Source organism: Heteronotia binoei, chromosome 1 (assembly GCF_032191835.1).
Source record: "Heteronotia binoei isolate CCM8104 ecotype False Entrance Well chromosome 1, APGP_CSIRO_Hbin_v1, whole genome shotgun sequence".
In the NCBI taxonomy this organism is placed as follows: domain Eukaryota; kingdom Metazoa; phylum Chordata; class Lepidosauria; order Squamata; family Gekkonidae; genus Heteronotia; species Heteronotia binoei.
Window position 1 is genome coordinate 264,041,871 of NC_083223.1, and position 142,119 is coordinate 264,183,989.

The following is a 142,119-nucleotide window of genomic DNA, read 5'->3' on the forward strand; positions in this document are numbered from 1 at the left end:
TTCCCATAGGAAATAATGGAGAATTGATTTGTGTGTATCTGGGGCCCTGTGGGGGCTGTTTTTTGAGGTAGAGGCACCAGATTTTCAGTATAGCATTCAGTGCCTCTCCCCCAAATATCCCCCAAGTTTCAAAAAGTTTGGAACAGGGGGTCCAATTCTATGAGCCCCAAAAGAAGGTGCCCCTATCTTTCATTATTTCCTATAGAAGGCATTTAAAAGGTGTGCAGTCCCTTTAATATGTGATGGCCAGAATTCCCTTTGGAGTTCAGTTATGCTTGTCACAACCTTGCTCCTGGCTCCACCCCCAAAGTCCCCAGATATTTATTGAATTTGACTTGGCAACCCAGGGGAGAGGCCCATCTCTGGCCCACATAGCATCATTCTCATCCTGACCAATGTTCCCTCTAAGCTGAAGAGTCTTGTGAGCAAAAATTCTACTTTGTGAGCCACAGGTATTAAAGTTGTGAGCTACTGGCATTCAAGTTGTGAGCTACTGCATACATTATTGTGCTCTGGGGTCAATTTTCCTGAGTTAAGACAAAAATGTGTGAGCCGGGAGTTAAAAATCTGTGAGCTAGCTCACACTAATTCAGCTTAGAGGGAACACTGATCCTGACCCATAGAACAATTAAAAAAAAAAGTTATCCTTATGTGGTTTTGCACTCTTAAGCTACCCACGTAAAACATAAAGAAACTTGCTTCCTATAGAGCTTGCGAGATCCTAGACAGGCCGCCATCCACAACTTCCGGAGCTTAGTGGAAGTACAACCGGGATGTGTTTCCCTACCCCACCCTCAACTTTGAGCTTTGGCTATCATTTCCCCCTCAGCCGTCGGGAAACGGAAAAAGGCGTCCTCAGGCCGGAAGTTACGACACTGCCTCCCGACCGACACCGGAAGTCTCCGAACTCGCTTCCGCTTCTTGCCTGTGGACGGGTCGCTTCCCCTCCCCCAACCCCGCTCTGTTACTGTCGCTACGGCAACGAGCGGAAGTGGCGTCGCCTGTAGTCCGGAAGTGACGAGGCGGGCAGGAAAGGGGGGGAGAGTAGGTGCTTCTCCAGCGGAGCGGAGGTGGCCTGAGCGGAGTCGTCCGAGCCATGTCAGCGGGGAGCGCGGGGCAGCGCGAGACGGGGGCTTCGGGAGGGTGAGGAGGCCGGGCTGGGAACTTGGGGGGCGGGGGAGGCCGCTGGGCAGGCCCGGGGTGGCGGGTGGGACGCTGGGAAGGGCGCGCCGTGAGGGGGCCTATTGGGAAGCGAGGGAGCGGGCGGTGCTCAGGAGACAAAAACGGTCGGGGTCTCAATAGGGTTGCCAAGTCCAATTCAAGAAATAGCTGGGGATTTGGGGGGTGGAGCCGGGAGACTTTGGGGGTGGAGCCAGGAGATATTAGGGGTGGAGCCAAGATCAAGGCTGTGACAAGCATAATTGAACTCCAAAGGGAGTTCTAGCCATCACATTGAAAGGGATCGGAAACCTTTCGAATGCCTTCCCTCCATTGTAAATAATGGAGCATTGGGGCACTTTCTTTGGGGGCTCATAGAATTGGACCCGCTGGCCCAATCCTTTTGAAACTTGGAGGGTGTTTTGAGGAGGGGCATTGGATGCTATGCTGCACATCTGGTGCCTCTACCTCAAAAAACAGCCCTCCAAAGCCCCAGATACCTGGGGATCAATTCTCCATTATTCCCTATGGGAATCGATCGCCATAGGGAACAATGGAGTGCCCAGTGGACATCCCCCCCCCCCCCCCCAGCTTTCTGATTACCCTGAAGCGATGGGAGGGCCTCCAAACCAGGAGATACCCTGCAATGTTCCCTCTAAGCTGCAGAGATGTGAGCAAAAATTCTACTTTGTGAGCTACTGGTGTTAAAGTTGTGAGCTACTGACATTAAAGTGGTGAGCTACTGCAAAAACTACTGTGCCCCGGGGCCATTTTTCCTGAGCTAAGACAAAAATGTGTGAGTTGGAGTCTAAAAAACTGTGAGCTAGCTCATGCTAACTCAGCTTAGAGGGAACACTGATCCCCTGCCCCCACCCTGGGATTGGCAGCCCTAGGTCTCAAAGACTTACGGGCCTGGTCCTTTTAGTTTCCCAGAAGCTGCTGGGAAGGCACTGCACTTGCTCAGAGGGCGCTCTCCCATCCCATCTCCTACTTTGAAAGCGTAGAGGCCAAGACTGCTGCAGTCCTCATGGTCAGGACCTTGGCGTAGGGAAGGTCCCAGGTTTAAAAGCCAACATCTCATCTGGCAGGAGGGGGTATGGAAGAGAGCCACTGCCGGTAGAGTAGACAATACAGCCGTTGATAGGGTGCTGGTCTGACTCCATTGAAAGGATCGTCATATGTATTTTGTTTAAAAAAAAATCCTGCCTTTTCTCAAACATTATGTGATATTTTAATAGTCCCCCCCCCCCTCCGTTTCTGTTCTTAGTTGGTCGAGGGCATTTCTTTTTGTTTGCTTTGTACATGGCTGTTCTGTTCTGTGTGGAAAGAGGATGCCTCTCTGCTCACACATTTGGATGTCTTTGTGGATTACCATTATTATTATTATTATTATTATTGTTAAAAATTTAAGCTTGGGATGATACTTCTTTCCATTTGTTTTCACTCTCACATAAGCTTGGCATGATGTCTTCTTTCCATATGTTTTGACTCTCACATCAGGCCTGTGAGGAAGGTTAGGCTTCGAGGGAGTGACTGTTCCTCTCAGAAAAGGAACACGGCCCTGTAGAGATGTAAAGCTGTTCTTGGTTGAGATACTGCGCTATACCTGTGATATTACACTGACTCCAGTCCTGTGTGTGTGTGTTTTGCCTGGAAATGAGCACTGCTGAATTGGAAAAAAATTTGCAGTCTTCTTCAACAAAAGTTGCAGCGTATATGTGTTCCAAGAGTCGAAGCTCTCTACTTTGATGAAGAGAGTGTTGACTCTCAAAAGCTTATACCCTGAAACTATTATGGAGCCTAATGGACTGACGGGTTTGTTGTGGCAGAAACTGTCATTGAATAGAGGCCAGATTAAAAAAAATGCACATATGGACATTAGGTGAGTCAGGAAACACCTGCTTTGGATATTGCGTTACAATTTAAAAAAGGATTTAAAAAATATAACAACCGGCAGTAACTCCTGAGTCTTTTGAAAATGTGTAAATGTTTGCAGGACCAGAAATCCATGAGAATATTAAAGGCATTGATTTTGCCTAAACATTAGGAAGAACTTCCTGACAGAGCGGTTCCTCAGTGGAACTGGCTTCTTTAGGAGGTGGTGGTATTTCCTTTGCAGGTTTTTAAGCAGAGGCTAGAGGGCTGTCTGACAGCAATGTTGATTCTGTGAATTTAGGTAGATAATGAGAAGGAGGGCAGGAAGGGTTGCATCAGTTCTTAGTTCTCATGGCCCGTTCTTACATGTCCAGGATAACCCTGTTTGCCACTTTGGGTTAAGGCAGCAATTTTTTCTTCAGGCCAGTTTGACCAGGGGTCTTGGAGGTTTTCTGCCATCTTTTAATGTCTAACCAAAGGCATTTTTACATCTGACAGCGGCGCTTAGTACCCATCATCCCACAGCAAAAACTTTTCTTTCGAATCAGACAGAAAAATAAAGCGCTTAAAACATCAAAGCATTTTAACGACTAGCGCTATTAACACCATCTTGGAACCACAAATCATATTTTAATTTATTTTGTCATATTTTAATAATGCCTTACCGTAATAATTTTATTGTAATAATTTAACATTGTTGTTTTACTGTTTTACTTGTTGTTAGCCACCCTGAGTTCAACTGGAGAGGGTGGGGTATAAATGCAAAAGATTAATTAATGATAATAATAAACAACTACTGGGCATGGAGCGGGGGTCACTGTGTGTGTGTGTGGGGGGGGTAGGTATTTGTGAATTTCCTGCATTATGCAGGGGGTTGGGCTTGATGACCCTGGAGGTCCATTCCAGCTCTATGATTCTATGATGCAGGTGCAATGAGTACTTGAAGTCTGGTAGTTTTGGAGTGTTGTATATACACTTTCATTGTAAAACCTATATTTCCAGCTATGCATGGCATCTGTATGACATCTGTAACATTCTTGTAGATTTGTGGTTCTTAATGCATAATAATAATAATAATAATACTTTTTATTTATATCCCGCCCTCCCCACCGAAGCAGGCTCAGGGCGGCTCACAACATATTAGTTCAATACAATACAATAAAATCACATAATTCAATAAATACTACATAATAAAACCATCGTTTAAATCAACATTCCAATTAAAACTAGCATTTATGGTGCTAAATTTCAGGTTTTTAATAAATTGATGGCGGAATACAACAGCAACGAGTCTATCATTAACTCAGCATTCCGCGAAGGCCATCTTAAAAAGAGTACTCTTGCGCTTTTCACATGCTCAAAATTTACTTTCTTTTATTATTATTTTTAAATTCATATTTCATACTCTTTTAGATCCCCCTGAACAAATGTAGGCAAAACATGTAGGGGGGCAATATATCTGAACAGAACAACCCTTTTCTTCTCACTTAACTATTTTTGTTGTTCACTTACTCCCTTTTTGATGCTGCCCTGTTCTCCTGTATGTTGAATCTTGCCTTGGCCATGAGCTCAGCCATTTTTAGGCAAGCCAGTCTCTCATCCTCACCTTTCTGTAAGCATTATGCAGATAATCTACAGGATGTTTGTGAGCACTGCTGCAGGAAAATGCAAATGAATCTCTTGTCACACCATAAAGTTCCATAATAATGCCTAACAAGAAGAAGAGGTGGTTTATATACCCCACTTTCCTCTAATTTAAGGAGTCTCAAAACAATTTACAATCACATTCCCTTCCCCTCCCCATAACAGGCACCTGGTAAGGTAGGTGGGGCTGAGAGAATTCTGAGAGAACTGAGACTGGTCAGCAGACTTTTTGTGGAGGAGGAGTGGGAAAACTAACCTGTTTCTCCAGATTAGAATCTGTAGCTCTTAACCACTATCCTATGCTGGCTCCCAAGAAGGCTTGTTGAAGTTCCTACCATGTTGCCTCAGAGAGGCAGGCCAGTGTTACCTTAGGCCCCACCTTCAGCATGTCAGTGGCAATTACTCAGTGGGTACCTGCCTCCTACTGTAGCTTCCTTGAATGCCAAGCCTGAGTGTCTTGGAACAATTATAAGACCTGGTCAGTTTAGACTACCTTTTGCGGTTCCAGGTTAAGCTAGGAAAGGGGTGGAGAAACATAACTGAATTAGGTGGAACTTTGTGGTCTGTTGGTAAATTAGATGCCAACGGATGTTGGCCTCAGCTCTGGCTGATTATGGACATACAAAGCTGCTTTATTCACAGCCTGAGCCATTTGTCCATCTAGCTCAGTATAGTCTACAGTGATTGGTAGCTTCAGGCAAAACCAGAATTCTTCCTGTTACCTAAGGTCCCTAAGTTGAAGACGGCAGAGATTGAACCTGACATGTTTTGCACACAAAGCAAGGGCTTGGCCACTGAATCACAGCTGAAGTGTGCTGTATGCATGTTGTGTATTGGGATTGCTGGACGAGAAGAAACAAGGAAGGGTTGCAGAGAGAATCTGAATATTTCTGGGGTTTTTTTCCCCCAGGCGTCGCAGCAAATGGGATCAACCTGGGCCATCTCCGGCACTCTTCCTTCTTCCTGCTACGACCCCGGTGGCCAGCCGCCCCATCCAAGGCAGCGGAGATGGAGTGTCTGGGATGTCGGGGTCTGAGGGCTCTGCAGCCCCCTTGGGAGCCCTGGATGCAGCCGCCGCGGTGGCAGCGAAGATCAATGCCATGTTAATGGCCAAAGGGAAGCTGAAACCGTCAACCAATTCGACGGACAAGGTCAGTGATGAATGGGATGGAGGTGCGGGCTAGAAATAAGTCATTGAATAACAGGAAAGAAAGGGATCTTCCTAATCTGTGCAAAGTGTGGGACTGAGGATTTAGATTCATCCACACAAAACTTATTGGGTGATGACTCTCATCTGGATGCCCTATATGCCCTTTATACCCCTATATGGCCGAGGACCTGCCTACCTTAGGGACTGTCTCTCCCCACATGTTCCCCAAAGGGTACTTAGATTTGGAATGCAAAACCTATTGATCCCCAGGCTGAGGGAGGCAAGATTGAAGACAACTAGGGAAAGAGCCTTCTCAGTTGCTGCCCCCCCATTGGTGGAACCAACTGCTGGAGGAGGTCAGAGCCTTGCGGGACCTTGCCCAGTTCTGCAAGGCCTGCAAGACAACATTATTTCAGTTAGCCTTTAACTGAAACTGCCGACATATTAGCTTTATAGGATGCCTAAGAATACTGGCCGCCATCTGTAAGAAAGTGATGATTAGCACCGAATTGTTTTTAAATGGTTTCATTGTTTTAACTGTTTAACTGATGTTCAATTTAATTGCTTGTTGTGATTTTATTGCATATCATAAGAACATAAGAGAAGCCATGTTGGATCAGGCCAACGGCCCATCAAGCCCAAACCTCTGTGTCACACAGTGGCAAAAAATGTTATATACACACATACACTGTGGCTAATAGCCACTGATGGACCTGTGCTCCATATTTTTATCTAAACCCCTCTTGAAGGTGGCTATACTTGTGGCCGCCACCACCTCCTGTGGCAGTGAATTCCACATGTTAATCACCCTTTGGGTGAAGAAGTACTTCCTTTTATCCGTTTTAACCTGGCTGCTCAGCAATTTCATCGAATGCCCACGAGTTCTTGTATTGTGAGAAAGGGAGAAAAGTACTTCTTTCTCTACTTTCTCCATCCCATGCATTATCTTGTAAACCTCTATCATGTCACCCATATCGTGAGCCGTCCTGAGCCTGCTTCTGCGGGGAGGGCGGGATACAAATAGAAATAGATACATAAATAAATAAACGTCTTAATTGAAAAGTTAATACATCTGAGCTGTCTCTGGATGGGGATAAAAGTAAATCCCTCATATGCAGAGCAGTGAGGGTGACTCCAAAGCCTCATTCTCCTTGTGTGCTATTTTTGTTGATTCCCCCCCCCCCAGTGCAGACTAACACGTGTCTTATATTGAAGTTGTGTCTTATATTGAAGTTGAATCCAGCGAAGACAGAGGTCTTTTGCCTGAGTCGTGGCCGTCTGGGTAGGGAAATCCACCTACCAGCCTTTGACGGTGCGCCACTGACAATGGTGCACGAGGTCAAGAGCTTGGGGGTGCTGCTGGAGCCTGCCCTGACAATGGAGGCCCAGATAGCAGCCACTGCCAAATCCGCTTTTTTCCATCTTAGGCGGGTGAGGCAGTTCAGTTGGTCCCCTTCCTGGAGTGTGATGACCTGACAAAAGTGATCCATTTAACAGTCACCTCGAGGTTGGACTACTGTAATGCCCTCTACTTGGGGCTGCCCCTGTTCTGAACCCGGAAACTACAGCTAGTGCAGAATGCGCCGGCCAAGCTGCTATTGGGGCTTCCCAGGTGGGAGCGCATGCAGCTGGGGCTACGGGAACTTCACTGGCTGCCAATAATATACCAGATTTGTTACAAGGTGCTGGTTATTACCTTTAAAGCCCTATATGGCCTAGGACCTGCCTACCTTAGGGACCATCTCTCCCCACACGTTCCCCAGAGGGTACTTCGATTGGGATCTCGACATTTATTGGTAATCCTCGGGCCGAAGGAGGCCAAACTAAAGACCACCAGAGAGAGGGCCTTTTCGATAGCAGCCCCCTACTGGTGGAACCAACTGCCAGAGGAAGTGAAGACCTTGCGGAACCTTGTTCAGTTCTGCAAGGCCTGCAAGACCGCTCTCTTCCAATTGACTTTTAATTGACGCGGAGCCTACATCGTAGGAAACTGGAGAAATGCCGTTGCCACTGAAAATATACAACATCTAATGAGATTAGTACCAAACAATTTTTTTGATTGTTTAAATTGTAGAGTCTGTAATTTTATAATATGTATTGTTTTTATTGTTGCTGTGATTTTATTCTGTGAGCCGCCCTGAGTTTGCTTCGGCGGGGAGGGTGGGATATAAATCAAATAGATAAATAGATATATTTCCTAGAAATAATGGCCCACTCCCCCTCTCAGGACTGCATTTGAGCAGTGTTCAGCTCATGATATAGAGTAGGGGTCCTGTTAGGGAATTTTAGGAGTCCAGGACCCTTTACTTATGACTCCCATTCCCCCCAGGTTCAGAAAAGGGAGGGGGATGTCTGGCAAGGACCCCGGGGTTTCAGAAAGAGAGAGAGAAAGCTGTTTCAAAGTTAAAAACCACTTATAAAAATGAAAACCATAGTGCAGAAACGTTCAATCATATAACATTCTGGTATGCAGTGTACAGGATTAATAACATTAATGAAATATTCAATTAAAGTATACTGTAACTCTGTAGAGGATGCCTCCTGGTCGCTCTGTCAAGGCCCAAAAGGTTATTCGACCAGAACAACAAGGAACAAGAATAAACCCAGGCATTAAATACCTTTCCCCCCATCCATAGGAGCTAATGTAGCTGTCAGTCAGGTCTGTGATGAAAAACTCAATACCTTTCATGCAGTAAGTCATGAACCGTGCCTGTAGTTCAAACAGTTTCTGTGAGGGCAAAAAGCCCTGACTATCCTAGCGCCTCTTCAAATAACAGTCCGGAATATTATCATTGGTACTCTGGGTAACCTCTCAGTGTCAAGGGGGAATCATGGAGATGCAGAGATATTATGACTTCAAGGCTGAAACTAAAAAATGTAAACAACCCCACTAGAGCAGAGTGTACTGACAGACCAGGCTTGAGAGAGGCGTGCAAAGCCTTATGGGGAAAAGAAGCAAACAGAAATGGCTACCAGGCAGGAAGTGCCTCAGTCTCACTTGGAATTCTGCCACAGGTTCCCAGCATGGTGCTTTTGTTTTTAAAATGTGGGTGGAACCAGGTGGTCTTTTGCCCAGTAAGGCTTCTGATTGGAGATTTGATTGTCTGTGCAATTTTCTTTCCTTCCTTTGAAAAAAAAAATGCTTTGGCAGCCACTCCCACCGCAACACAAGGATCTTCACTGTGTGACTGAAAGTAAGCTGCAACGGCCATTTTGTGCCTGGCTCCACCTCCTCTGGCAGTCATTTTGTGGCAGCCGTTTTTTGCTGGGCCCACCGCATTGTCTCAGAATTCCAGCTGTGTCCGCAGGCTCAAAAAGGCTGGGGACCCGATTTAGAGCTTTGACCCCATTACTGCTAGTTGGTAGACGCTGAACCTGCATGCTCAGAACAGCACAGACTTAGAAAGCCACTCTACTTTCCAGTCCCCAAAGCAGGCTCATCTTCCCTGCATCCCAAAACAAACAAACAAACAAAATCCACTTTTTTCTTGTTAGCAGTGATCCTTTGAAGTTTGGATTGGTAGCCAAAACTCTATATTGTCCGACTATGTCACCAAGGAGACAGAACCACATTCCTCTTCTTCTCTTTGGACGCTGGAGAGTCTGAATGTAGGTTATCTGAAGATGTGAGCAGTGACTCACAAAAGCCCCTCCCCTACCACCAGTTTTCTTAGTCATTAAGGGGCTCTTACTATTTTCTATTGCTAAAGAGATAAAGGTAGTTCCCTGTGCAAGCACCAGTCGTTTCCAACTCTGGGGTGATGTTACTTTCACAACATTTTCACGACAGACCTTTTTAACAGGGTGGTTTGCCGTTGCCTTCCCCAGTCAGCTACACTTTCCCCCCAGCAAGCTGGGTTCTCATTTGACTGCCCTCGGAAGGATGGAAGGCTGAGTCAACCTCGAGCCAGCTACCTGAACTCAGGTAGATCAGACTCAGGTTGTGAGCAGAGCTTAGGACTGCAGTACTGCAGCTTTACCACTCTGCGCCACGGGGCTCTTTATTTCTGCTGCTACAGACAGACTAACATGGCCACTAATCTTGAGGTTACATCAGTTAGCCCATGTTTGAGAGCATAATTGTATCTCTAGTTCCACCCACATTTTAAAAAGAGTAAGGGGGTTGAAGCGGATGGTGAGGCAGGAACTCAAGCTGCAGACTGAGAATCTTGATGGGAGGGGGGAGACTGTCCGGGATTAGTAAAACCATACCAGGCATAGGTGTGGATGCTTGGTCAGGGGATTCCAGTGCTCCTGGGGAGGAGAAGGTATGACGGTGGGAATAGCCAGAGGTGTAATGGAAGGAGGCGGAGACAAAACAGTGCTCGGCCCCCTTCCAGTCTACTTCCCGTCCCAATGGTGACAGGTAGTGGGGCCAAGAGGAAGTGCCCGTCTCCGTCATTGGTGTTATGCAACGCCAGGTCCGTGAATAATAAGACCTCAACCCTTAGGGAGTTCCTGCTTCGGCAGGACGAGGACCTGGCTTGCGTGACTGAGACCTGGGTGCGAGATGGGGAGACGGTGGCTCTTTCCCAGATGACCCCCCCGGGCTACTCGGTCTTTCATCAATCACGGACGAGCGGGCGGGAAGGAGGGGTGGCGTTATTCATACGGGAGGGTTACTCTTTCTGGGCTCTCCCGGCCCCAACGATCGAGGGTATTGAATGTGCTGGTCTAGCGTGGGATGTCGGAGAGGGGTTGGCGATCTGGCTGGTGTACCGTCCGCCTAACGCACCAGCCAGCGCCTTACCATCCCTGATGGAGGCGGTGGCAGGCTGGGCGTTGGAGTACCCAGGGCTTATGGTCCTGGGTGATTTCAACGTCTACGCTGATGACACGGCCTCCAATCAGGCGATGGATCTGGTGTCGTCCATGGTGACTCTGGGACTCTCTCAATTTGTCATGACACCCACGCATCAGGCTGGACACACGTTAGACATGATCTTTGCATCTGGGATTTTGGTGAACGATATCGCGGTAGAAGCGGTACCATGGTCAGATCACCTAGCCCTCAAGGCCCGTATGGAGACGCCGCCTCAACCCTGTATGGGCGTAGAGCCTATTCTGGCTCGATCCCGCGGAACCTAATGGACCCGGAACGGTTCCAAATGGCCCTGCAGGACCCCTGGCCCCCTGGCGATTCCCTAGATGACCTGGTGGAGGCCTGGCAAAACCGGCTATCCAGGGCAATCAACGAGATCGCACCTCGACGCCCTCTGCACCCTCGTGTGAGGCTGGCTCCATGGTACACCTTGGAGTTACGTCAGCTGAAACAAGGGCTCAGACGACTAGAGAGGCAGTGGCGGCATACTCGTGACGAAGCGACGAGAACATCCTACAGAACGTTTATGAGGTCTTATGAGATGGCAGTCAAGGCCGCAAAGAAAGCTTACTTTGCGGCCAGGATTGCGTCTGCAAATTCGCGCCCAGCACAATTGTTTAGAATAATTGCAAGTCTTACTACACTGCCTCAAGGCAGACCAAATGTGAGAGAATTAGAGATAGGCTGTGAAGCTTTTGCAAAATATTTTGCAGATAAAATCACGTCGCTCCACCAAGACCTGCCTATCACATTGGATACAGTACAGGAACTTGAGGCTCCGTGCCTGTCTTCCGATTTCGTTCTGGATTGCTTCGACCCACTCAGCCTGGAGGAAGTTGACGGAATTCTCTCTTCCGCACACCCAACAACATGTGATTTGGACCCTTGCCCCTCCTGGCTGATTAAATCTTGCCAAAGGGAGCTTAGATGTCCTTTACGGGACATCATAAATAGATCCCTCTCTGAGGGGCGATTTCCAACACCCTTGAAAGAGGCTTTGGTCTGTCCTCTCCTGAAAAAAAGTACAGCAGACCTGGCTGAATTGGCAAATTACCGACCGGTGTCTAATTTACCGTTCCTTGGTAAAATTATTGAGAGGGCAGTTGCAGTTGCAGGGTTTTCTGGATGACGCGTTGCAGTTGCAGGGTTTTCTGGATGACGCTTCCATCCTAGGGACCTAGCAACAGTGATCCATGCAACGGTCACCTCAAGATTGGATTACTGTAATGCCCTCTACATGGGGCTGCCTCTGTGCCGAACCCGGAGGTTGCAGCTTGTGCAGAACGTGGCAGCTAGGCTGCTATTGGGGCTCCCGAAATGGGAGCACATACAGTCGGGGCTACGCAGACTGCACTGGTTGCCAGTTACTTACCGGGTTCGTTACAAAGTGCTGGTTATTACCTTTAAAGCCCTATATGGCCGAGGACCTGCCTACCTGAGGGACCGTCTTTCCTCATATGAACCCCAGAGAGCACTGAGGTCAGCAGGGAAGAACCAGCTGACTATCCCCGGACCAAAGGAGGCAAAACTACAAAATACTCACACACGGGCCTTCTCTATCGCAGCTGCACACCTATGGAACCAGCTCCCGAAAGAAGTGTGAGCCCTGCGGAACCATGACCAGTTCTGCAGGGCCTGCAAGACCACCCTTTTCAGGATGGCCTTTGCCAGCTGAGCGACTGATGTTGGGTGACTTCTGTCACCATTATCTTATGAACAGCACCTGGAATTTATTTGTATTTGTATTCGCTTTAAATTGGAATGTTTTAAAACTAATGTGGTTTTAAACCTTTGTATGATTATATGAATATGCTGTTAGCCGCCCTGAGCCCGCTTCGGCGGGGAGGGCGGGATATAAATAAAATTTTATTATTATTATATTATTATCCCAGTATCTCCAGGAGCAGTTTCTCCTGAAGGTGTTGCATACTCTGTTGCTTCCCTCACTGAGTTTCTTGCTCATTTACCTTTAGGAAGGTGAGACTTGTCATCTATCAGAAAAGGGGGCTATTCTGGAGTTATGGAATATATTCCCCTAGAAAGCATAAATGGTCCTGGTTTTCTTTTGTGGGAAGGTAAAGATGCTTTATATCAGGGCTGGGTGAAGTTGCCTAACATAAGAACCACACAGAATAAATGTTTGACGTTTGAGAGCTGCAAGACATGAACGTCAGATGCTTTAGAGCCACAAGACAGGAAAGAAGGAAAAGGGAGAGGTGGAAAGAAAGCAACTTTAACTTTAGATGCATTATCCAAGCCACTGGCTGACTTAGAGAAGTGGCTTGAAAGAGAGAAATGCCTTCTCCAAGCTGGCCAATGGGGTGGGGGCAGAAGCTTTGAGAGCCACCCATGTTTTATATCGATAGATGTTTGGGCATCGTTGGAGACTTCTTTTTTTGTATAGCTGTTGGGGTTCTCTGATTGGTTTTATTATTTAATTGATTGTTTCTGTAATAGTTATGGAGCACCTGGTGAACAGCCAGTGGTCTGTAAACAATTCCAGCTGTGTGTCGGGTGTTCAGTTTACCTGTGATTGTAAAGATCCATCTGCGCTTCTTGCCTTTCACAGCTCCACGCTCCAGGGAAAGGCCCAGCCGCAAACAAAAGCAAAGATGACCTCGTTGTAGCAGAAGTGGAAATCAATGATGTGCCTCTGACGTGCAGAAACCTCTTGACCAGAGGACAAACTCAGGATGAGGTCAGTTGAGCTGGTGGTTCTAGTCTTTTGGGTCTCGTGATTAACTTTCCTTGAGCCCTTTCTGCAGGATTTCTCATTGAATCCATAACAGCAGAAAGTCTGCGTCTAGTGGCACCTTTAAAACCAACCAAGTTATATTCTGGGCGCTTTAGAGTTACACATTAGAAACACTCGGCCGTCTGCTTTTATTCTGTCATCAGCGGTTGATTCCTAGATCAATTTGGATAACTCCAGTTCTTACCAAACATCAATTACAAACTGAATTTTGGGTGGTCCCCTATTTGCTGGCAGATATTAATCCTAAAACCACTTATTTTGTTGCAGAATTTTTGATAATTTTATCTGTAAAATGACAAAAATCTGGGTTGATCCGATTGTAACTGAATTTGGTATGTTTGGCTAACAGCATGATTTTAGATTTACTTAACTGAACCACAGGTTTTATTAGAAACTTTTGTTTTAATATTTTGTTTACCTATTGGATTTGAATATTTTTACTGTAAATTTTGAATTTTGTGATTTTATGCTGTTCATCTATATATGTTTGATAATTGATTCATTCTGGTTGAGCTTAAGACCTTTGGTCATAGAAGTTAATAAAGGAAATGGAAAATGGTTATCCATTAGTATTATAGCTATAGGAGTATTAGTGTTATACAAGCCTCACTCCCTGATGTGTCATAGTTGGCTCCGCCTCTTATGGCAGCCATTTTGTGGTTGTGCCCACCACCCTGTGTTAGAATTCCAAGGTGCCCAGAGGCTCAAAAAGGTTGGAGATGACTGAGGGACCTGCCCTGGAGATCACCACGATCCAGCAAACAACATCTGCTGACCATCACTGGCCTGAAAGATGTCCGTCTTGCCTCAAACAGGGCCAGGGCCTTTTTAGCCTTGGTCCCAGCCTGGTGAAATCAGCTCCCTCTAGAGATTCGGCCCCTCACCAAATTGTTATTTTCCGTAGGGCCTGTAAAACTGAGCTATTCCGCCAGGCCTTTGGTTGAAGAAGAAGAAGAATTGCAGATTTATACCCCGTCCTTCTCTCTGAATCAAAGACTCAGAACGGCTTACAATCTCCTTTATCCTCTTCCCCCACAGCAGACACCCTGTGAGGTGGGTGGGGCTGGAGAGGGCTCTCACAGCAGCTGCCCTTTCAAGGACAACTCCTACGAGAGCTACGGCTTACCCAAGGCCATCCCAGCAGGTGCAAGTGGAGGAGTGGGGGATCAAACCCGGTTCTCCCAGATAAGAGTCCGCACACTTAACCACTACACCAAACTGGTGGAATGGTTTGCCAAGGGTAGCCTGTCTGGCTCTTTTTTTAAGGAGTTTCACTTTTTTCCAATGTTGTTGTAATGTCTTGCTGCAAGTCACCTTGCAGAAAATAGAAAGGCAGTATGGAATAGCTATCAGTGGTTTTAAAATAAGATAGTAAAGCGGAACATGCATGGTCAGGGACCTCTGAATACCACTTGCAAACTGTGGAGGAAGCCTGTGGCAGAGTGACTGCAAAGGGGTAGTGACATTATTCTATTGTAGCAAAATAAAAGTCCAGTGGCACCTCAAAGACCCAACAACATTTATTTTCGTATCAGCTTTTGTGAGTCACAGTTTGCTTCTTCAGGTATATGAAGGGAGGATCACACTGGGAATTCTTACCAGGAAGATTAGAAGGAAAGAAGGAGATGAAGCAGAGGGGCTTGGTGTGAATTCCGGCACGAATCTTTTAGAGTGTAAGGGTGAGGGGAAAGGATATAGGTGAATCCCATCACAAATGAACAGAATTAGCAATTGGCCTGCTATTGCCTTCAATCCCAGGAGGCAGAATGCTGCAATAGAAAGGCTTTGAGTCCAGGAGGGCTGTTTGCATGAATGTAATCGGAACTGGGTTTTTTTTTTTCTCTGTCTGCAGATCAGCAGGTTGAGCGGTGCAGCAGTCTCTACTCGTGGCAGATACATGACTACAGAAGAAAAAGCAAAAATTGGACCTGGGTATGTGCCTCAGTCACTTTAAATTCCTCTGCTCAGCTGCTCTTAGGCAGTTGCCAAAACCCATCCATTTCTTACATGGTTTTTTAAAATGTGGGGTGTACCAGTTCCTGTCCAATGTAAACAGCTGCCTTTTATTTAATCATAGAGTCATAGAGCTAGAAGGGATCCCCAGGGTCGTCTAGTCCAATCCCCTGCACAGTGCAGGAAATTCACAAATCCCTCCCCCTAAATTCATAGGATCTGCATTGCTGTCAGATAGTCACATATCCCTAACTCTGTTCTGGCAGCAGACCCTTCAGGATCCTGGGCAGAATTTGGCCGTAGCTGATCTCGATGGGCAGATAATGATGAGGCTTACTCTTTCTAGTACCCCCACATGCAGCCCTATTCAAATGAGGCAGGGTCTCTGTCTGTTTTGATAGGCAGAAGCCCTCCTGATTTGGTTTTGTGCGCATGCTTGGAAATCATGCTTAACCTCTGGTGACCTCTACTGGGGTTTGGACGTTCAGAGACGTGGCTTGCTGTTACCTGCCCCTGAGTCCCAGCCCTCCAAGGTCTCCCATCCAAGGACTTGCCAGGGTTGGCCCTGCTTAGCTTCTGAAATCTGACAAGATCGGGCTTGCCTGGGCTGTCCAGGTCAGAGCGCCCTCGTGTTTTTCTTCCCGCAAGTTCCTCGACGGTGATCTCGGAACTCCTGTTCAGCTCACAGTAAACACTGAAAGCTTGCTCTCTTTCTGTTAATGTTGCCCTGATTCACACATGCAGGAGAATGGGACTAAAAATGTTGAGGTGGTTCAGCTAGGTTAAAAACTCCCCACAAATGTAAATGTAGCACAGCAAGCTCTGTTTGCATGGGCTTTGCATATCAGATTGAACTTAACACTCGATTTCAGATCAAACTGGGTAGTCATGTTAGTCTGTCTGTAGCAGTAGAAAATAAAGAGTCCAGTAGCACCTTAAAGACTAACAAAATCTGTGACAGGGTTATGTGCTTTCATGAGCCGCTGATCGCTTCTTCAAATACACAGTTTCAGGTTTCTCTATAATTTCAGATTCCTCCTGACTCTTAGCCCTGTTACCTTTCTTATTAGATGTCTCCCCCTGTTGACTGCATTGAGGAATGCAGTATAATCCTCCTGGAGCTTCAGTAAATAAAGGAACTGTAGATAGATCCAGGTGGGAAGCAGTAGAACAAAGCAAGAGTCAAGTGGCACCTCTCACAAAGTTTTATTCGGAATGGAAGCTTTCGTGTGCTCTAAGCACACTTCATCGGACAACAGTATGGAATGGCAAGCGGTCCTAAATATAGAGAAAGTGGGCAGTGAGTTAGTATGCAGAGTTTTTTTAGCAGATTAAAAGAATCACGAGTTGGGATCTGGTGTTTGTTAGTGTTAACGGGGCTGAAGCAACAATGAAAGGTAATATAAAGCAGATTGATGTCCATGTACTTAAACCCGTTAGTTATCCTGGGTGTGAAGTGCAATAAATGAGAGGCTGTTGTAATGTTTTTGTTGTTCCGTCTCTGGGATATGAACATATGAAGCTGCCTTATACTGAATCAGACCCTGGGTCCATCAAAGTCAGTACTGTCTTCTCAGACTGGCAGCGGCTCTCCAGGGTCTCAAGCTGAGGAATTTCACACCTATTTGCCTGGACCCTTTTTTTGGAGATGCCAAGGATTGAACCTGGGAGCTTCTGCTTACCAAGCAGATGCTCTACCACTGAGCCACTGTCCCTCCCCAATGATAAAATGAGAGACATAAAATAACATGTCATAATAAATACGCACAGGAGCTTTCAGAATGGAAATCCTGTCCCTGCAGTCTGCACTGGAGATCTACTTTTCTCCCTTTCTCACAATACAAGAACTCGTGGGCGTTCAATGAAATCGCTGAGCAATCAAGTTAGAACGGATAAAAAGGAAGTCCTTCTTCACCCAAAGGGTGATTAACATGTGGAATTCACTGCCACAGGAGGTGGTGGTGGCTACAAGCATAGCCAGCTTCAAGAGGGGATTGGATAAACAAATGGAGCAGAGGTCCATCAGTGGCTATTAGTCACAGTGTATTGTTGGAACTCTCCATCTGGGGCAGGAATACTCTGTATTCTTGGTGCTTGGGGTGGGGGGGCAAAGTGGAAGGGCTTCTAGCCCCACTGGTGGACCTCCTGATGGCACTTGGAGGTTTTTTTTGGCCACTGTGTGACACAGAGTGTTGGACTGGATGGGCCATTGACCTGATCCAACATGGCTTCTCTTATGTTCTTACATATGTCCTTTCATCGGAGCTTCAGTGCCTTAGCAGGTAGTGTTTATGGTCTGAGAAGAAATCCCAGCTGCTGAAAATCAATACAATGCTGTGCTTCAATCTTTTCTAAATTGATATGATGCAACACTAGGAGATTGTACAAGTTTAGGGTGCAGGCAGAGAGAGGGATCACCCTCAGTCAGAGAGCCTGGGTCTCAGGGGAGGTGTTATGTGTCTTACAGAGACCGTCCGCTGTACTTGCACGTCCAGGGTCAGACGCGAGAGCTGGTGGACAGTAAGTAAAATTGCCTCTTTCAACACCTCTAACAGGAAACGTCGGTACAAATATTGTGAATGGCTTTCATAAGTCAAGAGGGGATAAACATTTGGAGCAGAGGTCTACTAGTAGTTATTAGCTACAAGGTACAGATGGAACACTCTGTAGTGATACTTGGGGGGGCCACGGTGGGAGGGCTTCTGGAATTCTGGCCCTGCTGATGGACCTCCTGATGGCCCCTGGGTTTTGGCCACTGTGTGACACAGAGTGCTGGACTGGAAAGGCCATTGGCCTGATCCAACATGGCTTCTCTTACGTTCTTAAGTCAAGGGCCCAACCACTGAAACCACAGCAGTGGCAACATGGGTGCCAATGTTCCCTCTAAGCTGCAGAGTCTTGTGAGCAAAAACTCTACTTTGTGAGCTACTGGCATTAAAGTTGTGAGCTACTGCATAACTTAGTGTGCTCTGGGGTCATCCTTCCTGAGCTAAGACAAAAATGTGTGAGCTGGAAGCTAAAAATCTGTGAGCTAGCTCACACTAACTCAGCTTAGAGGGAACACTGATGGGTGCATGTGTGGAGAACTAAATTTCTCCTTCTGTCAGCCTAGAATCTATCAGGTGACAGTCACAGCTTCTCAGTGTTCCAACAGATGCTGCAGGACATGCAGCTTTGAGCTGTGCAAAGCGACAAAAATAGAACCATGCGTCTCAATAGTCTGGTGGAAAAAAAACAGTAAACTTAATTTGTGAGCTGCTTGGGTGAGTCACCAAGGCCCACTATGAGATTATTCAAGCTTTATGTAATGACAGATTTATATACTGACCTAGCTGGCTTTTCAGTGGGTGTCATGATTATGTTCACCTGTTTAAACTTTTCTAAAAATGGTACGCATCCCTGACATTCAGTCATCTGCATGTTTTATTGGCTTTTACATGGCACTTGTAACTCCAGGTGGTCTCAAATCCCTTCCTTCCTTCCTTCCTTCCTTCCTTCCTTCCTTCCTTCCTTCCTTCCTTCCTTCCTTCCTTCCTTCCTTCCTTCCTTCCTTCCTTCCTTCCTTCCTTCCTTCCTTCCTTCCTTCCTTCCTTCCTCCCTCCCTCCCTCCCTCCCTCCCTCCCTCCCTCCCTTCCTTCCCTCTCTCCCTCTCTCCCTCCCTCCCTCCCTCCCTCCCTTCCCTCCCTCCCTCCCTCCCTCCCTCCCTCCCTCCCTCCCTTCCTTCCTTCCTTCCTTCCTTCCTTCCTTCCTTCCTTCCTTCCTTCCTTCCTTCCTTCCTTCCTTCCTTCCTTCCTTCCTTCCTTCCTTCCTTCCTTCCTTCCTTCCCTCTCTCCCTCTCTCCCTCCCTGTTGAGATGCACCTACTTACTGAATTCAGTCCAGGTGTGACGGAAGGGGGGGCCCGGCTGCTGCTTGCGTTCCCTCCAGCGGCTCTGTCAATAGTAGAAAATTCAATTCCTGGTTGACCAGGGGGATTTAAATGTTCGAAAGGAGTGAAGTGGCTGGGGAGGGGGGAGGGAGCATCTCAGTTGGAGCAGAACCCAGGTTTGACCGGGGAAGATGCTGCCTCCCCTTCCTCCTTCCCAGTTTTCTACCCTATCCTTATTGGATCAGGCTGGTGTGAAATTCGCAGCATCATTTTTTGTGCCTTCTAACGTTTCTTACATCCGAACCTGAAAACTAAGCCTTTGCCTTCAGGAGCCGTCAATCGAATTAAAGAGATCATCACGAACGGTGTGGTAAAAGCTGCCACCGGATCCAGCCCCACTTTCAACGGTGCCACCGTTACCGTCTACCACCAGCCTGCCCCCATCGCTCAGCTGCCCCCAAACGTGGGACAGAAGCCTCCGTTCCAGTCCGGAGGGGTACGTATTGCAGAATGAGTGCTGGATTTTCTTAGGGTGGTTAGAAATGAACAGTCCAGGCCAGGAGTCCCCCGACATGACATCTATGAGTGCCTTGGCACCTACCAAAACCTTTTTCTGGTATCTGCCAAGAGCGATGATAACAGTGGTTGGGCTTTTGCCCAGCAAGGCTTCTGATTGGCTATTGGAGATCTGATCGGCTGTGCAGGTCTTTTGAAGCATTGCTTTGGCAACAGCTGTCACCACAGCAGGAGGATTTTCACTGAACACCCGAAGGGAAGCTGTGTGTATGCAAGGAAGTATTTTTAAACAGTATCCTTATTTTGAACGGCATCTTCTTAAACAGACCTTCTGCTTGAAGCATTTTATTACATTCAATTTATTACATTCAATTTATATCCCGCCCTCTCCGCAAGCGGACTCAGGGCGGCTCACAACATTATACAATACAATCAGTCCATTCCAGCATTGAAGAGTTACCGTTATTTATGTAAAACCCCGTTTCTTGACCTTTTGTGCCTGGTTCCACATTTAAAGGTAGATGCATTTAAAATTAAAGTTGCTTTCTTTCCACATCTCCCTCCTCTCTCCCCATTTTCTTTCCTTCCTTCCTCCCTTTAGCCCTCTCTCCCGTCCTCCCTTCCGTCCTCCTTCCCTCCCTCCATTTGCAGTGGTCATTTTGTATTCGAGTCCACCATCCCTGTATCAGATTTCTAAAGGATCCTGCAGGCTCAAAAACCATACGGACCCCTCATCTTGGTTTTCTGAGATGTGCTTTAGAGCCTTCATCCAGTCTTGATGCCTGCATTTCAGTGTGTGTCTTAAGCGCCATCAGGTCACTTCTGACTTTTGATGACCCTGTGAATTAACGTTCTCCGAAACATCCTGTCGTTAACAGCCTCGCTGAGGTCTTGCAAACAGAGGGCCGAGGCTTCCTCAATTGAGTCTGACCATCTCCTGTTGAGTCTTCTCTTTCCTGCTGCCTTCCGCTTTTTCTAGTGTTATTGTCTTTCCCAGTAGCTCTCGTCTTCTCCCATTTCTATAGTGCTTTCCAATTATTGTACCCTCCCTCAAGCTTTTGTTCATGTGGTTATGCCTGTAATGATTTCTGCACCTAGAGGACTAAGAAGGCAGAACCTGTTGAGCCAAGGCTCTGCCGATACTATCCTCTAAGAGTAACGGGATGGAGAGAGGAGCTCAGCTTACAGGAGAGCCGGGGCCTCACTGTACCATCCGACAACCAATCATGTCTTCTCTCTGGGCGAATCTGAGCGCTGGCAGCTGGAGCGAAGGAAGAGCCTTGACTTCTGATCTCATGAAACTCTGTTTCTTCACCCATCTTAATGCATAAGCCTCCCCCACAGTTCTAGCACATTGGTCCCCCTTGTTTTGGCCTTCACCTTTAAGCTGTAGATTAACAACCCCATTCTTTTGTGTGTGTACGTAAATAAATCCAAAATCATACCAAAGATGTTGGGAACGGGTGGAATTCTAGCAAGAGCTCCTTTGCATGTTAGGCCACACAGCCCTGATGTAGCCAATCCTCCAAGAGTTTACAAAAAGAGCCTTGAAAGCTCTTGGAGGATTGGCTACATCAGGGGTGTGTGGCCTAATATGCAAAGGAGCTCCTGCTAGAATTCCACCCCTGCCTGGGAATACTATTCATAGAATCATAGAGTTGGAAAGGATCTCCAGGGTCATCTGGTCCAACCCCCCACACAATGCAGGAAACCCACAAATACCTCCCCCTAAATTCACAGGATCTTCATTGCTGTCAGATGGCCATCTATAGAATCATAGAAATTGTATTGAGAGTACCATGATCAGCATCTTGCTAGGACTTTGTGTTTGGGGCAAGAATGTTCTTCCCGTTGCTGGGGGTGGCAGGGAGGGGCTGTGGCTCAGTGGTGGAGCCTCTGCTTGGCTCTCAGAAACATAGAAAAATAGAGCTGGAAGGGATTCCAAGGGTCATCCAGTCCAACTCCTGGATGTGCAGGAAATTCACAGTCCCCTCCCCCTCTCTCATTGACCCCTGCTCTAAGCTCAGAGGGAGGCGGAAAACCTCCAGGATCCCTGGGCCAATCTGGTCTGGAGGGAAATTCCTTCCTGACTTCAGAGTGACAATCTGCATTGCCCTGGGAATATAAGAAAGAGCCACAAGAACCGAGCAGTGGCTCATCCATTCCTGCTGTCCCTCTCACAATCTACCCAAAGGTCCCAGGTGCAATCCCTGGGGTCTACAGCTGAAAGGATCAGGTCATAGGTGATGCGAAGGACCCCCACCTGAGACCCTGGAGAGCTGCTGCCAGTCAGAGTAGATGATACTGATCTTGATAGACCGATGGTCTGGCACAGCAAAAGGCAGCTTTGTGTCTGCTGAATTGTGTGTTTTATCTCGTCCTCACCTAAAAAGAATTATGTGATGTCTGTTTCTGTGGATTTTTTTTTCTTTTGAATTGTGGCAGTTAAAACAGACAGATCTTGGAGAGTACGATGTTCTACCCCTGCCGCATGGGAGACATAGAATCATAGAGTTGGGAGACATAGTGAGAGACAGAATCATATTGTTGGGAGACATAGTGAGAGACGTAGACCCATAGAGTTGAGAGACATAGAATCATAGAGTTGGGAGACATAGTGAGAGACATAGAATCATAACGTTGGGAGACATAGTGAGACACAGAATCATAGCGTTGGGAGACAGTGAGAGACAGAATCATAGAGTTGGGAGACACAGAATCATAGAGTTGGGAGACATAGAATCATAGAGTTGGGAGACATAGTGAGAGACAGAATCATAGCGTTGGGAGACACAGAATCATAGAGTTGGGAGACATAGTGAGAGACATAGAATCATAGCGTTGGGAGACATAGTGAGACATAGAATCATAGCGTTGAGAGACAGAATCATAGAGTTGGGAGACACAGAATCATAGAGTTGGGAGACATAGAATCATAGAGTTGGGAGACATAGTGAGAGACAGAGAATCATAGCGTTAGGAGACAGTGAGAGACAGAATCATAGAGTTGGGAGACATAGTGAGAGACAGGATCATAGCATTGGGAGACATAGAATCATAGCGTTGGGAGACATAGTGAGAGACATAGAATCAGCGTTGGGAGACAGTGAGAGACAGAATCATAGAGTTGGGAGACATAGAATCATAGAGTTGGGAGACATAGTGAGAGACAGAGAATCATAGCGTTGGGAGACAGTGAGAGACAGAATCATAGAGTTGGGAGACACAGAATCATAGAGTTGGGAGACATAGAATCATAGAGTTGGAAGGGACCTCTGGGGTCATCTGGTCCCTGTGAATCCTAACATGAAGCCTAACAGTCCTCTTCTGTGCTCGCAGATGCATTATGTCCAGGACAAATTATTTGTGGGCCTGGAACACGCTGTGCCCACCTTCAACGTCAAGGAGAAGGTCGAAGGCCCCGGCTGCTCTTACTTGCAGCACATCCAGATTGAGACTGGTGCCAAGGTTTTCCTGCGTGGGAAAGGATCTGGGTGCATTGAGCCTGCCTCAGGCCGGGAAGCCTTCGAACCAATGTACATTTACATCAGGTAAGAGGGGAGAGGTGGGTCAGGAATCACCGCTTTCCTTTCACCTCGGTCACATTTTTATCCTGCTCTTCCTCCAAGATCAATTGATAGATTAAAGCCCTAGGCTGCTGCAAACACAAATCACTAATGGCTTTACCAGCAGTAGCATATACCAAAATCTGCTTTTATCATAGATTTCAAATTCATGAGTCTGTAAACAGTCATAAGACCACAAAGTCCTTTTGGGGAGGGACGGTGGCTCAGTGGTAGAGCATCTGCTTGGGAAGCAGAAGGTCCCAGGTTCAATCCCTGGCATCTCCAAAAAAGGGTCCAGGCAAATAGGTGTGAAAAACCTCAGCTTGAGACCCTGGAGAGCCACTGCCAGTCTGAGAAGACAATCCTGACTTTGATGGACCAAGGGTCTGATTCAGTATAAGGCAGCTTCATATGTTCATATATGTTCAAATAAGTCCTTAAAATCCATACATTCCTTTCCACTTGTACAACCGATGAATAATCCACATGTGACGATCCCTTTAGGGATGTATAGTTTGAGTGCTAGTTGTTACACGGAAAGCATTCTGAAGACTGGGCAACCAAGTTTCCGAGGAGCAGAACTCCTGATTTGGATGTGGAAGATCTTACATTCAGTTCCTGGCATCTCAAACTAGTTGGCATGGAGAAAGACTTCTCTGCTTGACATCCTGGAGAACCTTTGCTAGTCAGAGTATGATGCTCTGTGTTCTTGGTGCTTGGGAGGGGCAACAGTGGGAGGGCTTCTAGTGTTCTAGTGTCCAGTTTTTCTGAATCAAAAACTGGCTGAGTAATAGGAAGCAGAGAGTGAGTATAAATGGGCAGTCTTCGCAATGGAGGACGGTAAGCAGTGGGGTGCCTCAGGGCTCGGTACTGGGTCCCATGCTCTTTAACTTGTTCATAAATGACTTAGATTTAGATTGGGAGTGAGCAGTGAAGTGGCCAAGTTTGCGGATGACACTAAATTGTTCAGGGTGGTGAGAACCAGAGAGGATTGTGAGGAACTCCAAAGGGACCTGTTGAGGCTGGGTGAGTGGGTGTCAACGTGGCAGATGCAGTTCAGTGTGGCCAAGTGCAAAGTAATGCACATTGGGGCCAAGAATCCCAGCTACAAATACAAGTTGATGGGTTGTGAACTGGCAGAGACTGACCAAGAGAGAGATCTTGGGGTCGTGGTAGATAACTCACTGAAAATGTCAAGACAGTGTGCATTTGCAATAAAAAAGGCCAATGCCATGCTGGGAATTATTAGGAAGGGAATTGAAAACAAATCAGCCAGTATCATAATGCCACTGTATAAATCGATGGTGCGGTCTCATTTGGAGTACTGTGTGCAGTTCTGGTCGCCGCACCTCAAAAAGGATATTATAGCATTGGAGAAAGTGCAGAAAAGGGCAACTAGAATGATTAAAGGGCTGGAACACTTTCCCTATGAAGAAAGGTTGAAACGCTTGGGACTCTTTAGCTTGGAGAAACGTCGACTGCGGGGTGACATGATAGAGGTTTATAAGATAATGCATGGGATGGAGAAAGTAGAGAAAGAGGTACTTTTCCCCCTTTCTCACAATACAAGAACTCGTGGGCATTTGATGAAATTGCTGAGCAGACAGGTTAAAACGGATAAAAGGAAGTCCTTCTTCACCCAAAGGGTGATTAACATGTGGAATTCACTGCCACAGGAGGTGGTGGCGGCCACAAGTGGGGTTTAGATAAAAATATGGAGCAGAGGTCCATCAGTGGCTATTAGCCACAGTGAGTGTGTGTGTGTATATATATATATATATAAATTTTGGCCACTGTGTGACACAGATTATTGGACTGGATGGGCCATTGGCCTGATCCAACATGGCTTCTCTTATGTTCTTATGGCCACTGTGTGACACAGGGTGTTGGACTGGATGGGCCATTGGCCTGATCCAACAGGGCTTCGCTTATGTTCTTATGGCCACTGTGTGACACAGGGTGTTGGACTGGATGGGCCTTCAAGAGGGGTTTAGATAAAAATATGGAGCAGAGGTCCATCAGTGGCTATTAGCCACAGTGTGTGTGTGTGTGTGTGTGTGTATATAAATTTTGGCCACTGTGTGACACAGATTATTGGACTGGATGGGCCATTGGCCTGATCCAACATGGCTTCTCTTATGTTCTTATGGCCACTGTGTGACACAGGGTGTTGGACTGGATGGGCCATTGGCCTGATCCAACAGGGCTTCTCTTATGTTCTTATGGCCACTGTGTGACACAGGGTGTTGGACTGGATGGGCCATTGGCCTGATCCAACAGGGCTTCACTTATGTTCTTATGGCCACTGTGTGACACAGGGTGTTGGACTGGATGGGCCATTGGCCTGATCCAACAGGGCTTCTCTTATGTTCTTATCAAATTGCAGCCGACTTACAGCAACCCTAGCAAAGGGCATTCAAGACAAGTGAGAGGTGGTTGGCTTTGGCCTTCTTCTGCAAAGCCTTCCTTGGTGGTCTCCCTCCCAAGCACCAACCCTGCCTAGCTTCTGAGTTCTGACAAGGTCAGGCCAGATCATGCCATCTTCTCTCCCATCCGAGTAGAGTCCCCAAAGCCAGATATGTCAGTGACCCAGATTTTCTGCAAAATTTTCACACAGGCACCTACTCATTTTATCTTTTCTTTTCCTCCAGCCACCCAAAACCAGAAGGCCTCGCAGCTGCAAAAAAGCTATGTGAAAACCTACTGCAAACCGTAAGTGGCCCTTCTGTTTTGGTTTCTGCACTGTCTCGCTCAAATGGGAAGCCTTCAATCCCTCCTTCTGTCTAAACTTGCCCACGTGAAGCTTTGACTCTTCTGATAAAGTGATATACTGTGCTGGTCCCGTATGCATCTTATTTTTTGTGACAAGGAAATAAATTACTTTGAAGACTAGATGTGGTGGGTTGGGCTTATGCCTCTATTGCCAGTAACAATTAGGCCAAGTAGGCATTGGCCTATGGGCCCCCATGCCTTTAGGGGTCCTGGGCCAGTTCCCCCCCCCCCCCCCCATTTTTCCCTCCCAAGCCTGCACGCGCAGCCAGCAACTGAGCTGCTCTCCTCCTGACTTGTTTGGTGCAGCTGCTGCTGGCGGCGTCCCCCACAGCTTAGTAAAAGGGGCTTTTAAGAAGGTGCCTGCAGGCTGCTGCAGGGCATGTGCTCCGACTCTGAGATGATTTGTAAGGCCCCCCCCCCCCCAAGATTTTGACCGTTTCAGGCCTCCACAGGGTTTAATCCAGCACTGCCTCCAGGCCCCCAATAGGGGTCAGTCACCAGAGGTTGTCATGACTTCCAGGTGCGTGCGCGCACACACACACACACACATTTAACAAGTTTTATTCACGGTATAAACTTTTGTGTGCAAACGTATACCGTGAATATAACTTTGTCGGTCTTAAAGGTGCCTCTGGACTCTGGCGTTGTTCTGCTGCTCCAGACCAACACAACTGCCCCACCTCAATCTGTTCTTTGAACAGAGCTTCTGCCTGAAATGTTGAAGACTTGCTATGAGCGCTATGCAAAGTTTCACCCCCTGACATTTTGTGGTTGGCTCCGCCTCCTGCAACAGCCATTTTGTCCCCGGTGCTCACTGCCCTGTGTCAGAATTGCAAAGCTGTTCACAGGCTCCAAAAAGTTGGGGTCTCTGCTCTATGGAGTCCCTGTACTCCGGTTTTGTTTTGCTTAGATGTAATTCAAGTCCCCCCCCCTAAACCCCCCCCCCCCAAAACCTTGTAGGATTCATGACAAAGTCGTCATTCACAAACATGCAACTGGTGCATGTGCCTTTCAACATATGAACATATGAAGCTGCCTTCTACTGAATCAGACCCTCGGTCCATCAAAGTCAGTATTGTCTACTCAGACTGGCAGCGGCTCTCCAGGGTCTCAAGCTGAGGTTTTTCATACCTATTTGCCTGGGCCCTTTTTTTGGAGATGCCAGGGATTGAACCTGGGACCTTCTGCTTACCAAGCAGATGCTCTACCACTGAGCCACTGTCCCTTTCCACAGACTGTGCACCTGTCAAACAACTTCATTAAGCTGTATGCTAATTTGCTACTCATTCTTTACCTATACGCAGGGGTGGAATTCTAGCAGGAGCTCCTTTGCATATTAGGCCACACAAGCCTGATGTAGCCAATCCTCCAAGAGCTTACGAGGCTCTTTTTTGTAAGCTTTTGAAGGACTGTCTGCATGAGGGGTGCGTGGCCTAATATGCAAAGGAGCTCCTGCTAGAATTCCACCCCTGCATATGTATGGGCTGGCAGCTTCCATATCTGAAGAAGTGTGCATGCACGTGAAAGCTTATAGCCAGAATTAAGGACTCAAACTTTGTTCTGCTGTTTCACACCAACACAGTTACCCATCCGAATCTATATGCAAAACTAATTTTTTTCAAGAGTTCTTTTCTGCACTATGCTAAATGATTCACAAAGTTACTTGGGAAAATTATTAGGGAATATGGGCTCTTCTATTGTACTTAGCTTGGTGCAACTAGGATCCTGCTGTGGAATTTTGCATCATTTACAGTGCAATCCTAAGGAGAGTGACTCCAGTCTAAGCCCATTCATTTCAATTGGCTTAGACTGGAGTAACTCTCCTTAGGATTGCACTGTTAATGTGTCATTTTACTAGCTGTGTTTTCAGACTTCTGGTTGAGAGCCAGTTTGGTGGTGGTTAAGGGTGCGGACTCTTATCTGGGAGAACTGGATTTGATTCCCCACTCCTCTACCTGCAGCTGCTGGAATAGCCTTGGGTCAGCCATAGCTCTTGCAGGAGTTGTCCTTGAAAGGGGAGCTTCTGTGAGATCTCTCTCAGCCCCAGCTACCTCACAGGGTGTTTGTTGTGGGGGAGGAAGATAAAAGAGATTGTGAGCTGCTGTACAACTCTAAGATTCAGAGTGGCGGGTGGGATATGAGTCCAATTTCTTCTTCTTCCCAAATCCTATTGCATTGTTTACAGAATGTCCCCTTCTGTCAGTGGTATTGACTCTGTGTAATTGGCCTTGAGTCCAGGTTAGAAAGTCGGACTATAAATTACATAGAAAAACAAAGGGCCTCACAATCTCACCTTTAGAACAGGCAGGCTGTTGAATCAGGCCTATCAACCCTTACATATCTTATCTGCTTGGTCTTCCCCAAGGTTCATGCCGAATACTCACGATTCGTGAACCAAATAACCACGGCAGTGCCCTTAACAGGTTTGTATCTGCAGTATGTCACACTTGCTTATTGTTCCATCCGGTGGGAGAGCGTCGAGAAGCAGAGGCCAGAATGGAGTAGTGGTTAATTGTCAGACTGAGACCTGGGACATCCGGGCATATGTCTCTGTTCCGCTGGGAAAGCTCACCAGGTAACCTTGAGCCTCTCACGGCCTCTCAGCCTCACTTTAATCTTGCACGGTAATTATTATAAATGTCACGCAGAGGAAAGAGACACAACGTTGACTCAGAAGTGTGACTGCAGTTTAAAAAGGCCAACGGTGTGCAGGGGATTATTAGGAAGGGGATTGAAAACAAATCAGCCAGTATCATAATGCCTCTGTATAAGTCTATATCAAGGATGGCCAAACTTGCTTAATATAAGAGCCACTTACGATAAATGTCATATGTTTGAAAGCCGCAATACATGAACATCAGACAACAATTTGAGGGAGTGAGGGAAATAGATGGGAGAGGTGGAGAGAAAGCAACTTCAAGTGCATTCCCCAAGCCACTAGCTGATCTGGCTTGGCTTGAAGAAGTGGTTTAGAGACAAATGCCTTCTCCAAGTTGACCAATGGGGGCTTCAAGAGCCACACAATATGTGTGAAAGAGCCACGTGTGGCTCCTGAGCCGCAATTTGGCTACCTCTGGTCTATATTACGGTTTCATTGGGATTACTGTGTTCCATTCTGGTCAATGCACCTCACAAAAGATACCATGGCATTAGAAAAGGTGCAGAAAAGGGCAACTAAAATGAAGAAGGGGATGGAACACTGTCCTTGTGGAGAAGAGTTAAAGAGGTTAGGGCTGAAAGCTTGGAGAAATGCTGATTGAGAGGTGACAGAATAGAGATTTACCAGATTATGCCCGAGATAGAGAAGGTAGAGGAAGAAGCGCTTTTCTCCCTTTCTCCGAGTACATTAACTCACGGGCGCTGCATGAAATTAAGGAGCAGCAGGCTTAAAACAGATGAAGGGCTTTTTCACCCAAAGAGTAAAGAATGCATGGAATTCAGTGCCACAGGAAGTGGTTGCGGCTACAAATATAGACAGCTTCAATGGAGCAGAGGTCCGTGAGTGGCTATTAGCCACAAGGTATTGATGGAATACTCTGAGGCAGTGACGCTCTGTATTCTTAGTTCTTGAAGGGCAGGGAGCAACACCGGAAGGGCTTCTGAAGTTCTGGCCCTGGTGGTGGACCTCCTGATGGCACTTGGGTTTTGGCCATTATGTGATGCAGAACATTGGCCTGATCCAACATGCCTTCTCTTAGGTTCTTTTATCTAATGTGATTGGGTCCCCATCGGAAAGAAAAGTTAGATAAAAATACAAAATAACACAAGGGGTATGTGAAGTGCCATCAAGTTGCGGCTGACTTAAGGCAGCCCTGTAGAGTCTTCAAGGCAAGAGACCGACAGAGGTAGTTTGTCATTGTCTTCATCTGCATAGCGACCTTAGAACATAAGAGAAGCCATGTTGGGTCAGGCCAATGGCCCATCCAGTCCAACGCTCTGTGTCACAAAGTGGCCATAAGAACATAAGAGAAGCCGTGTTGGATCAGGCCAGTGGCCCATCCAGAACAACACTCTGTGTCACACAGTGGCCAAAAGAACATAAGAGAAGCCATGTTGGATCAGGCCAATGGCCCATCCAGTCCAACACTCCGTGTCACACAGTGGCCAAAACCCAGGTGCCATCAGGAGGTCCACCAGTGGGGCCAAGACATTAGAAGCCCTCCCTCTGTTGCCCCCCCCAGCACCAAGAATTAGAGCGTCACTGCCCCAGACAGAGAGTTCCAACAATATGCTGTGGCTAATAGCCACTTCTGGACCTCTGCTCCATATGTTTTTCCAAATCGCACAGGGGTTAAAACGAGACCATAATGGAAAAGGTGGTTTTGGAGGAGCAATTTGAGATCTGAGCCAGCAAGTCGTAGTGGTTAAAGTGCGAAGCTAGGAGCTGTAAAACAAGGTTCAAATCTCCAATGCCACAGCAGCTCTCTGGGTGACCTTGGGCCAGCCACACACTCTTGGCCTGACCTACCTCGCAGGGTTGGTTGTGAGGAGAAAATGGAGGGGAGGAGAATGATGTAAGCCACTTTGGGTCCCAGTTGGGCAGAAGGGTGGGATATAAGTAAATACATAATAAGTAAATGTGTGGGGGGCAGGGGAGGAGATGGCATTCTGTAAATACCTTGGGGAGAGGAAAAGACACTGCTTTTATGGGTGCCTTTTATTTTAGAGAAAGAAGAGTAAAAACCTATGTATCTGTTCATTACACCTGGGTGATGTTCAGAGAGCCAGTTTGGTGTAGTGGTTAAGTGTGTGGACTCTTACCTGGGAGAACCAGGTTTGATTCCCCACTCCTCCACTTGCACCTTCTGGAATGGCCTTGGGTCAGCCATAGCTTTTGTAGGAGTTGTCCTTGAAAGGGCAGCTTCTGTAAGAGCTCTCTTAGCCCCACCTACCTCACAGGTTATCTGTTGTGGGCGGAGGGTGGGGGGAAGGTATAGGAGTTTGTGACTGCTCTGAGATTCAGAGTATAGGGCGGGATATAAATCCAATATCATCTTCTTCTTCCCTCTAAGCTGAGTCAGTGTAAACTAGCCCACAGTTTTTTAGCCTCCGGCTCACACAATTTTGTCTTGGCTCAGGAAAAAAGGCCTCAGAGCAAACTGATTTACGCAGCAGCTCACAACTTTCATGCCAGTCGCTCGCAAAGTAGAATGTTTGCTCACAAGACTCCGCAGCTTGGAAGGGAGTATTGTTGGTGTTGACCGTGCGGCTAATCTGTTCCATGTTGACTCCCCCTCCAGGATTTGCACAGCCCGCAGCTATCACCACCGTCCCCCCTCAGCCACCGTATTACCCACCAAACGGCTTCCAGGCAGGCTACCCCGTGGTTCCACCGCCTCAGCAGCCCGTTCAGCCCCCCTACGGCGTGCCGGGCATCGTGCCTCCCGCCGTTCCCTTGGCGCCGGGTGTGCTGGCGCTGCCCACTGGAGTTCCACCCGTGCCCACCCAGTACCCGATCACACAGGTGCAGCCTCCGGCAAGCACTGGCCAGGTAAGGCAGAGAGGTGGCCTTTGGAGGGGCAGGAGAGGGGCAAGGGCAGAAGATGACTCGTTCTGCAGCTTCTGAATGTCCTAACCCAGGGGTGGCCAAACTTCCTTAACGTAAGAGCCACATAGAATAAATATCAAATGTTTGAGAGCCGCAAGACATGAATGTCAGATGTCCAGGAGTCACAAGACATGACATGAACTTCAGATGTCTGAGAGCTGGAAGGGAGGGATGGAATTGGAAATAAAGCAACTTTAACTTTAAATGCATTCACCAAGCTGCCAGCTGGCTTGGCTTGGAGAAGTGATTTAAAGAGACAAACGCCTTCTCCCTGCCAGCCGACAGGGCAGTGGTGGCTTCAAGAGCCGCACAATGGGTGTGAAAGAGCTACATGTGGCTCATGAGCTGCAGTTTGGCCACTCCTGTCCTAATCCAGTGGAGGTTTTTCTTTGGGGTAAGATCAAGGGTCAGAATACCACTTTGTGCATGCCTGTGTGAGTTGTATTGCTAGTATATTACGTCTGGGTTTTGGAAGGTCCGCTGAATGCTGTATAAAATTGCAAGAGACAGGGGTGGGATTCTAGCAGGAGCTCCTTTGCATATCAGGCCACGCACCCCTGATGCAGCCAATCCTCCAAGAGCTTACGAGGCTCTTTTTTGTAAGCTCTTGGAGGATTGGCTACATCAGGGGTGCGTGGCCTAATATACAAAGGAGCTCCAGCTAGAATCCCACCCCTGGCAAGAGATGCTAAACTCCTGTTGCAGGAATGGAGGAAACCGGGACTGAGGGGGTGGGCTTCAGTGTCCCTTGTACATATTTGGGGATCTGGATGAGAGTCAGGAGCCATTCTCATTTTTTGGCGAGACGTGACGCCTTTTTAAAACGAAAAGTTTAGTTAATAAAATAACAGTTCCAGAAAAAAATGAAATAAAATGGGGGATTTAACGGAAGTCAGAAGAGCACTGTTCTGCCTTTTCGGGTCGCGGGGTACAGGAGGGGGTTAAGGGTTGAGGGGGTTACGGGTTGAGAAGCCGCACCTCAGACAAGTCCAGCAGGGAGGTTACAGGCACCCTCGTCCCCTCTGGCCCTCGTTCTTGCCTCCTTCTCTCTGGGTATCTCGCTCTCCTGTGGCACCGAGCTCTTACTCCCCGGTGCGGCCAAAACTCACCCCGTCCATCAAGTCCCCACCCCCTCCCATCAGCCACCCCAGAACTTTGTTAGGTTTCTGGCTCTTGCTCCTGAGTAACAGGGCGGGTCCCAGGACTTCTTGTGTAGAGGGCATTTCTCTTACAGCGGGCCGCCTTGTCACCACGCGGGCTTCCCCAATGTGACAGGAAGTCATTGGCTGGCTCACTATGGTCGGGGTCCATGCTCCCAGGCAGTAGGCAGATGCTCAAGTCCGGGAGATGGCCCAAAGACCCAACTTCCTGACACAGCCTCATGAATCGGTGTGTGTCGTGCAAAGGGAGTTTGCCTTGTCAAACTTTGGACACCCCTGGTTGAGGCAGGGGTCCCCTGCTGCCAGTCCCAATAGTTGATAAGCTGACTGGTGGGAAAAAACTTACCTGAAAAAGAGGGAAACCCTGCCAATGTGCTACCCATGTGACCAGGAAGTGGCATCATTATGTTAGGGCAACGCTCTGGTATTTGATCAAAAACTCCATGGCAGAAGCCAAATTTACCATAGAGTTTTTGCCCGATACCGGAGCTTCGCTCCCAACGTCCCCAGCATGATATCACTTCCATGCTATGTGGGCAGTGCCCTAGGCACATCGCTGTAATGTCGGCCAGGCCTCCCTCCTGTTCCTGGTACGCCCCTCCCCCATCCTCCATCAATTTCCAGGAGGGAACCGGCAACCCTCGGCGAACAAGACATTTGAAATAAGGAGCGTGCAGCTGGCAAACGTACAGCGTCGCCCTTTTAGAAAAAGAAGCAGCATTGCAAATTTAACGAGCATTGTCTTCATCCAGGCCTACATGACCTGCTACACCAAATCTGTCTCCTCAGACGCCAGAGAGGGGTCTCCCCAGTGTTGTGTCAATCAGGCAATTAAAGCAAGAGGGGGCTTGCTTGTCCCCGGCAGGCCCCTGCCTGCATCCAGTGGGCTGTGTTTGCCTCGACGGGCCACAGCTTGCGCAAGCCACTTAACACAAGCCGTTCAAGGGAGGGTATTCGAAAGAACACAGCTGCCTTACGCCGACTCAGACGTTTAGTCCACCGCACTCGCCTAGAGCCTGTGCGGTGGATTGCACAGAGTGGCAGACTAAGATGCTGGGTGATCTGAGTTCGAATTCCCAATTCCGCCGTGGAAGATCGCTGAGCGACCTTGGATCCATCACACACTCACCTTGGCCTACCTCCTCGGCTGGTCATTGCGAGAGAGTGGAGGCAGCAAGGATGATGTTCTAAGCCTCTTTGAGACCCAGTTATGGGGGGAGAAGTCTCATATGGACACATAAACTGCCTCGTACTGAATCCGACCCTCAGTCTGACGAGGTCCATCTTGTCTACTCAGACTAGCAGTGGCTCTTCCAGGGTCTCAGGCAGAAGCCGTTTACATCACTTCCTGCCTGGCCGTTTTAACGGGAGATGCCTGGAATCGAACCTGGGACCTTCTATGTGCCAAGCAGAGGCTCTGCCATTAGTCTGTGGCCCTGGCGTCGTAAATATATTGTTGACTGGTTATTGAGGAACTGGAAAAAGCAAGTGGCAACACAGTGAAAAACAGCAAGAAAAAAAACTGCGTACAAGAAATAAATATATTCCAAAAATCTATAGACTCAGTCAATTCCTTAAACACACAGAGATACCAAGTAACACAGTAAAAACAATTTATTTCACGAGGGAAGATTTCACTGCAGAGAAAGGACAGTCCTTTTGCACATAAAGTCCACATGCACAACAAGTCTTTGCACATTTCCAAAGACACTGTGGAATCCAACACTCCTCTTAGATGATGTGACTCCAGAGGAAAAAAACTTCTGGAGTAGAAGTATTCCTTACGTGTCAGTCGACTTCGGACTGCGTTTTGACTGTCTTACTTGATATCTCTGAGTGTTTAAGAAATTGACACAGAGTCTATAAATTTTTGGAATATATTTATTTCTTGTACACAATTTTTTTGTTTTTCCTGCTCTTCAGGAACTGGGGCAGAAAAAAGGCAAAACGGACTTGGACAAGGGGCTAGCACGTGTATCGCAGGCAAAATTTCCAGTTCAGTCCCTGGCACCTCCAATGTAAAGGATCTTGTTGATAGTCAGGATGGGGAGAGGCCTTTTTCTATATCCCAGTCACACCCCCAGTTCTGTTCTGCTGCAGAACTTCCCTCGGGTCCGGAGTCCGCTCTGCAGGTCCGCATACTCGCTCTTGAATCTGTTTCCAGATCTCCCCGAATAACTCTTGCTTTTTGCACGCCGTGCTTTCCAGACTCCTCTGAGCACCCCCTTCCTTCCGGCTGCCCCCGTGAAAACAACCTTGCCAGCCGGCGCGCAGCCTCAAGTTCAGCCGCAGCCCCAGCCCCAGCCAGGCCAAAAGAGGCGTTTCACCGAAGAGCTGCCTGACGAGCGGGAATCCGGACTGCTGGGATACCAGGTGCAGTGGCCTCAGCACTTTCTCTACCCTCTCTGCTGCTGTTCCCTTTTTCCTGTGGGGAGGGAAGAATTTAATTCCATGCCCACTTTTGGGATGTTACAAACCACGGCGGTTCGGAGGCTGTAGAAGTAGCTTTTCCTGGTTTCAGAGGCGCTTGGAGTTTGCTTTCCTCTTGTGGGTCTGGAATAAGTTGCACCTCCCACCTTCTGGCAAAGATGCTGGCTGGATGATTAGTACTGGGCACCGATAGGATAATCTCTGGAAGTTCATTTGTCTTCTTCAGAAGCCTGGCTTCTCAGTGAGAGATTGGCTTCCTTGTTGGGTTCTGAGCAGTTGCTCAGGAAGACGCTTTCCTTATTTATTTTCATTTGCCCCAAACAACACACGGTGCTGTATTGTACTGAATGAGACCAACGACCGATCAAAGCCAGTATTGTCCACTGGCAGCTGCTCTCCATGGTTTCAGATTTCAACTAAATAGCTTTAGGCAGAACCAAATGGTGTAGCATTCCGCCCCGCCCCCCTCGCCAGGTTCTCTTTTCTTTTTCTTTTTCTTTTTGCAATATAGATTTATACGCAATGAGAAAAACCTGATAGCCCTTGTAAGGTCTCAGCGGAAATTGGTTTAAGATGGAAAAAAAGCAATAGGCTCACAGCGATGCACTCAAAAACGCTGATATGGACTAGAAGAAGAAGATGATATTGGATTTATATCCCGCCCTCCACTCTGAAGAGTCTCAGAGCGGCTCACACTCTCCTTTACCTTCCTTTCCCACAACAGACACCCTGTGAGGTGGGTGGGGCTGGAGAGGGCTCTCACAGCAGCTGCCATTTCAAGGACAACCTCTGCCAGGGCTATGGCTGACCCAAGGCCATGCTAGCAGGTGCAAGTGGAGGAGTGGAGAATCAAACCTGGTTCTCCCAGATAAGAGTCCGCACACTTAACCACTACACCAAACTGGCTCTCCATGCAATCGTTCTCCATGCAAATATATCCTGGAGGCTTCAACACTCCCGTGTAGAAATAGGGCTGTGTTTAAAGCATGTGCAACTGGTTCTGATTTTAAACGATCCTTACTGTCACGTCCAGTGGCCATGAGCTGCCCCCCTCCCCCCAGCCAGTGTGGTGCAGTAGTTAGGAGCAGCAGACTCTTAATAGGGAGAACCGGATTTGATTCCCCCCTCTTCCTTCGCATGAAGATTGCAGGGGGGCCTTGGGCCAGTCCCAGTTTCTCTCAAGACTCTCTCAGCCCCACCTGCCTCACAAGCAGGGCCTTTTTTGTAGCAGGAACTCCTTTGCATATTGGGCCACCCACCCCTGATGTAGCCAATCCTCCAAGAGCTTACAGGATTCTTATTGTATGGCCTACTGTAAGCTCTTGGAGGATTGGCTACATCGGGAGGTGGGGGGGGGGTGGCCCAATATGTAAAGGAGTTCCTGCTACAAAAAAAGCCCTGCTCACAAGGAGCCTGTTGCGGGGAGAGGAGGAGTAGAGAGCCAGTGTGGCGTAGAGGTTAGGAGCAGCAGTCTCTAACCCGGAGAACCAGGTTTGATTCCCCGTTCCTCCTCTACCTGAGGCCTGCTGGGTGACCTTGGACCAGTCACGGTTATCTTAGAACTCTCTCAGCCCCACCTGCCTCACAGGATGCCTGTTGGGAGAGAAAGGGTAGGTGATTGTCAGCCTCTTCAAAACTCCCTAAGGTAGAGAAAATGGAGTAGAAAAACCTGCTGTTCTCTTCTTCCCCTGTGCAGACTAGCAAATCTGTACAACAGTTTACTTTCTGAGGTGACTGTAAGGCTATGAAGGGAATTAGCGGAGGTAGAGGGTGTTGAATTTCTTTGGAGGAAGGGCAGAATAAAAGCAGGTTAAAAACCCTAAAGCAGGGGTGTCAAACATGCAGCTTGGGGGCCGAATCAGGCCCCCGGAGGGCTCCTATCAGGCCCCCGAGCAACTGGCTGTCACCTGCTTCCCTCTCTCTTCCTTCCTTCCTTCCGTGTAACAGCTTGCTTTGCAAGGCTTGCTCAGTTGCACAGCAAAACCTCTGTTTTCTCCATAGGCTGAGACTCCTCCCTTGGGGAGGAAGGGTGGGGGGAGGCAGAGCTTGCTTTGCCAGGCTCTCTCAATCCCACAACGGAGCTACTGAGCCAAGCCTCTCTTCCTTCTCTTGGCTGAGGCTCTTCCTCCTCTTGGTCCCGTGAGGAAGGAAGAAAAGAGCCAGAGCTTCCTTTGCCCAGCTCCCATGGAATACAAGGAAAGCACTTTTAAGACCAATAAGTGCTAATGTTTTGAGCAGGTTTTATTTTATTTTATTTTTTTTAAAAAAAATCTTCAATTGTGTTTGTCTGTGTCCTTTATAAAGTTTATATCTCTGCTACCTGATCTTAAATAGGTACACTTATGGCCCAACACAACGAAGTCTCATTTATGTCAGATCTGGCCCTCTTAACACATGAGTTTGACACCTCTGCCCTAAAGGGCTTTGAAAAATAAAACCAACAAGTGCCTCTTTGTCAGTTGCGAAGAAGGACGAAAAGAACGTTTTTGGTAGCTTTTACCATCCCTTCCTTCACATCTCTTCCTTCCTGATCGGTCTTCTGTGGGTCGGTCAGGACTCGCAGTACGGTTTTGCCCCAACCTGCAGTGGGCTGCAGCTGTTTCCTTGTCACTGTCGCTCTTGTTGATCTAAGTTTGTGTGATAAATGGAAGGGGAAGATGGAGTTTGGGGTGGGGGGAGGCTAAGAAGCACGCCTGGGGGGAGGACCCCAGTGAGAGGGCACGTGCCTTACAGCTTGGTGTTAAAGGTGAGTCCATGGGCCCCAAGGTGTGGGACTGCTGCTCTGTCCTTTGAGGCCTTCCCCCTTGCCGTCCTGGTCTCTCTCTTTATGGACACAAGTGCTCTCTTCATTTGGATCATTGTTCCTGTTGGCACATTCCATTTTGAGGGTTGTCATGGTGCCAGAAACCCTGGGAGGGCAGGGTGGTGGGGGGCACTTCTATGCTTTTGTTTGAAATTTACTATTTTGTTCCCTCTCAAGGGGCTAAATTTGTTTATTAAATCAGACTTTAGCAAAAAAATGGACCCGAGTTAAGTAGTCCGGTGTTCGTGAGAGTGCAGTGTAGTGGCTAAAGCTTTGGACCAGGATGAGGGGGACCTGGGTTCAGATCTTCACTCATTTTCACTTATTTATTTACTTTAGATTTATACACCGCCCACTCCGCAAGCGGACGCTGCATGGCTTAACCGTCATGATAAAACACTTTAAATTACAATTTTAAAAGGACAAGAAACACATATAAACAATTTAAAAACCTAAACATTTGGTGCTATAAGAGAGATTTCGTAAGACAGGCAGTTTACGTCAATATCTCTGTTCTCAGTTCCTTTGTTGATCTATTAGCGGTCTTACAGATAGTATTGCTCATAGCGACATAGCAGCGGCAGCCTCTTCCCACATTAGTTGTTATAGGCCTGTCGAAAGAGTTCGGTTTTACAGGCCCTGCGGAATTGGGAGAGGTCCCGCAGGGCTCTTGTGGCCTCTGGGAGAGCATTCCATAACATAACTCAGGTGTGGAGCTCATTGCACCTCAAAAAGGATATTATAGCATTGGAGAAAGTCCAGAGAAGGGCAACTAGAATGATTAAAGGGCTGGAGCACTTTCCCTATGAAGAAAGGTTGAAACGCTTGGGACTCTTTAGCTTGGAGAAACGTCGACTGCGGGGTGACATGATAGAGGTTTACAAGATAATGCATGGGATGGAGAAAGTAGAGAAAGAGGTACTTTTCTCCCTTTCTCACAATACAAGAACTCATGGGCATTCGATGAAATTGCTGAGCAGACAGGTTAAAATGGATAAAAGGAAGTATGGTACTTCTTCACCCAAAGAGTGATTAGCATGTGGAATTCACTGCCACAGGAGGTGGTGGCGGCCACAAGCATAGCCACCTTCAAGAGGGGTTTAGACAAAAATATGGAGCACAGGTCCATCAGTGGCTATTAGCCACAGTGTGTGTGTATATATAAATTTTTTTGCCACTGTGTGACACAGAGTGTTGTCTGGATGGGCCATTGGCCTGATCCAACATGGCTTCTCTTATGTTCTTATTCGCTGACTCTGCGGCAAGCAGCCGTTCCCTCTTTCTCTCTCTCTCAGCCTAAACTACCTCACAAGGTTGCTGTGAGGGTACCATGAAGAGGGATAAAATAAACAGATTTCCCTGCGCTTCACGGGCTCAACATCGAGCGTCAAATAATACATCTCACTTAACATGGTGGCGCGAAAGGGAAAAAAGAAGTGACGCTAATATTTCAAACATGCCTGGTTGCCTGAGGGCTCATTTTGGTCACCGTAGGAGCCCAGGCAGCTATTTACAAGTCTGAGTTCAAAAGTTATTGTTTGGATCCTTCAAGAACTTCATGAAACACTGTATTTTTTTTTTATTAATTTAGAAAGCATTCAAAGTCTAGCACCCATTTTGAAACTTGGTGTAAAGGAATGGTTCAGAGCAGTGTGGTAGGATCTTAGATCACGGTGGATAGCCGTGTTAGTTTGTCTGTAGCAGCCGAAAAGAAGAGTCGAGGAGCACCTTTAAGACCAACAAAAATTTTGGCAGGGTAGGGGTGACTCGCTGCTCCCTTCAAAAATCATTGGGGGAACATTTTAAACCTCCCAGTACATTCAGTTGCTGACCTAAAAGTAGCACTTCTCTTGCCAAGTCATTTCAGAGTGGGATTAGAAGAGAGACTGCTGAATTGCGACTGATAATGAAATGCAAGGCAACGCATCCTCCTGGACTGAATTGAGACCTTGGTTTCTTATCTCGTTCCCTCTCTGTGTATCACACCTAATCCAATTACACTCACTGTTGTCATTCAGCATTTGAAATCACTCCAACTCTCCAAGATACAAGGGCAAAATGGACTCACATTCTAATTGTAACTAAAGAAGTGAGCAGTGACTCACAGGCTCATGCCCTGTCATAGATGTTATAAGTTCCAGGTGCTACTGGACTCTTGCTTTTTTCTACTAAAAAGATCTTTGTTTTGAACTCATAAATTTGGCTTGCAGCCTTTCTGAGCTGCTGTAGGTTCAGACTCCCCCCCATTCTTCAGTAGGGAGATAATAGACCTCCCTGCCAGAACAGTTTGGTGTAGCGGTTAAGTGTGCGGACTCTTATCTGGGAGAACCGGGTTTGATTCCCCACTCCTGCACTTGCAGCTGCTGGAATGGCCTTGGGTCAGCCGTAGCTCTCGCAGAGCCGTTCTTGAAAGGGCAGCTTCTGTGAAAACGCTCAGCCCCACCCACCTCACAGAGTGTCTGTTGTGAGGGGAGAAGATAAAGGAGATTGTAAGCTGCTCTAAGACTCTGATTCAGAGAGAAGGGCGGGGTGTAAATCTGCAATTCTTCTTATAAGGGCTGCTGAAAGAAAAAGCTTACAATAAGATACCAACTTCAGGGGACTTCTAGCTGTTGCATGCTACGGGTTCTTTTTCTTTTCCACGCAAACACAGTGCTTTTTTTTTTCTTTTAGATCTGGCAACTGGAGCTGAGGGTTGGGTCTTGCAGCTGTGTTCCACTCACTGTGGTGATTTCCCCTGCAGTGCAAGAGTGCTCAAGCCTCTTGTGCCAGGGGAAACGGCATCGCAGGTTGAACATACCTGTGGACTCCAAACCGCACCGTGCAGCACACAGTATAGGCTTTTGCGGGGAGGGGAAAAGACAGAGAGAGGAGAGAGGCTGGGCCTCCTGAGAAATTTTCAATAAGGAGCTAATAGCTTGTGTCACAGTTTTAGATTTCCTAATGCTGCTGTGTTTTTCTGCTCATAGCATGGACCCATTCATATGACTAATTTAGGTACAGGCTTCTCCGGTCAGACCGAGATGGACGGGGGAGGATCGAAGCCAGCGGGTTCCTCAGGAAAGGAGAGAGAGAGGGACAGGTAGGTTGTGGCAGTCACCTCAAAGGGTGTGTGTGTGTGTGTGTGTGTGGTTTAATTTTGACATTCACTTTATAAGCCAGATTCTCTTTCCCTCTCTGATGCTTCTGTGTTGTCCCCCTCTCCTCCAAATCCCATTGAGAAGTTACATTTTATGGGTAGCCCAATCCCATCAGATCTCAGAAGCTAAGCAGGGTCAACTCTGGCAAGTACTTGGATGGGAGACCCCCCCCCCCTTGGAATATCAGAGCTGGGAGGCAGGGGCAGGCTTTATTCAGCCACCTCCCTGAATATCCTCCAGACCCCTAGTAGAGGTCAGTCACCAGAGGTCACAATGATTTCCAGGTGCACACATACACATAACATAGAAGGAGGAGTTACGTTTTGTTAGCTGTGAGCAGGTTGCCTGTTCTCCATCTGTGTTATGAAAGACTTTCATCCAGAATAAACAGAAGTTAATGATGATAATGATGATAGCACTGATGGTTTCTGGCAAACCCCATCTTAGAAAATGGATATTTGACTCTGATGCTCAGCTAGATCGTACCTTAATGCTAAAATCGAAAGCAGCACCATGGTACGGATTAATTAAACTGGAACCCTCAAGATCTCCATACTTATTTAACATTTCTAATCATGTTCTTAGAGCGAACTTTACCTCCTTACCATTCCAGTCAGTGCTGACAGCAGTCATGGAAGGCCATTTTAACCAAATTCCAGTGGCCCAGCGTTTATGCATTTGCAGTTCTCGTGTAATTGAGGGCTTACTTCACTCTTTGCTTTTCTGTCCACTTTATGCTAGTCCAAGGGGCCAAATTTTTAGATGGAATTCTGTCAGGCCTCAGTACTTATTCAGATAAGGGAAAAAAATAGGATTTATTTTATCTGACATTGATGCTTACATCACCCAGAAAGTTTAAGTGTTTGCCCTCGAGGCAAAGAAAATATGTGCCAGGGTGGCAATTCAAAGGGATGAACATATGAAGCTGCCTTATACTGAATCAGACCCTCGGTCCATCAAAGTCAGTATTGTCTTCTCAGACTGGCAGCGGCTCTCCAGGGTCTCAAGCTGAGGTTTTTCACACCTATTTGCCTGGACCCTTTTTTTGGAGATGGCAGGGATTGAACCTGGGACCTTCTGCTTACCAAGCAGATGCTCTACCACTGAGCCACCATCCCTCCCCTAAAACATATATGAGCATACGAAGCTGCCTTCTACTGAATCAGGGTGCATCAAAGTCAGGATTGTCTTCTCAGACTGGCAGCGGCTCTCCAGGGTCTCAAGCTGAGGTTTTTGCACACCTATTTGCCTGGACCCTTTTTTGGAGATCCCAGGGATTGAACCTGGGACCTTCTGCTTCCCAAGCAGATGCTCTACCACTGAGCCACCATTCCTCCCCCAGATTTGCAGATTTATGTGTATATTTATGTGTGATTTGCAGATTTATGTGTATATCTCTGTTGTCATTGCTATTGTATTGCATTGGCTGTTATACCTTTTTGTTTTACAGGATGCTTTGTATGTTCATTAACTTCTAGTTTACTTCCCTTTTCCTTGAGATTCTTGCAGACCTGTAACAGCCAGTGGCTAATTACAATAAACAAACTGTTCTCCATAAGGCAGAAGTTTTTGGCATGCCTTACAGGGCTGTTGGAAATACGCTTGTAAATGTCTGCAGTGCTCGTTGAATGTCTGAAGTGCCTCTCTATTATACAGCTGCGTACCTTGTCTCCCAACAGGCAGCTGATGCCTCCACCAGCTTTGCCAGTGTCGGGGATGAAGGCGGATCCCGAAGACAGAAACGGTTCCTTAGTGGGCGGCAATGGTGAGCGTGTGCAGTGGGGAGGAGGTGTGGCTTCCACTCACATTCCAGCGCGCTCTGCTGATCACAACTGGACTCCCCCCTCCCCTTCCAGGGCACTTCCTTGTCCGAAGCCAAAAGGAGCGTTCCAGCTCCCGTCCTCTGTCCTTTGCGCATTTCAGTTCAGTTGCCCCTCCTCTGGGAGCCCTGATTTCCACCCAGAAAAGTACAACAAAGGCTGCAGTTTTGTCTTCCAGTTTTCTCCCCCCCCCCTCCTCCTTTACCTTTTGGTGACTGTATTTTTCAGGCCTATTTTAAATAACCAGTTCAGAGCAAGAGTTCCAAGGAGCTGTGTGTGAGTCTTTCTCTCCTTTCCATAATGCATAGCTTGCCGACAGTTCTACTAGGAGATGAAGCACCGCCTTCTAACCTGCCTCCCAACACAGTCTCTTGCTCTCTTCCCTCCCAGCCGCCAGTCCTTTTACTACTCAGGTGTCACACCATTTGCCACTTTCATTGGGGGCAGGCAGGGCTTTTTTTTTTGTAGAAAAAGCCCAGCAGGAACTCATTTGTATGTCAGGCCACGCCCCCTGCTGCCAAACCAGCCAGAACTGCATTCCTTTGCGTTCCTGCTCAAAAAAAGCCCCTGGGAACAGGCCAGCTATCTACACTCACCTGTGGAAGTCATAAAAGCCAAGCACACGAAGAGTTAACACTTTAAAATATGTCATCTGGTCTTATCAGATACGTCTTTTGTTCTCTCACCCTTCTCCCAGTGAGCTCAGGGTGGCTTTCAAGGTCCTTCCCTCACCTGTTTTATTCTCAGAACGGCCCTGGGAAATAGATCAGGCTGAGTGTGGGATGGATCAGAAGTTGCTCAGCAAATTTTGTGACAGAGGATTTGGAGCCACGGGTTCCCTGTATCCTCTAACCACAACACAACACCACCTTTTCCAGAAGGGAGCTAACAACTGTGGTATTGCACAGACAGGATTAAAATTTGAAAGGGTGAAGGGATCACCATAAAGCAGCTATCTTCCCCTCCGTTCGGCAGAGTCTGTAGGTTAACAAAGGACTGTGGCACACCGGCAGAACATATACTTTGTATGTGGTAGGGCCGAGTCTCAATCCCGAGCATTTCCAGTTAAAAGGATGAGGTAGGATGTGAAAGATCTCTTCCTGGAGAGCTGCTGCCAGTCAGAGTAAACAAGACTGACCTTGATGGACCAAGGGTTAGATTCAGCAGAAGGCAGCTCCAGGTGTTTAAAAGCTGCGCCCAGCTTATCTGCATTTCCAAATATTGCAGTTCTTCCATGAAGCTCAGACACTAGAAATAGCTGGCCCTGCGTTTGGAGATTGGAGAGGGGCATCCGTGTCAGTCTGTCATAACGAAATTAAACAAGTTAAGGGTCACCTTCAGGACAGCAAGCTTTTGGGCTTTCATGAGTCATATCACAGCTTACTTCATCAGACAGGTATGCAGAAGAAAACCGTACTGGGAGATGTACATTGCACTGTGGAGTCTTTTGAGTGCAAATCTCAACATGAGGGGAAAAGGGAGGAGCTGCTGCAGAAAGGCTAGATAAATGAAAGTTAACGGGAAGTTCCTGTAGCCAGGAACTGTAGCCAGGAAGTTCTTTGTAGCCAGGCTAGTTTTCTGCCTGATCTGTGCATACGGCCTTCGAGGCCTCCCCTTCCTCTTTGACCACTTACCCAGCAGTTCCCATTTTGTTTGCTCTTCCCTCTCCCGACCGACACCACTTCCCTCCTTTGCATCAAACAAGCATTCCAGAGAAGTCCAGTTTTGCAATTAGAGCAGGACGCTTTTATGATGCAAACAGAAACTCCGTAGGGTTAGTTGACCACGCTTGGCACTTCTCAGACGTACGGAGACAGAATGTGCCTTTTATTAAACCTCTCTTTAAAAACAAAAAAACCTGTGGGTTGGGTCCTGCAGCTGTGCTCTCCTAACGGTGGCCACCTTCCCCAGGGGAACAGGGAAAAGCTGCAGCATCCAGCTGTAATTGGGACTCTTCCTTTGACGCGGGTTCTTTAGGAGTGAAATAGCAAGCCTTTTGCCCGGTTTGTGCTAACTTGACCTTTTCTTTTCTTTTTTCTTTTTTGTGTCTTTTTTTTCTTTTTTTTTTTCTCTCTTCTCTGTTCTCTTACATGGTTCTGATGGATCACAAATGCCGTTGCTGACGCTGTTATCGTGCGAACTCCTACCCGGGGTGACCGCTGGCCCTGTGACCTCAAAATGGTGTCTGACTAACAATTTTTTAAAACGTTTCTTATTTTGATGCACATATTTGGGGGAATGTTTGTTGTCTTCATTTTAAAAAAAAACAAAAAACCTTTCTCTTTTTTTTTTTATTTTCCTCACCTGGGGTGGGTTGTCCTTTTTTTTGTGTGCGCTCTTTCCTTCTTCCCGCTTTAGATCACACAGCAAAGAAGCTGAAAACCGGCGAGAAAGGGTTCGGCCTGGTGGCTTATGCCGGCGACTCCTCGGACGAAGAGGAGGACCACGGTGGCCACAAAAATGCAAGTAGTTTTTCACAGACATGGAACTTGGGGTACCAGTATCCGTCGTCGCAGCAACGCGCCAAGCAACAGATGCCCTTTTGGATGGCGCCGTAGCAGCCCCTCGGCAACGCCCGCTCCCCCGTCGTTTCCCTCAAGCAATAACGCATGTATACGATGGAAAGCAAAAGACACTCTCTCTGCAAAAACGTACATCTGCCCCACCGACACTATTGCACAAGCTTTTCCAGAGACGCAGTATTCCCTTCGCGCCCCTCCCCACCAGGTTGGGTGGCTCCGTTTTATTTTTTTTATTTGGTATTTCTGCGGTGGACTCATCTGTCAAGCAACGTTAAATCACAGGCTTCTCGGAACACAGTCGCTAACACCGGCGGTAGCATTTACGCCGTCGGAGAGCATCCGTGGATTCCTCATCCCTCCACCACCACTGAACACATACCGCCGTTCTTGGTTTTTGGAAGCGGGGGCAGCTGAGCCGGACCGATTGTATCATACTTGTTCCTCACCCAACATGACCCCTCTTCCGTTCTGCTTGTTTGTTTATTTCCCCATTTTTATAATTGGATTTTCCCTGCGACGCTTGGACTTCAGGCGAGAGCGGGAATTGCCCGGCTGAAGATCCACTCCCCTTGCTATTTTTAAAACGGAAATGTTAGTGCAGTCTCGCTTACTGTAACTAGCTCCACACGGAATTTTGTGGGCAAACTTTTGTTGTCCCCCTCACCCCTTTCTCCCATACCGTTTCCCCAAGTTTGAGAACAAGGTGTGACTTCACATGGGAGACTTAAGCATTGGCTCTCGAATCGTCCTCTTGAATTTTCTCAGCCTGCATCATCTGTATCTCCAAGCTGCGGTCGTGGACTTAACCTTCCATAGCGACGGCATCCTCTGTTCCAGAGCCCAGCCAAACATCGCTTTTGTGGCCGAAAGGGATGCTGCATGCTTGGATCTCGGAGGCCCTGGCGAAACGTTGTTGGGGCTGAAAGAAAAGCCCCCGTTGGGATTGTTTTTATAGTGACTCAAAACCACGATGGGTCTCCTCCAGGCCTGGCCAGACTGCTGCCGTGTGAACTTTTCCGTGTGGCAGAGGGGGTGTGGTTGAAACAGAATTTTGCAGTCTGTGTTCAAAAGGAAAAAAAAATAAAATAAAAACCTCAATGTATTGGGATCCATGTCGATTTTCTGCCCTACTTGGGAAGGCTGGCATTCAGTTGCAAAGCGAATGAGCCCCATCCTCCCAAGTTCCACCAGTAGTTCTGGTGCCCACTAAGCTATTTAGAAAGTGCGCAGGGCCTCGGGAAGGTAAGTCTTGTTAGTGACCGCATTCATTTGAATGAAAAGGTTTTCCGTAGATGTAGTAACAGCAGTCATAGGGGAGGGACGGTGGCTCAGTGGTAGAGCATCTGCTTGGGAAGCAGAAGGTCCCAGGTTCAATCCCTGGCATCTCCAAAAAAGGGTCCAGGCAAATAGGTGTGAAAAGCCTCAGCTTGAGACCCTGGAGAGCCGCTGCCAGTCTGAGAAGACAGTACTGACTTTGATGGACCAAAGGTCTGATTCAGTATAAGGCAGCTTCATATGTTCATGTTCATAGCCAATGGATGATCAGAAGGACTAGTGAGCATCCAGGCTTGTAATTCCATTCCCCCTTCAGGCTTTCCTTCTTCGTATTCCTCCCTTCCTTCTCGCAGGCTTCCCTTAGTTTCCCTTCTAAGACTCTTTTGCAAAGTGAGGAAGGAGTTGTGTTTGGCTCCGCCTCCTGTGACTGCCATTTTGGAGCGACGCACGCCTAGTCCCTCCTCAGAATTCCAAAAGTGACTACGGGCTCAAAAAGGGAGGGGATCTCTGCTGTAAACTGTGTGGATGAGAGGTGACCACACTTGCTTAACGTTAAGAGCCACATAGAATAAGCATCAGATGTTTGAGAGCCGCAAGACATGAATGCCAAACGTTTGAGAGCTGGAAGGAAGGAAAGAAAATAGATATGGGAGGGAGAGGTGGAAAGAAAGCTGCTTTAATCTTAAATGCCTTCTCCAAGCATGCTGACAGGGTGGGGTGGACTTTGGGAGCCGCACAATATGTGTGAAAGTGACACATGGCTCCCGAACCACAGTTTGACCACCCCTGGTGTGGACCATAATTTGCATAACAAACAACCAGTATTCCCCCCAGGCTTCTGCTGTCTGGTTTTAGGTCAGCCTTTGTAAACTGGTTGACAAACTTTAGGCCAGGGGGGGCCAAACTGTGGCTCAGGAGCCACATGTGGATCTTCCATACATAACTGTGTGGATCTTGAAGCCCCCAACACCCCATTGGCTGGCTTGGAGAAAGCATTTGTCTCTTTAAATCACTTCTCCAAGCAAAGCCAGCCGACGGCTTGGTGAATTCCTTCCTTCTGTTTGTGGCTCTCAAACATCTAACATTCATGTCTTGCGGCTCTCAAACATCTGACCTTTATTCTATGTGGTCTTACATTAAGCAAGTTTGGCCACCCCTGCTTTAGGCTATTTAAAAGGCTTATTAAAAATAACTGAGGATGCCTCTTGTTGAGGGGGAGTGGAGTGGCTAGACCAGCCGGGCATTTTGCGCTAGCCTTCTCTGGCTGTAGGTCTTCCTCTACCTGCATAATTTTGTGGCTTTAAAAAAAAAAAGGAAGAAAGGTCACTTTGGGAAAGTTTTCCTTGCCTGGGAGAGCCTTGCTCATCACTGTTGCCCAATGGCTTTTAGAAACCTGTTTGGAATCCTTTGCCCAGGACATTCTGTATGCTAGAGTCATAAATGGTGATTTATGTCATAACAAAATGGAATGAGCCCTTTAGTTTAGATCTACCTTTAATCTCCCCACCCAGCAGGCTACCAATGGGGATGTGCTCAATGTTACAATTACATCACTGCAGGGGGTAGGCGGTACCTAAACTGCAATAACCACGCGCTGCCCTCCCTTTGGACCGTTTTGCACACCATTCACTGGCATCTTCAGGTGACTTGTGGCCCTCCAAAGCAAGACTCCCTCTAAGCTGTGGAGTCTTGTGAGCAAAAATTTACAAGATGATGCATGGGATAGAGAAGGTAGAGAAAGAAGGACTTTTCTCACAATACAAGAACTTGTGGGCACTCAATTAAATTGTTGAGCAGTCAGGTTAGAATGGATAAAAGGAAGTACTTCACCGAAAGAGTGATTAACACATGGAATTCACTACCATAGGAGGTGGCGGCTACAAGCATAGACGGCTTCAAGAGGGGATTGGATCAACATATGGAGCAGAGGTCCATCAGTGGCTATTAGCCACAGGGTATAGATGGAACTCTCTGTCTGGGGCAGGGATGCTCTGTATTCTTGGTGCTTGGGGAAGCACTGTGGGTGGGCTTCTGGAGTTCTGGCCCCACTGGTGGACTTCCTAATGGCACCTGGGTTTTGGCCACTGTGTGACAGTGTTAGACTGGATGGGCCACTGGCCTGATCCAACATGGCTTCTCTTAAAATTCTACTTTGTGAGCTACTGGCATTTTTGTGAGCGAGTGGTTTGGCTACTCCATCAATTAGTTTGCTCTGGGGCCATCCTTCCTGAACTTAGGCAAAAATGTGTGCACCGGAGGCTAAAAAACTGAGCTAGCACACACTAACTCAGCTCAGAGGGAACACTTCTCCAAAGCCTTATGCATTTTATTGGTATAGAATATGCTCCCAGGTGTTCCACACAACCTGTGAGCAAGCAGAGTCCTGCAGTGAAAAGGAAACAGAAAAATAATGTATTAATAAATCGTTTGAGAGACTGTACAGAGCTGAAAGACGCTCAGTGAAATCCTGCAGGTGTCTGAGGAGCACAGAGCGCAGGTCATTTTATACTTAAAATGACATTACTCATACAAAGCAGATTTGACTAGTTACGCAGATTAGAAGAAGAAGAAAACGGCAGATTTATACCGTGCCCTTCTTTCTGAATCAAAGACTCAGAGCGGCTTACAATCTCCTACATCTTCTCCCCCCACAACAGACACCCTGTGAAGTAGGTGGGGCTGAGAGCGCTCTTACAGCAGCTGCCCTTTCAAGGACAACCTCTGCCAGAGCTATGGCTGGCCCGAGGCCATTCCAGCAGCTGCAAGTGGAGGAGTGGGGAATCAAACCCGGTTCTTCCAGATAAGAGTCTGCACACTTAACCACTACACTAAGCTGTCCAGACATGACTGGTTAATTTGATGTGAGCCCATATACTTGGAGACATCCCTTCTGAATGCTTCTACTGACCAGTCTCTTGTAGTTCTGGCTAAAATTCCCTTGGCTTGCAGGATGCTTTGTCCAGTCCAGAGTGCTTTCTTTTCTTGCCTCCCAAAATAAGCCTGCTTCCAGGAAGTCCCAAACTTTACTGCAGACACATCAGCTTGCAGTTAGAACAATGGCTCCTTTGAGATGTCAGCTGCCTTCTCTAAGAGCACTGCTGCCTTCCTTTAACATCTTGTGTTAAGAAGCTACTAGAATTAAATTCTAATATAGATTCTATATGCCTGATCTAAATGTCTCCTATATTGTAGTGCGGGGGGTGGCCAAAGTTGCTTAACATAAAAGCCACATAGAATAAATGTCAGATGTTTGAGAGCTGTAAGACATGAACATCAGATGTTTGAGAGCCACAAGGAAGGGAGGGGGGAAGGAAGGAAGGAAAATAGATGAGGAGGGGGAAAGAAAGCAACTTTAACTTTGAATGCATTCTCCAAGCTGCCGGCTGGCTTGGCACGGAGAAGTGATTTAAAGAGCGAAACGCCTTCTCCAAGCCAGCCAATGGGGTTGTGGGGGCTTCAAAAGCCACACAATATGTGTGAAAAAGCCACACGTGGCTCCCGAGCCACAGTCTGGCCACCCCTGTTCTAGTGTGTCTGTAAATGCAAAATATGATTTCTTGGTACACCTCTGAGTTAACAGTATAAACTAAATATGCAGATAAGTAGCCGTTTCCATCACAGCCGCACTGGGCAAAGAGACCGTGGGGTGTAGTAAATGATTGGCCTTTTAAGGTTTCACAGAGCTTTGCTGTAGCAGACTAGAGCTGGGTAGAATGGCTCTTGTGTTCTTCCTGCTCTCTTGGCCCCTGTGTGCACCCCTCACATAGTTCGCATCGCTGTTCTGAAAAGGGGATGCAGACACTGCCCCAAAGTAGTAGGGCCAATCCACTTGCAGCTGCTGGAGTGGCCTTGGGTCAGCCATAGCTCTCGTAGGAGTTGTCCTTGAAAGGGCAGCTGCTGTGAGAGCTCTCTCAGCCCCACCTACCTCACAGGGTGTCTGTTGTGTGTGTGGGGAAAGGTAAAGGAGATTGTGACCGCTCTGAGATTCAGAGCATTGGGCGGGATATAAATCCAGTATTTTCTTCTTCAATCGCAAAATATTGGAATAGGTTCGCGGTTTGGAGGGGGTGGGGTTGAGAGATCGCTGTCTTGTTTTAGCTTCCAAAGGAAAGGGCAAGTTTGCTCCAGAAGAGGGTCAGAGGGAGTCAAGCCTAGAGGGTTAAGGGTTACAGTTGAGCTGAGTGTGCTCTACCACGATGTGCCTCCCAAGCGCATGAGTTCAGCATTTTTCTAGCCTGCCTGCTGGTCAAGAAGGCCCCAAAGCCTCCTGGGTATTTTCCTGCTGTTCCACTCACAAGCGGTTAATTTCCCTCCAGACTTTTGAAGCTGGTGGGGCCCTGGGGAACACACTGTTGGGATCAGTGGCTCACAGGGGTCTTTTCCCAACCTGTGGATTGTTACCCCAAAATGGCTTGCAAAGCGTCTGAAAGTGGGTTGCCTGCCAAGCCACCCGGATGGCTGGCTCTGCCCTTTCCATCGCTCTCCTTAGTATTTCGGAAACCAAGCTCTGGCCCTGGAAATCGAATCTTCCATGTCATACGTCAGTTGGTATTTTTTTTCCACTGCACATAAACATTAATCAAGTAAAATGTGCCCTGATGGTTGCTAGAGTGGCTTTCTTAGAATCTTTGGAGGAGGCGGGGAGGCTTAGAGCAGGGGTGTCAAACTCATTTGTTATATGAGGGTGGGATCTGACATAAATGAGCCCTTGTCGGGCGGGCCATGTGTGTACCTATTTAAGGTTATATAAATGCAATAAAGAACACAGACGAACACCATTAATGCTTAAAACTTTAGCACTCATTGATTTTAAAGGTGCTTTTTTTGTATTTCTCCCAGGGGATCCAGGGAACTGGGCAAAGGAAGCTCTGGCTCTTTCCTTCCTTCCCCAGGGAATCAGGAGGGGGAGGAGCCTCAGCCAATGGAGAAAATAGAGCAAGCGATTGAGCAAGCCTGGCAAAGCCAATGGAGAAAATAGAGCAAGCGATTGAGCAAGCCTGGCATAGCCAATGGAGAAAATAGAGCAAGCGATTGAGCAAGCCTGGCAAAGCAAGCTGTGATGCAGAAGGGTGCAAGAGAGGGAGAAGGAAACAGACAACAGTGAGTTGCTCATGGGCCTGACAGGAGCTCTCCGGGGGCCTGATTTGGCCCCCGGGCTGCATGTTTGACACCCCTTTCTAGAGGGACTAATAGAGAAGGTGGTCAAAGGCCAGACTGCAAAGGCTGCATGTGTCAGAATGCCACTTGCTTGGGGTTCGCAGTGGGGGGGTGGCTGTACCTTTTGTGCCGTGTCCTTTGGTTTCTCAAACTGGTTGGCCACTGCAGGAAATGGGATGCTGAACTAGATGGGTGCCAAGGCCATAGTTTGCCTAGGGCACCCAAAAATGGATGGGTAACTGTAATAAGTAAATATAAAGCTGTGAGTCACCATGCCGAAAAGGTTTATGTTCAGTGGCACCTTGAAGACTAACAAAAGTTTTATTCTGGGTACAAAAACTTATACCCAGAATCAAACTTTGCTGGTCTCAAAAGGTGTCCCTGGACTCAGACTTTGTTCTGGGTGGGCCTTCAGTAGTTCAGAATCGGAATAAGCCTGCAAGAGGCAGCCTCTCTGGGTGAGCTGTGTTAACATTATATCCATTTCGCCCTCGGAGCTTCTGTTAGGTTGAAGAGGCAGGATCTAAATAAAGCTTTGGGGCTCTTTAGCTCGGAAAAACATCGACTGCGAGGTGACATAATAGAGGTTTACAAGATTATTCATGGGACAGAGAAGGTAGAGAAAGAAGTACTTTTCTCCCTTTCTCACAATACAAGAACTTGTGGGCATTCGACGAAATTGCCGGGCAGTCGGGTTAGAGCTGATAAAAAGAAGTACTTCTTCACCCAAAGGGTGATTAACATGTGGAATTCATTGCCGCAGGAGGTGGTGGTGGCTACAAGCATGGACAGCTTCAAGAGGGGAATGGATAAACATCTGGAGCATAGGTGCATCAGTGGCTATTAGCCACAGCGTATTGTTGGAACTCTGTGTGGGGCAGTGATGCTCTGTATTCTGGTGCTTGGGGGAGGGCACTGTGGAAGGGCTTCTAGCCCCACTGGTGGACCTCTTGATGGCACTTGGGGTTTTTTTGGCCACTGTGTGACACAGAGTGTTGGACTGGATGGGCCATTAGCCTGATCCAACATGGCTTCTCTTATGTAAGCTAAGTGTATTTGTTATAATTTACCTTTACAGGACTTTTTATTTTTGGTGCTCAAGGTACTTTCCTATCCGTCGATACAATTCCAGTCGTTTTCTAAAGGGACAAAAACCCAACCCTGTCCACATCAAGTCCCTAGTGCTTGATCTTAGGGTTGCCACCTCTTGGTTAGGAAATACCTAGGGATTTTGTGGGTGGGACCTCACTAAAGGTACAGCGCCATACAGTGCACTCTCCAAAGCCATTTTCTCCGGGGCAACTGATCTCTGTCAGCTGGAGATCGATCGTGCTATCAGGAAGTCTTTAGACCACCCCGCCTCCCACCTGGAGGCTGGCAGGAGTTAGATGTAGAACAAAGTAGGATTCAGGTGATACCTTTAAGACCAACAAAGTTTTATTCAGAATGTAAGCTTTCGTACGCATGCATACTTCTTCAGACGAGGGGATGGGCTACAGTGAGCTGAAATACATACAGCTGGTGGGTTAAGAGTGTAAATTGATACGAAGCTAGGATCAAATGGCAAAACTGTAATAAATTGGTCTGGATAGCAATAAAAGGTAATAAAAGCTGCCCGTTAATTGCTTTTGCTACCAGTCTAGGTAAAACAAAAGGACATGTATTTCCTCGTGATGTGTGAAAAATGGGGAAGGTTTGATTTAGAAGTGTCTGCAGAAAAAAAAAAAAAGCAGCCACGGTGAGGGGTGTGCTCGTGTGGCTGTGATCCAAAAGGTCTGGTGTGCATCCCGCTGCGGGAAAGGCATCCTGTTTGCTAGAGTTGCTCAATCAGTGTCTGGGTTAGGGGAAGCTCAATGCAATCCAGAGGAGAGCTGCACCTTCTAAAGTACACCAATTTAGAAGAAGTTTGGCTCTGTGTCAAGGGCTGTCAGGGCTGGTGATTCTGTGTGCGTGTAAAGTGCTGTCAAGTACCTTTTGAAGTGGGGCCTTATGAAACAATATGAAAAAGGCCTCTCATTAACAGTTTTGGATCTCCCGGAGTAAGTCTTATCAGTCGCTACTAGCCATGTTGACTCAGGGGAATCTTCTTAATGTCCTTATGAGAGGAACTGGTTGGGTCCACTGTGTGAGGCAAGATGCTGGACTAGATGGACCCTCACTGGTCTGATCCAGCAGGGCTCTTCTGATGTTTTTCTCAGGGGAAGGCCTCGGCCTCTCTGCCCTCTAGTTGGTCCTCCAGAGGATCTGGTTGGCCTCTTTGTGAGGTAGGATGCTGTACTGCATGGACCACCGGTTTGGTCCAGCAGGGCTCTTCTTAATGTCCTTATGAAGGGAATTCTTCAGCCTGTTGTTGGCCTTCCAGAGGAACTGGTTGAGGCCACTGTGTGAGACAGGATGCTGGACTGGATGGACCCTCAGTGGTCTGATCCAGCAGGGCTCTTCTGATGTCCTTATGAGGGGAAGGCCTCGGCCTCTCTGCCGTGTTGGCCCTCCAGAGGAACTGGTTGAGGCCACTGTGTGAGGCAGGATGCTGGACTAGATGGACCCTCACTGGTCTGATCCAGCAGGGCTCTTCTGATGTTCTTATGAGGGGAAGGCCTCAGCCTCTCTGCCCTGTTGTTGGACTTCCAGAGGAACTGGTTGAGGCCACTGTGAGGCAGGATGCTGGACTAGATGGACCCTCACTGGTCTGATCCAGCAGGGCTCTTCTGATGTTCTTATGAGGGGAAGGCCTCAGCCTCTCTGCCCTGTTGTTGGACTTCCAGAGGAACTGGTTGAGGCCACTGTGAGGCAGGATGCTGGACTAGATGGACCCTCACTGGTCTGATCCAGCAGGGCCCTTCTGATGTTCTTATGAGGGGAAGGCCTCAGCCTCTCTGCCCTGTTGTTGGCCTTCCAGAGGAACTGGTTGAGGCCACTGTGTGAGGCAGGATGCTGGACTAGATGGACCCTCACTGGTCTGATCCAGCACAGCTCTTCTTAACATTCTTATGAAATTACAACTGTTCTTCAGGCAATAGGTCCCATAGGGGAAGTGGCAGATTTATATAGACTCTGGCATTACATCCTTTTGAGGTCCCTGCCCTTTCCATCCTCCGCCCCCCAATCGCCAGGAATTTCCTGACCAGAACTTGGCAACCTGCAGTTATTTGATTCTTAAGAGCCAGGCAGGGGTGCTACTGTTGATGTTTCTAACACATGTGTTTTTGCATTGGGAAATGTGGTTCCTATGTTACTCTGGCCAATTAGAACTGCCCAGCGGTTGCACACTCAAAGGGGAGGGTGGAAAGCTTGCAAGTTATTCCCAAAGATTCGTTCTTGTAAGAAGCCTTGTACGCTTCCAACATTCATTAAGAAATGAGCCAGTCTGTATATTCCAAATTCATCCTATTAGTGGGTTTTTTAAAAAGCATTCTTTCTCCTATGACAACTAACCCCCAAGCATGCCCCACTTCTGGTTTTCAACAGAATTCCATAAGCAGGGCAAAAGCAAAATACAAAAAAAAAGAAGGGGGGGAAACAAGTATTAAAGTCTCGCGTGGAATGTTCCAGTCTAGCCCAATCCGGTCAGCTCCCAGAAGCTAAGTAGGGTCAGCCCTTAGGGTTGCCAATCCCCAGGTGGAGGCAGGGGATCCCCTGGTTTGGAGGCCCCCTGCTTCAGGGTCATCAGAAAACAGGAGGGGGGAGCGAAATGTCTGCTGGGCACTCCATTATACCCTACGGAGACCAATTCCCATAGAGTATAATGATGAATAATGGTTGATCTGCGAGTATCTGGGGCTCTGGAGGGGCTGTTTTGAGGTAAAGGCACCAAATTTTCAGCATATAATCTGGTGACTCTCCCCAAAATACCTTCCAAGTTTCAAAAAGATTGAACCAGGGGGTCCAATTCTATGAGCCCCAAAAGAAGCTGCCCATATTCATTATTTCCAGTGGAGGAAAGGCATGTAAAAGGTGTGCAGTCCCTTTAAATGTGATGGCCAGAACTCCCTTTGGAGTTCAATTATGCTTGTCACAACCTTGCTCCTGGCTCCACCCCCAATGTCTCCTGGCTCCACCCCCAAAGTCCCCAGATATTTATTGACTTGGTAACCCTACGGTAGCTCTGGTCAGTATTTGGATAGGAGACCAGACCGTCAGGGAATTCCAAGGTCATGTAAGGTTGCCAAGTCCAATTCAAGAAATACCTGGGGGCTTTGGGGGTGGAGCCAGGAGACATTGGGGGTGGAGCCAAAAATAAGTTTGTGACAAGCATAATTGAACTCCAAAGGGAGTTCTGGCCATCAAATTTAAAGGGACCGCACACCTTTTACATGCCTTCCCTCCATTGGAAATAATGGATTAGAGCATCTTTTGGGGGGCTCATAGAATTGGGCCCCCTGGTCCAATCTTTTTGAAACCTGGAGGGTATTTTGGGAAGAGGCACTGAATGCCATGCTGAAGATTTGGTGCCTCTATCTCAAAAAACACTCCCCCCCCCCCCCGGAATCCCAGACACCCGTGGATCAATTTTCCATTATACCCTATGGGAATTGGTTTCCATAGGGAATAAAGGAGACCCCCCCTGCCCCCACTTGGGGATTGGCAACCCTAGGGTCATGATGCAGATAGCGATGCAATGACAAACCACCTCTGAACGTCTCTTTCCTTGCAAACTCCATTAAATCCGCTGTGACTTGACAGCAAAGAAACAAAAAACGATTGCTCATCCTATGGGTCGTTCGTGTCTCATCGCTGTCTGCGGAAAACAAACATCCAGTGTAAATTTCTTATTTCTGCAGGATGCCGGATGTTAGAAATTAAGAAGGAAAAAGAAAAGTTTAGGACGTTATGTAAAAATCCTAACGTACAGGGCTACTGCTGGTCTCCAGAGCCGCACTCCTTTTTTTGGGAGACCCCGCCTTGTTTCCACCAGCAGCGATTTGCCCCGCACGAGAGCCGAAATTACCTAGGCGCCCTTCCCGGCCCATTCTGCCTCCTCCCCTTTGCGCTCCTCAGAGGAAAATGGAGGGGAAGTGGGCGTGTCCTATAGAATCCCCGCCCCTTTCTCCTCAGGGGTTGGCGCTTGGCCGCGCCGCCGCCATTTTGTCGGAGGTGGGCGGGAAGATGCAGGAGCGGCGAAGGCTGCGGCTACTTCCTCCTCGGGGCGTGTGAGGCAGCGGGGGGCGCCTGGAGGCCGGGGCGATGGACATGGCTGCGCCGCGGGGGCCTCCGGGTGGGGTGGGCGGCGGGGCCGGTCCTCCGCCCGGGCAGCCCCGCGAGTACAAGCTGGTGATGCTGGGCGCCGGCGGGGTCGGCAAGAGCGGTAGGTATTAGAAAGGGGTGGGGAAAGGCGTTTTGTGGCGTGTGCGTGTTTGTGTATGCGAACTGGCTGCCTCAAGAGGGGGCGGCGGGGCGTGGGAGAAGGAGTTCGCCTGCGGAACGCGCTGCCTCATGAGGGTTGCCTGCTCGGGTGGAGGAGAGAGAAGTTCACGGGCATTTGGATCAGTGTTCCGTCTCGGCTGAGTTAGCGTGAGCAAGCGCAGAGATTTTTAGCCTCCAGCTAAAATTTTTTGTCTTAGCTCAGGACAGTTTTTTTGTCTTAGCTCAGGATGGCCCCAGAGCACACGAATTAATGCAGGAGCCCACAGCTTTTAACGTCAAGAGCTCAACTTTGAGCTCACAACTTTTAACGCCAGGAGCCCACAACTTTTAACGCCAGGAGCCCACAACTTTGAGCTCACAACTTTTAATGCCAGGAGCTCACAACTTTGAGCTCACAGCTTTTAACGCCAGGAGCCCACAACTTTTAACGCCAGGAGCCCACAACTTTTAATGCCAGGAGCCCACAACTTTTAGCTCACAACTTTTAACGCCAGGAGCTCACAACTTTGAGCTCACAGCTTTTAACGCCAGGAGCCCACAACTTTTAACGCCAGGAGCTCACAACTTTTAACGCCAGGAGCTCACAACTTTGAGCTCACAGCTTTTAACGCCAGGAGCTCACAGCTTTTAACGCCAGGAGCCCACAGCTTTTAACGCCAGGAGCCCACAACTTTGAGCTCACAGCTTTTAACGCCAGGAGCCCACAGCTTTTAACGCCAGGAGCTCACAACTTTGACGCCAGGAGCCCACAACTTTGAGCTCACAACTTTAACACCAGGAACCCACAACTTTTAACGCCAGGAGCTCACAAAGTAGAATTTTTGCTCGCAAAACTCCCTGCAGCTTAGAGGGAACACTTGCCCCTAGCAGTGTTCCCTCTAAGCTGAGTTAGTCTGAGCTAGCTCACACTTTTTTAGCCTCCAGCTCACACATTTTTTGTCTTCGCTCAGGAAGGATGACCCCAGAGCACACAAATTTATGCAGCAGCTCACAGCTTGAATGCCAGCAGCTCACCAAGTAGAATTTTTGCTCACGAGACTCTGCAGCTTAGAGGAAATATTGAGGCTGATGGGTGTTCGCAAAAGGAGCTGCTTACCTGAAAGGCAGCGGTTGCTTGGGTTGGAGTTGAGTATAGCTGATTGGTGGGGTCTGTGTGTGGAACTCACAACCTCAAGATGTGAATTTGGGCAGATCATGAGGGCAGGATGAGTTGCCTCAGCGGTTGGTTCTCGTGACTAGTGTTCCCTCTAAGCTGAGTTAGTGTGAGCTAGCTCACAGGTTTTTAGCTTTTGGCTCACACATTTTTTTCTTAGTTCAGAAAAAAAATGGCCCCAGAACAAACTATGCAGTAGTCAAATCACTCACTCACAACTTTAATGCCAGTAGCTCACAAAGTAGAATTTTTGCTCACAAGACTCCACAGCTTAGAGGGAACATTGCTTGTGACCCATTCTTACATGCCCAAGGAAATGCTGTCCGCCACTTGGGGGTCAGGCAGCAATTTTCTCCAGGGCACTTTGGCCTGGGATCTTACTGGAATTTTTTTCTTTCCCCATCTTCAGGACATGGAGTAGGGGTCCCGGGGGGGGGGGGGCGGTGTTGGGGGAAGATATTTGTGAATTTCCCGCATTGTGCAGGGGGTTGGACCAGATGACTTTGAAGGTCCCTTCCAACCCTATGGTTCTAAGATGGTGTTCCTTTCCATAGAAAAGCAGTACATGGAAATCATCGTTAGTAGGCTTGGAGAAGAATGCGTTGATCCTCCAGCAAATGTTTAATACATAGAAATAGCCAATTGAAGCTTTTAAAAAAATTGTGTTTGTTATTTCTAGTCCGCCTTTCTCACTTGGACGCAAGGTGGGGCGGGTGGCAGAGTGAGTTAATGTAATCAACAGGATGAGACATTCGGTGAAGGGCTGTAGAACCAACCAGGCATCTAAAAACAGAACTGAAGCAAAGCATGAGTATTAACATGACACAGTGAATGATGCAATTTCCATTGTAGGATCCTAGTTTTGGCAAAGTACACAGTCCCTAGAATGTTAAACAGCAATTCCTAATAATTTTTCCAACTAACTTTGTGAACGATTTAGTACAGGGCAGCATGGAGAGGAATTACATTCTGCTGTTCCTCTGTTAAAGGGACAGGATTTTTTTCCTCTCTAGGCAACTATTGGCAGCTGCATCCTAGTATAAATCTCCCCTGGCCCCATTGGTGGATCTCCTGATGGCACTTGGGGGTTTTTGGCCACTGTGTGACACAGAGTGTTGGACTGGATGGGCCACTGGCCTGATCCAACATGGCTTCTCTTATGTCCCCCTCCCCCCACCCCCCGGCCATGGAAGGGTAATGTGTCTTAGCAGTAGTATGTGCGAAAAGGATCTAGGGGTCTTAGTGGATCATGCACAGAACAACAGTGTGATGTGGTGGCTAAAGGCAAATGCAATTTTGGGCTGTATCGACAGAAGTATAGTGTCCAGATCATATGATGTGATGGTATCACTTTACTCTGCTCTGATAAGACCTCACCTGGAGTATTGTGTTCAGCTTTGGGCACCACATTTTAAGAAGAATATAGACAAGCTGGAAAGGGTCCAGAGGAGGGCGACAAAGATGATGAAGGGTCTGGAGACCAAGTCCTATGAGGAAAGGTTGAAGGAGCTGGGGATGTTTAGCCTGTAGAGGAGGTGGCTGAGAGGTGATATGATCACCATCTTCAAGTACTTGAAAGCTGTCATATAGAGGATGGCGTGGAATTGTTTTCTGTGGCCCCAGAAGGTAGGGTCCGGAACCAGTGGGTTGAAATTAAATCAAAGGAGTTTCCGGCTCAACATTAGAAAGAACTTCCTGACCGTTAGGCAATTCCTCAGTGGAACAGGCTTCCTCGGGAGGTGGTGGGCTCTCCTTCCTTGGAGGTTTTTAAACAGAGGCTAGATGGCCATCTGACAGCAATGCAGATCCTGTGAATTTAGGGAGAGGTATTTGTGAATTTTCTGCATTGTGCAGGGGGTTGGACTAGATGACCCTGGAGGTCCCTTCCAGTTCTATGATTCTATGTGTGGTTGGGATGGAAAAAAAGGGTAGCTCTGCGTTGAGCCTCATCTTCACTTCTACTACATGGAATTAAGGGAGGCGTTACTTTTTACTGAACATGGGATGGAGGGACCTGCTTTTGGGATCATCGCCAGCCTAGCTGGTGCAAGACCATTGTTCCCTGTGCGGTTGGAGGGCCAGACCGGGGAAATCGTTTTGAACTGAATTGTATAGGTGCACTCAGAAATCTGCCTGCAGCCCAATGCAGCATCCCTCTGTTCCATTTTGAAAGCTGGATGTTCATGCAGAATCTTACTGGGAGCAGAAAAAAGCAACAGCCCTGTAGTGTTCTAAAGGCTAACCAAATTTGTGGCAGGGTGTGAGTTTTCATGAGCCGCTGCTCACTTCTTCAGTGACTTACAAAAACTCATTCCCTGCTATGAGTTTTCTTTGTCTTTTAAGGTACTAATGAACTCTTGCTCTTTTCTGCTAAAAAAAAGTTAAAGGTAGTCCCTTGTGCAAGCACGAGTCATTTCCAACTCTGGGTTGATGTTGTTTTCACAGCAGACTTTTTACGATGTGGTTTGGCATTGCCTTCCCCAGTCATCTACACTTTCCCCCCAGCAAGCTGGGTACTAATTTGACTGACCTTGGAAGGATGGAAGGCTACATCAACCTTGAGCTGGCTATCTGAACCCAGCTTCTGCTGGGATCGACCTCAGGTCGTGAGCAGATCTTAGGACTGCAATAACTGCAGCTTTACCACTCCGCCACGGGGCTCTCTTTTCTGCTGCTACAGATGGGTACTTGTGTTAGTCTGTTGTGCTGCTATCTTGATCTATCTTACTAGGGCTGCTGTTGGGGGAATGGGGAGGTCTTCTGCCATCCTGCACTAACCCTTCCTGACGTGAGCCAGAGCGTGTCATTCTCTGCTTACAGTATTTGTCACATGCAGTTTTGGGACTGCACACCATTCTCTTTTTTTGTGTGTCCTCTAACTTCTACTCCGGTCTCTTCCTTTCAGCCATGACAATGCAGTTCATTAGTCATCGTTTCCCGGAAGATCACGACCCCACTATTGGTGAGTTTGTCTGCCCAGGTCCCTTCTCTTCCTCTCCAGCAAATGCTTTGGCTTTGCTTAACTTACCTGTGAAGGGGAATTCCAAATCTTCCAAGTTGGGTACCTCACTAAGCTGGAATGTGGTTTGGTTGGCTGTTTCCCAAAGCTTGTGGATGATGACCAGCTGTGAGCAGTGCCAGCGTGGATGACTGGACATACAGCATAAGCTGCTAAGTTCTAATTTTTGTCCTATCTCCGAGGCAGGTTACCCCAAATCAAAAAAGGCATCTGGTGAAACACACCCAACAGCACCTGCAGAGCCAGTTTGGTTTAGTGGTTAAGTGTGCGGACTCTTATCTGGGAGAACCAGGTATGATTCCCCACTCCTCCACTTGCAGCCGCTGGAATGGCCTTGGGTTAGCCATAGCTCTTGCCGGAGTTGTCCTTGAAAGGGAAGCTGCTGTGAGAGCCCTCTCAGCCCCACCCACCTCACAGAGTTTGTTGTGGGGGGAGAAGATATAGGAGATTGTAAGCTGCTCTGAGTCTCTGCTTCAGAGAGAAGGGTGGGGTATAAATCTGCAGTCTTCTTGAACTGTAGGCAGAAATATGTCGCTGTGTTAATTCTGGAGGGAAACTAAACTATGTGTTTTGAGGAGCAAAGCCTCCTACATGTGTTTTGCATAAACGCCTTTATTTGAATAGTCGCGCTTGTCATTAAACACTTCTTAGCAATGAGCTCTGCTGGATTAGACCGGCAGTCCACCTAGTTCAGCATCCTGTTTCATGTAGTAGCCAGCCACTTGTTTTGGAGAACCAACAAGGCATGAAGGCCAGGGCCTTTCGCTGACATCGCCTTCTAGCGCTGGTGTTAGGAGGATTAGTGCCTCTGAATGTGGAGGTTCTGTACAATCGCCATGGCTAGTGGTCACTGATAGACTTCTCTTCCTTGGATCTGTCTAATCCCCTTTAAAGCTGTCTATGGCTGTAGTCAACCCCACATCCTCTGGCAGCAAATTCCACATTTTAATAACTTGCTGCGTGAAGTAGTAGCTCCTTTTTGTCCAGCCTGAATATGCTGCCCATTGGCTTCATTGGATGCCCTCGAGTTCTAGTAGTGGGAGGGGGAGAAAAGTTCTCCCTCTCCCCTTTCTCTACCCCATGCACAATTTTATAAACCTCAGCGATACTCCCCTTTTTTGTCTCTTTTCCAAACAGCAACTCTTCAGCCTTTTCTCATACAAAAGGTGCTCCAATCCCCTATTTGGCGAATACTTGCTTCTGCTAGGTGCCGCCAGTTCTTTCCCTCGGGCTCTAACAGGCCTATCGTTCTGTTCTGTTCTCTCTCCTTGTTAAAACACAGCTCATTCCCTCTCTACCTCCAGTACGTTCTGTAGCTTTTGCATCCTGCCCCTTTCATGGATCGAGACTATGCCTGCTGTACTACTTGAGGGGGTGTCTCAGTAGAGTTGCTGAGCAGAGGGAAACATGGCCAGTTTGGTGTAGCGATTAAGTGCGCGGACTCTTATCTGGGGGAACCGGGTTTGATTCCCCACTCCTCCACTTGCACCTGCTGGAATGGTCTTGGGTTAGCCATAGCTCTCGCAGGAGTTGTCCTTGAAAGGGCAGCTGCTGTGAGAGCCCTCTCAGCCCCACCCACCTCACAGGGTGTCTCTTGTGGGGGAAGAAGATATAGGAGATTGTAAGCTGCTCTGAGACTGATTCAGAGAGAAGGGGGGTATAAATCTGCAGTCTCCTCCTCTTGTGCTCTGGTGAAGCAGTGTCCCTGGCCATTAGTGTTCCTCACTGGTTGCTTGCCATTAGTCGAAGCGGGAACTTTCTGCTGCATTCAGTCAGTTGGTGGAACCTGCTTCAGTGCTTTTGTATCTTCTGGCTGGAGTCTGCCTTGTTTTTAAAAGGGCAGTGACATTTCCAAGAAACCCCTGACAAAATCATTCAGCAAGCATGTTGCCCTTTACACTTGTTGAGCACCTGTGTGTCTCTTTCTGTAGAGGATGCTTACAAAATCCGGATAAGGATTGATGACGAACCCGCCAACCTGGACATTCTGGACACAGCGGGCCAGGTATGTAGTTATGTAGCAACACCTTCACAGTTCTAAAGCACTTCATGTATGTCTTGTTACCCTTGTAACAACCCCTGTGGGGTAGGTCAGTATGTTCTGTGTTATTACCCCCACATTACAGAGGCTTGCTAATGTCACCTTGAAAGTTTGAGAACTGATGCTCTGTATTGGCTTGTGGTTGGGAAGACTGATGCTCTGTATTGGCTTGTGGAGTGGGAAGACCCGAGTTCAAGCTCATTGGCCACTCTGTCTCCCAGGGTGGTGGTTATAGTACAGTGGAGGCAGACAGAACAGCATACAAATGAAGCTTCCTTATACCGATTCAGAGCCTGTGTCCATCAAGGCCAGTATCGTCTTCACAGGCTGGCAGTGGCTCTCCAGTGTTTCAGGCTGAAGTCTTTCACACCACCTGTAACCTGATTATTTTAGCTGGAGACGCCAAGGATTGAACCTAGGACCTTCGGCATGCCAGGTATGTGAGAGCAGACAGGAAGCTGCCATTTACTGAGTCAGACCTTTGGTTGTCTGGCAGCAGCTCTCCAAGGTGTTGCACAGAGGTCTTTTGCATCATTACAACCTGGTTTGTAATTGGAGATGCCGGGAATTGAGCCTGGAATCTTCTGCATGCCAAGCAGATGCTCTATCACTGAGCCACGCCCCTCCCCGTACAACCCCAGAGTGTGTAACAACTCTGAGCTCCTGCAACCCTGAGTGTGTAACAGCTCTGAGTTCCTTCGATGGAGGTTGGGACAAATAAATAAATGCAACATGAAAAGGTCATTGGGACTTCCTGGTGTTGCCACCATTGCTGCATCAGCGCTCTGAACCCAGGAAGTTGCCTTCTGCTGAGTCAGAGCATTGTTCTGTCAGTGTCAGCAGTGTCTGACTGGCGGCCACCCTCCAGAGTGTCAGGGAAGGGTTTTTGACACCACCGCCTAGCCGATCCTTTTAAATGGACATGCCAAGGATTGAGCCGACAACCCTTTGCGTGCAAAGCCCAGGGCCTTTCCTTCTATGCCATTTGGCAGTAACGTTGGGACCAGCAAAGCACAGCTGTTTCCCCATTCCTCCCAGCTGTGGCATGACCCTGGTTGAAAATACTTAGCAGCCCTCTCGACAGCCTTGCCGTTGCAGGCTCTGCATCATGGGGTGCCCACACACACCTTCCCGAGTGCCCACCAACTGTTTCTAGAAAGCGGGCAGGGCCAGGTGGGGCTTTTGTCCAGCAAGGCTTCTAATTGGCCAGTGGAGGTTTGAGTGGCTGTGCACATTTTTTAATAAATTACTTTGGCAGACGCTGCCACTGTACCACACGGATCTTCACTGTGGCCAGCTGCAGCAGCCAGGACGTTGGGGGTTTTTTGTAGCAGGAACTCCTTTGCGTATTAGGCCACACACATCCCTGATGTAGCCAATTGTCAGGCGTGGGTTCATTGAAGCTCACAAGTAAGCAGACTTGGTATTTGAAACAAAGTTGCGTTTATTGGATACTTCAGAGTTACTCCAGCTTGGTAGACATTGGAACTGATGGAGATCAGTTCAAAGCATTGGTATTTAACATTCTACATCAAAGCGATTGTTTCTACCCCTCAATTCCCAAAACAAAAGGCTGCTTTTGCATGTGAGAGTTTTCTCAACGTTCCCCCTTATCTTTTCAGTTGGTGGTTACGTTTTCCCAGAGGCAATGTCCTTGCTGCCTCTAGGGAGGAGGTGAGAAACTGGCACATACTTTCTACTTCAGAGAGGCCTTGGCAACCTTTGATATTCCTGGGAAGCTACTCTCTACTTTCCCCCCTCCCTCTTCACTACCCCGACCCCTGTGTTACGTCGCATATCTAGGCATTGATCAATATGGTTAGTAGTCAGCAATAGTATTAATGAACAGAGCCTGACACCAATCCTCCTGGAGCTTACAGGGCTCTTAGTACAGGGCCTACTGTCAGCTCCAGGAGGATTGGCTACATCAGGGAGGTGCGGCCTAACATGCAAAGGAGTTCCTGCTACAAAGGAAGTCCTGGCAGCAGACATTTTGAAGCTGTGCCCACCATGCTGTGTGAGAATGCCACATGCTCAAAAAAGGCTGAGGACCCCTGCTCCACACTGCCCTGTCACTACTACAGTGAAGAACTGAGAGCCAGCCTGGTGTGGCGGTTAGAGCGTTAGACTGGGGCCCGCGAAACCCAGGTTTAGAATCCCCCGGCTGCCAGGGAAGCTGACTGGGTGACCCTTGGGCCTGTCACACACTCTCAGCCTCACCTTCTCACAGGTGTGTTGAAATGTTTCAACAAAAACATTTCAAAAACAAAATCCAACAGGAAGCTGCTGAATTGACATTCATGTGTAAATGTGACTCAGCCAGACCTGGATTGAATAGGAACTTTGGACAGTTATCTTATTGCCGGAAGTTACTGCCTTTCCCTTTCAGATATTCCATCAATAGAAGTAAGTAGTCACACCCAGCCTGGACTGCGCATCCTACCTTTTCTTATGAGCTTTGCAAACGCTTTACATTTACACGGCACTCACTTCCTGCATCCTCACCCCCCTTCCCTTACCACCAATATATCTCGGGCCATTTCCTCATACCTCCATGCATCTTTTGAAGAGAGCTGTTTCTTGAACGCTTATGCCACAATAGAATTTCTTAAAGGTGCTACTGGGCTCCTTACTTCCTCGCAGGGTTGATGCGAAGGTAAAACAGCGGAGAGGAGAGCAACATAAGCTGCTTTTGGTTCCCATTCGGGAAAAAGGCGGGATAGTAACCAAGCTGATGATTTATTTTTCTCTCCGCTGCCACCTCTTTTGCAGGCGGAATTCACTGCTATGAGAGACCAGTACATGAGGGCAGGCGAAGGGTTCATCATCTGCTACTCGATCACGGACCGCCGGAGTTTCCACGAAGTGCGTGAGTTCAAGCAGCTGATCTACCGCGTTCGGCGTACAGATGAGACCCCCGTCGTCCTCGTGGGAAACAAGTCTGATCTGGCACAGCTGAGACAGGTAAAGGAGCACTGGGCAAAATTTGTTCTTGTCGGGTTTGGGCTTTAGCAGTTTTCAGGGGAAAGGAGCAAAAAAAAACCCTGTAGGAATGTCCGGAGACAGAAATGTAAAGCCGAAAGGGACCCCAGAGGTCATCTAGCCCAACCCCTTGCACAGTGCAGGAAATTCACGATGACTTTCTTCCTCCACTCCTACCCTCACTCTATTCCCAGAGGAAGGCAAAAAACCTCCAGGGTCCCTGGGCCATTCTAACCTGGAAGAAAGCTCTTTCCTGACCTAAAAATGGCAAATGGCATTACCCGAGGCATAGAAGATGATGATATTGGATTTATATCCCACCCTATACTCTGAATCTCAGAGTGGTCACAATCTCCTTTGCCTTCTCCCCCCCACCCCACAACATACATCCTGTGAGGTAGGTGGGGCTGAGAGCTCTTACAGCAGCTGCCCTTTCAAGGACAACTCCTGCGAGAGCTATGGCTGACCCAAGGCCATTCCAGCAGCTGTAGGTGGAGGAGCGGTGAATCAAACCTGGTTCTCCCAGATAAGAGTCCACACACTGAACCACTACACCAAACTGGCTCTCCTGGCCCCTGGTAGTAAAAATATGTAATCTTTCATTGAAATCTGCCTCCGTTCCTGAGGACTGGAAGGTAGCAAATGTCACCCCCATCTTTAAAAAGGGTTCCAGAGGAGATCCGGGAAATTACAGGCCAGTCAGTCTGACTTCAATACCGGGAAAGTTGGTCGAAACCATTATCAAGGACAGAATGAGTAGGCACATTGATGAACACGGGTTATTGAAGAAGACTCAGCATGGGTTCTGTAAGCGAAGATCTTGCCTCACTAACCTGTTACATTTCTTTGAGGGGGTGAACAAACATGTGGACAAAGGAGACCCGATAGATGTTGTTTACCTTGACTTCCGGAAAGCTTTTGATAAAATTCCTCATCAAAGGCTCCTTAGTAAGCTCGAGAGTCATGGAGTAAAAAAACAGGTCCTCTTGTGGATCAAAAACTGGCTAATTAATAGGAAGCAGAGAGTGAGTATAAATGGGCAGTCTTTGCAGTGGAAGACGGTAAGCAGTGGAGTGCCACAGGGCTCGGTACTGGGTCCCATGCTCTTTAACTTGTTTATAAATGATTTGGAGTTGAGAGTAAGCAGTGAAGTGGCCAAGTTTGCATTGACACTAACTTGTTTCAGGGTGGTGAGAACCAGAGAGGATTGTGAGGAACTCCAAAGGGATCTGTTGAGGCTGGATGAGTGGGCGTCAACGTGGCAGATGAGGTTCAGTGTGGCCAAGTGCAGAGTAATGCACATTGGGGCCAAGAATCCCAGCTACAAATACAAGTTGATGGGGTGTGAACTGGCAGAGACTGACCAAGAGAGAGATCTTGGGGTCATGGTAGATAACTCACTGAAAATGTCAAGACAGTGTGCGATTGCAATAAAAAAGGCCAACGCCATGCTGGGAATTATTAGGAAGGGAATTGAAAACAAATCAGCCAGTATCATAATGCCCCTGTATAAATCGATGGTGCGGTCTCATTTGGAATACTGTGTGCAATTCTGGTCACCGAACCTCAAAAAGGATATTCTAGCATTGGAAAAAGTGCAGAAAAGGGCAACTAGAATGATTAAAGATTTGGAACACTTTCCCTATGAAGAAAGGTTAGAACGCTTGGGGCACTTTAGTTTGGAGAAATGTTGACTGCGGGGTGACATGATAGAAGTTTACAAGATAATGCATGGGATGGAGAAAGTAGAGAAAGAAGTACTTTTCTCCCTTTCTCACAATACAGGAACTCGTGGGCATTCGATGAAATTGCTGAGCAGTCGGGTTAGAACGGATAAAAGGAGGTACTTCTTCACCCAAAGGGTGATTAACATGTGGAATTCACTGCCACAGGAGGTGGTGGCGGCTATAAGCATAGCCACCTTCAAGAGGGGTTTAGATAAAAATATGGAGCAGAGGTCCATCAGTGGCTATTAGCCACAGTGTGTATGTGTGTATATATGTGTGTGTGTGTGTATAAATTTTTTGCCACTGTGTGACACAGAGTGTTGGACTGGATGGGCCATTGGCCTGATCCAACATGGCTTCTCTTATGTTCTTATGCTTACAAACTTCCAAAGCAGCAGAGGTGCCCTTGATGACTGATTGGACGATAGACACTCTCAAGCTGCCTTTGAGGAGGCATTTACACTTTTAGGGGCGTCTCCAAGCCAGATTGCGCACCCATCTCAGGATTTTCCCTCTGAACCTGGTGACACTTCTACATAAGAGGAAGGGGGACGCTTTAAAGAAAAAGTCTTCAGCAAAGGGCTATATTGAGTCATACCTGTTACTGGTGTATGTATGGTATAGCCGGGTGGGGAGGGGTGGTTATTGGAGCCTCAAGTCAGAAAGAAAAGCTGTAGATGTTAGTGCTCAAAGGAGCGCCCTGGGTGTCGAAATTCTCTCTGAGGAAGAGATCAATTAAAAAGCAATGCTGCGTGGGAGGCTTGGAGCGCAAACCCCAGGAGACATGCCAGAGGGCACGTGCCACTGTGTGGGCAGAGATACACTGTGTTGTTTGGAGCTCATTGTAGTGCCAAGAGCATAGAAGCCTTGCCCCATCGATCTTCTTTATTTTATTTATTAGTTCAGTCTGTACCCCGCCTACTCCGCTGAGGCAGGCTCAGGGTGGCTTATTTTTTGGGAAATGGACGATCAGGTGTTTGCATGGGTTTACAGTTGCCGGAGATTTCATCGGTAAGACCATCCCCTACTAATGGCAGGAGGGGGTTAGATCTGTGCTTAGTTCTCATGGCTCTTTCTTGCATGCCCAGGAAAACACTATTTGCCAATTTGGGGTCAGGAAGCCATTTTTCTCCAGGGCAGTTCAGCCAGGGATCCTGGAGGTTTTTTGCCATCTTCTGGGCATGGAACGGGGATCACTGGGAGGGGGGTGGTGGTGTATGGGGGGGAGGTATTTGTGAGTTTCCTGCATTGTGCAGGGGGGTGGACTAGATTACCTTGGAGATCCAGGAGTACTTGAAGGGCTGTCATAGAGAGGATGGTGTGGAATTGTTTTCTGTGGTCCCAGAAGGTAGGACTGGAATCAGTGAGTTGAAATCAAAAGAGTTTCCAACTCAACATGAGGAAGAACTTCCTGACTGTTAGAGCGATTCCTCAGTGGAACAGGCTCCCTCGGGAGGTGGTGGGCTCTCCTTCCTTGGAGGTTTTTAAACAGAGGCTTGATGGCCATCTGACAGCAATGAAGATCTTGTGAATTTAGGGGGAGGGATTTGTGAGTCTCCTGCATTGTGCAGGGGGTTGGACTAGATGACCCTGGAGGTCCTTTCCAATTCTATGATCATATCGGACAGCAGGGGAAGGAAAGGCAGTTCTGAATGTACAGTTTTTGGCCCTTTGTTACTTGTGGTGTACCTAAATTTTGGGTGTTGAGAGGGGTCTGTCCTGCGATTGGTCACGGTGGTGGAGAGTGCCGTCAACTCTCAGCTGGCCTCTGGCAACCTGGGAGGGTTTTCAAGGCAAGAGACTGACAGAGGAGGTGGTGTAATAGGTATGCAGCAACCTCTAATCTGGATAACCGGGTTTGATTCCCCACTCCTCCTCCACCTGAAGCCTCTTCTGGGTGACCTCGGGCCTGCCACAGTTCTCTCAGGACTCTCTCAGCCCCACCTGCCTTACAAGGTGCCTGTTAGGAAAGGTGACTGTAAGGTGCTTTGAGACACATGAAGCCCGCTGGGTGACCTTGGGCCAGTGCTAGTTCTCTCAGGACTCTCTCAGCCCCACCTGCCTCCAAGCGTGCCTGTTGTCGGAAGAGGAGAGCCAGCATGGTATAGTGGTTCAGAATGGCAGAATCAGAATGGGGGTTTGATTTCCCCCTCCACTTCTCCTCCACCTGAAGGCTGCTGGGTGACCTCGGGCGAGTCACAGCTCCCTGAGGACTCTCTCAGCCCCACCTCCCTCACAAGCAAAGTTCCTTTTAAGCTGCAGAGCCTTGTGAGCAAAAAATTCTACTTTGTGAGCTACTGACATTGAAGTTGTGAGCTACTGGCATTAAAGTTGTGAGCTCCTGCATAAATTAGTGTGCTCTGGGGCCGTCCTTCCTGAGCTCAGACAAGAATGTGTGAGCTGGAGGTTAAGAATCTGTGAGCCTAGCTCACGCTAACTCAGCTTAGAGGGAACACTGCTCATGAGGTGCCCGTTGTGGGGAGAGGAAGGTGATTGGAAGCGGCTTTGAGACCCCTTAGGATAGAGAAGAGCAAGGTATGAAAGCCAACCCTTCTTCTTCTCCGCATAGTGACTCTGGACTTCCTTGGTGGTCTCTCATCCAAATATTAACCGGGACCAACCCTGCTTAGCTTCCAGGTTCTGACAAGATCAGGTGAGCCTTGTCCACCACCCAGGTCAGAGCATCAGCGACAGTTTGTTTTAATGCAAAGGCCGAAATGTGCATCCATTGCAAGCCTGATGGACCTCCAGCACAAAGCAGGAGTGCCAGGCACAGGGATGTTGCTCAACAAGACTGTGCCAGAGGAGGAGGGTATAGAGCAGGGGTGGCCAGACTTGCTTAACATGAGAGCCACGTAGAGTAAATGCCAGATGTTTGAGAGCCACGAGACATGAACATCAGATGCTTGAGAGCCGTAAGATAGGAAGGAAGGCAGACCGGCAAATAGATGGAAGGAGAGGTAGAAAGAAAGCAACTTTAACTTTAAATGTGTTCTCAAAGCTGCTGGCTGACTTGGCTTGGCGAAGTGATTTAAAGAGACAAACGCCTTCTCCAAGCTGACCAACGAGGCAGTGGGGGCTTTGAGAGCCACAATATGTGTGAAAGGGCCACAGTTTGGCCACGCCTGGCATAGAATAATTCCTTGGAAGGGGGCTTGTCTCATTGTACTGACCAGCATCTGCTTTCTCACAAGGTCTCCAAAGAAGAAGGCCTGGCCCTGGCCCACGAGTTCAGCTGCCCCTTCTTCGAAACCTCGGCCGCCTTCCGTTTTTACATCGACGACGTGTTTCACGCGCTCGTCCGGGAAATCAGGCGGAAGGAGAAGGAAGCGGCAATGGCGCTGGGGAAGAAATGCAAGCCACGCAGCACGGTTTGGAAAAGGCTGAAGTCTCCATTCCGGAAGAAGAAGAATTCCGTGACGTGACCGGAAGGCCGCCTCCAACAGCAGCGAAAGAACTGTTGGCCCATCAGCAAACCAAAGTGACGTAGGAGCCTCCCATGTGTTGATGCAAACTATGTTAATTGAAAGAGCTTTGCTTTCTAGAAGTATTTGGGGAAGCTATTCCTTGAGGGGGGGATAACTTGCCATGGGATCAAAGGCTGTCATGCTAGAACAGGCATTTCAGACTTCGTTGATTGCCTCTTCCTGGAGAAGACTTGGCCAAAAAAAAAAAAGTCAAACCAGGTGGTTGTGAATCAGTTTTGCAGAGCCATATAGAAATACATAAGCAATTGGCCCTGACATAAGAGTTGCCAAGTGGAGGATACTTACTCCTGAAAGGCCGTTGCCTGGCTGCGTGAGGCCTCCTCTTGACTCCATTGCAGTGTTTCAGCAGCATTCCCAAGGGTAGAGCTGAGCCATTGTTGTGCCAGGCGGCTAGCTCAGTTGAGCTTTGATTTTTTTCCTTTTCCTAAATAAGGTAACAAACTGTAATAAGGTGAACTTGATGAAGGTTTCTCGTCTACCAGGGGGGAAGCAGATTAAAGGGGTGGGGAGGGGACTTCTGAGAGAAGGAAGCTGTCGAGACATCTTCCTTACTCACTATGTGTGTTTTTTCCCCACTACAAAATTGCTGGACTCGCCTCAGATGTCCTAGCAGGCAAGGCGGGGCAGGAGAAGGATTTTTGTAAACAGCTGTAATTGTGCGAAAATGGCTGCAACAACTGTGCAGTGCCATGTGATGATGACACGGGTTTCTTAGCGTGTTTTATTTTTTGCGGTTGTTGAAGGCATTGTGCTCCCAGGTGGGTTGAGTTTTCCCTGTTCTAATGCTGTTTAGAGCCCTTCCTTCCTTCCTTCCTTCCTTCCTTCCTTCCTTCCTTCCTTCCTTCCTTCCTTCCTTCCTTCCTTCCTTCCTTCCTTCCTTCCTTCCTCGATGCTCTTTGGTAAACTTGACTGATGTTGTCCCATGGGGGGGAGGACACCAGATTGTGAAGGGTTCACCCCAAATAGTTTGCATCGCCGTTCTTTTCTTTGTTTTAACATGCGTGTTTGTGAATGTGTGCATGCACCCAGAAGTCGTGGCAACCTCTGGTGACTGACCCCTAGTGAGGGCATGGAGGCTATTCAGAGAGGTGGCTGAATAAAGCCTGCCCCTGTCTTCCTGACTCCTGGTATTCCAAGGAGGTCTCCCATCCAAGTACTTGCCAGAGTTGGCACTGCTTAGTTTTCGAGATCTGATGGAACTGGGCTTGCCTGGACTATCCGAGTCAGGACAGTGCGCGTCACCTTTCATGCACTACCCTCTCTCCCCCCGCCCCTCAGTTCTGTACTTCATTGGAAACTGGGAGCTGAGGATACTTTCCCCATTGCTGCGTTGTCTGTGTGTGTGAAGGTCTGCGACTGGTGAAATAAAGATTAAGGGATGATAGAAAGGAAGGCATAGTGGAGGTAGTGAAAAGTAGGAGGCGGATGAGAGAGAAAGAGGGACCTGAGGGAAAGGAGAGGGGGCGTTACCTTCAGGAAGTCCCAGGTTCCATTTCGGGCAGATCCCGAGGAGGTCTTGTGCAGCAGGTACCCAGAAGTGTTTCTTCCCATAGCCTTCAGAAACAGCTGCCGATTTGTGGTCTGCTTGAGCAGCACAGTGAGGAGGCGTGGGGCGTGGCCTCAAGTGCTGCGAAGTCACGGGAGGCTTTATTCAGAGAGACTTTGGGAAGAGGTTAGTGCGGTGTAGTTGTTAGAGCAGGAGGTGTCAGACTCATTTGTTATGAGGGCCGGATCTGACATAAATGAGAGCTTGTAAGGCCAGGCCGTGGGTGCCATAAAATATAATGTCAGGTAGCGGAGATATAAACATTATAAAGGACACAAACACAATTAAAGATTAAAAAAAACCCACTTAAAATATGCTTTAAAAGTTAGCACTCTTGCAATATTTTGTTTAACAGTTTGTGAAAACTGACGCCTCTGGCTTTGAATTATTGCATCAAAATATGGAGACAGTTTCTGTGCTGTAAGAATCTTGAGTATGCCGTTCAGGTGTGTGTCTGTAAGTTGCAAACCTACTTTTGATTTATTGACATTCATTACGGAAGTCTCGTGGTCGATGCTTTGAGCCTAAGACCCAGGGGGAACATGAAATGGCTGGACATCGTGAGCTTTCATACATAAGTTCCTTCGTGTTCTGGTCAGCCAGTGGAGAAAATTGAGGCTTTGCTCCTGTGCTATCAAGCCTGGCCAAGCAAGCTGTGGCGCAGAAGGAAACAGGAGAGGGAGAAGGAAGCAGATGACAGTGAGTTGCTTGCGGACCTGCTAGGAGCCTTCAGGGAGCCTGATCCGGCCCTCAAGCTGCATGCTTGACAACCCTGGGTTAGTGTGTCAGGGTGTGTGTTTGTGTGGCCTGGTTTGACTCCTGATTCTGCTGTGAAGTGCTGCTGGGTGACAATAGTCCAGTTGCGTGGTTCTAGCCTACCTCACAGGGTTGTTGTGGGGGGTAAAATGGAGTGGAGAATGATGTGAGCTACTTTGGGTCCCCCACTGGAAGTGGGGTGGGGGAAGGCAAGGTATAAATGAAGTAAATAATACAAGGCGGGATGAAGAGATGCTCTTTAGAGCTCAGCCAAATTTCTGCGAAGTCATTAGTCCCATGAGACTTTCTTACCCTTCCCTCACACCAGAGGAACACACGGCAGGTTATAATTCACCTGGACGACTCCAAGGTGAGAGCTGACATGGCCCAGCGGTTAGAGCATCCGACTAGGATTTGGGACGGCTGGGTGACCCTGGGCCAGTTCCAGCTTCTCAGCTTCACCTGCTTTCAGAGGGTTTTTTTTGGGGGGGGGGGGGGAGATGTGAAAATCCACTTTGGGTCTCCTGTCAAGGGAGGAAAGCGGGATATAAATAATAATTTTTTAAAAAACAGATGCCATCAGAATGTTCTGGGGCAATTGAAGTGTCGCTGGAGTCAGAACCTTTGAAAGCCAAATGCTTTTTAATCAGAGCACCGCTTTGTTTGCACAGAAATCTGTGGCATTGTATAGGTTTCATTTGGCCAGAGTCAGATACGAATCCATGGTTGATTTCATATACAATACCTTAATACGGTGACATTGTAAGGAAGAGAGTGTTTTTCGGGGGAAGAGGGAGTGTTTTATCACCTTTTCCTTTGGTCTGTTCTCTGTCAAGCCGCTGCTGCATTCTCTCCCTTTCAAAGAACAGTATCGTTGGGATTATCACTCGACGCCAGAATACAGGCATTTCTTGGGTTCTTCTAACTTAACGTTTTTATTGCTCTTCAGTTGCCAACTTGTATTCACCGTAGGTTTATTTTTGTTTTAATATATATCTTAGTTGCGTGACTTTTTAAAAAAAAAAGAAAAAGAAAAATCACACATTCCACTTAGCATGGGAAATTTAGAATGCATTTTATCAACCACAGAAATATATGGTATATTAATATTAGTAAATCGATGTAATGATCAAGGCTGGATCATTTTCACAGCTACTAACTTAGGAACACATGGTTTTTTTAACTAAATAGATTATTTTTAGTAGTCAATCAGATGCTGTCAAAATGTACTGGGAGTATTGTATGGGATTTGGAAGGGACAGTGGCTCAGTGGTAGAGCATCTGCTTGGTAAGCAGAAGGTCCCAGGCTCAATCCCCGGCATCGCCAACTAAAAAGGGTCCAGGCAAGTAGGTGTGAAAAACCTCAGCTTGAGACCCTGGAGAGCTGCTGCTAGTCAGGGGAGGGACGGTGGCTCAGTGGCTGAGCATCAGCTTGGTCAGCAGAAGGTCCCAGGTTCAATCCCCGGCATCTCCCGCTAAAAAGGGTCCAGGCAAGTAGGCGTGAAAAAACCTCAGCTTGAGACCCTGGAGAGCCGCTGCCAGTCTGAGTAGACAGTACTGACTTTGATTGACCGAGGGTGTGATTCAGTAGAAGGCAGCTTCATATGTTCATATGATTGTCACAGAGGGTGAATTTGCAATAAACTATATAAGCAATACTGGACAGTGGGAGGGAGCAAAGAAATCCTTCTCGAGCCCATTACTCCTCGATAACAGACCTTGTCTCTCACCATCTGAAGCAGAATTTTCGGAAGAGCCTTTGGGCTAAGGATGAAGCTTCTGTGCCTTAAAGCAATTAGAGGATTCAGCGTTCGGTGGTGCTAAATGTGAGCCTCTCTCCCTTTCACCCGAAGAATAAGCACTTTCCTTTGGACACAATTTGCAGTTGTTTTCACGTACACATTTGTATGCAAAAAGATGAGAACTGTATTTGACATAATAAAAGACTTTGTAATAAGAGCTCCTTCTCTCTGTATGTTTGATTGGGAAGATTTTGGTGCTTGGCAGAAAAAATGACAGCAGGTGAACAAACCCCTGCAGGTATGTTTAAAATACTGACCTGGCTCCGGTGGGGGGGGGGGGGGCACAGCAACAAAATGGCTGCTGCAGAAAGTGGAGCCAGCCGCAAAATGATCGCCACAGCTTAACTTCAGTGCACTTTGGTTGTGGCTGTTGCCAAAAGCAACGTTTTTTTTTTTTTTAAATCTGCGCAGCCAATCAGAAGCCTTGCTAGGCAAAAGCCTTAACTGGCCCCACCTGCTGCCTAAAAAGCTCTTGGCAAGCACCAGAAAAAGTGTTGGTGAGCTCCATGTCGGGGATGCCTGCTGTAGCGCTCTTCCGACTGGAGCAGGGGTGGCTATTTCACACACATTGTGTGGCTCTCGAAGCCCCCACCGAAAAGGCATTTGTCTCTTTAAATCACTTTGCCAAGCCAGCCAGCGGCTTGGAGAATGCATTTAAAGTTAAAGTTGCTTTCTTTCTACCTTTCTCTCCCTCCTCCCCCATCTATTTGCCTTCCTTCTTTCTCTCACACATCTGACATTCATGTCTTGCTGCTCTCAAACATCTGACATTTATTCTCTGTTGCTCTTATATTAAGCAAGTCTGGCCACCCCTGGACTGGAGGCTTCCCTTGGCATAAGGCGCCACCTGCTGGCACAAGGGGCTCTTGCCTCATTGCGGGACTCAATGTCCTTGGAGAAAATACTGCCTTTAGTAAAACTGAATTACAGGATCCAACGTGGAGAGTGAGAGATGTGTTGTTTAAATGTGAAGGTTGGGCTTGTCGTGAAGGAAATCTGCTTGTTTAAAGCCCAAAGAAGCTAGATTTAATTCAGGAGAAACTTAGCGACCGACAAGATTTTGAGCTTTCAGGTTAAGCTTTCGAAGAGCCGATGCTCCTTTCAAACTTCTACCCACCACCATCACAACAAAATTGTGGTTTCTGAGGTACTACTGGACTCAAATTGAGCTGTTCTATTACAGTCCAACACAGCTACCCTCTGAAATCTTAAAATTTAGCTAAGAGTCAAATACATTAAAATACTTGAGAATCTAAACATTTGCGACCCGCAAACATTTTCATTTTTACAGCTGGCCTGTTTTTGTTTTCTTAATGCAAGGGTGGACCATACGTCCCTGCACAAAGCCAGCGAGCTTTCTTCTTTAGTACTGCGTGTGTCTGTGTTCGCTAGAACTGGTTGGGTGCGTTGAAGCCTCTGGAGAATAGCCAAAAGAATAAAATTGCTTTTTTAGCCTCTAAAAGTTCTGCAGTGGCTCTTGGCCCTTCTTTTCAGAGACCCCACCCCATGGAATTCTGTGGAGTATCTCCAGCTGGTTCCAAAAGAGCAGGTCCCTTGCTTCCTTGGGCTGCACTTAGTGTTCCCCAGTCACATGGAAAAGTTTTGTGCAACATACCAGCAGAGCTTTTTTCCCACGGGCTGGGGGAGCGGGAAGTCGGGTGCAGGGTTTAAGGATGATTCTCTTTTTCCAGTTGACATTCTTTAGAGATGTGCTCGCAGAGGAGGAAAAACTCTTAACGGCAGTGGTTCTGAAACTGACATCTGGAGCCTGCAGAAAAGTGCTTTGTTTTGCCTTGAGGCAGATTTTGCAACACGTAAAGAGGGGTTGCCAACCTCCAGGTGGTGCCTGGAGGTCTGGAATCACAACTCGTCTCCATCTGACGGTCATAAGAGCACAAGAGAAGCCATGTTGGATCAGGCTAGTGATCCATCCAGTAAACATTCTGTGTCACACAGTGCCCCCAAAACCCTCAGGTACCATCAGGAGGTCCACTGGTGGGCCCAGGACACTAGAAGCCCTCCCATTGTGCCCTCCCAAGCACCAAGAATACAGAGCATCACTGCCACAGACAGAGTTCCAACAATACGTTGCAGCTAATAGCCACTGATGGACCTCTGCTCCATGTGTTTATCCAATCCCCTCTTGAAGTTGTCTATGCTTGCAGCCGCTGCCACCCCCTGTGGCAGTGACTTCCGTCTTTTAATCACCTTTTGGGTGAAGAAGTACTTCCTTTTTCCCGTTCTAACTCGACTGCTCAGCAGTTTCAGGTCCCCCGAGGGGAAATGGCTTCTTTGGAGGATGAATTCTGCAGCATTCTATTCCGCTGACAATCCCTCCCCTCCTCACCTCCAGGCCCCGCCCCCAAATCTCCAGGAATTTCCCAAGCAGGGGTTGGCAACAGAAATTCTGCCATTCCCGCTAGGATGTCCGTCTCAACCCTATTCAGTTCCCCTCTGGAGGGAAACAGGCAAAGAATGCTTGTGGGTTCCATAATCAGGATGGGGAGGGAGGAAAAAATATCCTTGGTTCCCTTGGGGGGTGGAGCCGGTGCTCCTTGTCACAGAAAGACAACAGAACTGGAAAAAAAATAGAACGATGAGATCATGCCTTTCCAGTGAGGCTGCGCCACCCCCAGAGGGAAAGCTGTGCGCTGCCACAACTGAGCTGTTTGGTCTCAGGGGCCTCAAGGGACAATGGGGCTTTCATACGCACAACTGCGCAAGTTCTGTGAGGGGGGAAGAGCATGAAAGGAGTGGAATCCATCCCTAGCAACTGCGAGCAAGAAACCTATCACCAGTGTGCTGCTATTCCATTGCTGGAAAATCTTTGGTGTTTCTGTTCCAGGCTAGGATGGTGTGTAGTGGTTAAGTGTCTGGATGTTTATCTGGGAGAACCGGGTTTGATTCCCCACTCCTCCACTTATAGCTGCCGCAATGGCCTTGGGTCAGCCGTACCTATCGCAGATGTTGTCCTTGAAAGGGCAGCTTCTGGGAGAGCCTTCTCAGCCCCACCTATCTCACAGGGTGTCTGTTGTGGGGGAAGAAGATAAAGGAGATTCGCCTAGATTCACAGAAACACCAGTTGGCAGAGGACTTTATTACCTTTTAGGGCTATCCAGACCAAATGGCCAAGCCTCACTGGTTTATCATGTGATCAGTCTGCATACTTAATCAACAAACTGCTTGTATTTCAGCCCACAATACCTGATCCCCAGCCTCGTCTGATAAAGTGAGCTTAGAGAGCACACGAAAGCTTACGTTCTGAATAAAACTTGGTTGGTCTTAAAGGTGCAACTTGACTCCTGCTTTGTTCAACTACTTCAGACCAACACGGCTGCCCACTTGGATCTATAAAGGAGGTTGTGAGCCGCTCTGAGACCGATTCCGAGAGAAGGGCGTAGTATAAATCTACCGTTGTCTTCTCCTTTTCCCGCTTCTGGGGGGCTCTTCCCAGGGTGGCTTTAAAAAGTCAGATCGGTGGGATTCTGCTGCTGTGTGTTAAAAGTCCCAGTGTAGGAACGAACTTGTAGTTCTCCTCACCCACCCCCCCAGGATTTCCCAGGAGAAATGGATTCTCCCCCCCCCCCCCCGGATTTCCCAGGAGAAATGGATTTCCAGTGCTTTCACCACCCCTTGCAGTATCAGTCCTGCCTTTCATTGTGGGTCGCTTTCCGTTTGGGGCCCTGAACCTGTGCTATGATGAAACATCTCATAGAAACATGGAGCTCAAAGGGGACTGCAAGTGTCCCCTCGTTCACACAAAGCAGGAAATTCACAGCTACCCCGCCCCCACTCACCCAAGTGACCCCTGCACTGTGCCTAGAGGGAGGCAAAAAAATCCCTGGGCCAAGCTGGCTTGGAGGGAAATTCCTTCATGACCCCAAAGCAGTGATCAGCGGCGATGTTCCCTCTAAGCTGTGGAGTCTTGTGAGCAAAAATTCTACTTTGTGTGCTACTGGCATGAAAGTTGTGAGCGACTGCATAAATTAGTTTGCTCTGGGGCCATTTTTCCTGAGGTAAGGCAAAAATGTGTGAGCTGGAGGCTAAAAAACTGTGAGCTCACGCTAACTCAGCTTAGAGGGAACACTGATCGCCGGTGCCCTGGCATGTAAGAAAGGGCCGTGAGAGCCGTTTCCCCACCTCTGCTACTCTCCGGTCTGTTTCCTCCCACAATGCATCACAAAGCAAGAGTTGCTTTTTAAAAAAAGGAAGCTCAGACAAAGCTCTAATCCAGGGGTGTCCAAACTTGCTTAACGTAAGAGCCACATAGAGTACAAGTCAGATGTTTGAGAGCCGCAAGACATGAATGTCAGATGTTTGAGAGCCAGAAGTCAGGCAGGCAAAATAGGGGAGGGAAGGAGAGGTGGAAAGAAAGCAACTTTAAATGCATTCTCCAAACTGCTGCCTGGCTTGAACATAAGAGAAGTCATGTTGCATTAGGCCAATGGCTCATCCAGTCAAACGCTCTGTGTCACACAGTGGCCAAAAAACCCAGGTGCCATCAGGAGTTCCATCATTGAGGCCAGGACACTAGAAGCCCTCCCACTGTGCCCCCCCAGCACCAAGAATACAGAGCATCACTTGCCTCAGACAGAGTTCCAACGATACGCTGTGGCTAATATGTGGCTCCACAGGTTTGTCCAATCCCCTCTTGAAGCTGGCTATGCTTGTAGCTGCCCCCACCTCCTGTGGTAAGTGAATTTTGGTTTGGAGAAGTGGTTTTGACTTGGAGAAGTGATATGCCTTCTCTAAACTGGCTGACGGGCCGGTGGGGGCTTTGAGAGCCGCACGGTATGTGTGAAAGATCCACACGTGGCTCCCGAGCCACAGTTTGGCCACCCCTGCTCTGATCAAACGTGGGGCGAGGGAAGGTGAGGAAAGTGGTGTTTGGAAATGCACAGGTGCTCACATGTAGCTTCCAACGTGGACATTCAGAGTTACCTTCTACAGAGCTAGACTCCATGCTTCCTTCTACAACAAGGTGCTGCCCCAGAATCCCTTTGCGCAGAGATGCTGCGGAACTGCGTCTGGAACCTTCGGCAGCAAGGTTTTCTGGGGATTTGCTCCCTACAAACGATCCCAGGATTCTCAGCGAAACTTAAAGTGACTCCGTCTTTATTGGAACGCTCGATGTGCGTAGAAACAATTCTGACATTACAAGATAGCGTTACATATCGGTTAGGTTAGCGTTTACAGCGTTTATGCGGTTGTACACAGTTCGCGTTAAACTTTTTTTTTTCTTACACTTTTTTGTTTTGTTTTGCTTTGACACAAAGTTGTAACTTGTCCAAGTATTTTTTTTAATTATTATTATTATTATTATCATTTTTACAACAGACACAAAGTTAAAAAAGAAAACGGGGAGGGGGAGAGAGAATACACACACCCAAATCAACCCAACGGTTGGGAGAATTCACGGTGAGGCAGCTGTTTACAAGAATGGTCAATTTAACACATACTTTAAAAAAAAAAATGGTTCTCTGACCCTCTTGATTTCCCCATTATTCCTGAGGAGAAATGGAGCTCTTCATACCTGCTCGTTAAGCCTATTTTTACCCTGAGCACATTTCCTTGGCAACATCTTTTTATATTTTACCATTACAACCAGAGGAAAAAAGATGATTTTTTTTTAGGCTTAAGCGTTTTACTTGCATTGCGAAGCGGAGGGGGAAAAAAGAGAAATGTAACTTTCCATGCAACTTGGGCCCCTAAGAACGAGAAATGGCTGGGGCTGAGGCGAGAAGGTGAGGGCGAAATGTCACGACAACAGTTTCAAAAGGGGATTGGGCGAATTTGAGGAAAAGGAGGTCCTAAAGTCACAAGATGGAACCTCCGTGCTCAGAGACAATCTACGTCAATACCGGATACTGGAGGGATTGGCCTCTGTGCCCTACCTGGAAGCCTCTGGTGGTTTCTGATTGATCCCTCTGGAAAACGGGAAGCTGAACTAGATGGGCCACTGGTCTCATCCAGAAGGGTTCTTGGTATGTGAGACCAGTGAACAAGAGGTTGGCAAAGGTTAAGTAGGTATTAACATAAGAGCTCTGCTGGATCAGACCAGTGGTCCATCCAGTCCAGCATCCTGTCTCACATAGTTCCTCTGGAGGGCCAACAATAGGGCAGAGAGGTCGAGGCCTTCCCCTCGTAAGAACTTCAGAAGAGTCCTGCTGGATCAGACCAGTGAGGGTCCATCCTATCCAGTATTCAGTCTCACACAGTGGCCTCAACCAGTTCCTCTGGAGGGCCAACAATGGGGCAAAGAGGTCGAGGCCTTCCCCTCGTAAGAACTTCAGAAGAGTCCTGCTAGATCAGACCAGTGGGGGTCCATTTAGTCCAGTCTCACACAGTGGCCTCAACCAAATCTTCTGGAGGGCCAAAAACAAGGCAGAGGCCAAGGCCTTTCCCGGTGTTGTCTCCTACTTAGGGCTTTTTCTGTAGCAGGAACTCCTTTGTATATTAGGCCAGTCCTCCAAGAACTTACAGGGCCTACTGTAAGCTCTTGGAGGACTGGCTACACAACGTGTGTGTGTGTAACCTAATATGCAAAAGAGTTCCTGCTACAAAAAACCCCCCTGCTCCTACCCCTGGGATCTGGAGGTTGACTGCTTGTGAACGTGGGGGTTCCCTTTAGTCCTCATGGCTAGTAGCTACTGATAGTTCTATCCTCCATGAACCTGTCCGATCCCCTTTTCAAGCTGTCTACGCCCATGGCCATCACCACATCTTCTGGCACCAAATTCCACATCTTAATCACTCACTGAGCAAAGCAATATTTGTCTGTTGTGAATTTACTGCCCATCAATTTCAAGGGAGGCCCTTGAGTCCTTGCAGAACTCCACAGCCTTTGGATTGGGAGACCGACAGGGTGCTCATCCACTGACATTTGGGGGCAAGAGAAAACACCGGACTGTGGAGCAAGCCCTGCCTTCCGTCTGGTTCTGTAGGGAAAGGGGACTTCCCCTATTAGTGACTAAAGGTCACGTCACTGAATAGGAGACACCGGCATGGGTACCGTACAGAGGCGGAATTCTAGCAGGATCTCCTTTGCATATTAGGCCACGCACTCCTGATGCAGCCAATCCTCCAAGAGCTTACAAGGCTCTTTTTTGTAAGCTCTTGGAGGATTGGCTACATCAGGAGGATGTGGCCTAATATGCAAAGGAGATCCTGCTAGAATTCCACCGCTTCTACTGTATAAATCATCCTTGGGGCTGAACGGGACAGTCCTAACTGCGAACGAGATGCTGGAATGGGCCCAAAAGGATCTGCAGGGGTGCATCACTCCCAGGGGATCCAAGATCCCGGCAAAGGCCTCCTCGAGCCCCTTCTTCCCCCAAATAAAAGCAGTAGAGTCTTCAGAAGGGAAACGGTGCCCTTTAGTTCCCTTCCTCCCTTGGGCCTCTTTCTTCGGCTTAGGGTTGGAGGACAATGAGTCCCAAGGCCTCTCTTGCTAAAGAGCCAGGATTTTCCCAGGATTTTGAAGCGGCCACTTCATACCAAATCTGGGGAGAACCCTGCTTGAGCCTCTGTAGCCCTTCACAGCAGGAAAGACTTTTTTTTTTTAAAGGAGCCCTTTGCCCATGGGGGAGAGCAGGAAAGGAGCATTAAAACATTTTTGGATGAAGCGCATGGCAGGAGCTGGAGGATCAAGCTCGCTGTTTCTTTGCCTTGTCCTGCTTTATGGTGCAAACTGCTGACCAGTCACAGCCGACTTACGGGGGACCCTGTAGAGCAGGGGTGGCCAAACCTGGTTAACATAAGAGTCACATAGAATAAATGGTAGATGTTTGAGAGCCACAAGACGTGAACATCAGATGATTGAGAGCCGGGAGGGAGGGAATAAATACATAGGGAGGGGGAAAGAAAGCAACTTAAAATGCATTCTCCAAGCCGCCAGTAGGGGCTCCAAGAGCCACACAATATGTGTGAAAGAGCCACATGTGGCTCCTGAGCCACAGTTTGGCCACCCCTGCTGTAGAGTTTTCAAGGCAAGAGATGTTCAGAGGTGACTTGCTGTTGCCTGTCTCTGCATAGCGACCCTGGACTTCCTTGGTGGTCTCTCATCTAATTCACAGCAAGTGCTGGCAAAAAAACAGCTTTGGAAGCAGAAAGGCTTGGACACTCTGTCCCGCCCTAGCCAAGTAACATGGGAAGTTTCTCCAAGTGGTGTTAATAGCATGAAGCAGATCCAGAAAGTGTCTCATTTTTGTGGCTTGTGTGTCCCTATCGCATCAGCTTTCTTCTATTTTCCACACGTTTTCCCCCTATAGTGGTGAATAGGATATTACATCGCTGTATGTCCAGATAAAACCCTGAAAAACCACAAGTTTTTACACTGGACATACAGTGATGTAATATCCTACTTACCACTAGAGGGGGAAAAACGTGTGGAAAATAGAAGAAAACTGAAGCGATAGGGACACATGAGCCACAAATATGAGAATGCGGAATAGCCCTGAAAGGAGACGGGAATCTTTTCTGATTGAGGTGGGGGAATGAGGGTGAATGGCTCTCAAAGAGATTACTAACAAAGAGAGCTCGAGTCTCCTCTCGTGTAATGACTACCACCCTTCTGCAGGATTCCAGGCTTTTCCTGACTACCTGAACTGGGGAGGGAGGGAGGAAGGAAAGGAATTGCAGATTTATACCTTCTCTCTGAATCAGAGACTCAAAGTGGCTTACAATCTCCTTTATCTTCTTCCCCCACAACAGACACCCTGTGAGGTGGGTGGGGCTGAGAGGGCTCTCACAGAAGCTGCCCTTTCAAGGACAACTCTTATGAGAGCTATGGCTAACCCAAGGCCATTACAACAGCTGCAAGTGGAGGAGTGGGGAATCAAACCCAGTTCTCCTAGATAAGAGTCCACGCACTTAACCACTACACCAAACAGTGCATGCACACATGGCTTTCCTTTTTCCTCAGATACTCCTGGTCACATGGGTGTCACAGGTTTTTGACACAGTGCATGAAACTGCATGAGCAAAGGTGCTGTGAGCCGGGATCCACTGACCGAAGCCTGCCAAGATCTGCTGCTAACCGGCTCTTTCCCCTGCTCAAAGGAGTCTATCTCTTGGCACTTTACACCAAGGGAAGGCTCCTCGCAGTGGATAAGAGAGAGCTGCCGCTAGCGGAGCCGTCACATCCCAGCCCCCTCTTTCAAATTTCCTTTGCCAGTCTGCAAAAAAAAAAAAAAATGCCTTTGTGCGCATCCAACCTCAGGGGAAAAAAACGTGTTTGCAATGAATGAAGCTTTTCTCTTGTCACAGGTGGGGAGTCAGGCTCCGTTGGCCTGTTTCTTCTTCTCCCCCCATTTCTTAAAACTGTTCTTTCTCTCCCAGAAGGAAAAGCGTCTGAACACACAGTTGGGCTAAGACTGTCTGTCTGTCTCCGTGCAGCAACCAACTCCTTCTGACCATCTTTAACAAGCAGAGCTCTAAAATTCCACCACCAAGGACTGTAAACATGGAAATCATTTCACTTTTTTTTGTTTTTAAACCTATGATACAGTATTTACAATGTACAGGGCATTGGATAAGAACCAGGCGCATGGATGTGGCTTTGTGAATACTGAAACATGAGGCTGAACTACATGCTTCTCTGCTTGACTTCTCTGCACTGTTTCGTAGCCAGTCTGATACAGACAAGTGTTGACTTTGTGGTCTTGGAAAGGAGATGCGCAATAGGTCTGTGGAGGGGGGGAGATGTGCAAAAGGTCTGTGGAGGGGGGGAGATGTGCAATAGGTCTGTGGAGGGGGGAGATGTGTAATAGATCTGTGGAGGGGGGAGATGCGCAATAGGTCTGTGGAGGGGGGAGATGCGCAATAGGTCTGTGGAGGGGGGAGATGTGCAATAGGTCTGTGGAGGGGGGGAAGATGTGCAATAGGTCTGTGGAGGGGGGAGATGTGCAATAGGTCTGTGGAGGGGGGAGATGCGCAATAGGTCTGTGGAGGGGGAAAATGTGCATTAGGTCTGTGGGGGAGGGGGGAGATGTGCAATAGGTCTGTGGAGGGGGAGATGTGCAATAGGTCTGTGAAGGGGGGGAGATGAGCAATAGGTCTGGAGGGGGGGAGATGTGCAATAGGTCTGTGGAGAGGGGAGATGTGCAATAGGTCTGTGGGGGAGGGAGAAGAAATTAAGAACATAAGAGACGCCATGTTGGATCAGACCAATGGCCCATCCAGTCCAACACTCTGTGTCACACAGTGGCCAAAAAAACCCAGGTGCCATCAGGAGGTCCATCAGTGGGGCCAGGACACCAGAAGCTCTCCCACTGTGCCCCCCACAAGCACCAACAATACAGAGCACCACTTGCCCCAGACAGAGAGTTCCAACAATACAATGTGGCTAATAGTCACTGATGGACCTCTGCTCCAGATGTTTATCCAATCCCCTCTTGAAGCTGTCTATGCTTGTCTATCCCTTGGCATTGCAGACGGGACAATCCTGGCGGTGCCCCATTTTACAGGGAACAATTTTTTCATAGCGATTCAAGTGAATTGTGTTTTTTTTCCTGGCCCCGTTCCCTTTACGCTGGAGCAGATGTCTCAACCGTACTGCGCACATCAATGGAGTCAGTTGACTCAAGTCACGAAAACTGCAAATAATCGTGTGTTTGTGTGTGTGAGTGTGTCAGGGAGTGGGGTTGGGGGGAGATGGAGCTAACAAAAGAGCCAGCGATTCAACACCAGATATATATATATATATATTTTTTTTTAAAAAGAAAGCTAACTCGGGAGAGAGGCTGAATAGGCCGATTGTGGTGAACAGCAACCGAGATAGTTGAGCACAAACACGACTTTCATAGTGACAGAGAAATCGTATTAAAAACTGTACCTCGATATTGGTAAGTTAAGACTAAACTTTTTTTTTTCTGCTTTTTAAAAAACTTTTGTGTTAGGCATGCAATAGTTGTGAGTACGCTGTTGTAATATATATATATATTATATATATATATATCGTATTATTAAAACAAAGGCTTTTTTTTGTTTGCTTTTTTTTTCCCCTTTCCTTTTTAGAATCTCAGCGCCCTGCATAAAAAAAGTTAACGTCACTAGAGAGAACCGACCAGCTGCTGCTGCTTTACGGAATTATTTTTTTTTGGGGGGGGGGTTGTTTTGTGTTGGTTTTTTTTTTTTTAAGTTCTATGACTAAAACGGGAAAAGGAAGAAAACAGAAGAAGGTTCAAAGTCTGTGGGGGTGTTTTGCGAGCGCGAGCGCTCCGCGCTCTCCGCGCACCCTGCTAATATTCGCTCAAGCTGTGCCACTTGGCCACCTGCTTCCGGGGGCTCTCGCATACCTCCCGCCAGTGTTCCACGCCGCCAGCCGTGACGCTGTGCGCCCCCAGGATCAGCCGCCCCACCACCTCGTTTTTCGTGGTGCGGTCGAAGTCGATGACCAGAAACTCGATGCTGATGTCGGGCAAGAGATCCACGGGGATGTCGTAAATGAAGGACTCGTTGAAGACGGGGTTCAACGTGCACTTCTTGACGTGGGTCTTCTTTTTGGCGATGCGCTTTCGGCCATAGTAGACGTTCACTTTGACGTAGGGATCTGCCGGAGAGGAAGACAACACAGAGCCAATAACACAGCCCGGGAACAAGGTTGGGAGAGGTTTCCCAGAAACCCATTTGTGGTGTTTTGCTATGTAAAGATTTTGAAGAAGAAGAGTTGGATTTATACTCTGCCTTTCATTCGGAGTCTCAAAGCGGTTTACAAGCTATATCCCTTCCTCTCCCCACGACAGACAACCTGCGAGGCAGGTGGAGCTGAGAGAGCTCTGAGAGAACCGCTCTGAGAGAACTGCATGTGGGGGAGCAGTGAGGAATCAAACCCAGTTCTCCAGGATTAGAGTCCACCGCTCTTAACCATTACACCTAACTGGCTCTCTAGCAGGCCGATAGGATAAAATCCTAAATAATAAATAATAATAAAAAAAATAATAAAATGCTTTTAAACTGATAGCTAACTTCCTTGGGTTACCTGCAGGGCCTTTTTTTGATAGGGAAAAGTCCAGCAGGAATTCATTTGCATATTAGACCACACCCCCTGATGGCACCATTTTTTTGTGCAGGGCTGTTTTGTAGAAAAAGGCCCAGCAGAAACTCATTTACATATTAGGCCACACCCCATGACACCAAGCCAGCCGGAACTGCATTCCTGTGCCTTCCTGCTCAGAAAAAAACCCTGGTTACCTGGACTAGGATCAGAAGGAGGAATATTATTTAATATATATATAATAATGCAAGAAAAGGCAGCCCACCGACAATGCAATTTCTTGCTTAATACCCTTTCTGCAACCATGATTCATCTGTATGTGCCCCTTAGCTATGGAGCCATTAACAGACCCTGTCTTCTTTTTATGAAACGGTGCAGTGTGGTGTAGTGGTTAGGGTGTCGGGGAATCCAAGTTCAAATCCCCCACGCTACCACAGAAGCTTGCAGGGTGACCTTGGGCCAGTCCCATATTCTTAGCCTTACGGGGTTGTTGTGAGGATAAACCAGAGGGAAGAATGCCACATGCCTTTGAAACAAACAGATCCCCTTTCAAAGCCATCTAAGTCGGTGGTTTACGTCATCTTCACCTTACGACCAGGAATTCTACGAGTGACATGTTTCATGAGAAGAAGTCTCACTGGCTTCTCAGAGCCAGTTTGGTGTAGTAGTTAAGTGCATGGAGTCTTATCTGGGAGAACTGGGTTTGATTCCCCACTCCCCCCCTGCAGCTGCTGGAATGGCCTTGGGTCAGTCATAGCTCTGGCAGAGGTTGTCCTTGAAAGGGCAGCTTCTGGGAGAGCTCTCTCAGCCCCACCCACCTCACAGGGTGTCTGGTGTGGCGGGGGGGGAGGTAAAGAAGACTGTGAGCCACTCTGAGACTCTGATTCAGAGAGAAGAGTGGGGTATAAATCTGCGGTCTTCTTTTGCCTATCAGTTTCATTGGGTGACTCCCTTCCCCACGAGTCCTTGTATTGCAGGAGAATGAGAAAATTCTTTCCACATTGCATGCTATTTTTGTAAACTTCTGTTCCTGATCTAATGCCCCCCCTAGTTTATCATTCCAGCCATAAATAATAATGGAGCCTATATAACTGAGTCCATAAAGATTTGAAACAATAATTTTAAAAGCAGATTAGCCAAACAATTACCCACCCCCTTACCATCCATTTATGGGGTGGGCAGGAATACACTAGAGTTAGCCCCCAGGTCCCAATGGGGGATCCTCCAGTTTTGCAGGTTCCACCCAACCAGCAGCCAGTTGGCTGGCAGGGAAAGCCCCGTCCCAACTGCCACCATGTGCCTTTAAACCTGGGCAGACTTAAAAGAAGCCTGCAAACTGCCTGTGTTTTGGACTGTGTGTGTGCCTTTAAATCTCAACAAGAGGAAAGCTGAATGGGTGGGGCGAGTAGGCAGAGCCATGTGGGTCTTCCTGGTGAGTGTGTAAAGCATGAGAAAGAGAAGCCAGCAGAGTCCCTCTGTTTGTTTAGAGGAAAATTCCACCCCTAGGCTGCTCTGCTTTCGTATTCCTGTTAGTCTGAAGAAGTTGGTTGAAATATAGCAGATGGTTACATTCATAAACTCTTGTGAGTAAATTGCCCCAGCGAGATCACAAAAGTGTGTGCATGCTGTGTTTATTTTGGCTGCTTTGTGAGAGTGTGTGTGCCTCATTTGGAATGCTGTGTGCAATTCTGGTCACCGCACCTCAAAAAGGATATTATAGCACTGGAAAAAGTGCAGAAAAGGGCAACTAGAATGATTACAGGTTTGGAACACTTTCCCTATGAAGAAAGGTTAAAACACTTGGGGCTCTTTAGCTTGGAGAAACGTCGACTGGGGGGTAACATGATAGAGGTTTACAAGATTATGCATGGGATGGAGAAGGTAGAGAAAGAAGTACTTTTCTCCCTTTCTCACAATACAAGAACTCGTGGGCATTCAATGAAATTGCTGAGCAGTCGGGTTAGAACGGATAAAAGGAGGTACTTCTTCACCCAAAGGGTGATTAACGTGTGGAATTCACTGCCACAGGAGGTGGTGGCGGCTACAAGCATAGCCAGCTTCAAGAAGGGGTTAGATAAAAATATGGAGCAGAGGTCCATCAGTGGCTATTAGCCACAGTGTGTATATATATATTTTTGGCCACTGTGTGATACAGAGTGTTGGACTGGATGAGCCATTGGCCTGATCCAACATGGCTTCTCTTATGTTCTTATGTTCAATTTCATTTTGGGGAAGTGCAACTGCTGGGGACAAAGAAATAAAGACTGTATTCAGGGTATGGTTGCCAGTCTCCGGGGGGCGGGGTCTGGAGATCAGCATTTACAATTGCTCTCCAGCTGGCACAGATCAGCTCCCCTGGAGAATATGCTTTGAAGGGTGGAGTCTATGGCACTGTATCATGCTGAAGTCTCTCCCCTTCCCAAACCCCGACCCTCTCCCGGATCCACTCTCAAAGTCTCCAGGTATTTTCCACCATACACCTGGAACCCTAATTCAGGGGAACTTCACAGCTGTGTGTTTTATTTATTTATTTTAGGGAATGGGAACATCTCCTGGCTCGACCCCCGAAGTCCCCAGATATTTTCTGAGTGGGACCTGGCAACCTTACTGTCAGTCCAATGGCAGCTCCTAATTATATCAGCGCCAGCCAGAAGTGCGGTGGAAATTGAGTCTGCTTGTGTGCCCATTAGAAGGATTGCCAGGCCTTTGGGGGATCCTGGAGCAAGGTCTGGATCCAGTTCAAGCGCTAAGTGATTAGCCGGCAGGCTGCTAATTACTAAGCAACCTGCTCCGCTCAGATATACAGAGGCGCGGCCAAATGCCAGCTTCAAAACGGCACAGAAGGTTTGTGTGTTGGGGGTGGGGTGGGGACATAAATGCAAGGTGGAGTAAATAGCTTCTACCTGAGAGGCCGGTGATGTCCATCTTGGGCAGATGTTTGGCTTTGAGCACCACGACGGTCATCCGCTGGGCGACAGGTTGGTAGGACAAGGAAACCTGCAGTTCCCCTCTGCTGACGCATTTCTGAGAAGAGAAGGGAACATAAGAACATAAGAGAAGCCATGTTGGATCAGGCCAATAGCCCATCCAGTCCAACACTCTGTGTCACACAGTGGCAAAATTTTTTATACATACACACACACTGTGGCTAATAGCCACTGATGGACCTCTGCTCCATATTTTTATCTACCCCCTCTTGAAGGTGGCTATGCTTGTGGCCGCCACCACCTCTTGTGGCAGTGAATTCCACATGTTAATCACCCTTTGGGTGAAGAAGGACTTCCTCTTATCCGTTTTAACCTGGCTGCTCAGCAATTTCATCGAATGCCCACGAGTTCTTGTATTGTGAGAAAGGGAGAAAAGTACTTCTTTCTCTACTTTCTCCATCCCATGCATTATCTTGTAAACCTCTATCATGTCACCCCGCAGTCGACGTTTCTCCAAGCTAAAGAGTCCCAAGCGTTTCAACCTTTCTTCATAGGGAAAGTGCTCCAGCCCTTTAATCATTCTAGTTGCCCTTCTCTGGTCTTTCTCCAATGCTATAATATCCTTTTTGAGGTGCGGCGACCAGAACTGCACACACTACTCCAAATGAGACCGCACCATCGATTTATACAGGGGCATTATGATACTGGATGATTTGTTTTCAGTTGTTTTCAAGGGAAACGGGCTGTCAACTTTGGAATCACAGCCGCCATGAGCAGCCCGGCCAACAAAGGCTGCCGGCTTCTAGATGATAAACCTAGAGACAGTAAGAACCCCCCAGTTCAACATCTAAATTAGCAATAACATAGAACCATGTAGCAACATAACATTAACCAGCTATATCTTATTATTTTAAATCTTTCTATAAGAGTCGGTTCCACAACGTGCAAGGCAATAAACAATTATTCAGAAGAACATGAGAAGAGAAGGGTTTGGATTTATATCTCGCCCTTCACTACTCAAAGGAGTGTCAGAGCAGTTTATAATCTCCTTTCCCTTCCCCTCCCCACAACAGACACCTGTGAGATAGGTGGGGCCGAGAGAGCTCTCCCAGAACAGCTCTTGAACAGAACAGCCTTGAGAGAACTTGTGACTGACCCAAGGTCACATCAGCAGGTGCAAGTGGAGGACTGGAGAATCAAACCAGGTTCTCCCAGATAAGAGTCCACACACTGAACCACTACGCCAAACTGGCACTTCAGAACAAAAACAGCTTGTGTCCCCTCTGTATCTAGTCATATAGTCCAATTGCATTGCTTTGACATTTCAGCAAAACTCCTCGAGTTAATCCTTGAAGAAGGTCCACAAGTTGAACACGGTTGGCTGCTGGAAGCTCTCCGATGCACATGTAAAAACGCGGATGTAAGAGGAACCGTTTTCAGTCCTCAGAGCTTCTTTGGTTTAATGGCTTCACGGCCCAAAGTTCTGTAGTATTATTCTTGGGAGCACCAGCCCAAAGTAAAGTTGAGTAACATTCTAAATTTCACAAGGCTGGTCTAGCTGGAGGGGAGAAACCTCCATGGGGTATAATGCCACAGGGTCCCCCTTCCAAAGCAGCCATGTCCTCCAAGGGAGCTCAGCTCTGTCACCTGGAGATCAGCTGTAACAGCGGGAGATCTCTAGCTACCACCTGGTGGGGCCTGGAGATCTCCCTCTTTTACAGCTGGTCTCCAGCTGGCAGAGATCAGCTCCCCTGGAGAAAATGGCTGCTTGGAAGGGTGGACTCTAGGGCGTTGGATCACACTGAGGCCCCTCCCCTTCCCAAGCCCTGCCCTCTTCTAGATCCACCCTCAAAGCCTCCAGGTATTTTCCAACACAAACCTAGCAACTCTAAACCCTAAGCGTTATACACTCCTGCAGCCCCTTCTCTCCCCAAGCCCCACCTTTCCCAGGCTCCACCCCTAAAGCCTCCAAGAATTTCCTAGCCTAGAGCGGGCAACCCTACCGAAGAATCTCCTGGTCAGCCATTTTGTTGCCTTTTGAACCAGTTTTCGAACAGAGATTTTTATTTATTTATTTATTTAGTAGGCTTATATGTCGCCTTTTCCCGGAAACGGGCTCAAGGCGGATTACAACATATGAAAATAACAAAAAAAACCCCTACATATCAAAGTTAAAACACCAAATTAAAATTAACAGTAAAAACAATAAATGAAACGCACCACCGGCGGACAGGGCACAGCATATCAATAACCAGTTGTAGGCCTTCCTTAAACGATGGTAATAACAATAGGATAACACTAATAAAGCATGATGTCTCCACAAGGGAGGCCCAATGATGGAATAACAGGACGCCCGCTGCCTCAACCATAGGCCCGGTGGAACAGCTCCATCGTGCAGGCCCTACGAAACGGCAGTAATTCAGGTAAGGCCCGGATTTCCACAGGGAGCTGATTCCACCAGGCAGGGACCAAGCTGTCCAAGATAACTTCTTACAACGGGACGCAGTGCCGGCGCATGGGAATCGGCCAAGTAGGCGGCGGCTTAGGAAGCCACCTGGCTTGGGGTGCCACAAGGCGTCCCCTCTCCTCACGTGCAGTGTGTGCACTCCTTGGAGCCTGCTTTCTCCAATAGAAAGCGGGCTCCATGGAGCACAGATGGTGCCCGGCCACTTTCACATTCCCTGGATCTGTTACAGACAGGGTTGCCAATCCCCAGGTGGGGGCAGGGGATCCCCGGTTTGGAGACCCTCCCCCCGCTTCAGGGTCATCAGAAAGCGGGTGGAGGGGAGGGGAATGTCTGCTGGGAACGCTATTATTCCCTATAGAGACTTATTCCCATAGGAAATAATGGATGATTCATGGGTATCTGGGGCTCTGGGGGGGGGGCTCCAGTGAGGTAGAGGCACTGGATTTTCAGTATAGCATCCAGCACCTCTCCCCAAAATAACTCCCAAGTTTCAAAAGGATTGGACCAGGGGGTCCAATTCTATGAGCCCCAAAAGAAGGTGCCCCTATCTTTCATTATTTCCTTTGGAAGGAAGTCATTTAAAAAGGTGTGCCGTCCCTTTAAATGTGATGGCCAGAACTCCCTTAGGAGTCAATTGTGCTGGTCACACCCTTGCTTCTGGCTCCACCCCTACTGTCTCCTGGCTCCACCCCCAAAGTCCCCAGATATTTCTTGAATTGGACTTGGCAACCCTAGTTACAGACCCGGGGAACACGAAATCCAGCAGTGCCTGCATAGAGCACTCCTGAGAACCTAGCAGGCTCTGAGGACAGCACTGCACGGGCGCTAGCCAACCACTTCCGTGTTCTGCGGGTCTGTAACAAACCCCTGGAATGTGAAAGCGGCCACCCCTCAACCCCATGTAACCCTGACTCCACTAGAGGGAGCTACAGAGTACAGGGAAAAAAAGCGCAATTTCCCTTCTAGACTAGAAGGCCTGAAGTACAGGGAGGAGCACTCCCACCACATTTTGTTCTAGGTATGAAAATTTTCTAGAATGTTTGCGGAAAGGGGGGGGGGAGTTGTGTTTATATTAACTGATTATTAGTCTGTATTTTCATTGTCGTTGAGCTTATATAAAATGTTACAGAAATTTCCCCTTTTAGACTAGAAGGCCTGAAGAAGAAGAAGAAGATAGAAGAAGATATTGGATTTACATCCCGCCCTCCACTTCGAAGAGTCTCAGAGCGGCTCACAATCTCCTTTACCTTCCTCCCCCACAACAGTCACCCTGTGAGGTGGGTGGGGCTGAGAGGGCTCTCACAGCAGCTGCCCTTTCAAGGACAGAGTCTCAGAGCTGCCTACAATCTCCTTTACCTTCCTCCCCCACAACAGACACCCTGTGAGGTGGGTGGGGCTGAGAGGGCACTCCTAGCAGCTGCCCTTCCAAGGACAGAGTCTCAGAGCGGCCTACAACCTCCTTTCCCTTAAGAGTCTGCACACTTCATCACTACACCAAACTGGCTCTCCCACCACAGTAGCACTCCTTGCTGTGAATATTTATATTTTGTTCTAAAGCCGGACTGAGACCCCGAGTCTCTCGAAAAATCAACAGGCCTGAATTGTTATGATTGTTGTATAGAAATAATTGCTGTTTCAGTAGAATGTTTTGCTGAACTGGGTTTGTTGGAAGGTCAACACGTGAGAATTTGGGCCTTCGTTCTTTCAATCAGAAGGGACCCGATTCTTCCCCCGTTGCAGGAACGGGGAAACGACAGAGCTGGGGGAACGTGACCATTTTTCAAAAGTCCACCATCTGGAGAGAAGCAGAAGTATGCCCATTTGACTGTTTACATACTAAATGCTTTCCCAGTGGCCTTAAATGCCTCTCCGCATTACCCATCTTAGTCCACAGTAAAAGAAAAAGTCGGGGGGTGGGGAGGGGGAAGAGAGAGAAAGAGAGAAACTGGCTCTGTTTAAAGGAAGTTAATATGGTGGAAATAAAACTAAGCCTTGCCAAATGTTACAAAGCTACTGCTAAGCCAATGAATGGCCGGCTGGGTTGCCATGGTTAGCTAGGGTGCCCGTGTCCTAGATTCAGTGCCCGGTGCTTAGTTAGCCGTAGCAGAAGGCACCGCTTGCCCTGCCGTTCTGTCAAATCACCAAGGGTCAAACGCATTTGTAGATTTATAATGATTAGGCTGGTTTTTGTGATTCTTACGTACAATTATGCTAAAATGCTCATAAAATGGACTAAGACTGAAAAATTAACAATTCGTTTGGAGTTACATTTTATCAGAACCAAGTTTGAGTCCAGTGGCACCTTGGAGACCAACAGAATTCTATTCAAGGTGCAAGCTTTTGTGTGTGCCACGAAAGCTCACATCTTGAATAAAACTGTTGGTCCTCAAGGTGCCACTGGAAACAAACTTGGTTCTGTTGCTTTGGGCCAACACGGCTAGCTGCCTGAATCTAATTAAGTTTTATGTTATTGGAGTTTTTAAAATCACATCAAATCGAATCTGGAAAAAAGTGGGAGGACAGCAGGGAAACCACTGGAGTGCAATGGGGGGGGAGGAGAAGGAGGAAGAAGAGGAAGAAGATGAAAAAGAAGAGGTGGTGGAAGTGGAGGAAATTGGATTTATTCTCTGCCTTTCACTACCTGAAGGAGTCTCAGAACAGCTTACAGTCTCCTTTCCTCCCCCCCCCCCCCACAACAGACACTCTGTGAGGTAGCGTAGCAGGTAAATAACGAAGCCCCACACATTGCTTGGTTTGAAGCGAGGTATTTTACTTTGACATCAAAGTAGAACTTGTCAGCATAAGCTCAAAATGACTAAGTTAAAATCATCAGCCTTCTGACCATTTTTATTCATCCCCAAAACAAGCAGACTAGTCCCCTCTTATCTAATTCAAATGCTCCACCTCCTGCTTTCCTTCCAGTAATTTCGTGCGGTTTTCCCCTGCTCTGTCCCTCTGTGTTATCAGCAAGAAGCTCCTTCTCTGCGGGGCCCCTGTTATCTTGGATTCACACCCTTAGCCTGTCTGGTTTTAACAGTTTAGCAGAAGCTCCACTGAGGGGCCTCTTAACAGTCACTCTAAATGTTGCATCAGACATTCTCTTTTGAAGGCACAACCTTATTTTCAATTATTATTATTATGGAGGTATTCATTAATTATTCAGTGGTCCCTCTTCATTCCCCCCTTTTAGTATCTGAAAGTTTTTTTATTATTATTTTTTATCTGAAGGAGACTGACCATCCTAATTATTAAACAAATCAATTCTGTATGCCCACTCAAGAAGGGCAGCTAGGTGACAATTTGGTTTTTGACATTCCCAAGAAAGACTGAAATGACATTACAGTGGGGTAATGAAATCGTATATTAACAGAGATGGGGTATAGATGGGTCACTGGAGGAGAGACAGTGATGGGATTATCCATTCACACTGGCACATCCCAGTAGTTTCCATCTTGAGAAGGTGTGTTTGTGGGGAAGAAGGTTACTCAGAGGCATGCCTTGGCTATGCAGCCCAGCCTTCCAATATGGAGTTTTCTGGTCTCCATTATGTGGCCTTTCTGGGCACACAGACTAGCTTGAGAGGGCCCCCTGTTGTCTTTTAAGGCTACCCTCTTTATTTGGCAGCACTCTGGTATCAATTCCTCCTCTTTGGCACTGTCCAGTCCTTGCAGGGTGTGTGCCACATTTCATGGTGCATTGCTGATCAGACTTCAAACAACCAGGGTTGAGACACAGTTGGGACAAAGGGAAAGGGTTTTAGGAATGTCAACTACCAAAAATAGGCTATGCCTGAGTTAAAAAATATACAATAATCCATTCATGGCATATGCATTGAAGAATTACACATGTCCAGTCTAAATTTGTGAACATAGATCTTTATCAATAAAACATTATTAGTTATGATGCAAGAACACAACTCATCTCACTTCTAAAGCACAGGAGACATATGCAAATGACATGCTATAAACTGAATCAACTCATGTGCCTTTAAGGCAGACACCTTGTTGTAGCCTAGGTGATTAAGATACACACAATTCAGACATACTTGGAAACATTGCCAGTTGTGGGCAGTCCACATTGGCCACATTATTACAATACAAAAACCATTTCTTGAGTTCATGGAGAGTTTGCGTGCTCTATGCATGACCATCTTTTCGCAGGGAAATCTGTTTCTATTGCAGCCAAAAGGAATTCCTTTTCCCGGAAGCACAACTTGGAAGTGGCAGTGGGCTGCTGCTGTGATCAGCTGGGGCAACCAGCCTTTTGCTAGGCAGAGGAATTTCCCTGGAAATAAGTTTTCTCCACAACTCAATTTGGATGGGGTTCTCGGGGGAGGCCTTCCTTCCAACATCAATGAGGCAAGACCAAGCAAATTTCAGGACCTCTAGGTAGATATGGAGGAGCCTGGAAAACATACTTGAAGAAACAAGCAAATAAAACAGCAATAATAGGTGGGTTTTTTCCCTTTTAAAGCTTTCCTTGGCTGTCCACAAATTGCCATAACTTGAGTCCAACCCTGTTGAGATAGGTTTGCATACATTAGCTAAATTACCATACTTGTTTTGGACAGGAGACTTCCTCCCTCTCACATGGTGTTTCCGTTTGACAAGGTCTCTACCCTTCCCATGTTAAAGGACAGATTTCATACCACATACATTATGCAGAACACAAATCCACAATATAAACCCATGCATCACTTCTCATGATTCAGACTAGTGCATATCCATATAGAAAATGAGCACCTAGTGGTTCGTGAGAGGCTTTTTGTTTTGTTGCAACAGATATGAATCTTAAAAAGGAAACATGAAATTGTGTGCAAAATTTGGAGCTCCAAAAAGAGATTACCAGAGTTGAAGTTACCCCCTGGATAATTAAAATGGTCACAAAAAGGGAAGAAAAACTTCAAAAACAAACACAAAACAAAACAGGCCTCAATACAACAATGCCAGCTTTAACATACATGTATGCGAAGGATCAGACCCAAAAAGATTAGAGAACTGGATTAGAGAATTTAAACCACTGGACATCAGTGGGGTGTTCAAGTTCACTGAACTCCATCTTCCTCCGTGGCAGCTCATCCAAAATTTGTTCTGTGGGCCTCACGTAGGTGTGAGAGTAGGTTTCATCAAACTTTAACAACAAAAATCCTAAAAGCAAATAATAGTTAATCCTTAAACAAACAATTCTTAGCAGACATACCAGCAATTCTTGAAATTACTATATAATAATGAGCATGCACTAAACTTGAATTGCAGATCTTGATTTTCTTCATATATGACAAAACAATCCGGGAAGGCAAATCCTAGTTAATACACCTTGACAAAGAAGGTTGAAATAACAGAGAGGCAGGAACTTAAAACAAATAAATGGAAATGTGTTATCCAGTAGCAAGCCTGGCCAGGACTGGAGGAGACTGGATTGAAACACAAAATCAAACAGAATTGGAGCCCTACCATGATAAGAACATGAAACATAGAAGGAATTTTCTGAACAAAACACTCAGAAAAAGTCATGCTCTAACAAGATACTATAGATGGAGGCATAAAATATGATAGATAAGCATTTAAATGCCTCTTTCCACAAGTAAGAAGAAGAAGAAGATATTGGATTTATATCCCGCCCTCCACTCCGAAGAGTCTCAGAGCGGCTCACAATCTCCTTTCCCTTCCTCCCCCACAACAGACACCCTGTGAGGTGGGTGGGGCTGGGGAGGGCTCTCCCAGCAGCTGCCCTTTCAAGGACAACCTCTGCCAGAGCTATGGCTGACCCAAGGCCATGCTAGCAGGTGCAAGTGGAGGAGTGGGGAATCAAACCCCGTTCTCCCAGATAAGAGTCTGCACACTTAACCACGACACCAAACTGGCTCTCCAAGGTTCACCATACAGGAAGACTGATATGCAAAGTTCATAGGTGGAACATAACTATAAATGACATCAAGAGAACAATTGAAGACATACATTTTAAGGAATGCAGAACATTATTAAAGTCCAGATTTCCAATGAAGACCAAGATTTTTCAGGAATCCTGCCTACTAAATTACTAAGAAATCTAGAAAGGGTATTTCCATAGGAAACATGACACTGAGAATAACTGGATGGCTGGTACAGCAAAGTATTAGTTTCTCAAGACCTAAGAAAGAAGATGCACAGTGAGAGAGCAGTTCCACCCAAGGAAGGGTATAGATGTTCCTCTATAACACGTTATAACTTCAAATGGAAAGAGGTCTTGTAGAAACCAAAATTTATGAGGCAGAACTTCAAAACACTGCTCTAAACAAAAACTCAGTACCCAAAACCAAAGGAACCCCCATATTCAAATGAATGAAAAGTTGGGAAGCAGCCCAAAGTAAGACAGCAAAACTGCCAGATGCAACACCTGAAAACCACGTGCTTCTGGCATGAGATGTTCTTAACAAAAATCCCAAGAGAATAAAATTTCCAAAAGGTTGGATACTGTATTGCTTTAGCAGAATAGATACTCCATATAAACCCAAGATTACAAACATAAACTTCCAACCCATTGTCCCAGATCAAAAAACTTAACAAGAGATCTGTTAGGTGCACCATTTCTTTAAAGCAAAGGAGATCACAAGCTAAATATCTTATAAATATTCCCCTTAAAATTAAAGCTACACAATCTAAGTACAAGGGAAACTAATAACGGCCGCTAGAAAAACATTCTCAGACACAAAAGGTAAAGCAAAAAAAAGAAAAAGAAATAAATAAATTATCAGAGGAATCGCTTCTAATCTAGAAGAACTCTTGCCTCAAGGCAGTTTACAGGCAGGTTCTTTTCTCTGGCAGAGAAAGATTAGCTGTCAGTGGAACTTTGGGATGCCAGCTCCAGGCTGGAGATTTCTGAATATCTGAATTAAATTTTAAGATTACAAGGCATGCAGGCCGCCCTCCTGGACACTTTCTCTCCGAGAGGCACTAGCCTTAATGTTCTGGGCATTACATTATATTTTTGGGAGTGATCTCCAGGTTCCACCTGGAGACTGGCACCCTTGCAAAACAGTAGTGTTTTGCAAACTGTGTTTTGCAAGCTTCCAAACTGACTTGCTTGTTTTAAAATATACACATCTTCCTTCCAGGCATCTAAAACTACTCATTTTATTTGTGGAGACATTCTTGCAGAATTTCAGAAGTTTGAATTTGTATCCTTAGACCCAAAACCAGGAGAATATGAGAAGTCAGAAAAATATATCAGTTGTGCCTCCCCCTTTTGATACCATGGGGCATATATATAAACACAAGATGGGGAAGGTGATGAGATATCTGCCTGGGTGGGGGTTCAGGTTTTACACTTACACTTATTTCTACAATTAAGACTTAATTTGGCTAAGTGTCTTCTCTTTCCTAAAACAGCCAAAGATTGTCTGCAAAAGTTTTCCTAGCCAAAATCCAGTGAAAGTTACTAGGACATAAATTCCTTGTAAAAGAGAAAACTTTGACTCTTCGCAAAGATGCTGGCAAATTTACTTCTCTTTTCTGGTTCTGTTAAAGATTTCAGATTCATTAAAGAGAAGAGGATTAGCATTCCTTCCTGGTGGGGGAAGGGGCAGAGAGGGAAAAGTCCCCTGTGCAAGCACCAGTCGTTTCCGACTCTGGGGTGACATTGCTTTCACAACTTCACATTTTCATGGCAGACTTTTTACAGGGTAGTTTGCCACTGTCTTCCCCAGTCTTTTACACTTTCCCCAGCAAGCTGGGTAGTCATTTTACCAACCTCAGAAGGATGAAACCTGGAGCTGACTTAGGGTTGCCAATCCCCAGGTAGGGGCAGGGGATCTCCCGGTTTGTAGGCCCTCCCCCCGCTTCAGGGTCGTCAGAAAGCGGGGGAAGGGGAGGGAAATGTCTGCTGGGAACTCTAATTATTCCCTAGGGAGATTTATTCCCATAGAAAATCATGGAGAATTTATCTGTGGGTATCTGGGGCTCTGTGGGTGCTGTTTTTTGGGGTAGAGGCACCATATTTTCCGTATAGCATCTAGTGCCTCTCCCCAAAATACCCCCCAAGTTTCAAAAATATTGGACCAGGGGGTCCAATTCTATGAGCCCCAAAAGAAGGTGCCCCTATCCTTCATTATTTCCTATGGAAGGAAGGAATTGAAAAGGTCCCTTTAAATGTGATGGCCAGAACTCCCTTTGGAGTTCAATTATGTTTGTCACAGCCTTGATCTTGGCTCCACCCCTAATGTCTCCTGGCTCCACCCCCAAAGTCTCCTGGCTCCACCTCCAAAGTCCCCAGATATTTCTTGAATTGGACTTGGCAACCCTAAGCAGACTACCTGAAAACCCTGCTTCCACTGGAGATCGAACTCAGGTCGTGAGCAGAGCTTAGGACTGCAGTACTGCAGCTCTAACACTCTGTGCTACGGTGTTCTTGTGTGGGGAGGACAGGAAGACTTCCCTATGCCAGGCTCCAACTTGGGGCTGATTTAGGCACTCTGTACATACTCAGAGGCCTTTCCTTGAGCCTGAAATTTATAGAACTAAAGCAGTATATATTTAACAAAACTAGTTTAATCCCTCTTTCTCAGAGGTATTTGGTTCTGGCATTTTAAAGGTGAAAATAAAGGTACAACTCTCTAAATCTCTTTCTCAATCATGGCAATAAATTGTATTTATTTAATTTGCATCCTGGCTGCATTTTAAAGGAGCTGAACCGAAGTTCTTTTAGGCTAACTGTAATGCAGTAGCCATGCACCACTGAATTTTAATACTGAAATAGCTGAATAGCCTTAACTGGATACACCACGAGGGTCTGGGAGGCATAAAAATAACATAAGCACATTTCTTTGCCTAGCCTAACCTAGACTAGAGTTTATTCTGCTAAACAGCCTCCTGACATAATTCCATTCGGGGAAACCCTTGGATTCCATGTGGACATTTGAACTCTGTATGATAATATCTAGCTCTCTGAATTTATACCCAGTTAACTAATTTTATTGAACACTCACTAAAACCAATGCTTTCATGCCTATTAGGTAAAATAAACTTTCTTTAAGTTTATTTGTGTGGTTAGTTGCTTTCAAGCCACCACAATCTGAGCCAGACCTATCCACTAGCCTTTGGAAATACCTACTATCAATTTGTAAAAACTGACTTGGGGAACCCCTTGCCGCAGTGGTGTGGCTTGGTTTTCTCTAGAGTTTTCCTAATAGGCAGAGGCTTGACTAGGGTCTCTGTGCTAAAGAATTTATCCAGTCTGGTTAGGGTTGCCAAGTCCAATTAAAGAAAAATCTGGGGACTTTGGGGGTGGAGCCAGGAGACATTGGGGGTGGAGCCAAGAACAAGGATGTGACAAGCATAATTGAACTCCAAGGGAGTTCTTGCCATCACATTTAAAGAGACAGCACACCTTTTAAAATGCCTTTCTTCCATAGGAAATAATTAAGGATAGGGGCACCATATTTTGGGGCTCATCCAATCGTTTTGAAACTTGGGGGGTATTTTGGGGAGAGGCACTAGATGCTATACTAAAAATTTGGTGCCTCTACCTCAAAAAATAGCCCCCCAGTGCCCCCAATACCCACAGATCAATTTCCTATTATTCCCTATGGGAATCGTTCTCCACAGGGAATAATAGAGTGCCTCGTAGACATTTCCCTCCCCCCCCCACGCTTTCTAAAGGGGGGGAGGGCCTCCAAACTAGGGAATCCCCTGCCCCCTCCCTCTCTCACACACACACACTTACCAGATCTTCCTCCGGACAACTCTACTTCCTGTGAAAACGAAAGCAAAGAAAGGGAGGGGCCGTTCTCAAAAGCCCTTCCTGCTTCCGGCTTCCTGCCCAGCCTTAAAGGGGCAGACATTTTGCAAACGGCTCAGGAGCTCTACATGAAGCCTAAAGGTATGTTCTCCCCCCCCTCCACCCCCCACCCCCGCTTCCAGAGTTTTGAAAAGCGGGAGGTGAGGCTGTGAAACCAGAAGTCTCCCGCCAGAGCGGGAGATTTGGGAAGCCTAAGTCTGGTGGCAACCTACCTTCCTGGTGTTTCTGGGGGAAATACCAGGCTTTGGACCTGTGTTGGACTATCCGTTGGCAAGTCTGCTGACCCACCTTGTCAGACAGGTGGCAGACTTCGTCACACTAACAGAGACCTGATCTTTTGGGCAAGGCCACATTCTCTACAGTTAGTTTTGTTTCCTGAATGGGGTTGCCATATCCAGACAGGACAGATTGCTTGAGATCTAAAATGGAAGTCTAAGATGAGATCCCAAGGGAACCAGGCTCTGAGCTCACACCAAACTTCCATTACCCTGCAGAGAAAACTAAGTCTGCAGCCTGGTGCTGTGATTCCAGCAGATCTCCAGGCCTCCCCCTGAGAACTGATCTCATCTAATTTTAATCCAAATCACTGCTCTTCTGTTCTTTTTTTTTATTAAGGGGAGAGAGGTCCTTGCTACCTTACAAAGCCAGGTCTCTCCATTCTAAAAGACATTCAAATCCAAAAGTTAGATTTTTCTTGAAGGGGAGGTTTAGGGACAAAGGAGCCTTGCCTGCCCATGTGGAACTACCATTCTCTGACATTTCCCAGAATTCTGGCTTTTAAGTTCCCCATGGCACCAAACATTTAGACAAGACACTTCTAGGGAAAACAGAAGAAGAAGAAGAAAAAGACATTTCAATTATTATTATTATTGAGGTATTCATTAATTATTCAGGGGTCCCTCTTAGGTAGGTGGGGCTGAGAGAGCGCTGAGAGAACTGCTCTTGAGAGGACAGCTCTGTGAGAGTTATGACCGACACAAAGTCACTCCAGCTGCTGCATGTGCAGAAGTGGGGTATCAAACTCAGTTCTCCCAGATTCGAGTTTGCGTACTTACCCACTACACCAAACTGGCTCACTTAACCACTACACCAAACTTGTTACCAGGGATGTCACCTGGATTCTCTGTTAAAACTGCTGATGGTGATTTCCAGGGGTGGAATTCTAGCAGGAGCTCCTTTGCCACACACCCCTGATGCAGCCAATCCTGCATGAGCTTACAAAAAAGAGCCTTGTAAGCTCTTGGAGGATTGGCTGCATCAGGGGGGGTGGCCTAATATGCAAAGGCGCTCCTGCTAGAATTCCATCCCTGGTGATTTCAGACTATAATAGCGGATACAGAAGCAACCTCTGCTATCTGAGGACTGCACCTTGCAGCCTTATCCTTTTGCTAGATGGCTTATTCTCCGGATCATTTCCCTTCTAGCCTTCCACGACCCTCCACAGCTTCTCAGCTCAGTGGAACCAGAGACTCCCTTTCCAGCACAAGCAAAGTATCACTCAGGGAAGCCCAGCTGCTCAGACAGGACTCATTTAATCGCACAAGCCCGACGGCTAGACAAGGCAGTAACTTTACGAGGCCAGAGATGCTGCCGGTTTTCATTTTTAATACGCGGTGCTGGGCATCGCCCCACCGAAACAGTGGTTTGATTTTAGAGACGTTTTCTTCTCCGCTGAATCAAAAAAACGTCTAAGGCAGCTTCAAGAAGTGAAACAGACTGAACATAAAATGGGGGAAAAAATCATTTAAAACTCTTATAGAGGCAACCTTCTCCGCCGCTAACCCGATCTCTGCCAAAGTATCCTGAATAATTAAAGCCATTGTAAACATTAGATTGAATTATGCAAAATGAGAACATCGGAGAAGCCATGTTGGATCAGGCCAATGGCCCGTCCAGTCCAACACTCTGCGACACACAGTGGCCAGAAAAAGAAAGAAAACAGGTGCCATCAGGAGGTCCATCAGTGGGGCCAGGACACTAGAAGCCCTTGCACTGTTGTCCCCCCCCCCCAAGTACCAAGAATACAGAGCATCACTGCCCCAGATAGAGAGTTCTATCAATACCCTGTGGTTAAGAGCCACTGATGGACCTCTGCTCCGGATTTTTATCCAATCCCCTCTTGAAGCCGTCTATGTCTGTAGCTGCCACCACCTCCTGTGGCAGTGAATTCCATGTGTTAATCACCCTTTGAGTGAAGAAGGACTTCCTTTTATCCGTTCTAACCCAACCGCTCAGCAATTTCATAGAGTGCCCACGAGTTTTTTGTACTGTGGGAAAGGGAGAAAAGTCCTTCTTTCTCTACCTTCCCTATCCGATGCATAATCTTGTAAACCTCTATCAACTTTCAATGCGCTTTCCTACTGGGTTTTGCGAGATCAACCAGTAAAATCCAGTTGGAAAGTGCATCAGAAGTGAATTGAAAGTGCATTATTTTAGTATGCGTGATCGCAGCCTGTGTGTACAATTGCAAAAATGGTTAGCAAAGCAAATGAAAAAAAAAATGGGGGGGGGGGGAAGAGAGCTAGATTTGAGTCCAGTAGCACTTTAAAGACCTCCCTTTGTCAGATACAAGTAGGAATGGAGATATCTGCATCTTTATTATCATTGGGAGGGGGAGAGATGAAGTCTACCTCAGCCCCACCACTAGAGGGAACCTCTACTTTAGGGGTGTTGAACATGCAGTTTGGGGGCTGAATCAGGCCCCTAGAGGGCTCCTATCAGGTCTCCGAACAACTGGCTGTCATCTGCTTTCTTCTCCCAATATCTTGCTTCCTTCTATATAACAGCTTGCTTTGCCAGGCTCTCTCAATCGCATAGCAGAACTACTGAGCCAAGATTATCTTCCTTCTATTGGCTGAGGCTCCCCCCCCAGTCCCCTGGGGAAGGAAGGAAAGAGCCAGAGCTTCCTTTGCCCAGTTCCCTGGATCCCATGGGAGAAATACAAAGAAAGCATCTTTAAGACCAATGAGTGCTAACATTTTAAGCATGTTTTAAGTTTTTAAAAAATATATATTTGTATTTGTCTGTGTTCTTTATGAAATTTATATCTCTGCTACCTAATCTTAAATAGGTACACACATGGCCCAGCCTGACATGGCTCAGCCCAACTTGACATGGCCCGGCCCAAAAAGGTCTCATTTATGTTAGATCTGGCCCTCATAATAAATAAGTTCGACACCCCTGCTCTACTTCTTTACAGAGCCTCACACAGGGCTCTTTTTTTGTAGCAGGAACTCCTTTGCATATTAGGGCATACCCCCCAAATGTAGCCAATCCTCCAAGAGCTTACAGGGCTCTTCGTACAAGGCCTGTAAGCTCCAGGAGGATCGGCTACACCAGAGGGGTGTGGTCTAATATGCAAAGGAGTTCCTGCTACAAAAAAGGCCCTGCAGAGAGGTGCTGAGCTCCCCCTCCCTAGCAGTCTCCAAGTAGGGTCCTGCAGAGGACAGGGACCTCAGTAGGCATGATGCCATAGAGTCCACCCTCCAAAGCAGCCATTTTATCCAGGGGATGTGCTATAATTCCAGGGAAGCTGGCATCCCTAACTTGATGGCCTGGATGGTCCCTTCGAACTCTATGATTTTAAAACCAGGAATCTCTAAAGGCCTTAGATTATCTGGGAGGAGTGTTCCCTCTAAACTGAGTTAGCGCAAAGATTTTTAGCCTCCAGCTCACACATTTTTGTCTTCGCTCAGGAAGGAGGACCCCAGAGCGCACTAATGTATGCAGTAGCTCACTTTAATGCCGGTAGCTTGCAACTTTAATGCGAGTAGCTCACAAAGTAGAATTTTTGCTCACAAGACTCTGTAGTTAGAGGGAACACAAGACTCTGCAGCTTAGAGGGAGAGCTGGTTTGGTGTAGCGGTTAAGTGTGTGGATTCTTATCTGGGAGAACCAGGTTCGATTCCCCGCTCCTCCACTTGCAGCTGCTGGAATGGCCTTGGATCAGCCATAGCTCTTGCAGAGCTGTCCTTGAAAGGGCAGCTTCTGGGAGAGCTCTCTCAGGCCCACCCACCTCACAGGGTGTCTGTTGTGGGGGAAGAAGATATAGGAGATTGTAAGCTGCTCTGAGACTCTGATTCAGAGAGAAGGGTGGGGTATAAATCTACAGTCTCCTTCTTGTCTGGGAGGGGGGACTTTCTCTGCCTAAGAGCCTGGGATGCTGTGGTAAATCAGGACAGACCAGGGGTGGCCAGACTGCCGCTCAGGAGCCACATGTGGGCCTTCCACACATATTGTGTGGCTCTCAAAGCCCCCACCACACCACTGGAGAAGGCATTTGTGTCTTTAATAATCATTTCTCCAAACCAAGCCAGTTGACAACTTGGGAGAATGCATTTAAAGTTAAAGTTAATTTCTTTCCACCTCTCCCTCCCTCCTCATCTATTTTCCTTCCCTCCTTCCTTCCTTCCTCCCTCCCTTCCACATCTGACATTTATTCTATGTGGCTCTTACGTTAAGCAAGTTTGGCCACCCTTGGAATAGACAATATTGATCCGGACCGCTGGCCCGACGGTCTAAGGCAACGTATTACTGGCAAGACAGCCCAGCATGGTGGGAAGAGGTTCGATCCGTCCATCTCAGGCAAGAAAGCTGAGAAAGGCCTGTCTCTGCCGGGGACCCTGGAAAGCAGCCACCGGTCGGAGCAGATAATCCTGTAGTGGGTGGATCAATGATCTCACAAGGCAGTGCGGGGGATCTTCTGGATTCCGTTGGTCATCTACCAGCCAAACACTGCCTGGAAAATAAGCTTCTGTTCGGATAAAATGCAAGGCCACGATTTACTGGAAGTTATTTGGTTCGTCTGTGAAACTCGTGCTTGGACTGCCAACAGTCCCGCAGACCCTGGCCTCGCTCACCAAATGCTGGTTGCTCTCTCTGGCCAGGCTGAGGGATTCTGCAGGGTTATTTTTTTCAGGGGAGCCGTAGGATTGCCAGGTCTGGGTTCGGAAATACCTGGAGATGTTAGGGATGGAGCCTGGAGAGGGTGGGGTTTGGGGAGGGGAGGGAACTCAGCAGAGTACAGTGGCATAGAGCAGGGGTGTCAAACTCATGAGGGCCGGATCTTACATGAATGAGACCTTGTCGGGCTGGGCCATGTGCGTCATAAAAGGTAATGCCAGGTAGCAGAGATAGAAACTTTATAAAGCTCACAGACAAACACAATTCAAGATTTAAACAACGGACAATAAAACATGCTTAAACCTTTAGCACTCATTGGTCTTAAAGGTGCTTTCTTTGTATCTCTCCAATGGGATCCAGGGAACTGGGAAAAAGGAAGCTCTGGCTCTTTCTTGCCTTCCCCCAGGGGCCCAGGACGGGGAGGAGCCTCAGCCAACGGAAGGAAGAGAAGCCTGGCACAGTAGCTCTGCTGTGCAATCGAGAGAGCCTGGCAAAGCAAGCTATTCCTCCCCCCTGCTCCTCCCCAAGGGAGCAGCCTCAGCCAATGGAGAAAATAGAGGTTTTGCTCTGTAGCTCTGCTGTGCAATTGAACAAGCCTAGCAAAGCAAGCTGAGACACAGAAGGAAGCAAGAGAGAGGAAGAAGGAAGCAAATGACAGCCAGTTGCTGGGGGGTGTGATAGGAGCCCTCCAGAAGCTTGATTCGGCCCCCGGGCCGCATGTTTGACACCCCTGCCATAGAGTCTGCTCATTAAAGCAGCCATTTCCTCCAGGTAGGGTTGCCAAGTCCAATTCAAGAAATATCTGGGGACTTTGGGGGTGGAACCAGTGGTAAGGTTGTGACAAGCATAACTGAACTCTAAAGGCAGTTCTAGCCATCACATTTAAAGGGACCGCACACGTTTTAAATGCCTTCCCTCCACTGGAAATAATGAAGGATAGGGGAACCTACTTTGGGGGCTCATAGAATTGGACTCCCTGCTCCAAACCTTTTGAAACTTGGAGGGTGTTTTGAAAAGAGGCACCAGATTATATACTGAAAATTTGGTGCCTCTACCTCAAATAACAGTCCCACCCAGAGCCCCAGAACCCACAGATCAATTCTCCATTATATTCTACGGGAATCGGTCTCCCTAGGGTATAATGTAGTGCGGAGCAGACATTTCCCTCCCCCCTCCACTTTCTGATGACCCTGAAGCAGGGGGAGGCCTCCAAACCAGAGGGGGCGGAATCCCCTACCCCCGCCTGGGGATTGGCAACCCTACCTCCAGAGGAACTGATCACTATAATCTGGAGAGGAGGAGAGTTGGATTTATGCTCCATCCTTCCCTCAGAGGTGCTTTCACACGAGATTTGGCCCACCTCCCAATCAGATCAAAAGCGAACTCGGAAACTGCAGCTAGTGCAGAACGCGGTGGCCAGGCTGCTAGTGGGACTGCCCCGGTGGGAACACGCGCGACCTAGGCTGAGGGAACTGCACTGGCTGCCAATTGTATTCCGAGTCCGCTACAAGGTGCTGGTTATTACCTTTAAAGCCCTATATGGCCGAGGACCTGCCTACCTTAGGGACCCCCTCTCTCCATATGTTCCCCAGAGAGCACTGAGATCCAGCTCCCAAAGTCTTCTAAAAATCCCTGGACCAAAGGAGGCCACACTGAAAGTAACGAGGGAGCAGGCCTTCTCAATAATGGCTCCCCACTGGCGGAATCAGCTACCGGAGGAAGTGCGAGCCCTGCGGGACCTTAACCAATTCCGCAGGGCTTGCAAAACTACCCTCTTCCAACAAGCTTATAGGGAACTCTGAATGTGACATCTAGCCATCTGGATAGACATCCCACTGAATGTAGCACCTATAATTTACTATGGTTTTATAATTTTTATGTAACTTTTTAACTGTATTTTAACTATCTTTTATGAATTGTATAACTGATCATGGTATATACCATGTCCTGTTAGCCGCCCTGAGCCTGCTTCAGCGGGGAGGGCGGGATATAAATAAAACATTATTATTATTATTATTACTTTAGTGTTCTATGGAAGAGGTTGTTGATACTGATTAACTGTGAAGCTGTATGAATTGTGGTTTGTGGATTATTTGATTTGAAGGAAAATGGAGTAGAGCTTTCCACTGCTTGAAGATTTGTTGAAACAGGAGCTACAAGTCGACCACCTGTACTTTGGTGCTCTACTATCTTCTATGGATGCACTCTTTGAGAGTTTCGTCTGTGTCTCTATGTATTTGTGTATTCTCACCATTATCACATTATTGTATTGCTATATAGTCTTAGTAATTGCTGGTCACTATAACCATTTGTGGTTGCGTGTTTATTCATTTACCAGTGACCTCTCTCTGTTGTAAATAATCCCCAGGTGGGGGCAGGGGACCCCCTAGTTTGGAGGCCCTCCACTTTGTTTTAAAGAAAGACATTTAAAAGGTGTGCAGTTCCTTTAAATGTGGTGGCCGGAACACCCTTTGGAGTTTAGTGATGCTTGTCACAACCTTGCTCCTGGCTCCACCCCAAAGCCTCCTGACTCCACTCCCCAAAGTTCCCAGACATTTCTTGAATTGGACTTGGCAACCCTAGTCTTTAAGGTGCTATGTCATGAGCCCTGACGAGGAGGAGCTGGAAGGGTTAACAGACCTAGAAGAGTTGCCAGCCAGTTCCTCAGCTGAACAAACAGCAGCTGGCCCATCAATCACTCTCATGGCACCAGTGTCAGCTATTGACAATCATTCTCCTCCAAGCTCTCCTCCTCCCATCTCAAGAGTTCGAAGCAGGCTCCAGAAAGGACTTTCAGAGCAAAGACATGAGGCACGCCGATGCTTCAGATCTCTCAGCCCTGAGTTCTAGCAGAGTCACCGCCACCCAGATTGCAGGCTGATTGAGACTCCCATATATCTCTTGTGGAAGCAACAAGTCTATTCTCTGGCTTGCATCCACGCTCCTTCCGGATCCTGACCTGCTTGATTTCTTTGGCACCCTGACCTTGTGTCTTTTGCACATTGACTTCTGATTCTGGTTTGTGATTCTGCACATAAACATAAACATTGGTGACTTGGTTCCTGCTTGATTTTCTCGACTTTGACCTTGGACTGGCTTTGGACTCCTGCCTGCCTGCACCCTAAGAACACGACATGCTAAGGGACACTTGCTTTTTTCTACTGCTGCAGACAGACTAGCACACCTTCCCATCTTGACCGGTAATTGATTATTACATGCTTCACAGGCAGAGAAAACCAGAAGGGCGGTGCCCAAACAGGATTTTGCATAATGTGTTTTTGTAATCCTGTTGTTCATGTATTCCAGGGGTGGCCAACAATAGCTCTCCAGATGTTTTTCCCTACAACTCCCATCAGCCCCAGCCAGCATGGCCAATGGCTGGGGCTGATGGGAGTTGTAGGCAAAAACATTTGGAGAGCTACTGTTGGCCACCCCTGATGTATTCAGCCCTCATCTTATTTATTTCATTCCATCTTTCCATAGCACATTCAAAATGCTAACCTGGATTCTTTCCTGCTTATGTTTCTATGGCTGACCCCGATTGGCAGGCTATTTTCTGTCCTCGAGAACTTGGCGCTGTTTCTGTTACGACTCATGATCCTGGGAAGTGTGCTAGACTGCTGGCCAGAACAACATGTGCAGGACTATGGGAAGGCTGTCGGATTAGAACTGGGGAGAGTTGAGTTCAGGGCAGTTTTTGAGCAGGAACGCAGTTCCAGCTGGCTTGGCCAGGGCTGGAGCTCAGAAAAAGGTCTCCAGGCTCTGGCAGAGGGAAGGCACTAGACAGCCATGTTTGGTGTACAGCCAGTTTGGTGTAGTGGTGAAATGCACAGACTCTTATCTGGGAGAAATGGGTTTGATTCCCCACTCCTCCACTTGCAGCTGCTAGAATGGCCTTGGGTCAGCCATTGCTCTCGCAGGAGTTGTCCTTGAAAGGGCAGTTTCTGTCAGAGCTCTCTCAGCCCCACCCACCTCACAGGGTGTCTGTTGTGGGGGGAGGAGGTATAGGAGAGCCAGTTTGGTATAGCGGTTAAGTATGGAGACTCTTATCTGGGAGAACTGGGTTTGATTCCCCACTCCTCCACTTGTAGCTGCTGGAATGGCCTTGGGCCTGCCATAGCTCTCGCAAAGCTTGTCCTTGAAAGGGCAGCTTCTGGAACAGCTCTCTCAGCCCCACCCACATCACAGGGTGTCTGTTGGGGTGGGGGGGTGGGGGTAAAGGAGATTGTGACCGTTCTGAGATTCAGAGTATAGGGCAGGATACAAATCTAATTTCTTCCTCTTCTTCTCCCAGACTGTGAACTCTGACCTCTTTGCCACCTCCAACCTCTAATGGGCGTGCTAGGAGAGCAAGAGACACAGAGCCACCCATGAGTGCCCCCACCTGGGAGAAGCGGGGCCTGCCGCTGCCTGCTCTGCCACACATGGCTGTCTCTCTCCGGCTGTGTTTGGGAGAGGGGGGGGGGGCAAAACAAGGTCTCTCATTGGGCTGTGTGAGAACACACATCCATGAAATGCAGCTGATGGCAGTGCACTGCTCTGTGTCAATATATGGAAAGTGACTTACTGAATGGGCGACGACACTTCTGGTGATGTCAGGGGGTGTGACCTAACAGGCAAATGAGTTCCCGCTGGGCTTTTTCCACCAAAAAAATGCCCTGGTTGAGTCCAAATCTCCACTCAGCCCTGATGCTCACTGGATGACCCAGCCAATCTAACCTACCCTACAGAATTGTAGTAGGTAAAAATGGAGGAAAGAAGATAGGGTTGCCAAGTCCAATTCAAGAAATATCTAGGGTCTTTGGGGGTGGAGCCAGGAGTAAGGCTGTGACAAGCATACCTGAACTCCAAAGGGAGTTTTGGCTATCACATTTAAAGGGACATCACACCTTTTAAATGCCTTCCTTCCGTTAGAAATGGAGGATGGGGCACCTTCTCTGGGGACTCATAGAACTGGACCCCCTGGTCCAATCTTTTTGAAACTTGGGGGGTGGGGGGGTTGTGTTTTGAGGAGAGGAACCAGATGCTATGATGAAAATTTGGTGCCTATCTCTCAAAAGACCCCAAGAGCCCCAGATAACTGTGGATCAATTCTCCCATTATATTTTATGGGAATTGGTGTCCATAAGGAATAATGGAGTACCCAGCAGACATTTCCCCCCCCCCCCCCCGGATCTCTCTAGCCAGCCCAAGTAGGTCTCGCCCGCCCGGGACTCTCCTTTCTTGCGTCGGGTTATTTTGGCCGCGGCTCCATCCCCACCTTACCTGTATGTTCCTTTTGATTATCTCCCTGGTGAGGTGGACCTTTCCAGTGCTGGGGTCTACCCCAGCTAGCGGCACCATGACTTCTCCGATGACATCATCTCGGGAAAAGCGGTCAAAGCTCAGCACCAGGAAATGAAGGACTAGATCCTGAAGCTGGCTGTAGGGGATCCCGTAGAAGGTGAAGGTCTCGTCGAAGACAGGGTCCAAGGTCTTGCGGAGGACGCGCGTCTTCACTCGGTGCCTCTTATCCGGCAGGATTGTCATCTTGATGTAGGGGTCAGAGCCCTGATTGTGTTCGTCCATGACCGGCAAGCCATGGGCTTCTTGAATGGTGACCACCAGCGCCTTCTTGGGGAAGTTGTAGTCCACTGAAAAAGTCAGCGTTCCCAACATGATGTCCTCTTCTGGGGATGACGGAGAGGAAGGTTTGCTGCCGGCTGGGGTCAAGCTTTGATCCGGACTCAGTTCTTCTCCGTAACTGACCTTGATCGGGAGTTGGTTGACACAAGGGGCCGCCATGCTCAACCCGCCGGGGGTAACGTCGGAGCTCACGAGCCCCGCTTCTGCGGCGTCTACGGAAAGGTTTCCTCTACCGTCTTTCACGGCAGCGCCTGTCTTGTCTCGCCGGATCCTTATGATTTTCTTCTTGTTGCTCAAGGTCTCCGGGTAGATGCTGATCCCTTTCAGCATGTGGATGAACTTGTAAGGAGGGCTCTTGTGTTTTTTCTCCGCTTGCTGATGGCAGCAAGTCCATACGAACACGGTTGCGGAGACAGACACCACTAAGACGGTGGCGCCGATGAGGCCGGCCACAACTGGGGAGACATCTGGACAGAGGGAAAGGAACAAAAAAAAAAAAATCAGAACGGACCAGCCATTGCAGTTGCAATGGGAAAGCTGGTTTTCAGATTTCCGCAATCCAAACCCTACTGCACCGTTTACTGATGTCTTATGTTCCCTCTAACCTGCAGAGTCTTGTGAGCACAAATTCTACTTTGTGAGCGACTGGCGTTCAAGCTGTGAGCTACTGCATAAATGAGTGTGCTCTGGGGTCATCCTTCCCGAGCTGAGACAAATATGAGTGAGCTGGAGGCTAAAAATCTTTGAGCTAGCTCACGCTAACTCAGCTTAGAGGGAACACTGCAGCTGTCCCATTCTGTTGATGGCATGGACATAGACCAGGTCCCCCCGATCTTTTTCAGCCTGTGGACACCTCGATACAGGGAGATGGGTGCCACCAAATGGCTGCCGGAGAAGGGGAAGCCACACCTATGCACAGAGGAAGTCCAAGTGCAGGGGAGAAAAGGAGTAATTAAAAAAAAAACCCAGCTCTGGGAAAGAGGCATGAGGGAGAACAAAACCAACACTGGCGGCAGCTGCCACCAAAGCAAACTTATTTTCATCTGCACAGCTGACCAGATCACCATAAGCCAATCAAGTCATATTGGTTAAGAGCCTCACCCACTAGCTGAAAACACTCTGCAGTCACCAGGAAAAGGTCTCAGTGGGCAACACGGTTGAAGAGCCATGACTTAGGTTGTGTCACCTACCTCCACTCTCCATGAGAAAGGCGGATAATGAAATAAAGGAAACAAATGGGTGGAATTCTAGCAGGAGCTCCTTTGCATATTAGGCCACACCCCACTGATGTAGCCAATCCTCCAGAAGCGTACAAAAAAAGAGCCTTGTAAGCTCTCGGAGGACTGGCTACATCAGGGGTGTGTGGCCTAATATGCAAAGGAGCTCCTACTAGAATTCCACCCCGGAAATAAATCAGACAAAAGCACCCTGCTACCAGTGTTCCCTCTAAGCTGAGTTAGTGTGAGCTAGCTCACAGGGTTTTTTTAGCCTTTGGCTCACACATTTGTGTCTTAGCTCAGGAAAAAATGGCCCTAGAGCAAACGCATTGATGCAGCAGCTCACAACTTGAATGCCAGTAGGTCATGCAGTAGAATTTTTGCTCACAAGATTCTGCAGCTTAGAGAGAGAATATTGCCTGCTACCAGGGCTTTTAGGGTAAAAAGCCCAGCAGGAACTCATTTGCCTATTAGGCCACACCCTTGACATCACCATTGTTTAACATAGGAACTCATTTGTCTATTAGGCCGCACCAAGCTGGAACTGTCTATTAGGCCAAGCCAGCTGGAACTGTGTTCCCGTGCGTTCCTGTAAAAAAAAAAGCCCTGTCTTCTACTCAGTAAGCAGACACATCGGATCATTGGGCAGTCTCAAAAATAATAATAATGGGTTGAATCCTGCAGTTCTGTTCTGGTAATGGCGGCGCTATCCGTCGGTGCCAGAAAACTCCCCTTCCCTCCTGCATTAGAGAAAAGGTCTCTGCATGGGGGGCGGGGAACCACTGGCATTATCAGAACTGATCCACAGGATTCCGCATTATTGTTGCTGTTGTTATTACTATTATTATTACCACCCAATAGGGTTATCAAGTCCAATTCAAGAAATATCTGGGGACTTTGGGGGTGGAGCCAGGAGCAAGGTTGTGGCAAGCATCATTGAACTCCAAAAGGAGTTCTGCCCATCATATTTGAAGGACCCGCACACCTTTCAAATGCCTTCCCTGTAGGACTGGCTAGCCCCTGGTTCAGTCTGGGAACCCCCCCACCCGGAAGATTCCACATTGGGCCGGTGGGGGAAGCTCCCCCGACATGGCCAGCACAATGACAAAACTTGGAAGTGACATCATCGCGTAATTGCTGGCGTGTTGTGACCACTCTAGGCATTCCTGGGAAAACTCTAGGGTTTTCCTGGGTGCTCTAGCCATTTGGGAGGGAAAACTCTGTGGTACAATAGGAGAGGCAGTTTGGTGTAGTGGTTAAGTGTGCGGACTCTTATCTGGGAGAACCGGGTTTGATTCCCCACTCCTCCACTTGCACCTGCTAGCATAGCCTCGGGTCAGCCATAGCTCTGGCAGAGGTTGTCCTTGAAAGGGCAGCTGCTGTGAGAGCCCTCTTTAGCCCCACCCACCTCACAGGGTGTCTGTTGTAGGGGAGGAAAGTAAAGCAGATTGTGAGCTGCTCTGAGACTCTTTGGAGTGGAGGGCGGGATATAAATCCAATATCTTCTTCTTCTACCATAGAGTTTTTTCCTCCCAAATGCCTAGAGTGGCTGCCGCACGATGTCACCGGAGGCACCAAGGGACTTGGCAACCCTACTTTCCTCCATTGGAAATAATGAAGGATAGGGGCACCTTTTTGATGGGCTCATGGAACTGGACCCCCTAGTCCAATCCTTTTGAAACTTGGGAGGGTATTTTGGGGAGAGGTACTGGATGCTATTCTGAAAATTTGCTGCCTCTATTCAAAAAACAGTCCCCACAGAGCCCCAGTTACCCACAGATCAATTCTCCATTATACCCTATGGGAATTGGTCTCCATAGGGAATAATGGAGTGCCCAGCAGACATTTCCCTCCCCTCCCTCCGCTTTCTGATTACCCTGAAGTGGGGGGAGGTCCTCCAACCGGGGGATCCCCTGCCCCCACCTGGGGATTGGCAACCCTACCACCCAATAGTAAATAATGCTAATCTAACACAAGAGCTAAAGCAGCATGAGGTGGGGTGGGAAGGAAAGAGGATTTTTAACACTTCTCTTCTCTTTTGGACTTGAGAGTTTGTACTTAAATCTTCCTGTCGGGGTTTAACTTAGGAATACTGAGCTTTGGAACTTTTTAAAGTATAGTTGCCAGCTCTGGATTGGGAAAGCCCTAGAGATTTAGGGGGTGAAACTGGAGGAGAGTGGGGTTTGGGAAGGGGAGAGACTTCAATGGGATATAATGCCATAGCGTCCACCTTCCCATTTTTCCCCAGAGGAACTGGAGATCAGTTATAATGCTGAGAGATAACGAGATTGGAGATTATTAACCCAAAAGGACCACGATGCGTGAGGTAAAAATCAACAACTAAATCACACTGCATTTTACACAGTGATTTAGTTGTTGATTTGTACCACCTGGAGATTGACAACCCTACTTTAAGGGACGCCCAGATGAGTAATTAAAAGAAGGTCAGTGGATGTTTTCTAGAGGCTTGCAATATGGACGACTACAAATTGTCATAAATTATGACTAGGGTTGCCAATCCCCAGGTGGGGGCAGGGGATCCCTCGGTTTGGAGGCCCTCCCCCCGCTTCAGGGTTGTCAGAAAGCGGGGGGGGGGGGAAGGGGAGGGAAATGTCTGCTGGGAACTCTGTTATTCCCTAGGGAGATTTATTCCCATAGAAAATAATAGAGAATTGATCCGTGGGTATCTGGGGCTCAGGGCGGGGCTGTTTTTTGAGGTAGAGCCAGCAAAATTTCAGTACAGCATCGAGTGCCTCTCCCCAAAATACCCCCCAAGTTTCAAAAAGATTGGACCAGGGGGTCCAATTCTATGAGCCCCAAAAGAAGGTGCCCATATCCTTCATTATTCCTATGGAAGGAAGGCATTGAAAAGGTGTGCTGTCCCTTTAAATGTGATGGCCAGAACTCTCTTTGGAGTCAATTATGCTTGTCACAGCCTTGATCTTGGCTCTACTCCTAATGTCTCCTGGCTCCACCCTCAGAGTCCCCAGATATTTCTTAAATTGGACTTGGCAACCCTAATTATGACAGATGTATTGTAGATGAAGGCCTCATCATACTAAATATTTTTAAGCATAAGAATATCAGACCAGTGGTCCATCTAGTCCAGCATCCTGCCTCACACTGTGACCTCAACCAGGTCCTCTGGAGGGCCAACAACAGGGCAGAGAGGCTGAGGCCTTCCCCTCATAAGAACATCAGAAGAGTCCTGCTGGATCTCACCAGTGATCCATCTAGTCCAGCGTCCTGTCTCACACAGTGGCCAACCAGTTCCTCTGGAGGGCCTGAAACAGGGCAGAGAGGCCTTCCCCTCATAAGAACATCAGAAGAGCCCTGCTGGATCTCACCAGCGCTTCATCTAGTCCAGCATCCTGAATCACACAGTGGTCAACCAGTTCCTCTGGAGGGCCTGAAACAGGGCAGAGAGGCCAAGGCCTTCCCCTCATAAGAACATCAGAAGAGCCCTGCTGGATCAGACAAATGAGGGTCCATTTAATCCAGCATCCTGTCTCACACAGAGGCCAAACAGTTTCTCTGGGGGTCAACAGGGCAGAGAGGACAAGGCCTTCCTCTGATGTTGCTTCTTGGCTCTGGGATTCAGAGGCTCAGTGTCTCTGAATGCGGGGATTCCCCTCAACTACCTTGGCTAGTAGACCTATCCTCCATCGATCTATCTCATCCCTCTTTAAAGCTGTTTATTCCCGTAGCCATCACTACATCCTCTGTATTTCTCCCATGTGATCCAGGGAACTGGATCCACTAGGACTAGGGTAACCAGATCCCCCTCCCCCCTGGCCACTGGGTAGGGGATGCAGGGGTAAAGCTGCCAGATCCAGGTTGGGAAACTTCTGAAAATGTGGGGATGGAACCCGGGGAGGACAGGGACCTCAATGGGGTTCAGTGCCATAGAGACCACCCTCCAGAGTCTCCATTTCTCCAGGGGAACTGATCTCCGTAGTCGAGAGATGAACTGTAACTTTGGGGGATCCCCAGTTCTCACCTGGAGCCTGGCATCCCAAACTGGGACCCAAAGTAGTTTACATAATTCTCCTGTTCATCTCCTTTTATCCACACAGCAACCCTTTAAGGTAGGGCAGGCTGAGAGTTGTGTGAATAGCAGGTCACCCAGCAAGCTTCCACGGCAGGCTCGAATTTCAAACTTGGGTCTCAGATCGTAGTCTGGCATGCTAGTGCAGGGGCATCAAACACGCAGTCCGGGGGCTGAATCAGTCCCCTGGAGGGCACGTTTCAGGCCCCCGAACAGCTGTCATCTGCTTCCTTCTCCCTCTCTCTTGCTTCCTTCTGCATAACAGCTTGCTTTGCAAGGCTTGCTCAATAGCACAGGAGCTACAGAGCAAAGCCTTTATTTTCTCCATTGGCTGAGGCTCCTCCCTTGGGGAGGAAGGGGGGAGGAATAGCTTTAGGGTTGCCAAACCCCAGGTGGGGGCAGGGAATCCCCCAGTTTGGAGACCCTCCCCCTGCTTCAGGGTCCTCAGAAAGCAGGGGGAGGGGAGGGAAATGTCTGCTGGGAACTCTGTTATTCCCTATGGAGATTTAGTCCCATAGAAAATCATGGAGAATTGATCCGCTGGTATCTGGGGCTCTGGGAGGGCTGTTTTTTGGGGTAGAGGCACCAAATTTTCAGTATAGCATCTAGTGCCTCTCCCCAAAATGCCCCCCAAGTTTCAAAAAGATTGGACCAGGGGGTCCAATTCTATGAGCCCCAAATGAAGGTGCCTCTATCCTTCATTGTTTCTTATGGAAGGAATTGAAATGGTATGCCGTCCCTTTAAATGTGATGGCCAGAACTCCCTTTGGAGTTCAATTATGCTTGTCACAGCCTTGATCTTGGCTCCACCCTCAAAGTCTCCTGGCTCCACCCCCAAAGTCCCCAGATATTTCTTGAATTGGACTTGGCAACCCTAAATAGCTTGCTTTGCCAGGCTCTCTCAATCGAGCAGCAGTTACTGAGCCAAGCCTCTCTTCCTTCAATTGGCTGAAGCTCCTCTGCCTCCTAGTCCCCTGGGGAAGGAAAGAAAGAGCCAGGGCTTCCTTTGCCCAGTTCCTTGGATCCCATGGGAGAAATACAAAGAAAGCACCTTTAAGATTGAGTGTTAATGTTTTAAGTATTTTTTTTTTAACTTTGTGATTGTCTGTGCCCTTTATAAAGTTTTTATCTCTGCTACCTAATCTTAAATAGGTACACGCATGGCCCCAGACTGACATGGCCTAGCCCGACAAGGTCTCATTTATGTCAGTTTCGGCCTTAATAACAAATGAGTTGACACCGCTGCGACTACACCACACTGGTTCCTTAGGTGGACTAGTCATACTCGGCCTACTTTACAGGACCCTTGTGAGGATCAAAGGGGGGGGGAAACCATTAATCCTGTCCTAATCTCTTTGAAAGAAAGGAATAAAAATATGATAGATATAAGGAAGCACTCCAGCTGGAAGGAGTCGCCATGGTAGCTAAGGAAGAGAGCCAATTTGGTGTCATGGTTAAGTGCACTCTTTTCTGGGAGAACTGGGTTTGATTCTCCACTCCTCCACACGCACCTGCTGATGTGACCTTGAATCAATCACGAGTTCTCTCAGAGCTGTTCTGCTCAAGAGCCATTTCTGGGAGAACTCTCTCACCCCACCTACCTCACGGGGTGTCTGTTGTGAGGAGGAGAGGGAAAGGAGATTGTAAGCCACTCTGAGACTTCTTCGGGTAATGAAGAGTGGGGTATAAATCCAATCTCTTCTTCTTTCTCTTCTCTGAATTCAGGTGGGCTAAGTACTGATCGTGAAGGCTGTTCATGGTGTAAACCTGATACCCTCTCAAACCCTGAGCAACAGCCTTTCTGCTGGCCTACAGGAAATGGTGTGACATAGCCAATGATTCGTAGGACTCATTGGGTGTAAGGAAATGTATACAACTATGATATATTTATTTTCTTGCTTCCCCCCCATTAATACTTGCTTGTCCAGGTTGTGAACTGTTTTCATTCTTTACATGTGATGCATACAGCCTAGCACAAAGGAGTTTCTCTCCTTATGAACCTCAGCTATTCATTTTTAAATTAATCCGGTTTCTAGTCCTCATGATTGGGGACAAAAGTTTGAAAATGCAGTCCCTATAGGGCTGCCAAATCCAATTCAAGAAATATCTGGGGACTTTGAGGGTGGAGCCAGGAGATTTTGGGGGTGGAGCCAGGAGACAATGGGGCGGAGCCAGGAACAAGGGTGTGACAAGCATAATTGAACTCCAAGGGAGTTCTGGCCATCACATTTAAAGGTACAGCACACCTTTTAGAATGCCTTCCTTCCATAGAAAATAATGAAGGATAGGGACACCTTTTGGGGCTCATAGAATTGGACCCCCTGGACCAATCCTTTTGAAACTTGGGAGGTATTTTGGGGAGAGGCACTAGATGCTATACTGAAAAGTTGGCACCTCTACCTCAACAAACAGCCCCCCCCCAGAGCTCCTGACACCAGCGGATCAATTCCCCATCATTCCCTATGAGAATCATTCATGGAGGTGCATAATGCATGTGGGGGTGGGGCTTCCCCCACCAGCCAGCTGGCTGGGGGAGGGGGGAAGCCTGTAAAACCAGGGGATCCCCCGCTGGGACCTGGGGATTGGGAAGCCTAAGTCCCTGTACTAAAGGGAATTCAGGACCGACAAAAGGGAAAAAAATTATTTACATGGGGTGATTAAAATGTGGAATTCACTGCCAGAGGATATAGCAATGGCCACAGGAGCAATTAAAAGTAGATTCCATAGATTCATGGAGGAGAGGTCAATCAGTGGCTACTAGCCATGCTGACTGAAGGGAGCCTCCACAGTCAAAGGTACAAATCCCAGAGCCAGGAGGCAACATCAGGGGAAGGCCTTGGCCTCCATGCCCAGTTGTTGGCCCTCCAGAGGAACTCTTTGGCTGGTGTGTGAGGCAGGTTGCTGGACAGGATGGACCCCTAGCTTTCCTGTGTTTTTAACCATGGAGTAGCCTTTGTAACTCACATAGAATCATAGAGTTGGAAGAGACCTCCAGGGTCATCTAGTCCAACCCCCTGCACAATGCAGGAAACTCATATACCTCCCCCTAAATTCACAGGGTCTTCATTGCTGCCAGATGATCATCTAGCCTCTGTTGAAAAACCTCCAAGGAAGGAGAGCCCACCACCTCCCGAGGGAGTTTGTTCCACTGAGGAACCGCTCTAACGGTCAGGAAGTTCTTCCTAATGTTGAGACGGAAACTCTTTTGGTTTAATTTCAGCCCATTAGTTCTGGTCCTACCTTCTGGGGCCACAGAAAACAATTCCACATCCTCCTCTCTATGACAGCCCTTCAAATACTTGAAGATGATCATATCACCTCTCAATCGCCTCCTCTCCAGGCTAAACAGGCCCAGCTCCTTCAGCCTTTCTTCTCTTGCTTTTCTCTCATTCCCCTCACCACCCCTTTGTTATTTTCTTATTTCCTTTGCCACCCCGATATTTCCACTGAAATTTAGATGTTGACACACGTCTCAGTTATGCAGCATGTATACTGATGGACAGATTAGGTGTTTTGAAACAAGGAAGGGAGGGGTGAGCAGGATGTAACCCTCACCTCCTCTAGCCCTTAGTGTAGGGTTGCCTGGCCTGACTCAGGAAATATCTGGGGGCTTTGGGGGTGGAGCCAGAAGCAAGGAAGTTCTGGCCATCACATTTAAAGGGACCACACTCCTTTTAAACGCCTTCCCTCCTGTGGAAATAATGGAGGAGGGGGGCACCTCCTTCTGGGGCCCGTAAAATTGGAATTCTTGGCCCAATCTTTTCAAAACTTTTAAGGTTTTTTTTTATGTGAGGCACCAGATGCTATGCTGAAAAATTGGTATCTCTACCTAAAAAACAGCGCCCCCTCCCGAGTCCCAGATACCCACAGATCAATTCTTCACTATATTCTATGGGAACCAGTCTCTAAAGGGTATAATGGAGTGCTCAGGGGACATTCCCCCCCCCACTTTCTGATAACCCTGAAGTGGGACGAAGGCCTCCAAACCAGGGGATCCCCTGCCCCCAACTGGGGATCGGCAACCCTACCCTTAGGACATTTTCTACAGAAGGTAACCATGGGATTAAATGCTGAAGTGATAAAACAGAAAGGGGAGGGTGACCTCAGCTGGTTTGATGACATCACCCAGATTAACTCAGCGCTTTTCATGGGGCTGAATGAAAGGGGCCAGTTATTACAAGCCACAAGGGGGGGGGGAACAACCGCTTTCTCTCTGGGGGAAGCAGAGAACCACAGCCCCTTGCATCAGGGAAGGCACTTCGGCCTTCCTTGAGTGGAAAGCATCATCAGGAACCAACTCATTATATTTAAAAGGCCATCAGAGTAGTCAAAGAGTTACTTTTGATGACTAGGGTATTTTTTAAAATTGCTTTTACCAAATGTATACCCCGCCTTTCTGTTCTCGTAACAGCCACCAAGGCAAGTGTTGAAGTAAAATATACATTAGGGGTGGCCAAACTGTGGCTCGGGAGCCGTGTGTAGCTCTTTCACACATATTGTGTGGCTCTTGAAGCCCCCACCACCCCATTGGCAGGCTTGGAGAAGGCATTTGTCTCTTTATATCACTTCTCCAAGCCAAGCCAGCCAGCAGTTTGGGGAATGCATGTAAAGTTAAAGCTGCTTTCTTTCCACCTCTCCATCCCTCCCCCAGCTGTTTGCCTTCCTTCCTTCCTTCCTTCCTTCCTTCCTTCCTTCCTTCCTTCCTTCCTTCCTTCCTTCCTTCCTTCCTTCCTTCCTTCCTTCCTTCCTTCCTGTCTTGCAGCCCTCAAACATCTGATGTTTATTCTATGTGGCTCTTACATTAACCAAGTTTGGCCACCGCTTATATATACAGTCAGTCTGTGTGTGTGTACATTTCACACACACACACACACACACACACACAGAGGTCTGGGAGGAGCAGAGCAGAGCAGCTCTGATAGCTGAGACAGCTGGAGAAATTGCTGAGAATTTCTGAGTTTTGAAGGACTACATTCTAAGGTTTGTGGGGCTGCCTAAAATTCTAAGGTGTGATAGCTGGGGAACTGCTCTTTGTTTGGTTGACTGCTCTTTGTTTGGTTGACTGCCTTAAGGGTGAAAGAGATTGAGAGTGATTGCTGCTGATTGAGAGTGATTGCTGAGGAGTGCCCTGCTCCACCTCTTTGCATTTTAAGCTGCGCCTTGCCAAAGGCTGAGCACATCTCACAGAGGTCTGGGAGGAGCAGAGCAGAGCAGCTCTGATAGCTGAGACAGCTGGAGAAATTGCTGAGAATTTCTGAGTTTTGAAGGACTACATTCTAAGGTTTGTGGGGCTGCCTAAAATTCTAAGGTGTGATAGCTGGGGAACTGCTCTTTGTTTGGTTGACTGCTCTTTGTTTGGTTGACTGCCTTAAGGGTGAAAGAGATTGAGAGTGATTGCTGCTGATTGAGAGTGATTGCTGAGGAGTGCCCTGCTCCACCTCTTTGCATTTTAAGCTGCGCCTTGCCAAAGGGCTCTTGGCCTGTGGCTCTTCGCCTAGGGGCTCTCTAAGGAGCAGGAACCCAGATCCCTGGCTTCCTTGTTCTCCAAATAAGGTAAGTTCCCAATAAGGTAAGTTTAGGTAAGTTGACCCGCCAGAAGGGGAGCCACTTAAACAGCATTTAAAGAGGACTGTATATTTTAATATATATATATATATACAATGAAGATAGAATGCCAGCAGGGGGTTGGGGGCTTTCCAGTGTTTTGCACTGAGTGTCACATGTATGACTATCTGCCCAAAGGACAGAAGTCTTGGGTGTGTGCTCGATGCAAGGAGCTCCTGGTCCTCAGGGAACGAGTTCGTACCCTTGAGGCCGAGGTGACTGCCCTGGAGAAGCAGAGACGGTCAGTTAGGCACTTGGGGAAGACTCTCGGGGGCGTATTAGATGAGCCCCGCTCTGAACGTAGCAGCCCCGTTGCTGCCAGAGAGCGTGAGGGTCGAGAGGGAACAGGGCACCGTGCTGAGGATAAGGGGAATGCGCCCTCAGAAGGGACCTCTTCTTCGGTCGGTGAGCGGGAATCCTTTCGCGCCAAGGAACCATCCCTGAGCAGGGGGAGAGGGGGGGTATTGGTAGTTGGTGATTCGATCATTAGGCAAGTAGACAGCCGGGTGGCGAAACCGCGTACTGACCGTATGGTGACTTGCCTGCCTGGTGCGAAGGTAGCGGACATTACGCGTGTAGTAGATAGACTGATAGACAGTGCTGGGGAGGAGCCTGTGGTCGTGGTGCATGTTGGCACCAACGATGTGGGGAAATGCAGTCGTGAGGTCCTGGAGGAAAAATTTAGGCTGCTAGGCGGGAGACTTAAGGCCAGGACCTCCAAGGTAGCCTTCTCGGAAGTGCTACCTGTTCCACGTGCAGGGCAGGAGAGACAGGCACAAATTAGAAGTCTCAATGTGTGGATGAGACGATGGTGTAAGGAGGAAGGGTTTAAGTTTGTTAGGCACTGGGATGCTTTCTGGAACAAGCGGGAGCTGTACAAAAGAGACGGTCTCCACTTGTCCCCGGATGGAACCAGGCTGCTGGCGCTTAAAATCAAAAAGGTGGCAGAGCAGTTTTTAAACTAAATCTTGGGGGAAAGCCGACAGGAGATGAAATGTCTCTGGTTCGGGAGGACTCGTCTCAAAGAGATGAAGGGTTAGCTGCTATTTTTCTACCGGGTAACGGACCGGAGTTGTCCACTGTGAAGGTGACAAACAATATGGACTGTCTGCCAGTGTCTCGAGGCGGCAGGAGGAAGGTGGCGGGCCTAGCTCGCCTGGGAAATTATAGATGTTTGTATGCAAATGCTAGAAGTGTTCAAAGTAAAATTGGTGAATTGGAATGTTTAGTGCTGGGAGAAAACATAGACATTGTGGGAATTTCAGAAACTTGGTGGAATGAGGAGAATCAGTGGGACACGGTGATTCCTGGATATAAGCTATATCGGAAGGATAGGGAGGGAAGGGTTGGAGGTGGGGTGGCTCTGTATGTCAGAGAGGATATACGGTCCAGTAAGGCTGAGATCAGAGAATTAGATTCACTTTTAGAAATGCTTTGGGTTGAAATAGAGGGCCCAAAAGGAAATTTAACTATGGGAGTTTGTTATCGCCCACCAAATCAAAAGAGAGAGGACGATTATAATATGATGGAAGGCTTAAAGATAGCGGCTAAACGTAAAAACTGTGTTGTAATAGGTGATTTTAACTACCCGCAGATTGATTGGGTCAATATGTGTTCTGGTCGAGAGAAAGAGATTGAGTTTCTTGATGCTCTCAATGACTGTGCTATGGAGCAGATGGTCTCAGAACCTACCAGGGGTGGGGCGATCCTGGATTTGGTCATAAGTAATGCCCAAGACTTGGTGAGAGATGTAAAAGTGATTGCGCCGCTTGGGAGCAGTGACCATAATGTTATTGATTTCACCGTTTGTATAAATAGGGAGTTGTCCAAAAAGACCACCACAACCACGTTTAACTTTAAAAGGGGTAAATACACTGAGATGAGGAGGCATGTGAGGAAGAAACTGAAAGGAAAGGTACATACGGTCAAAACCCTTGAGAAAGCTTGGACGCTATTTAAAACTATAATCCTAGAAGCTCAGATAAAATACATACCACAAGTTAGGAAAGGCACAAACAGGCATAAGAAAAGGCCTGCGTGGTTAACAAACAAAGTAATGGAAGCTGTAAAAGGTAAGAAGGACTCCTTTAAGCGGTGGAAAACCAGTCCAAGTGAGATTAGTAAAAGGGAACACAGGCTGTGGCAAATCAAATGCAAGACTGTGATCAGGCAGGCAAAAAGGGACTATGAGGAGCATATTGCAAAAAACATAAAGACCAACAATAAAACTTTCTTCAAATATATTAGAAGTAGGAAACCAGCCAGGGAGGCAGTGGGGCCCTTGGATGACCATGGGGTAAAAGGATTACTGAAGGAGGATAGGGAAATGGCTGAAAAGCTAAATGAATTTTTTGCCTCCGTCTTCACTGTAGAAGACGAGAACTTTTTGCCCGCCCCAGAACCACTAATTTTGGAAGGGGTGTTGAAAGACCTGAGTCAGATTGAGGTGACAAATGAGGAGGTCCTACAACTGATAGACAAATTAAAAACTAATAAGTCACCGGGTCCGGATGGCATACATCCGAGAGTTCTGAAGGAACTCAAAGTTGAACTTGTGGATCTTCTAACAAAAATCTGTAATCTTTCATTGAAATCTGCCTCCATTCCTGAGGACTGGAAGGTAGCAAATGTCACCCCCATCTTTAAAAAAGGTTCCAGAGGAGATCCGGGAAACTACAGGCCAGTCAGTCTGACTTCAATACCGGGAAAGTTGGTAGAAACCATTATCAAGGACAGAATGAGTAGGCACATTGATGAACACGGGTTATTGAGGAAGACTCAGCATGGGTTCTGCAAGGGAAGATCTTGCCTCACTAACCTGTTGCATTTCTTTGAGGGGGTGAACAAACATGTGGACAAAGGAGACCCGATAGATGTTGTTTACCTTGACTTCCAGAAAGCTTTTGATAAAGTTCCTCATCAAAGGCTCCTTAGAAAGCTTGAGAATCATGGAGTAAAAGGACAGGTCCTCTTGTGGATCAAAAACTGGCTGAGTAATAGGAAGCAGAGAGTGAGTATAAATGGGCAGTCTTCGCAGTGGAGGACGGTAAGCAGTGGGGTGCCGCAGGGCTCGGTACTGGGTCCCATGCTTTTTAACTTGTTCATAAATGATTTAGAGTTCGGAGTGAGCAGTGAAGTGGCCAAGTTTGCGGATGACACTAAATTGTTCAGGGTGGTGAGAACCAGAGAGGATTGTGAGGAACTCCAAAGGGATCTGTTGAGGCTGGGTGAGTGGGCGTCAACGTGGCAGATGCGGTTCAATGTGGCCAAGTGCAAAGTAATGCACATTGGGGCTAAGAATCCCAGCTACAAATACAAGTTGATGGGGTGTGAACTGGCAGAGACTGATCAAGAGAGAGATCTTGGGGTCATGATAGATAACTCACTGAAAGTGTCAAGACAGTGTGCGTTTGCAATAAAAAAGGCCAATGCCATGCTGGGAATTATTAGGAAGGGAATTGAAAACAAATCAGCCAGTATCATAATGCCCCTGTATAAATCGATGGTGCGGTCTCATTTGGAGTACTGTGTGCAGTTCTGGTCGCCGCACCTCAAAAAGGATATTATAGCTTTAGAGAAGGTGCAGAGAAGGGCAACTAGAATGATTAAAGGGCTGGAGCACTTTCCCTATGAAGAAAGGTTGAAACGCTTGGGACTCTTTAGCTTGGAGAAACGTCGACTGCGGGGTGACATGATAGAGGTTTACAAGATAATGCATGGAATGGAGAAAGTAGAGAAAGAAGTACTTTTCTCCCTTTCTCACAATACAAGAACTCGTGGGCATTCGATGAAATTGCTGAGCAGACAGGTTAAGACGGATAAAAGGAAGTACTTCTTCACCCAAAGGGTGATTAACATGTGGAATTCACTGCCACAGGAGGTGGTGGCGGCCACAAGTATAGCCACCTTCAAGAGGGGTTTAGATAAAAATATGGAGCACAGGTCCATCAGTGGCTATTAGCCACAGTGTATGGAGCACAGGTCCATCAGTGGCTATTAGCCACAGTGTATGTGTGTATACAACATTTTTTGCCACTGTGTGACACAGAGTGTTGGACTTGATGGGCCGTTGGCCTGATCCAACATGGCTTCTCTTATGTTCTTATGTTCTTATGTTCACATACATATATTATATGTACACATGTGTATATATATACATACACACACACACAGTATGTCACAGAACTGAGTCCACCCCCTCACATTTTGTAAATATTTAAGTATATCTTTTCATGTGACAACACTGAAGAAATGACACTTGGCTACAATGTAAAGTAGTGAGTCTACAGCTTGTATAACAGTGTAAATGTGCTGTCCCCTCAAAATTACGCAACGCACAGCCATAAATGTCTAAACTGCTGGCAACAAAAGTGAGTACACCCCTAAGTGATAATGTCCAAATGGGGCCACTGGAAGTTCCACATGGCACCTCATGGCAATGAACTCTCTGAGGATCTGAAAAAACGAACTGTTGCTCTACATAAAGATGGCCTAGGCTATTAGAAGATTGCCAAGACCCTGAAACTGAGCTGCAGCACGGTGGCCAAGACCATACAGTTTGTTTAACAGGACAGGTTCCACTCCGAACAGGCCTCGCCATGGTCGACCAAAGAAGTTGAGTGCCTGTGCTCAGTGTCATATCCAGAGTTTGGCTTTGGGAAATAGACGTATGAGTGCTGCCAGAATTGCTACAAAGGTTGAAGGGGTGAGGGGTCAGCCTTTCAGTGCTCAGACCATATGCCACACGCTGCATCAAATTGATCTGCAGGGCTGTCGTCCCTCAAGGAAGCCTCTTCTAAAGATGATGCACAAGAAAGCCTGCAAACGGTTTGCTGCAGACAAGCAGACTAAGGATATGGATTTTTGGAACCATGTTCTGTGGTCCGATGAGACCGAGATAAACTTATTTGGTTCAAATGGTGTCAAGCGTGTGTGGCAGCAACCAGGTGAGGAGTACAAAGACAAGTGTGTCTTGCCTACAGTCAAGCATGGTGGTGGGAATGTCATGGTCTGGGGCTGCGTGAGTGCTGCTGGCACTGGGGAGCTACAGTTCAATGAGGGAAGCATGAATGCCAACATGTACTGTGACATACTGAAGCAGAGCATGATCCCCTCCCTTCGGAGACTGGGCCGCAGGGCAGTATTCCAACATGATGACAACCCCGAACACACCTACAAAACGACCACTGCCTTGCTAAAGAAGCTGAGGGTAAAGGTGATGGGCTGGCCAAGCATGTCTCCAGACCTAAACCCTATTGAGCATCTGTGGGGCATCCTGAAATGGAAGGTGGAGGTGCGCAAGGTCTCTAACATCCACCAGCTGCGTGACGTCTTCATGGAGGAGTGGAAGAGGACTCCAGTGGCAACCTGTGAAGCTCTGGTGAACTCTATGCCCAAGAGGGTTAAGGCAGTGCTGGAAAATAATGGTGGCCACACAAAATATTGACACTTTGGGCCCCATTTGGACGTTATCACTTAGGGGGTGTACTCACTTTTGTTGCCAGCAGTTTAGACATTAATGGCTGTGCGTTGTGTAATTTTGAGGGAACAGCACATTTACATTGTTATACTAGCTGCAGACTCACTACTTTACATTGTAGCCAAGTGTCATTTCTTCAGTGTTGTCACATGAAAAGATATACTTAAATATTTACAAAATGTGTAGGGGTGTACTCATTTCTGTGACATAGTGTATGTATGTATGTATGTATAATAAACACTGTGCACAGGAAATCCTTGGCCCAGAAGATTCTCTTCCACATTCAACCCAAACTCTGTCTTCACTTTAGTTTTAGCCTTATGCTTGAAGATCCCTACCATTTCCCCTCATTTCCTTCTCACTGCCTCATAATTCTGGAATTCCCTATTATTCTTCCTCACTGCCCCTCATGCCTGGAACTCTTGGCTATTCTCCCTCACTGCCCCTCATGCCTGGAACTCTTGGCTATTCTCGCTCACTCTCCCTCATGCCTGGAACTCTTGGCTATTCTCCCTCACTGCCCCTCATGTCTGGAACTCTTGGTTATTCTCCCTCACTGCCCCTCATGCCTGGAACTCTTGGCTATTTTCCCTCACTGTCCCTCATGCCTGGAACTCTTGGCTATTCTCCCTCACTGCCCCTCATGCCTGGAACTCTTGGCTATTCTCCCTCACTGCTCCTCATGCTTGGAACTCTTGGCTATTCTCCCTCACTGCCCCTCATGCCCGGAACTCTTGGCTATTTTCCCTCACTGTCCCTCATGCCTGGAACTCTTGGCTATTCTCCCTCACTGCCCCTCATGCCTGGAACTCTTGGCTATTTTCCCTCACTGTCCCTCATGCCTGGAACTCTTGGCTATTCTCCTTCACTGCCCCTCATGCCTGGAACTCTTGGCTATTCTCCCTCAATGCCCCTCATGCCTGGAACTCTTGGCTATTCTCCCTCACTGTCCCTCATGCCTGGAACTCTTGGCTATTCTCCCTCAATGCCCCTCATGCCTGGAACTCTTGGCTATTCTCCCTTACTGCCCCTCATGCCTGGAACTCTTGGCTATTCTCCCTCACTGCCCCTCATGCCTGGAACTCCCTGCCGTTCCCTCTCTCTGCCCTTATCCCTGGAACTGCATGCATTTTTCCCTCGTTGCCTCGTAACCAGTGTGGTGTACTGGTTAAGAGCAGTGGACTGGAGAACAGTCCTCTAAGAATTCTCTCAGCCCCACCTGCCTTACAAAGTGCCTGTTGTAGAATGAGGAAGGGGAAGTAATTGTAAGCCACTTTGAAATTCCTTTGAGATAAGTGTGGTATAAAAAACTCCTCTCTTCTTTTCCTTTTAACGCCACACTGTTTTCCCTCACTGCCCCTTCTGCCTGGAACTTTCTGTTATTTTCTCTCACTGGATCTTTAGCTTGGAACTCCTTCCCAGAACACCTAGGCTCCATTTATCTCTCTCATATCCCACCTCAAAACAAGCTTTTTTGTAAATGCATCCAGTACTCTGACAGTGCTATGTATCACCATCACCATGAAATCACATACACAATCCTGAATGAAAAACAATGGATACAGTCATATAAATGCCAATATTCACACAGCAGGAAACTCCTCCTTCCCAGTGTCCTGTCCCATTACCTGCAACCAAAGAAGAGCTCCAGCAATGAAATCCAGAACAGCTGCCTCACAACCATAGAACCCCCTCTGCTTAAAAACCTCACCAAAACGTGAGCATCATTTTAGAACAGGGGTGTCAAACATGCGGCCCGGGGGCTGAATCAAGCCCCTGGAGGGCTCCCATCAGGCCCCCAAGCATCTGGCTGTCATCTGCTTCCTTCTCCCTCTCTCTTGCTTCCTTCTGCATCACAGTTTACTTTGCCAGGCTTGTTCAATTGCACAGCAGAGTTACAGAGCAAAACCTCTATTTTCTCCATTAGCTGAGGCTCCTCCCTCAGGGAGGAGGGAGGCAGAGCTTGCTTTGCCAGGCTCTTTCAATCGCACAGTAGAGCTACTGAGCCAAGCCTCCCCTCCTTATATTGACTGAAGCTCCTCCCCTTTCTGGTCCCCTAAGAAAGGATAGAAAGAGCCAGAGATTCCTTTGCCAGGATCCCGTGGGAGAAATACAAAGAAAGCACCTTTAAGACCGAGTACTCATGTTTTAAGGTTTTTTTAAAAGAATCTTTAGTTCTGTTTGTGTCCTAATTTTAAATAGGTACACACGTAGCCCAGCCCAACCTGACATGGTCTGGCCCAACAAAGTCTCATTTATGTCAGATCTGGCCCTCATAACAAACGAGTTTGACACCCCTGTTTTAGAACTATTGTTAGACATTTATCTTCGAGTTAGATTGGGCATGGGGATAGTTGGTAGATTGGAATGTTGGACATTTATTTACATCTTGTCTAGATTTAGTAGGATTTAAAATGGAACTTTTAGAGAATAACTACTTATAAAATATGTTTAGGGTTTGGCGGTTTTTTGGGGGGGGGGGAGCTGCTTCCAGAATGTAAGCTATGGAATCCACACATATTTGTACATGGCACTTTAAAACAAACACTGTAAATGGAATAATCTTCTAGTCCTTATGGCTGTAGGGTAAAAATATTACGTGTAGCGTGCAGAACAGCTGCATCTGTATACGCCTGGGAATCTCAAAAGCCTATACGCAATCACAACTTCATTGTGTGGCTGGGATTACGCTCCTTTTTTTGTTTTTGTGCTTGCGTGTGAGTGTGCAAGGATACACAAAGCTCAATCAGATGTGTTGTTGTGATCTGTATTGGTGGGGGGACGTGCTGCAGGTGCCCATGACACAGGGTGAGAATTAATTGGGTTGGAAAGAGGATAAACATAGAAAAAGGAAACGAGGGACGTTTAAGTGGGTCTTGGATGGGCTGCATGGCTTCCACTGTCGGGAGAGTTTGCCCACTGTGCTGTTGCAGTACATGTCGGAAAATAGGGCTTAACACTAAAATGTCAGCTCCCATAGTACCATAAGCCCATTCATAATCCTTCTGATAATTTAAATTGCTGGAACAGCATCTTCGGTGCTGCAATTGGTGAAGGGCAGGTACATATAAAATCCAGATCTCCCCCCCTCCCCATTTCAATTCACATTAACCAAAAAGTCATAAAAAAAACCCCTAGGGTGCCTAAATAATGGAAGGGGAGATCACGGAATTCAGTAAAGTAGTTTCTCTTACACATTACCGAAGAAGCAAACACTATCCCTCCCCTTACCCAGGCTGATTTAAAAGCCAGAATTCAAAGGGTGTGATGTTTGTCCACGCTAGTTGTCACATTTGCATTCCTGCTCGGCTTGAGGGTAATGGCACGGCACAGTGTCTGTCCCAAAGGACCATCAAACACCACGCTTTGGTGATAAAAAATGCAGAAGGTTTTAATTAACATTAAAAATCTCTGCATCTGTCCACAGCTGCAAGCTGCATCTATTCACAATGCCATTGTGAGCGACTCATTTGTTCGGGGACGGCAAGAATTAAAACACACACACAGGCATACACACAAAAGGGGGGATTTTCGCTGCAGATATCGTAGAACTAATTCAGGGCCCATGAATATGTGGGCATCCCCATCTCTTCACATCTCAGGGTATGGAAGTGGAGAGAGCATTATCTTTTTCCTTCCCACTTTGAGAACAATTCCCCTGCCAGAAACTTCATGGCACACCTGGCTAAGAAGGTGGCATGTAGGCGCCATGCTGGTGGATGCTGTGCCTGTTCATTGTGTAGGTATAGATCCAGACAGGTAGCGGGGGACTGTTGAAAGCAGCTGATGAAACTCAAGCTGCCTGGGTGACACAGATGGAAGGCCTTAAAATTTCTCCCAGGCTCACACCCAAGGGAATGTCGATAATAGCAGGGTGGTTTGGGGCTTTCTCTGTGCGAATCCTTCAGGAATGGAACTAAGTGAGGGGCTGTGCCAGATGGAGGGTATCTTCATCCAGAGACCAGAGTGCAAGGTGTCGGGGACTCTGCTCTGCTACACTCTCTGCTCGATCTGGGAGGGAGAGAAGGGCTTCTGAGTTGTAAGCAGGGCTTTTTTTTTTTTAGCAGGAATGCAGTTTCTGCTAGCTTGGCATCAGGGTGTGTGGCCTAAAATGCAAATGAGTTCCTGCTGGGCTTTTTCTACAAAAAAACCCTATGTGGAACAATGGTGATGCCAGGGTGTGGCCTAATATGCAAATAAGTTCCTGTTGGACTTTTTCTACCAAAAAAGCCTTGGTTGTAAGCAGTGTCACCCTCCACAATGAGTCTCAGGCACACATACAATCCTACTCTCCATACTTCAGATTCTGTTTTTCCAAACTCCTTGGGTAAAAACGGGGAGGGTGGCAAACAAAGGCAGTTCTCCCTCCCCCAAGTTAGCCGGGGCACTGCCTAGCCTGGAATAGACATCACGTCATCTCCCCCCTTCCTCTGAGCCACCAGTCTGCACCTGCTCCCTCCTCCCCCAGCCCCCTCCTGGGAAAGGGGATCAGGCCAAAAGGTAGTGCCCCCTCCCTTCCTTGGCAACACCCTGCCCCTCATGCAGAGCAGCCTGCCTCTGCCCCTGGCATTGACCCAAGGAGCTCCAGTGGCCGGCACAGTCGTACGCCAGGGGTGGAGGCAGGAAGACAGGATACTGGGGAGGGGAGAGTCCACTGGTGGATGGCAAGGGGAGGGAATAAATGAGCGGTGTCAGCCTGGCCCAGAACGGTGGAGTCAACATGTGCTCAGAGATTCCTGCTCCAGCCAGTGCCAGGTGGTTGGGGGAAGGGTCAGGATCCTGAATCTCACTATGCCTTGAGGGAAGCTAACACAACCAAGGCCTAAAGATGGAAGAGCGGGGTTTTGAGCAGGAATGCCAAAAGAGGAGTGGGACAGAAACAACAGAATTTAAAATTAGGTTTTTAATATGTTTTGTACAGTGGCATCCTTGCCCTGTTTGTGTGTGTGTGTGTGTGTGTGTATACACTCTCTGCTTTTTCCTCGCATGGCTATGAGAAGAATATAATGGAGCTCTGGGTATGGGAGGGGGTTCTGCTATACAGATAAATACTGATTTTGGGCCGGTGGTGCCAATCCTGGGCATGATCGTGGGCCTTTATGTGTGTGGGTGTAGGGAGGAAGAGAGCGGGGATGGATTAACAAATAGGCTGAGCAGGCACCGGTTTATGAGCCCCTACGCCTTTAGGGGCCCCAGGCCAGCCCCCCACCCAGTTTTTCCCCCGGTTGTTAACGTTTGTTTCGTGTAATAACATTGGTTTATTAAAATTGTTGGTTGGTAAAACTGAAAACATATCAGGAGATGGTTGGTGAGCCCCCCCCCCACCCCACCCCGAGATTTCGACTGCCTAGGGGCCTCCACTGGATTTAATCCGGCCTTGGAAGAGAGAAGGTGGAAAAGCCAGAAGATGGTGGGGAGATCTTGGCGATGATGGAGCCAGAGGCCGAGGCCCCGGCCCTAGCGAGGGTTGTTTATTTCTGGCAACGCCAGATGCCAAGGGTGGAGAGATGCCAAGGATGGACCAGGGCGGTGGGGAGGAAGGCTGACGGTGACGCCTAGCAAGGCTCGGTGTTTGCATTTTTGGGCAGGCCAGGGAGGGGGGGGGGTTGCATGCGAGGAGGGGGGGGGAGAGGCAGACACGAAGGTGGCGTTGCGCAGGCGGACGGTCTCTCCCCGGCCCCCACTCACCGAAGCTGGGGCGGACGCTGGCGATCTCGGCCATGGCTGCCGGCAGAGGGGAGCGGCGGCCTTGATGCGCGCAGGAGAAGGGCCCCCCCTTCGGCAGATGCGGCGCCTCGAGCCGGCCCTGAGGATGCTCCGAGTCCCGGGATGCAGGAGCTGACGACTGGTCCTGATGCAGCGCTGGCTCCGCCTCCTTCGAACGCGGCCCCGGACCTGGCCACGCCTCCCCCCGAGCGGCAGCCGAAGAGCCAAAGCCACGCCCCTTCTCGCTGCCGAACTCGCTCGACCGGTGACTCGGCAGCGGGGAAAGGGGGCGCTTGTGGGTGGGAATGAATTGGGGCGGGGGTGGCCAGACTGTGGCACTTTCGCACATATTGCATGGCTCTTGAAGCCAGTGGCGGACTGGGTTTAAAAACATTGGTTGCCTGGAGGCATAGGGGCCCCACCCACAACTAGAAGGTTATCATTTCATTTTTGTAAGAAATAAATAACATTTTCAAAAAACACAGACGTGGAAAAAAGGTACAATTAAAGCTTCTGCGAAATAAATATATATATATTTTAGTAATTACAGCGTACCTATATTGTCCATATCACTGGCACCTATGGATTGCATTTTCCCCAGGGGAGCTGATCTCTGCCAGCTGGAGATCAGTTGTAAAAGTGGGAGATCCCCAGGGCCCACCTGGAGGCTGGCAACCCTAAGTACAACATAAATTTTAGTTGCATTCCAGTAATAATATTGGAACTTCTATTCTATTTACAAGCTACTAAAAGGTCATGAACATTTTTAACATATTTTTAACATATTGCCTAATGTTTAAGGGAGACCAATTCAGCAGGGGCCCATCAGGCAAGCTGACACCCTGGCCAGTCTGACACTGGCATTTCTCTCTTTAAATCACTTCTCCAAACCACTGGCTGGCATGTAAAGTTAAAGTTGCTTTCTTTCCACCTCTCTATCCCCCCTGCCTCATTTATTTTCCTTCCTTCCTTCCTTCCTTCCTTCCTTCCTTCCTTCCTTCCTTCCTTCCTTCCTTCCTTCCTTCCTTCCTTCCTTCCTTCCTTCCTTCCTTCCTTCCTTCCTGTATTGTGGCTCTCAAAGATCTGGCGCTCATGTCCTGTGGCTCTCAAACATCTGACATTTATTCTATGTGGCTCTTACATTAACCAAGTTTGGCCACCCCTGAATTGAGGTCTTCATGCAGCATGCATCACAGCTTCCCCCTTGCCGGACTGGCTGGGAGGGGAATGCAGCTGGGCGTTAAAGCGTGGACTGCGGAGCCTGGATGAGGGCTTGGTGTCAGATATAAATACACACGAACACATGAAGCTGCCTTATACTGAATCAGGGCTTTTTTTGTAGGAAAAAGGCCCAGCAGGAACTCATCTGCATATTAGGCCACACCCCTTTAGCGTTACCATTGTTCCGCACGGAGCTTTTTTGTAGGAAAGGTTCAGCAGGAATCATTTGCATATTAGGTCACACTCCCTGACACCGAGCCAGCTGGAACTGTGTTCCTGTGCGTTCCAGCTCAACCGCCCCCCCCCCCCCGCCCCCCACTCCCCACACTGAATCAGACCTTCAGTCCATTAATGTCAGTCTTGAATACTCAGACTCTGGTCCTTTTCGCTGGTGACAGCGGGGATTGAACCTAACGACTTTCTGCGTGCCAAGCAGAGGTGCCTGAACTGAACCACAGCTAGGGTTGTCAGGGCTGCATTGGAAAATATCTAGAAATTTTGGAGGTGGATCTGGGAGAGGGCGGGGTTTGGGGAGGGGAGGGGCCTCAGCATGGTCCAATGCCATAGAGTCCATCCTTCAAAGCAGCCATTTTCTCCAAGGGAGCTGATCTATGCCAGCTGGAGATCTGTTGTAGAACCGGGGGATCTCCAGGTCCCAACTGCAGGCTGGCAACCCAAGGTCACAGCCCCTCTAAAGATAGTGCATTGCAACCAATATTCCCTCAAATTCCCACCCCCCATCTGACATCAAAAATCCCAAGACTGAGAAACCTATAGGAGAACACTTCAGCCTTCCAGGACATTCAATGGGTGACCTCAAAGTAGCTGTTTTATTGCAAGGGAACTTCAGGGACAGACTAGAATGGGAGATTGCTGTGCTGCAAGTTATTACCACACTTGAAACAACAGAATCCCCAGGATTTAACAGGGATATTGGTTTCTTATCTCATTACCTATGCTAACTTCATCCAGCCCTTACATCTGTATTCACACTAATTTCCCTGAAGGGCCATCTGTTATGTTATTTGAAATAATAGATTAGAACAGTAGATTGTAAAATTGGAAAGAATGCTGTTTAGTGATAATGACAAATTAATATCAAGAATTTATAAATTGTTATTGAAATGGTCTACGGAAGATGAAGTAGTTAAATCTCAAATGATAAAATGGGCAATTAATATAAACAAAGAAATACAAATGGAGTCATGGGAACACTTGTGGAAGAACTCTATGAAGATACCTACATGTTATAACATGAAAGAGAACTGCTTTAAAATGCTATATAGATTGTATACGACACCTAAGAAATTGGCAAAAATGAGCAATCAGATAATATTGGCAAATGATTCAGAAAGAAATATCAAACATTTTAGGTTATGATGTTAAGAGATCTCCAGACGTATTTTTGTTGGGATTACAAATTGAAAGTTTTCCGAAATCAGATAGAACTATTGTGTGGTATCTACTTTCAGCTGCAAGGATATTATATGCGCAGCTACGGAAGCAAGATAACATACCAGAAAAATGGGACTGGATTTTAAAAGTTATGTCTTGGAGTGAAATGGACAAACTTACAAGAATCTTAAAGGACTATGGTTTAGAGAAGTTTAAGATGGATTGGAAGAAATTTCAAATATATGTTGAAAAACATTGGAAAGGGACAATTAGTGATGTTTGAAAACAGCTGAACTGTTATAAATAAATGTTTTTTCTTCTGTTTTTTGTTTTTTTTACCGGATTAATAATATCTTTTTCTTTTGATAAAGGTTAAGAGATTAGAGTATAAGATTTTTTATTACCTTGTATTTTAGCAATTTAAGTGAACACCGGTGGGAGTCAGAAAAAGGGGGATGGTAGGGGTGAAAAGTCATGTATTGGTATTATTCTTGCATTAGTGTTTTTTTGTTTTATATAAATATTATTACAATACATTGCAATAACAAAAGTGATTTTGACACCAACCCCCCCCCAAAAAAAACAGTAGATTGTAATGTAGAAGAAGAAGAATTGCAGCTTTATACCCCGCCCTTCTCCTTGAATCAGAGACTCAGAGCGGCTTACAATCTCCTATATCTTCTCCCTCCACAACAGACACCCTGTGAGGCGGGTGGGGCTGAGAGGGCTCTCACAGCAGCTGCCCTTTCAAGGACAACCTCTGCCAGAGCTATGGCTAACCCAAGGCCATTCCAGCAGGTGCAAGTGGAGGAGTGAGGAATCAAAGCCGGTTCTCCCAGATAAGAGTCCACGCATTTAACCACTACACCAAACTGTAACGTAATGAATAGTAGGCTCTAATGTAATTTGGAATGTTATATGTTAAAATGTCTTTTTCTTGTCTGGAGATGGGAGATAATGCTACACAGCCAATTGCACCTCTTCAAAGAAGATGCTGTAAAGTCTCTTCCATGCCTGAGAGGAAGTGGATGGATCATAATGGCAAGGTCTAGTTAAGAAGAAGACTGCAGATTTATACCCCGCCCTTCTCTCTGAATCCGAGACTCAGAGCAGTTTACAATCTCCTATATCTTCTCCCCCCACAACAGACACCCTGTGAGGTGGGTGGGGCTGAGAGGGCTCTCAGAGCAGCTGCCCTTTCAAGGACAACTCCTGCGAGAGCTGTGGCTAACCCAAGGCCATTCCAGCAGCTGTAAGTGGAGGAAGGGGGAATCAAACCCGGTTCTCCCAGATAAGAGTCCACACACTTAACCACTACACCAAACTGGCTCTCAATCACTCTTAAAAATTACTCATAGCATTCCACAATTAAGGATACATCAGTCTCAAATGTTGACATTTTTTATTTCCTTCACTGTGTTAAACCCAAACAAACGATAACCATACAAACTGAGTTTGTTATTCCTGTCTGATACTTGAATCTGTTAAACATCTTCATTATGTTGTATGCTAATTTGCTGCTCACCCTCAACCTATAGGTATGGACTGGTAATTTCTGTTTAATTTTCTGTGAAGAAGTGCGCATGTACATGAAAGCGTATACCTTGAATAAAACTTTGTGGGTCTTGAAGGTGCTGCTGGACTCAAACTTTGTTCTGCCACTTTAAACCAGCATGGCTTCCCACCTGAATCTATCTTCATGTTAGTAAGCATACATGCATAGTAGAGATGTAAGGTAAGTACTAGTATTTAGAGATGTAAGGTAAGTACTACTATTTAGAGATGTAAGTACATGGTATTTAGAGACGTAAGGTAAGTACTACTATTCCAATGTGCTAATATTAATAAATATATTGCAAAAGGGAATGAGGGTGGGGCAGAGATTGGAAGTGGGATGATGAAAAGGGATTGGAACACTTTCCCTACAAAGAAAGGTTAAAGTGCTCGTGGCTCTTTAGCTTGGAGAAACGTCGACTGAGGGGTGACAATAGAGGTTTACAAGATTACGCATGGGATAGAGAAGGTAGAGAAAGAGGTACTTTTCTCTCTTTCTTTCAAGAACTCAAAGACACTCAATGAAATTGCTGAGCGCTTGGGTTAGAATGGATAAAAGGAAGTACTTCTTCACCAAAGAGTGATTAACACATGGAATTCACTGCTGCGGAGGTAGTGGCAGATGCATGCATAGATGGCTTCAAGAGGGGATTGGATAAACATATGGAGCAGAGGTCCATCAGGGTCTATTAGCCACAGTGTATGGATGGAATTCTCAGTCTGGGGCAGTGATGCTCTGTATTCTTGGTGCTTGGGGGGCACAATGGGGGGGGGGGGCTTCTAGTGTCCTGGCCCCACTAATGGACCTCCTGATGGCACCTGGGATTTCTGGCCACTGTGTGACACAGAGTGTTAGACTGGATGGGCCATTGGCCTGATCCAACATGGCTTCTCATGTTCTTATGAAGTGGTTTAGAGGCCCAGGGAATTTGGAAAGGGAAGCATTACCTTATGTGTACAAAATTGTCCACAAATTCACCTGGATAAAGTGAATGGATAAGGATTGGGACTGTGGTCTATATACTGTTGCGTGTATCGATTAGTAGAACCCTATTCTGTGCATTCTATCCCACTTAAGGTATCATGTGAATACTTAATGCTATGCTTCAGTTCTTTCTGATGGTCCTAGGCTTCAAAAATCCAAATGCATTGGTTGTTGAATGTCCCATTTTGTTGGCTCGCAGGGCTTTTTTTGTAGCAGGAACTCCTTTGCATATTAGGCCACACAACCCTGATGTAGCCAATCCTCCTGGAGGTTGCAGTAGGCCCTGTACAAAGAGCCCTATAAGTTCTTGGAGGATTGGCTACATCAGGGGAGAGTGGCCTAGTATGCGAAGGAGTTCCTGCTACAAAAAAGCTGTATTGACTCATGATGTGTAATCCTTTGTGAGTCACTGTGAGGAAGGTAGATTGTCAATAATGTAAGTCAATAATAATAATCATGTAAAGAAAAAGTTGCTATTTGTTTTATGCAGATTATGTTCCATTACTGCCCTGAATAGAGATGGGTAGCAAGTCTATCTGTAGTCCCATGGCACAGAGTGGTAAAGCTGCAGTACTGCAGTCAATGCTTACGACCTGAGTTCGATCACAGCGGAAGCTGGGTTCAGGTAGCCAGCTCAAGGTTGACTCAGCTTTCCATCCTTCTGAGGTTGGTAAAATGAGTCCCCAGCTTGCTGGGGGGAAAGTGTAGATGACTGCGGAAGGCAATGGCAAATCACCTCATAAAAAAGTCTGCCGTGAAAACGTCGTGATGCGACGTCACCCCAAAGTCGGAAACAACTGGTGCTTGCACAGGGGACTACCTTGACCTTTCAGCCCCTTTAAAGACCAACACAATTTTTAGAGTAGAAGCCTTTTGGAGAGCCAGTTTGGTGTAGTGCCTAAGTGTACGGACTCTTATCTGGGAGAACCGGGTTTGATTCCCCCCTCCTCCACTTGCACCTGCTGGGATGGCCTTGGGTCAGCCATAGCTCTGGCAGAGGTTGTCCTTGAAAGGGCAGCTGCTGTGAGAGCCCTCTCCTGCCCCACCCACCTCACAGGGTGTCTGTTGTGGGGGAGGAAGGTAAAGGTGATTGTGAGTCGCTCTGAGACTCTTCGGAGTGGAGGGCGGGATATAAATCCAATATCTTCTTCATCTTCTTCTTAAAACTCCCAGGGAGCTTTGATCCTCAAGAGTTTATACCATGGAAATCTTGTTGGTCGCTAAGGTGCTACTGGACTTGAATCTTGCTGTAGGCAACACTTCTTGAAATCTTAGGTGCCTAAGAGGAATGACCAGCTAAGATCTGCAGCAGTCAGAGGGGGGACTGAGTTCTAGAACCTAGCCCTGCTCCATGATTATGCACGCAAGAGCTGCAAGTTGCAACTGATTTATGGCAACACCAAGTGGCT

The 142,119-nt window shown here is 47.6% G+C and overlaps 3 protein-coding genes and 1 non-coding gene across 7 annotated transcripts; 3 read left to right on the plus strand and 1 right to left on the minus strand.

Annotated features, from left to right (window-relative positions):
• Window positions 1–1,019: 1,019 nt before the first annotated feature.
• On the plus strand, window positions 1,020–46,603 carry KHDC4 (KH domain containing 4, pre-mRNA splicing factor). 4 transcript variants are annotated; one of them, XR_009556214.1, is made up of 14 exons: window positions 1,020–1,143; window positions 5,588–5,828; window positions 13,219–13,347; window positions 15,257–15,336; window positions 17,825–17,877; window positions 19,554–19,720; window positions 23,080–23,291; window positions 25,958–26,018; window positions 28,444–28,501; window positions 31,319–31,569; window positions 34,995–35,159; window positions 41,017–41,101; window positions 42,839–42,924; window positions 45,338–45,499. XR_009556214.1 is itself a non-coding variant. In XM_060255119.1 (14 exons), the coding sequence occupies exons 1-14, from the start codon at window positions 1,097–1,099 to the stop codon at window positions 45,535–45,537; spliced, it is 1,863 nt and encodes a 620-aa protein (XP_060111102.1). In that variant the 5' UTR covers window positions 1,020–1,096; the 3' UTR covers window positions 45,538–46,603. The 4 variants fall into 4 exon arrangements, 3 of the variants coding, with proteins under 3 accessions (XP_060111102.1, XP_060111096.1, XP_060111109.1); XM_060255119.1 differs by having other exon boundaries at window positions 40,989–41,101; window positions 45,338–46,603; XM_060255113.1 differs by lacking the exon at window positions 45,338–45,499 and having other exon boundaries at window positions 40,989–41,101; window positions 42,839–43,375.
• On the plus strand, window positions 20,834–20,962 carry LOC132589436 (small Cajal body-specific RNA 4). Its single transcript, XR_009556610.1, has one exon. It is a non-coding gene; the product is annotated as a small Cajal body-specific RNA 4 (non-coding RNA).
• Window positions 46,604–57,081: 10,478 nt separating the features above from the next.
• Window positions 57,082–71,680, plus strand: RIT1 (Ras like without CAAX 1). The gene is made up of 5 exons (XM_060260609.1): window positions 57,082–57,238; window positions 61,356–61,412; window positions 63,401–63,474; window positions 66,283–66,474; window positions 71,414–71,680. Exons 1-5 carry the CDS (start codon window positions 57,118–57,120, stop codon window positions 71,642–71,644), a joined length of 675 nt encoding a protein of 224 aa, XP_060116592.1. The 5' UTR covers window positions 57,082–57,117; the 3' UTR covers window positions 71,645–71,680.
• Window positions 71,681–87,014: 15,334 nt separating this feature from the next.
• Window positions 87,015–135,593, minus strand: SYT11 (synaptotagmin 11). The gene is made up of 4 exons (XM_060255097.1): window positions 135,538–135,593; window positions 113,142–113,968; window positions 90,710–90,830; window positions 87,015–87,362 (listed from the first exon to the last, which is right to left on the minus strand). The coding sequence occupies exons 1-4, from the start codon at window positions 135,569–135,571 to the stop codon at window positions 87,052–87,054; spliced, it is 1,293 nt and encodes a 430-aa protein (XP_060111080.1). The 5' UTR covers window positions 135,572–135,593; the 3' UTR covers window positions 87,015–87,051.
• Between the last annotated feature and the right edge of the window lie 6,526 nt (window positions 135,594–142,119).

Bases quoted from the DNA above. Each gene is read 5' to 3' on its own strand.
- KHDC4 (XM_060255113.1), top strand. From the start codon at position 1,097: ATGTCAGCGGGGAGCGCGGGGCAGCGCGAGACGGGGGCTTCGGGAGG. The intron at 23,292-25,957 runs GTAAGAGGGGAG...CTTTTCCTCCAG, and splicing joins CCAATGTACATTTACATCAG to CCACCCAAAACCAGAAGGCC. The intron at 35,160-40,988 runs GTGCAGTGGCCT...TTCTGCTCATAG, and splicing joins CCGGACTGCTGGGATACCAG to CATGGACCCATTCATATGAC.
- RIT1 (XM_060260609.1), top strand. From the start codon at position 57,118: ATGGACATGGCTGCGCCGCGGGGGCCTCCGGGTGGGGTGGGCGGCGGG. The intron at 57,239-61,355 runs GTAGGTATTAGA...TCTTCCTTTCAG, and splicing joins CGGCGGGGTCGGCAAGAGCG to CCATGACAATGCAGTTCATT. The intron at 66,475-71,413 runs GTAAAGGAGCAC...CTTTCTCACAAG, and splicing joins ATCTGGCACAGCTGAGACAG to GTCTCCAAAGAAGAAGGCCT.
- SYT11 (XM_060255097.1), bottom strand. From the start codon at position 135,571: ATGGCCGAGATCGCCAGCGTCCGCCCCAGCTTCG. The intron at 90,831-113,141 runs GTAAGGTGGGGA...TTCTCTTCTCAG, and splicing joins TAATCAAAAGGAACATACAG to AAATGCGTCAGCAGAGGGGA. The intron at 87,363-90,709 runs GTAGAAGCTATT...CCTCTCCGGCAG, and splicing joins GGACATCACCGGCCTCTCAG to ATCCCTACGTCAAAGTGAAC.